Source organism: Heterocephalus glaber, unplaced genomic scaffold (genome assembly GCF_053883595.1).
Source record: "Heterocephalus glaber isolate CG9 unplaced genomic scaffold, H.glaber_assembly_v1.0 deba00001504, whole genome shotgun sequence".
In the NCBI taxonomy this organism is placed as follows: domain Eukaryota; kingdom Metazoa; phylum Chordata; class Mammalia; order Rodentia; family Bathyergidae; genus Heterocephalus; species Heterocephalus glaber.
In genome coordinates this window covers 2,404,171-2,543,116 of record NW_028258324.1, presented here as the reverse complement: position 1 = coordinate 2,543,116, position 138,946 = coordinate 2,404,171, and the positions used below count along the sequence as shown (strand labels likewise).

Below are 138,946 nucleotides of genomic sequence, written 5' to 3'. Positions count from 1 at the left end.
ATCTCTTCCTCGGCTCTTGAATCGAGTTTATATTCTATAAAATGCTAATGTTAAATAATCTTTCAAAACTCAGTGGACCATACATGTGTGGTTCTATTTCTAGATTCTCTGTTTTATTCAAATGATCTATATATCTTTCCTTACACCAACACTGCCTTGATTACTGTAGCTTTAGAAGAAGTCTTAAAATTGGGTGCTAAACATCTTCCAACACTTTTTTTGTTTTTGTTTTTGGCTTTTCTGGGTCCTTTGTACTCCTACATAACTTTTAAATTTCAATATTCAATTCTTAATTTATAACAAGTATACACAGACCTGAATTTTTATATATACCTTGTGTTTTCTAATCCTGCTAAATTCAAGTACAAGCTCTAGGAGCTCCTAGAGATTTCTTAGTATTTTCTCTATAGATGATCATTTCATCTACATATAAAGATTTTGCTTCTGCCATGCCAATCCTATCCTAGTTATGTCATTTTATTGCCAGACTATTTTGGTTTAGACCTATGTTTCAAAGTCTAATGGACAGGTGAAGAGTAGGCATATATGCCCTTGTTCCCCACTTTAGGGAGAAAGCATTGTATCGTCTCCATTCACAGAAGGAGTTTTTGTTGGAAGTATGGAGTACATATCTTTGATCTGTTGAGAAGGTTCTGTTCTACTTCTAGTCTCCTGATAGCTTTTATCATGAACAGCTGTAGAATTTAGTCCAATACTCTTTCTCCAACTAGTGACAGGATCATATGGCTTTCTCCTTTCCTCTGTTAAAATGATGACTTTTGGGGGTGGATCTTCCAATGCGGAACCAACACTGCCATCCCTATAACAAAACCACTTTCTACATCCTGCCAGATCTGACTTCTAATAGTTTGTTTTGTTCAACAAATTTCTATGTTCACACTTTTTTCTTCGATTATCTTTATCCAGTTTTAGGATTAGCACAATGTTGAGTTCCTAAAATGAGGGGAGAAGTGTTCCTTCTTTTTTCTGCTTTAATTGTTTGATATAATTTATCAGTTAAAATGTTTATGAGCCTGCTGTTGTCATATAGGTAGGTTTTCAAGCTAGGAATATACTTTCTTTAATAGGTGCTATTCAAATTTTATATTTCCTCCAGAGTTAGTTTCATTAATTTGTCTTCCAAGTTACTTCTTAGAAGTTGTCAAATTTATTTCAGAAAAGATTTTTGTAATATGCTTTCTATATCCTTTTAAATTCTGTAAAATCTGTGGTAATGTCTCCTAGATCTTAATATTGTAATTTTAAAAAGTGTATAACTGATATTGTGTAACAGGAAAAAAAGGTCTAAAAGAGCAAGGGAATTGGGAGGAGTAGGGGAAGGGAAAAAAGGGACAGGAAAAAATATGAGAAGAGGAAAAAAATGGATACAAGGTCTTTGCAAATAGGGAAGGGTAGAGGGGGTGAAGGGAGGGCAAGGGAAGGGGAAAAAAAATAAGAACCAAGAGACTCATGTAATGGTACAAGATCCCAATGATGAATGTAACTGTATTGTATACCTAAAATGTACCAATAAAGTTAATGGGGGAATAAAATTACTATTCTTCTAAAACACTATTATTCTAATGCTTTTTTTTTTTTTTTTTTGGTACATGGGATCAAACTCAGAACCTTGTGCTTGCCAGGCAGGGACAGTGCCACTGAGCTAAATCCCCAGACCCAACACTATTATTCTAAAACATTATTTTTCAGTTAGCTCTTTTCTGCAAAAGGCAAAGAATTTGGTCTAAAATCCCTTATGGAGTAAAAAAAAATCCCTTTGTTCAGGCTTTTATGGCTCTTTATCAAAAGCTGTCCTTCTGCAAACACCCAAGAGATATGGTACTTAAAAAGGGCCTGAAAAGGAGATTGATATCATCAGACCCCCACCTCAGGGGGATATGGGTCTCCCTATCCCCCTCTTTAATGAAAGCAACTCTTCCTGGGTTTCTAAGGTACTCATCAAAAATGTTACTGGAGTTCTGGGGTGCTAGGGACTTTTAGAGACATTAGGTTCTTGTCCTTTACAGAGAAATGGACAAGATAGGCACTAAAGGATTTCATATTTATTAAAGGTAGGAAAAGAAGCCAGGCATGGTGGTGCACACCTGTAATCCAAGCACTTGGGAGGCTGAGGCAGGAAGATTGCTGTGAGTTTGAGGCCAGCCTGGGCTACATAGTGAGTTCAAGGCCAGCCTGAACTATATAGTGAGACCCTGTCTCAAAAAAAAAAAAAAAAAAAAAAAGCAGGAAAATAAACATGCTCTGCAGAGCCAATGGAGGACAATTGAAAGTAGGAATAGAAGTATACTCTACAGAGTGAGAGCAAACCACTGTGAAAGAGCTATCACAGTGACCATGAGGTTAATGGTGGCCATCTTTTGTATCTCTCACTTTTAGGCTGACATCAGGTCTATGCCATCCTATCAAAAATCTGTTTGATTTCTTGTGAGAAAAACTGAAGAAAGCATTCTCTGATTGGTCCCAGGCGCAGGGCTGTGGAAACTGTTTTTCTGTGAATTTCCTGGACCTCTATTATTGACAGGCCACACCCACTTGCTCAGCTGATTTACCACACTCTAGTCTCCTGCCTCACAACCACACCACCAGGTCTCCTCAAACTTCTTCTTGTAATCCTCAGGCCAGTAAATCAGTGCTATCCTCTTCAGTGATTCATCAACTCCATCAGAGGCCAGCTCTACAAAGAGACCAAATATTCCCCAGGCCCCTCCTCATGCTTCTCAGGCAGCTTTAAGGCTGGCAGGGCCTTCTCAGAGTGAATTTCCTGGTCTCCTGACTCATATCTCATCCTGCCCCTAAGGAAGGTCAAAGGAGGGGGCTACTCAAGTCCATGTTCTTTTTTCAGTGGCAAATATCTAATAATGCAAAGAATAGGCTGCCTTTCAGAAGATCTGAGTAGGTTTGGTGATGGGTTTCAGACTTTGACTCTTTCTTTTGACCTCTCATGACAAGATGCCCAAATTGTTTTTGGTTACTTATTGTACCCCAGATTTTATAATACAAGAATCCTAGGAAAGGCTAGGAGATACACAGGTGAATAGAATGATACAGAAAAAGAAGGGAGTCATCCCAGAGAGGTCACTGTCCCTCTGACAGAACCAAACTGGAATTATAATACTAGAAATGGACTAAACATGAGGTTTAAAATGGTGACTGCTCTTATCATGGCAATAAAAAGATGCATTAACCTGGGTGTGGTGGCATATGCCTGTTGTCTCAGCACTCAAGAGGCTGAGGCAAGAGGATAGCCATGAGTTCAAGACCATGGATGGCCTACATAGTGAGTTCAAGGCCAGCCTGAACTACGTAGCAAGACCCTGCCTCAAAAAAAAAAAAAAAAAAAAAAAAAAAAGAGCCCAGGCATGGTGGTGCACGCCTGTAATCCCAGCACTTGGGAGGGTGAGGCAGGAGGATTGCTGTGAGGTTTTTTGGGGGGTTTTTTTGGTACAGGGGATTGAATTTGGGACCTTGTGCTTACAAGGCAGGAGCTGGAATGACTAAGCTAAATCCCCGGCCCTATTGCTGTGAGTTTGAGGCCAGCCTGGTCTACATAGTGAGTTCAAGCCCAGCCTGAATTGCATAGAGAGACCCTGTCTCAAATTAAAAAAAAAAAAAAAAAGATGATTAAGAACCTGTTAATTATGAAAAGGTGAGAGAGGTTACACAAGGCAAAGAGGAAAATCCAGCTGTCTTTTGTCATCAAGTAGAAGACTTCTGTAAATATACAAACAGCTCCATCTCCCAAAGAAGGACAGGTATTCATGGAACATTTCATTAGTCAATCAGCCTCAGATATTTGGCACAAACTATAAAAATTTCAGATGGGCCCACAGGCCCCTTGCATCCAATTGCTGGACACAGCCTTTACTCTGTTCAATAACTGGAATCTGAAGGAGGATAAAAATGTGAAGAACCAAGAAAAAAGGCAGGCTAAAATTATGGCTGTCCCAATTGGCAAAGCTTTAACCACATTCAAGCCATCCAAGGGAAAACCCAAGGCCAAAGAAGGACTGTTCCTGCATTAAATGCAAGGAAATTGGACATTGGGCATGCAATTGTACTAGGCTACTGCCTGAACCCTGCTCCATGTGTGACTGCCTCACACTACAGGAGAAGTGACTGTCCCTACTCCCAGAGAAGGGCTAAGCCAGCCAAAACCCTCACCTCCTGCCCTGACAAAGGGGACTCAAGGAGCCTGGGACAAACTGCAGTGGCCCTGCCCACAGGCATCTCCATGTCCTGTGAGAAACCCCAGGTAACCCTGGATGTCATGGGTAAGCAAATTCAATTCTTGTTTTTTTTTTGTATCAGGGATCAAACTCAGGACCCTGTGCTTGCCACTCAGTGGCACCACTGAGCTAAATTCCCAGCCCGGCAAATTCAATTCATAGAGAGGCAAAAGTGGCTTCCTCTGTTTTACCTTCCTTATCTAGAAAACTCTTCTAGATCTACAGCCATAGTAGGTTTGAGGAGATCCCTAGTCAGAGCTTCTTCACTCCTGCTTTGACATATCAGTTCAAAGGTAAAAATGTTCACTCATGAGTTTTTAATTGTCCTAAGGTGTCCTACTCCCTTACTAGAAAGAGATTTTCTAGTAAAATTGGGGACAGTTCTCCAATTTCAGCAAAGGCCAGAGCAGATTTTACCAGTTGGGACTGCCCTAATTAGCTAACAGGTGGACCCTGCTGCATGCTATAATGGAATGCCTTGAAGGGCAAATTTGGCAATGCCAGTAGCTATAAAATTAAAAGACCTCAGCCATTTTCCCAACCAAAAGCAATATTCACTCAAAGAAGAGGCTAGCTGCACTAGCACATACCTGCAATCCCATCACTCTGGAGGCTGAAGCAGGAGGATTATCATGAGTTTGAGGCCAGCCTGGGCTATAGTGAGTTCAAGCCAGCCTAAATTACAGAGCAAGACCTGTCAAAAAGCAGACTCCAGCACTGCTCTGGGTGCAGATAAGTAGACTCACTAATGACCCCCAATCTATGACAGTTTAAATCAGCACCTGTACTGGGACTCTTGCTTTTTATTGGATCTATAATATAGATAATCCTGCTATGACTATGACTCTCAGACTCTGGTAGTTTATCTGTATCCTTCTTCACCATGCTTTCCTCTCCACAGGAAGTGTGAGACCAAAGTGACTCCATTTTGCTTATGTGAGACCAGAATGACTCCATTTTGCCCAAAATGGAGTAGTCTCCTTTGTCCTCTCACATTAATGATTAAAATGTGCTTGATCTAGGACAAAAGACACAATCTGTAACACAAGATTCCTAAGTTTATTACTCAGCCATCTGTTCACCCAGGAAATGAACATCCTGGGCCCACTATCTATAGGAACAATCTGTCAATGAGCTGACTGTCAGTACTGGGTGGTCGTGACCATTAGTCACCATGTCTGCTGACCATCAATACGTGACAGTCGCCCACTAACTTTTGTCTTTCTTTTCTTTTGTAAAACCTATACGTAATCACCCCTTACCCCTGATGAGTTCAGCCAATCAGAAATATACACTTCATGCATGTTAAGCGCTGACCAATCATTGTAATTGCTAAGTGGAAAATCTCCAAACCTTGCTGTAACCTCTATAAAAACCCCACTAATTTGGAACTCGGGGCTCTCAATCTCAACCCGCTGTGTCGGTGACAATTGAGAGTCCCTGCTTAAGCTTGAATAAATGACTCTTGTGTGCTTACATCGGAAACAGCCTTCTGGTGGTCTTTGGGACTTCGCAATCTGGGCACAACATTTGGAGGCTCGTCCGGGATCCCAAGACCCTCAGGATCTCCATACCGGAGGGTCAACGCCGGCTGGTGAGTGTGTTTTTCTGTGTTTGTAAAGTCTGGGCCCATTTTCTGGGAAGGTCAGCAGACGGTCTAGGTGGATGCGCTGCAAGGGCCGCTGACCCGGGATCCTGGAAGACGTTCCGGATCCCACAGTGGGGGACGGAGGGCCCCATGAGTACAAGTCTGTGAGACTTCTGGGGGGATGGTGCGGGTCGCTCCCACAGTACGGCGTGAGGCCGTCATCCTATTTTTTTGCCTCCGATTGGGTGGAGGACGGTTTTGTCTTGCCTTGTGTTTTTCTGTTGTGTTTGTTTGTTTATTGTGTTGACTTGGACTGAGACGATGGGACAGACTGCGACTACCTCTCTTTCCCTCATGAAGGACCATTTCAAAGAAATTAGGGAACACGCTCATAACCTAAGTTTAGAAATTAAAAAGACTAAGTTCATCACCCTCTGTAGCTCGGAGTGGCCCACCCTTGGGGTAGGATGGCCCCCCAAGGGAACTTTTGATTTACAGGTTGTACACAGGGTTCTTAAAACCATCCTTCATCCTGACCAGGTTCCCTACATTGTCATTTGGGAGAGTTTAATCTGTAACCCACCCCCATGGGTTAAGCTCTTTTTGCCTCCACAGAAACAGCAGCCAAAGGTAATCCTGACAGCCTGTGAAAAGACTCCCAAAGGGTGCGACAACAAAAGGCAAACTGAAACCAAGCCGACTGCGCTGCTTTACCTGGTCCTCCAAGGAGGGACTGAAGAAGATCTTATTTTCCCTCCCCCTTACTCTCTCTCTCTTCCCCCACAACAGCAGGTTGAAAGAAATGACCTGGCCCCAGCTGGGGCTGGGGAAGGAGGGCCAGCCCCGGGTGCCAGCAACCATGATGGCCCTGCCCAGAATACTCGCCACCGGCATGCCGCCTCGCCGGCAGGCCTGACAGACTCTACTGTTTGTCCGCTGCAAGCGATAGGGCCCCCTGATGAACATGGTAACCAGCCTCACCATTACTGGCCCTTCGCCACCAGTGATCTTTATAACTGGCGCCGTCAACACACCAACTTCTCTGATAACCCTAGAGATTTGATTAACCTGTGAGAAACTGTTTTGTTCACTCATCAGCCCACTTGGGATGACTGTCAACAGCTCCTTCAGGTTCTGTTCACCACTGAGGAATGAGAGAGAATCCAAAATGAGGCCAGAAAATTGGTTCCTGGTGACAATGGTCAACCCACCACCAATGCTGACACTATCAACACTTCTTTACCTCTGTCCCGACCCAACTGGGACTTCAACACAGCAGAAGGTAAGGAGAGACTTTGGGTCTATCGCCAGGCTCTGCTGGGAGGTCTCAAAGCGGCGGCATGGAAGCCCACCAATTTGGCTAAGGTAGGGGATGTACAACAAAAGCTAGATGAAAGCTGTAGGGGACAGGGGAAGGGGACGTTACCAGAACCTCTGCAGTGAGTCCTGGTCTCCTGGGAGCCATGGCAACACACGGCAAATTACAGGAAAGGTAGAAAAATGAGACCGAGAAGAAGCTGAGCTTTGGGTCTGATCAGTGCTGCTCTGGGCAGCAAAGACAAAGCCCCAGCTTACCACACCTTTTATTCAGTACATCGGGAGAAACAAATGTAACAAATGACTTGCAGAGAGTTCAATAGTTCACATTGGGATAAACAAGGTGTAATGGAAGGCTTGCAGACAGTTCAGTACATCTCCGGCAAACAAGATGTTAATTAGTCCAAGAACAATGAGGAACTGAGCAGATGTTTGTTCTCCCAGGATGTTTCTTGTCCTGGAGAATCACAGCATCACTGGATCACTGAAGTCTCAATTGTGACCAGAGGCCAAACTGGAGTTATTCTGTAGCTGGGATGTAGGCAAGAGAACTAGGCTAACCAAATGATTTATCCCTAGAATTATGTAGCATTGCTCCCAACAGAAAGCCCTGCTTCTTTCTTAGAAAGAATTCAGGAAGCCTTCCATAGGTATACTCCTATGGACCCAGAAGCAATTGAGACAAAGGCAGCTGTAATAATACATTTTGTCAACCAGGCGGCGGCAGACATTAAGAGAAAGTTACAGAAAGTAGACAGGTTAGGAGAGAAAAGTATTCAGGATTTAGTGACAGTGGCGGAAAAAGTATATAGCAATAGAGAAACTGCAGAGGAGAAACAGGAAAAAGCTGATGACCACCAGACCCGAAACTTAGCTTGGATCCTTCTGGCTGCCACTTCAGGAGAACAAAAGGAAAGTGAATGTAGACTAAGAAAGATTGCGATGGAAGGAGAAGGCAAGGGGAGATGCAGGGAGCATCCCCAGTTAGGGAAAAATCAATGTGCTCATTGCAAGGAGGAAGGCCACTGGGCCAGGGAGTGCCCCAGAAAGAAACAACAGGAAGGTCACCCCAAGGCCCCCATCCTGGCTGTGGATGAACTAAGTGACTAGGGGGGGATGGGGTTTGGCACCCCTCCCCGAGCCCAGGGTAACCCTAAAAGTGGAGGGGAAACCTGTTGAGTTCCTAGTGGATACGGGAGCCCAACATTCAGTTCTACTTGAACCATATGGCCATGTTTCTGATAAAACCTCCTGGGTTCAAGGAGCTACAGGCATGAAAAAGTATTCATGGACTACCCGAAGAACAGTGGACTTGGGAGTGGGCCAGGTAACTCACTCATTCATGATTATACCAGACTGTCCCTATCCCTTATTGGGAAGAGACTTGCTCACTAAATTAGGAGCCCAAATTCATTTTCAGCCCGGAGGCACAGAGGTCCTTAATCAGGAGGGAAAGCCCATCCAGGTGTTAACCATAAGCTTAGAAGATGAATATCTGCTACATGAGAAAGGGGCCCCTCCTGATCCTGACATGGAACAATGGCTCGCCATGTTCCCACAAGCATGGGCGGAGACTGGGGGCATGGGACTGGCTGCGCACAGAGCACCAGTGTTTGTAGAGATAAAACCGGGAGCAGACCCTGTGCAGGTCCGCCAATACCCTATGCCCCTAGAGGCCCATAAGGGAATAACTCCACACATCAGAAGGTTGCTTGCTCAGGGGATTCTAAGGCCTTGTCAATCAACCTGGAACACCCCCTTGTTGCCGGTGCGGAAACCTCATTCAAATGACTATCAGCCAGTGCAGGACCTCCCTGAGGTAAACAAGAGGGTTATGGATATCCACCCTACAGTGCCTAATCCATACACCCTTCTGAGTTCACTTCCCCCAAGCCATCAATGGTACACGGTCTTGGATCTCAAAGTTGCCTTCTTCAGCCTTCCGCTGGCACCCAAAAGCCAACACATCTTTGCATTTGAATGGAGTGACCCGGAACAAGGCCTCAATGGACAGCTGACGTGGACTCGATTACCTCAAGGGTTCAAGAATTCTCCCACCATTTTCGATGAGGCCCTACATGAAGACCTGGGTGAGTTCCGCCTCCAAAACCCCCAATTGACTCTGTTACAATATGTAGATGATCTCCTCATAGCAGCTGAGATGCAGAAAGACTGGCTAAATGGAACCAAGAAACTCTTGACGGTCATAGGGGAAATGGGGTACCGGGCGTCCGCCAAAAAGGCCCAGATCTGCAAACCCGAGGTAAGCTACTTGGGGTACATGCTTAAAGAGGGGCAAAGATGGCTGTCGGACCTAGAAAAGAGACAGTTCTTAAGATACCCACAACAGATTCCCCTTGGAAAGTTAGAGAGTTCTTGGGATTGGCTGGCTTCTGCCACTTATGGATACCGGGGTTCGCGGAGCTTGCAAGACCCCTTTATGAGGCAACTAAAGACAATCAGGCCTTTCAATGGACAGAAAAACTGCAAGAGTCCTTCAACCAAGTTAAGACAGCCTTGCTGTCGGCACCAGCCTTGGGCTTGCCCGATATTACTAAGCCCTTCCACCTTTACATTGATGAAAACAAAGGAGTCGCCAAGGGTGTCCTAGTCCAGTATCTAGGGCCATGGCGCCGCCTAGTGGTGTACCTGTCAAAAAGGCTCGATCCAGTTGCATCAGGATGGCCCCCATGTTTGAGAATGATTGCGGCAGTGGCCCTGATGGTCAAAGATGCCGACAAGTTAACATTGGGCCAAGAACTGTACGTAACCACCTCTCAAGCTATTGAGGGAGTCCTGAAACAGCCTCCGGATTGACGGCTCAGTAACGCTCGCTTGACCCACTACCAGAGTTTACTCCTAAATCCAGCCCGAGTTGTTTTTCAGACCCCGGCTGCCTTAAACCCGGCCACATTGTTGCCAGACCCGGACTTAGAGGCTCCACTTCATGACTGTGCAGACATCCTGGCTCAGGTAAATGGGACTCGAGCTGATCTGAGAGACCAACCATGGCCAGATGCTGACAATACCTGGTACACTGATGGGAGCATCTTTGTCCAGGATGGCCGCAGGTATGCCAGGGCAGCTGTGGTGACAGAGACTGAGGTCATTTGGGCAGAACCATTGCCCACCTGGACCTCAGCACAACAGGTGGAGCTCATAGCTCTGACCAAAGCATTGACTCTAGGACAGGGCCAAAAGTTAAATGTATATACACAGACAGCCGGTATGCCTTTGCCACCGCGCACGTCCATGGGGCCATCTACAGGGAAAGGGGGCTACTGATGGCTGAAGGAAAGACTATTAAAAACAAAGAAGAGATCCTTGCCCTCTTAACGGCCCTCTGGCTACCTAAAAAATTGACCATTATTCATTGCCCAGGACACCAGAAAGATGACACTCCAATTGCCAGAGGAAATAACCTAGCTGACCAGATGGCCCAAAAAATAGCCCTAAAGATTAATCTGGCACTAGCCACTCAGATGCCTGATCCAGGAAGTGCTGCCTTGCCAGAAAAACCCCAGTACACTGAAAAAGATCTAAAATGGATAAAACAATTGCCTATGCCTCAGTGCCTCAACGGGTGGTGGAAATCTTCTGATTGTAAAGTCATCCTGCCTGAAACATTGGGAGAACAAGTTCTCTCCAAAATGCACTGGGCCACCCATATGGGCACTCGAAAAATGCAAGACCTCCTGAGACATGCTGAAATAAAGATTCGAGATGCTAATTCCAAAACTGAATGTATTGTTGCCACCTGCAAAGCCTGTCAATTGACAAATGCCACCCACAATAAAGCCAACCCAGGCAATAGGCTGAGAGGGAACCAACCTGGCGCATATTGGGAATTGGATTTCACCGAGGTGAAACCTGGAAGGTATGGTTATAAGTACCTACTAGTCTTTATAGACACTTTTTCAGGATGGACAGAAGCTTTTCCTACCAAACATGAAACAGCACGGAGTGTGACCAAGAAACTGCTAGAAGACATCCTGCCAAGGTATGGTTTTCCAGTAATGTTAGGATCAGACAATGGACCCGCCTTCATTTCCAAGGTGAGTCAAACTTTAGCACAGATATTGGGGACAGATTGGAAATTACATTGTGCATATAGACCCCAAAGTTCAGGACAAGTAGAGAGGATGAATAGAACTTTAAAAGAGACCTTAACTAAATTAACCTTAGAGACTGGCAGTGACTGGGTGACTCTCCTTCCCTTTGCCCTCTATAGGGTACACAATTCACCCTATAAGATGGGACTAACTCCCTTTGAGATTATGTTTGGAATTCCCCCTCCCATTGTTCCCAACCTTCAGTCGAATGTGCTTGTTGAATTTGATGACCAAAAATTGTTACTTTCTTTAAAAAGCCTCCAATATGTACATAAGGATGTCTGGCCTAAATTAAAAGCCCTGTACGAGACTGGACCACCTCCTGAGCCCCATTGCTATCGACCAGGAGACTGGGTCTTCGTCTGGAGACATCGACAGAAAGACCTCGAGCCTCATTGGAAAGGACCCTATGTCACAGTCCTGACCATGCCCACCGCTCTCAAGGTCTACGGGATTGCCTTGTGGGTGCACTACACCCACATCCACTCCGCAGATCCACACGCTGTCCTAGAGGACTTCATTCCATCATGGCAGGTGTCCAAGGACCAAGACAATCCTCTCAAACTCAAACTGCATCATCATCGGTCATAATTATGGTAGCTATACTCTTAACACCAGTGTTGGGGAGACAAAGCCCACATACTCCCCTTAATTTAACTTGGATGATTATTAGTACGTCCACGGGCAACATTGTTAACAGTTCATCTAAAGTGGCTCCATCGCTAACCTGGTGGCCTACCCTAAACTTTGATTTGTGCCTACTGGCAGCAGAAACCTGGGATATCAGAAACTGGGAAATTGGACACGGGGGAAAACCTGAATGTAAATCAAACAACCAATGTGATAGGAGCCTGGTTCCCTCCACCCAGGCTGCAACTCTACCCTAAGCCCCTGAGTGTAGTCATCCCACTCAGAGAGGTGTTTTACAAAGCACCGTCTTCTATGTTTTCCCAGGAGAAGGACGTTCGTGAACTCAGACAAGAAATTGCGGGGGAGCTAGTGACTTCTATTGTGCAAAATGGGGATGTGAGTCCACAGGTACCATCTCCTGGGCCCCGCCTATCAAAGATGATTTAATTTCTTTAAAAAGAGTCCCTGGGCCCCCCGGCCTTCAAATGAGCCAAGGAAAAGGTAACTTCATGGTCCTTAGTGGTCCCTGTACAGAGTTCCTCTGTAACCCAGCCAGACTTTTGTTCACAGATTCAGGCAAAAAGTATGCTAGATAGGAAACAGGCCGGACATGGGGACTCCGTCTGTATCAAGATGGTTATGATAATGGGTTATTATTCACTATAAGACTAAAAATAGAACCACATGTCATGGGCCCCTCTCAGCCAGTCGGACCAAATTTGGCCCTAGTCCCCTTAGCCCCTCCTAGACCCACCAAGCCCTCTCCTCAGAAAACCTCGCCCATGCCCCCAAGAGAGACTGCCTCCTTAAGGATGCCAAAACGGGCCTCTACACCCACATTTCAGCTCCCAACTTGGACTGACACCCAGACCAAGAGAGTCAGTCATGACCAAAGCCAAGACCCCCTTTGGGGACTGATGGTCCATACCTTTAAGGCCCTAAATGCCTCCAGACCAGATCTTACTCAGTCTTGCTGGCTATGTTATGATGTCAAACCCCCTTACTATGAAGCAATAGCTTACCTAGACAATTACACTGAATCAGATAGTCCAACCCAATGTAGATGGCAACAAAAGGGAACAGCTAGGCTGACCCTACAATTGGTAACTGGACAGGGAACCTGTGTTGGCAGTGTCCCAACCACTCACCGACACCTTTGCAGTCAAATTTATCAGTCTAGGTCAGAAAAATATCTTGTACCCCCTTCTGATGGATGGTGGGCCTGCTCCACTGGCCTCACTCCTTGTGCACATGGGAAAGTGCTTAACCAAACTGGAGACTTCTGTGTGTTAGTACAATTGGTCCCTAAACTATTGTATCACTCAGAAGAAGATATTCTCCATCGTTTGACTGGGAACTCAGCCAGAGTTAAGCGAGAACCTGTAACAGCCATCACTTTGACAGTTCTCCTAGGTTTAGGATTGGCTGGGGCAGGGACAGGGGTCTCATCATTAGTGTTACAGAATAAACATTACAATGATTTAAGGGCAGCCATAGATATAGATATTAAGAGACTAGAGAGTTCCATCTCCCACCTCCAAGAGTCTCTAACCTCCCTGGCAGAGGTAGTCCTCCAAAACCAAAGGGGGCTAGATTTAATTATTCTTCAACAGGGAGGACTCTGCATCACCTTAGGTGAAGAATGTTGTTTCTATATAGATCATTCAGGGGTGGTCAAAGAATCTATGGCCAAAGTTAGAGAGGGCATCGCCAAACGCAAACGAGAAAGAGAACAAACTCAAAATTGGTTCGAATCCTGGTTTAATTCCTCCCCATGGTTAACTACCCTAATCTCTACCCTGCTAGGCCCCTTGCTTATTCTGTTGCTACTGTTAACCTTTGGACCTTGTATACTCAATAGACTAGTTTCATTCATCAGAGAACGAATTAACACTGTTCAGTTGATGGTACTCAGATCTCAATACCAGCCAGTTCCCACCGACCTAATAGAATTAACCCCCAGAGGCCCATGATTGGCCCTCTATAGCATCATGAGAAGGGGGGGATGTGAGACCAAAGTGACTCCATTTTGCTTATGTGAGACCAGAATGATTCCATTTTGCCCAAAATGGAGTAGTCTCCTTTGTCCTCTCACATTAATGATTAAAATGTGCTTGATCTAGGACAAAAGACACAATCTGTAACACAAGATTCCTAAGTTTATTACTCAGCCATCTGTTCACCCAGGAATTGAACATCCTGGGCCCACTATCTGTAGGAACAATCTGTCAATGAGCTGACTGTCAGTACTGGGTGGTCGTGACCATTAGTCACCATGTCTGCTGACCATCAATACGTGACAGTCGCCCACTAACCTTTGTCCTTCTTTTCTTTTGTAAAACCTATACGTAATCACCCCTTACCCCTGATGAGTTCAGCCAATCAGAAATATACACTTCATGCATGTTAAGCGCTGACCAATCATTGTAATTGCTAAGTGGAAAATCTCCAAACCTTGCTGTAACCTCTATAAAAACCCCACTAATTTGGAACTCGGGGCTCTCAATTTCAACCCGCTGTGTCGGTGACAATTGAGAGTCCCTGCTTAAGCTTGAATAAATGACCCTTGTGTGCTTACATCGGAAACGGCCTCCTGGTGGTCTTTGGGACTTCGCAATCTGGGCACAACAGAAGCATGAAAATAAAACTTCTTAGAAAACTTCTCCCAGCTATTTTTGTCAGTAAACTGTCAGGTAAAAGGGCTGAAGACCAAAACCAGACCAGGCCACAACAAGCCTTTATTAGGGGAACAGATCTGCTGGCCTGTCTCTGAACAAAGGAGAGACACAAAGCAATATGGCTGGGGCAGGGAGAGTCTTTCATAGAGACTGGGGTGGGGTTTGTAGGGGCTGAGGTGGGGTTGAGTGAGGTAGTGACTAGGGAATGGAGGAGCCGGTGATGTCACTAGGTTGTAGGAGGTGAGCGAGTATTAGGTTACTTTCTAGGCAGGAACAGGGTATGCTGGGAAGAAGGGTTTGTTCTTTGGTGGGAGCAACCATCTTGGCATGACGTCATGCAGGGGAGGGGGCAAGGCACCATAGGAAGAGGGCAGCTACTATACATAATAGCTGCTGAGGTAGTGGGAGACCTATCATAAACCACACCTCCTCAGATCTAGGCTGATGTCCTACCTGCTTGCATAGGTCTGTCTCTAATTGCTGTCTGTCTGTCATAGTCCACCTTTTTGGTTTTTAAAAAAATTTTTGGGATATCTCACTATGTAGTCTGGGCTGGCCTTGAACTTACTATGTAGCCCAGGCTAGCCTCCAAATCATGGCAATACTCCTGCCTCAGCTTCCCTAGTACTGGGATTAGAGGTGCGTGTCACCACACCCAGCAGTCTACCTTTTAAAACAGAAGAGGAGGGCCGGGGATTGAGCTCAGTGGTTTTGCCGCCTGCTGCACAAGTGCAAGGACCAGAGTTCGATCCCCGGTATTAGAAAAAAAAACAACAATAACAGAGTAGGAGATATCTTACCTTACTCCTTCTTATATTTGGGCTCTGCCTCCTCAACCCAATAGTTAAGTTTATACATTCCAGGCTTCAGATGACATCCAGACTTCATCCCATGACTCTCCTGACATCTTCATTGAGCTTTCTCCCATTGAACAGGCAGCTTAACAATTCTTGACACATAGGCACTAACTCTTTCTCATTGTCTTTTGGCAGGTTCTTTCCAGCCCAGCTGATAAGCCCCAACATCCTAAGGTAGTCAGAGAGCACATGATTGCCAGCTGACAGGGCCAACAGTCCCTTTCATCATGAAATAGCTATATGAAGACAGAGAGCTTCAATCCCTCATCATCCCATAAAGAATCATAAGGATTATGTCTCAGGAGAAAATGAGGTAGGAGATTAGGGTGGGTGAAACCTGTGGAGCAAGTGGGTGTGACCTGCTAGTCATGGAGAGACCCAGAACACAGAATCCGGGACGACTATTCAGGTCCCAAACCCTATACTGGGAGAGTCAGAGAAGTGCCATTTTCAATTCTTCATTTACATATGGCACGAACCCAAGGAATCCTTTGATAGAATAGTTTAAATCTGATATCAGGCCAAGTCAGTTTCTGATAGGACAACTGTCCCAAAGGCTTTATTTGCATGATGGAGAAGCAGTCTAGGAACTGGAGACACAAAAGGCCCCTGCCATTATCCTCATGGCTGCTGTGAACATTTTTTATCACCCTGCTCTCACTCTACAGAGTGTACTTCTTTTCCACCTTCAATAAATGCACATTCCTGCTACTTTTTCCATATGTCTTGTCCAGTTCTTCTTGAGAATACCAAGAACCTGGAAGGAATCACTTCAGGACTCAAAAAGCTGGTAACATTTTTAAAATTTATTCATTAAGTTTATTGGTACATTTTGGGTGTGTATTATGATCACATTCATTATTGGGAATTTGTACCTGAACATGATATGTCTTGGTTCTTATTTTGGTAACATTTTTAATACATATAGCAATTGGGTCGGGATTGCACTTCCATCCACCCACTTTTATTTGGGCCAATCCTTCCTTTGTTTTTCTTTTCTTTTTTTTTTTTTTTTTTGGCCGGGGATCAAACTCAGGTCCTTATGCTTGCGAGGCAGGCAGCTGAACCACTGAGCTAAATCGCTGGCCTCTTCCATTGTTTTTTTTGTTTTGTTTTGCTTTTTGGTACCAGGGATCAAACTCAGGACCTTTAAGCTTGCGAGGCAGGCACAGTGCCACTGAACTAAATCCCCAGCATCATCCTTCCATTGTTCTAAAAGAAGCAGAAAATAAAATAAAGACCCAGGACATCTGTAAAGCTCCAGGCCTCAACACATGTGTGTTAGACCTCCTGGCCTGACCTTCAGTAACCTTTTCCCTACTCTGTGACAAATGGCAGAGGAATGAGACCACCTGAGCAAGCAAGTGGAAGGCAGAGAAGCACAGGCTTTATTCACATGGGTGGAGGTGGACTGAGGGTGAGAGGCCCATCTGTCCTGAACAGACAAAAGGCAGAGGTTTCTATAGGGCATCTGGAGAGGGGCCTTTCACATCTGTCATGTGTAAGGGTTGGTGCAAACATCTGTCTTTGGGGTCCATGCATTGGTCAAGGCGGGGAAGATGTCGAGCTATACATGATAGTTTTATGGTCTTTTCTTATCTCCTCCCTGTGACACTCCATCCTGTGTTTTATCTGCTTGAAGACAGTATGGCCTTTATCAGAAGAAGCACAGGAGAAGCCAGCACCACCTACATTTGCTGTTATGTTCTCCTGAGAGCTGTGGTTTTAACTGGAGCTTGGAATTAAACAACATATTCATTAACCACATCATGACCAGATCAAGCCTGACACTGACCTTGTTAAAAGCTCATAAATAAGACCTGCATGTCATGCACATACTTTTTTCCCCCCCAGTACTGGGAATTGAACTCAGGACCTTGCGCTTGCAAGGCAGGTAGGGCACCACTGAGCTAAATCCCCAGCATGCGCATACTTGAATTAGAGTGAGCTCTAGAACACACAGGGGTGTTGAAAGCCCTCAGATGACTCAGCATCTTGTCAATCATTACTGTCAATTATAGCCAGAGACTCAATGAGAGGCACCTGGGCTGGGGTGCACAGCTTTTAACACTCAAAAAGCTTTTTGTTTTCCTGTCACCCTGACACAGCTTTTCTGTTTGTGCCACATTTTTGTTTCTGCTGGCACAGACTTGCCCTGAGCACACCTTCCTGTTACCTTCTATAAATGTTGCTGCTTTTTCTTTTACATTGAATGTACTGTCTACTTGCAATGCTCTGTTCACTGTACACAAGAGCCTGGAATCTGTCAGATCCAGCACATGGAATTATTTTCACCTGTAAAATGGGGCTTTCCCTAGGGATGGGCTCAGCATCATCCCCTCTGATGACTATCACTTATGAATGGGCCATCGGCTCCCCTGCAGGATGTGCTGTTACTGTGTATCTATAAACTGAGTCTCCACTTGTCATAGATTCACAAGTCCTACAGATTTCCATACTCAGTCTCCCATAAATCCATAAATATGCCCAAATATCCAGGCGAAGGCCACAAGATGCCTATCTCCCTCTGGAGGGCCTGCATTCTATCTCTTTTCAGTATGTATTCTTTTTAATTTTTTTTTGGTACCAGGGATCTAACTCGGGTCCTTGAGCTTGCGCAGCAGGCCGCAAAACCACTGAGCTAAATCTCCGCCCCCCCCTTTTTTTTTTGAGATGAGGTTTTGCTATGTAGTTAAAGCTGGCCTTAAACTCACTATGTAGCCTAGCTGGCCTCAAACTCATGGAGATCCTTCTGCTTCAGCCTCCCAAGGGCTGGGATCACAGGTGTGTGCTACTATATCTGGCAAGTGTGAACCTTTAAAATTCTTTTTTTTTTTTTTTTTTTTTTTACTTAAATTCTTTTATTGGTACATTTTAGGTATACAACACATTTACATTTCTCATTGGGTACTTGTACGTTTACATGAGGCATCTTGGTTCTTATTTTTTCCCCATTCCTAGCCCTCCCTTCACCCCCTCAACCCTTCCCTGTTTACAAAGACTTTGTTTCCATTTTTTCCATTTCTCATCATTTTTCCTTTCCCTTCTTTCCTTTCCCCTGCCCCTCCCACTACCCCTACCCCTTTGGACCTTTTCTTCCTATTTTGCATTATCAATTATTCATTCTAATCATTGGTACATTTTAGGTATACAATATAATGACATTCATCATTGGAAATTTGCACCTTAACATAATCTCTTTTGGTTCTTTTTGTTTGTTTTTTTAAAGATTCCTCACGCTTTTTTTTTTTTTTTTTTGTACCAGGGATCGAACTCAGGTCCTTGCACTTGTGCAGCAGGTGGCGAAACCACTAAGCTAAATCCCTGGCCTTCTTGGTTCTTATTTTTCCCCCTTGCCCAGCCCTCCCTTCAACCCCTCCATCCCTCCCTATTTACAAAGATTTTGTTTCCATTTTTCCATTTTTGCATATTAATCCCATTCCCTTCTTTCCTTTCCCCTACCCCTTCCACTTCCTTCCCCTTTGCCCTTTTTCTTCCTATTTCACATTATCTATTATACGTTTTAGTCCTTATTTACACTTTCAGTTTCTCACACTAGAGAAACTTTGGTATTTATACATGTGTGTCCTATTTATTTCACTTAAGAGTATGGCCTCAATGTGCATCCATTTAGCTATAAATGGCTCTAATTTCTCATTTTTTATGGCTGAGTAGTACTCCATTTTATAAAGAAACCACATTTTCTTTATCCAGTCTCCAGTTGATGGACATTTGGGCTGTTTCCAAGATTTAGCTATTACAAACTGTGCTGCTATGAACATGGGCGCACATATATCACTGTGGTATGATTCTTATAATTCTTTGGGGAAGATACCCAGCAGGGGAATAGCGGAATCAAATGAGACTTCCAGTCCTAGTTCTTTGAGGTATCTCTATACTGATTTCCACAGTGGTTGCTCCAGTCTACACTCCCACCAGAAGTGGAGCAGGGTTCCTCTTTCCCCATAGCCCCACCAGCATTTGTTATTGGTTGATTTCATGATAGTAGCCATTCTTTCTGGAGTAAGGTGGAATCTCAGTTTTGTTTTCATTTGCATCTCTCGAATGACCAGTGATGTTGAACATTTTTTCATGTATTTATTTGCTATTTCTACTTCTTTGTTTGAGAAATGTCTGTTCACTTCAGATGCCCATTTTCAGATTGGGTCTTTAAATTTGGGAGGTCTGATCTTTTTAAGTTCTTTATAGATTCTAGATAGTAGACCTTTGTCTGAGGAAAAGCAGGGGAAGATTTTTTTCCCACATTGTGGGTTGTCTCTTCACACTGCTGGTGGTTTCTCTTGCTGTGCAGAAGCTTTTTTTTTTTTTTCCAGAAGCTTTTTAATAAGAAGAGATCCCACTTGTTCATTGTGCTAGTTCATGGGCAGCTGAGGTTTTGTTCATAAAATCTTTTCCTACACTAATGTCTTCAAGAGTTCTACCTAACCTCTGTTCCAGCCGGTTCAGCATTTCTATTTTAATATTTAGATCTTTAATCCATTTCAATTTTAGTTTAGTGCATGGCCAGAGATATAGGTCTAGTTTTAATCTTTGGCAAGTTGAAAGCCAATTTTTCCAGCACCACTTATTTTCCTCCAGTGAGGGTATTTGGCTCCTTTATTGAAGATGAGGTGACTGAGTGTGTCTGGCATTGTTTCTGCATCTTCTAATCTGTTCCACTGGTCCTCAGGTCTGTTTCTTTGCCAGTACCTTCCTGTTTTTATCACAGTAGCTTTGTAGTATAGTTGCAAGTTGGGGATTGTGATATCCCCTGCCACATCTCTGTTACCTAGAATTGCTTTTGCTATTCTGGGTCTCTTCTTGTTCCAAATGAATTTTGGATTGTTTTCTCAAGGTCCATGAAGTATGCTGCTGGGATCTCAATTGGAATTGCATTGAATCTATATAGCAGTTTTGGAAGTATGGCCATTTTCACTATATTGATCCTTCCTATGCAGGAGCAGGGGATGTCTGTCCATTTTCTGATATCATCTTCAATCTCTCTTTTCAGAGTGCTATAGTTTTCAGATGAGGTCTTTGATTTCTTTCATTAGGTTGATTCTTAGGTATTTCAGTTTTTGGATGCTGTTGTGAAAGGAATTATTTGCCCTATTTCTCTCTCAGTGAGTCTGTCATTGGTGTAGAGGAAAGCTATTGATTTTTGTGTGTTGACCTTGTAACCAGCTACTTTACTAAATTTGGTTATTAAGTATAGAAGACTTTTGGTGGAGTTCTTGGGGTCTTCTATATAGAGTATCATGTTATCTGCAAATAATGACAATTTGACTTCTTCATTACCTATCTTTATTCCTTTTATTTCTTTCTCTTGTCTAATTGCCATGGCTAATGTTTCCAGAACTATATTGAACAAGATAGTGATAGTGTACATCCTTGTCTTGTTCCTGATTTTAGTATGAAGGATTTCAGTTTTTGACCATTTAGTATGATACTGGCTGTTGGTTTTTCATAGATGGCTGTTATCAGTTTGAGGTAGAGACCATCTATTCCAATTTTTTGTAGGTTTTTTTTTAATCATAAATGCATGTTGGATTTTGTCAAATGCTTTTTCTGCGTCTATGGAGATAATCATATTGTTTTTGTCTATTGATATAGTGTATTACATTGATTGATTTGCGTATGTTGAACCATCCCTGCCTCCCCGGGATGAATCCCACTTGATCAGGGTGTATGATCTTCTTGATGATCTTCTGCATTCTATTTGCCAGTATCTTATTAAGGAGTTTTGCATCTATGTTCACTAGTGAAATTGGCCTATAGTTCTCCTTTTCGGTTGAGTCTTTCTCTGCTTTGGGGATCAAGGTGATGCTTGCTTCCAGGAATGAATTTGGGTGTATTATTTCCCTTTCAATTTCATTGACGAGCTTAAACAGTAGTGGCAGTAGTTCCTCTCTAAATTTCTAGTAGAATTCAGCAGTGAAGCCATTAGGGCCCAGGCTTTTCTTAGTTTATAAGTTTTTAATTAGGTTTTCAATTTCATTGGTTGATATTGGGTTGTTTAGAATTTTTAGGTCTTCTTCGTTCAACTTTGATAATTCACATGTATCTAGGAATCTGGCCATTTCTTCTGTGTTTTCTATCTTATTGGCATATAGGTTCTCAAAGTAGGTATTGATGATCCTCTGGATTTCTGCTGGGTCTGTTGTAATTTCACCCTTTTCATTCCTAATTGCATGGATTTGGGCCTTTTCTTTCCTTTTTCTGACAAGGTTGGCTAAGGGTTTGCCAATTTTGTTGATTCTTTCAAAGAACCAACTCTTGACTTCATTGATTTTTTGTATCATTCTCTTAGTCTCCATTGCATTGATTTCTCCTCTGATATCTATAATTTCCTCCCTTGTATGAGCTTTGGGTTTGTCCTGATCTTCTTTTTCTAGAAGCTTGAGGTTCAGCATCAGGTTGTTTAATTGGGCTCGTTCTGTTTTCCTAATATGAGTATTCACTGCTATGAATTTCCCTCGTAAGACTGCTTTCATTGTGTTCCATAGATCCTGATATGTTGTATTGTCATTGTCATTTAATTGAAGGAACTGTCTGATTTCTTCTTTAATTTCCTGTGTGACCCCTTGGTTATTCAGAAGTGTGTTGTTCAATTTCCACGTGTTTATGAAATTTTTTGAGTTTCTTTTGCTATGGATCTCCAATTTCATCACCCTATGGTCTGATAATATACAGGGGATAACTTCAATTCCTTTGCACTTACTTAAACATATTCCATGTGCGAGTATGTGGTCTATTTTGGAGAATGACCCATGTGCAGCTGAGAAGAATGTGTATTCTGATTTTGTGGGGTGGAAGACTCTGTAAACATCTGTTAAGTTCATTTGTTCAAGAGTTTGATTGAGTTCTAGTATTTCATTGCTTATTTTTTGTCTAGTTGATCTATCTATTTGTGATAGTGGGGTATTGAGGTCCCCCACTACAATTGTATTAGTGCATATATGACTTTTCATGTCCATTAGTATTTGTTTTATATAGTTGGGTGCACTAATGTTTGGTGCATAGATATTTATTTATTTATTTTTTTGATACTGGGGATCGAACTTGGGTCCTTGTGCTTGTGCAGCAGGTGGCGAAACCACTGAGCTAAATCCTCGGCCCCTGCACAGATATTTATGATTGTCATCTCTTCCTCTTGGATTGTTCCCTTTACAAGCATGTAATGTCCTGTCCTTCTTCATCTCTCTTAATCAGTGTTGGTTTGAAATCTACTTGATCTGCCAAGAGGATAGCTACTCCTGCTTTTTTTCAGGTTCCTGTCGCATGGAGTATTGTTTTCCACCCTTTAACTTTCAGTCTATGAGTTTCCTTTTGAATGAAGTGTGTTTCTTGTATGCAGCATATTGTTGGATTTTGCTTCTTGACCCATTCTGCCAGTCTATTTTTTTTTGATTGGTGAATTGAGACCATTAACAGTGATGGTTATAACTGAAACATATTGACTTATCCTTGTCATGACTTTTTTTTTTTTTTGGATTCTCCCCCTTTACATTTAATTTCTTGTCATGCCAGATGGGTTCATTCTGCTTTGTTTCCTGGGGTTGTGATCCTCATTGTCTGTTCCTAGGATATTGTCTAAAATTTTTTTGGAGTGCTGGTTTGGTATTCATGAAGTTCCTAAGGTGCTCTTTGTCATGAAAGTATCTTATTTCTCCATCAATTTTGAAAGATAATTTTGCAGAATACATCAATCTGGGTTGGAGACTGTTTACTTTTAGGGCTTGGAATATGTCACTCTAAGCCCTTCTTGCCTTGATGGTTTGTGTTGGGAAGTCTGCTGGGATTCTGATGGGCTTTCCTTTGTATGTGATTTGTTTCTTTTCTCTAACTGCTTGTAGAACTTTGTTCTTCTGTTAAGTTTCTGGAATCTTAACAATTATATGCCTATGTGTAGATTTTTTTTGATGAAGGCTATTTGGAGTCCTATATGCCTCACTTATCTGTATGTCAAGTTCTTTTCCCCTGCTTAGGAAGTTTTCTGCCATTACTTCTATGAACAGTTTTTTTATGTCATCTGCACTCTCTCCTGTTTCTTCTTTGACTCCAATCAGTCTTATGTTATTCTTCTTTGCATCATCTAGCAGCTGCTGGATTGATTTCTTATGGTCCCTTACAATTTTGAAGCAATTTTTCTTTTCCTCCTCATTAATTGCAATCTTATCTTCAATATCTGAAATTCTGTTCTCACATTGGCTCATTCTGCTGTGTAGACTTTTCAATGGAGTTTTTCATCTCCTGGAAATCTATTTGCTTCTGGTTTATGGATTCCATTTGTTTCCTATGTTGGGATTCCATCATGTTCCTCAGCTCCTCTCTAGATTTATTAATCATGTCTTGCACTATGAGCACAATCTCTGCTTTTATCTGAGAAATTATTTCTGATTTCATTTTTTCCAGATCCTCTTTTGTTGCCAGTTCAGGGAGTCCAGATGGTTGAGTATCATAGTGTTCCATCTCATTTCCCTTTGGGGTTGCTGTAGGTGATCTGGAAGTCTGGTTTTGAGACTTATTTACGTGTCTTCTCATTTCAACCTGGGGGGATGCTGTTGGCACCCATGCAGCTCACCTCCTCTGAGCTGGGAGAGGTTGGACAGTGGCTCAGAAGCCTCTTCCTCTGGGCCAGGAGCGGTGGGACGGATGGTGGCCTGGAAGCTCCTTACTCTGGGCCAAGAGCAGTGGGATGGTGGCTCAGAAACCCCTACCTCTAGTCCAGGAGCAGTGGGTTGGATGGTGGCCCGGAAGCCCCTTCATCTGGGCTGGGAGCAGTGGGACAGATCTAAAATTCTTTCTAATAAAACCCTTTATTGCCTCCTCCTGATGCATGCTGAAAATTCTTTCTGTGATGGAATTTGGTGAACCTGCAATCTGCCTCATGGTTTTGCTGTTATCAGGTAGTTCCTTTTATTTATTTTTTATTTTTTTATTCATTAAGTTTATTGGTATATTTTAGGTATACAATACGATGACATTCATTATTGGGAATTTGTACCTTTACATGATATATCTTACTTCTTATTTTTTTCCCATTCCTCTGCCCTCACTTCATCTCCTCCATGCCTCCCTATTTACAAAGACTTTGTTTCCATTTTTTCATTTTCTTATATTTTTTCCTTTCCCTTCTTTCCTTTCCCCTACTTCTCCTACTTCCCCTTCCTCTTTGGACCATTTTTTTCCTATTTCACATAATTTATTATACATTTTGATCCTCATTTACACTTTCAGTTTCTCATACCAGAGAAACTATTTGGTATTTATATATGTGTGTCCTATTTATTTCACTTAGGGAGTATGGTCTCAAGGTGCATCCATTTAGCTATAAATGTCTCTAGTTTCTCATTCTTTATGGCTGAGTAATACTCCATTTTATAAAAGAACAACATTTTCAGGGCTGAAGTGGTTCTGGCACCTGCCTCACAAGTGCAAGGTCCCAAGTTCGATACCCAGTACCAAAAAATCCCCACATTTTCTTCACCAGTTGGTGGGCATTTGGGCTGTTTCCAAGATTTAGCTATTACAAACTGTGCTGCTATAAACATGGGTGCACATATATCTCTGTGGTGTGATGCTTTTAGTTCTTTTGGGAAAATAGCCAGCAGGGGGATAGCAGGACCTCTTATCCTAGGTTTTTGAGTTATCTCCATACTGATTTTCACAGTGGCTGCACCAGTCTACCAGTGGTTCCTTTTAGAAATGGCTCACCAATTAAATGTATTCCAGGTCCTTCTCACCTTGAAAAAAGAACTAAACAAGACAAGCCACAAATGGTGACAAGGTATTTGAAAAGCGAGAGGTAAGGGAGAAACTGGCTCCAAACAAGAAAGGACAAGAGAAAAGCAAAAGTAAAAGTATGCCCTGGGTCTGAGAGACTCAGGATGGGCTAACCGTGAAGAGTCAGGATAGCTGGTTTCTTGCAGTGTCCCATCTCTTTTATGCTGTCCACATCTCATGGGAACCCGGGAGAAGTTCCATGCATGGGGTCCTGAGAGGTGGATCCCACCACATGTCACTTCTCAGCCAGTCTAAGCCATGCCCGATCTATCTCATTACCAGGTTTTGGGGTGCTGAAGTCTCATGGGGGTGGTTTTTAGGCTCTTTTTATCCTTAACAAAGAATCAGTCAAGATAAGTGTAAATGGTAGCAAAGTTTTATTAAAGGTAGGAAAAGAAACAGGCTCTGCAGAATGAGGTGAGCTACTGTGAAGAGGCATTGTTATCAGGTAGCTTACTTCTAAATGGTGGCTTGCTACCTAAACATTACAGGGTTTGAGATTGCTTGCTTCTCATTCTAGGGTTGGATTCCAGGTTCTTCTCATCTTGCACAAAGAATTGAAGGAAACCAACAACAAACAGTGGCAAAGTTTATTCAAGAAAGTAAAAGTGAAGAATAGGAGAGAAACTGGCCCTACAGTGTGATCTTGGGCTAAGGAAATAGAAAAAGAGGGAAAGAGCAAAAATAAAAGTACATGCTGCAGGGCCGAGGATTTAGCTCAGTGGTTTCACTGCCTGCTGTGCAAGCACAAGGACCCGAGTTCAATCCCCAGTACCAAAAGAAAAAAAAAGTACATGCTGCATCTGGGAAATGTCATAAAGAATCCACTTGTCAAAAAACAGGCTTTTTAAAGTTTATTTCAGTTAACAGGGACTAAAAATCAGGAGATCCTAGCAGCTAGCCAAGAAAAGCCAAGATAATCACATCCCTGTGTGGATGGGTTGACATTGGGAGAGAGGAATAGTGGCAGCTAGCTGGGAGAGATTTCATTTGTGAGTGGATGGGCTAACACCAGGAGAGAGAGATATTAGCAATTAACTGGGAAAGGAATTAGGCTTATATAGGTATTGAAGGGGCTAAGGAATCTGGGTGAAATATTTGACTTGGATGCCCAAGGACAGTCTGCCCAGGTGTGTACACAATTACTGGACTTCTTGGCACCAGGGGGGTTATATACTTCCTTTTGAGTCCATTTGCCCTATTTACTGAGAAGCTGCTGTTGTTTGCTAAAAGCAGCCTGTTTGCTTTGTCCTGTTTGTGAAGGACTCAAGTCAGACCTGACAGGAAACACAGTGTGGGCCATCATGGAAAGTTATGATAGCCAAGTCTTCATGGGGTTGATGTGTCCTTTTATACTGTCTAAATCTCGAGGAAACCGGAGAGAAAATCTACATCTGGGTCCTGAGAGGTGGTGCTGGATCCCACACCTCAGGCTGATGTCAGGCATAGGTCATTCTATTGAAAACTTTGTTGAGTTCTCATGAGAAGCCCACATGTAGGGATTTGGGAACTGTTCTGTGCATGTGCCCTGGGGTTTTGTAATTAACAGGTTATACTTCCCCAGCCAGCTTTGCCATACCCTAATCTGTCTGATTGGGTGGAGTGAGCCAAGGTTCCCCATCTTTGCTTTGAGGACCTCCTTGGATCCTGTCCTATGATACTGTGACTTGTCTGAAAATGCCAAGCAAGGAGGTGAGCAGTGGTAAAGGGCTGAAAAAGAGCTTTAGCCAGCGTGGCCATGCCCAGAGGACAAGTAAAGAGGTTAGAGGTTTCAGATCTGTCTTTCAGGGGCTGGCAGAAACTTTGGAGGTCTATAGGAAATGGGAACAAAGACAATATTTGGGAGTCTGCGTAGTAGTATGTGTGTGTGGGGGGGGTGAGTGGGTGGGGGGGTGGGTGGTTGTATAGCTGTCAAGATAGGTAATCTTGGTCAAGTGGTGGTCTTGAGGTAGATTAGAAGAAATAAAGGTAGGCACATAAAACATAAGGAAATTCCTAATTTTAAACACGAAAACTAAAGCTTTATTTTTTTCTCTTTCTTTCTTTCTTTCTTTCTTTCTTCTTTCTTTCTTCTTTCTTTCTTTCTTTCTTTTTGAGACAGGCTCTCACTACGGATCCCAGGCTGACTTCAAACTCAACTCAAACTCATGGCAATCCTCCTGCCTCAGGCTCCTGAGTGCTAGGATTACAGGCGTGTGCCACCATACCCAGGTGAAAACTGCAGCTTTAGGACACAAACCCATTTAAACATTTTTTTCTTTTCTCTCAGAACACAAGCCTGGGCAAAACATCCTCTTTTACCTGTGAATAGTCCACTTTTTCACCTGTTAAATGGGCTTCCTCTATGAAGGTATTATCAACAGCTAAATTAGGTAGAAATATGATAGGTAGTCAGACAGGGCTAGGTCCTCAAGGGAGTCAGTCCAAAAGATGAGAATGCATGAAAACTGTAGCTAGAGGCATGTCTGAAGAAGATTAAAGCTGTAATGGTCACATTTACATACTTCCTGAAGGGATAAATGGAAGCTTGAGAACATTGTTGTCATGGCTGACCAAAGTGAATCCTTCACAAACAAACAAGACAGGGCCAGGGATTTAGCTCAGTGGTTCTGCTGCCTGCCTTGCAAGCCCAAGGACCCGAGTTTGATCCCCAGTACCAAAACAAAACAAAACAAAACAAAACAACAACAAAAAAACCCAAACAGGACAAAAGCACACAGGCTGCTTTTAGCAAACAACAGGCTATTTCTCAGTAAACAGAAGACAATCTCCTCAGCTCCAAAAAGTCTAGTGATTTTCTAGACACCTGTGCAGACTGTCCTTAGACTGAATTATAAACATTTCACCCCAGATTCCTTAGCCCCTTCAATACCTATATCAGCCTAATTCCTTTCCCAATTAGCTGCTAATACTTCTCTCCTGGTGTTAGCCCAGCCACTCAAGGATGAAATCTGTCCTAGCTAGCTGCTGCCATTTCTCTCTTCCTATGTCAGCCCCCATCCACACATGGATGTAATAAACTTGGCTTTTCCCAGCGACCTGCTAAAATCTATCCCTGATTTTAGTCCCTGATTTTAGTCTCTGTTTATTGGAATAAACTTTTCTTTTTCACAACAAAAAAGCCTATAAAAAAAGTGGGTTCATGTGCCACCATTAACAATAGGCACCACCCTTTTGGGATTTCCCATATGCACAAACCATTGTATCATTAGGGATGCACCATTCTCTCTCACTCACAAAGACTAACCCTACTAAAACTAAGACTAAAGCCAGGGGTTTAGCTCAGTGGCACCATGCCTTTCTCACAAGTGCAAGGTCCTGAGTTCGATCTCTGGTACCGGAAAAAAAAAAGTCTAAGACTAAAGACAAGATGAAGACTATAGATTATCGACCGAGGTTAGTGATGTTATCCATATGCCCTTGCTACTACTGGATCAATAGCAGCTAAGTGGCTATGCTTGTTTTATTTTATTTTTTTACTTTATTGGTACATTTTAGATATACATAATGATAACATCCATCAGAGGGAATTTGGACCTATACATGATATATCTTGCTTCTTTTTTCCCCTCCCATCCCCTCCCTTCAATGCCTCTTTCCCTCCTTATTTACAAAAGTTTTGTTTCCATTTTTCCCCTTCTATTCTCCTTTTCTTTTCTTGCTGCCCTCCCCACTGAGACTACTGGAAATCTCTGCAGTAGGGTCCAGTCTCTTGCCCAGTGTACGACTAAGGGCTGAAGAAAGACTGAAAAACAGAATTAAAGAAAAAAGTGGGGAGCCAGGATGGCCAGTGCTGAGCAACCAGAAAAGGCCCTGGTCAGTCCAAGCCACTGACTTTTATTGCTAATCAGATTGGAGTAGAGGGGAACTACATGTGAGGACGTACACTCATGCAGTTGCTATGGGTTCTAATGCAGGTAAGGCTTGTAAAGGAAAAGACAAAGCATTCTCAAATTAGAAACAGAACAAACAAAATATAGGGTTGTAATGAGAACCTTGTCCTTCTAGCTAAGGTTTTAGTCGTGGGAATGGAATTTGCGTGCAACTTACTGTGACATCAGCTACTATATTGTCTCATATTGAGCCTCACAGCTTCACAGGCCATTACTCTGGTCTCAGCTGTGACTGTTAGCGAGAAGGTCATGCTAACCTGTGCGCTACTGTGATGCTTATGAGGTGCTTCTATGAGTCACGTAAGCTTCAGTCAGACTCACTTCTTAAAATGAGTCTTTACGGCCTGCAAGGCTTACAGCCTGCTTTGGGCATAATCAATAGGGTGTTCACCAACAGAGCCCATACTCTTAGCTAGTTGTTTGTTTTTTGTGTTTTTTGGGGTACTGGGGATCTAACTTGGGACCTTGTGCTTGCGAGGCAGGCAGCAGTACCACTGAGCTAAATCCCCAGCCCTGGAGACCATACTCTTAAGTGAAATAAATCAGACACATATGTTTAAATATCACATTGTTTCTCTGGTGTGAGAAATCAAATGTGTAAATAAGGACCAAAATATATAATAGATATTGGGAAATGGGAAGAAAATGTTCAAATGAGAAGCAGAATAAGTGGCTATGCTTGTAATCTTATTGGTTGATTGTAGTTTTGACCTATGTTATAACCCAACTCGTGATTTTGGTCTGTAAAACTTTCTCAGAGAAGTGGACTTGTTGGCAACCTATTCAGAATCCCTCTGACTGTCAGGAATTAGTCCTATTCTCCAATAAATTTTCCTACTCTCAATCTCTCTTGTTCCTTAGAATTCATTCTTTGCGCTGCCTGCCTTGCAAGCGCAAGGACCCGTGTTCGATCCCCGGTACCAAAAAAAAATAAAATAAAATAAAATAAAAATTCATTCTTTGACTTGGGAATGTGAATTCAGTGTATCTCACATCTAGTAAGTAGGTTGGGAGTTACATTTTTTCCCCTATAAGAAAGGGGCTGTTATTTTTCTGTGAGTGAGCCATACTTCCATTATCTTTCTTTGAGTAGGCTGCTCTTTTCCCCAAGACTTACAGATTCACAAATTCCACAGATTTCCACCACCAAAAACACATAAATATTCCCAGTTCCAAATTGTAATGCACCCTCTCTCTTGAGGGCTTGCTCTTTAAGTATTTAAATTCTTACCTTAAAAAATTTTTCTTTGGCCTAATACATCTCTGTCTCCTACTGATGTGTGCTGAAAATTACTTTTTTGCAATGAGAGTCAGCAAACCTACAACTTAATTCTAGGGCTAGGTTGGGTTTAGGAACCTCCTAGGACGCTCAAAGGTGACAGTCAGTGACACCTGGTTGGTCAGTATCTCAGGACTGGTTCTGCAAGGTTAATTGCCTAAGGAGGCAATTTGGTTCCCAATGAAGGCTCCTGCTGTAGAGGAATTGCTCCTGGGGTAACTGCTCCCACTGTGGTACCCTCCCATGGAATGGTCTGTGAGGCTCTGCTTTTCCTGGAATCTAATGCAGGCAAAGATGCCAATCTTCAGACTGCTTTTAGTTATGCATTGGGAAACTGCAGGCCTAGCCTCTAAGTCCCTGACATATTACTAGGAGTATGCAGGGGCCTTTGTGACCTTGCCCTCACCAGAAGTTCAGGTACCCCCTACTTGTTGCCAAAATTCCCATGGCCTCCATTGTAAAAGTAGTATAGACAGCTAAGTTAGATAGAAATTAATATACAGTCAGAGTGGGACTGGGCTGAAGGAGGTCAGTAAAAATGCAGATATTAGAATTGTGGCTGACAGCGCATCTGAAGAAGGCAAGGCCTCAAGATAAAGTCACAGTGGTCCAACTTACATTACATAATTCCTGAAGGGATAAGTGAAAACTTGAGACTATGCTATGATTGTTACCACCAGGTCTGTTAAGTTCAGACATGCATCAGACACGGGGTGGGTGACCTGAACACCTGGACCCAACCCTTCCCAAAATGTTCCTGTTTTAGAAGTCTTAGATAAGCCAAAGTTAATGAGGTCAGCCATATATATATATATATATATATATATATATATATATATATATGCCCTTGGTTCGTACACTGCTTCCCTATTTGATCAATGTTAGTTAAGTGGATATACATGTAATTTTATTGGTAGATTATAGTTTGACCCACGTTGTACCTATATTGTGACTCTGCTGTATAAATCATTCCTGACAAAAGGCCTTGGTGTCAACCCACTCTGGACCCTTCCTGTTTCTCAGGAGCTGTTCCTATTTCCTAATAAACCTTTCCTTCTCTAAACCTCCTTTGTCCTTTGGAATTCATTCTTCAATTTCAAGGGGACATGAACTCAACACATCTGACATCTAGCAGATTGAGAATTATATTCCTCCTGTATCAACAGAAGCTCCTTTAACACTGGGGTTTTAGCACCACACTGTGGCCTGTAATCCCAGCACTCTGGAAAGCTGAGGTGGGAGAATCATGAGTTTCAGGCCAGCCTGGTTGGTTAACTAGGGAGACTTTGTCCAAAAGAAGTAAGGCAGGAAGGAAGGAAGGGAGGGAGGGAGGGAGGGAGGGAGGGAGGAAGGAAGGAAGGAAGGAAGGAAGGAAGGAAGGAAGGAAGGAAGGAAGGAAGGAAGGGACTCCATTATTACCTGAATGACTTCATTTTCCTCATCTGGCCTGTTCTTTTTGAGTCATTTCTCCTCAACTCATCTCAAGTTTCAGGGACAGGAGCTTTGCAGTTAGGTCACCTCAGGACAGAAAACAAATCATCCCCTTGAGCAATATTTGTGGAGCCAGCAGGGCCCTGCAGGACCAAACCTGAGACAATGATCAACCAGACCACAGTTTGAGCAAGACTCCCTAACTACTCATACTTTTTTTTTGGTGGCGGAAGGGGTTTGGAGGGTGCCTTGCTGTATATTCTCAGCTGGCCTTAAACTCTATGTTGTCCAGGCTGGCCTTGAACTTGTCAATCCTCAGTGTGCCACCCTGCCCAGCACTACACATACTTCTTGCCCCATATTTCTTGCCCTGTCCTCATTCTGTTACAGTTGAATGGGTCAATAATAATCCAGCTTCTTGTGTATGAGGAGGAAAGAATCGCTGAGTATACACCAAGTAGTAAGTAACAAGTAGCTACGTTTATTGAAGATCACAGGAAAGGTGACAGCAGCAACAAGAAAAAGAGAAAAGAGAAAAGAGGGCTGATAACTCAGGTCTTTCAGAATTCAAGGCCAGATACCTCAGTGTCCTTAGGCTTTAGGTGCCTCCCACTGAAACTCTCTTGGTGCCATCAGTGCTCTGCTTTTGTTATTTTATTTTCTACTTCTCTTAGTATAACAGAAGCAGGGATAACTGTAGGGTGCTGTTTACAGTTAAATGGAGGGAAGTGAGTGACTTTCAGCTCCTCTGTTTCTATTTTTTTGTTTTTTTGTTTTTGTACTGGGGATCGAACTCAAGCCCTTTTGCTTGCAAGGCAGATGGCAAAACCACTGAGCTAAATCCCCGGCCCCCTGTTTCTAACTATACTAATTCTTCTTCTATAGACACCTATAGTTCTTTTTTTTTTTGGTACCAAGGATCGAACTCAGGACCTCACACTTGCTAGGCAGGCGCTATGCCACTGAGCTAATCCCTGGCCCTAGACACCTATAGTTCTTGTCAGTCCCCCAGTGACAGGGCTTTCCCCTTCTTCCTTCCTAGTTTGGCTATGTAACCTGGTTGGATCTGAGGGTTTCCAAGGCTGAAGTAAGAAACTTAATCACTTTTTTTTTAAAACAAAATTGAATATTTTATTTTGTTTTGTTTTTTGAGATAGGGTCTCATTATATAGTCAGGGTGGCCTTGAACTCACTATGTAGCCCAGGCTGGCCTTGAACTTGGGGCAATCCTCCTGCCTCAGCCTCCCAAGCACTGGGATCACATGAACTCAGCACATCTTCATATAGGAACTAATATCAGAGATGAAATATAAAATATTATAAGGGCTGGGGATTTAGCTCAGTGGTGCCTCGCCTGCCTCGAAAGTGCAAGGTCCTGAGTTTAATCCCTGGTACTCCCCCCAAAAAAGAAATATGAAATATTATATCTCTCAACCTGTTAGCTGTCTGATATGCCAAGGTTGTGTTTTCTAAAACTCTAAGAATGAATTCTAGGAATAACAAAGGTTAAAAGTAGGAAGGTATTTATTGATAGGAGAGCTCCTGAGAGGCAAAAGGGGACCCGAGTGGGTATCTGGGGACTCCACTCTACAGGGGAATTTTGTAGAGTGAAACCCACATGGGTACAATGTGGGCCACAGCCACGATCATCCGATAAGGTTACAAATATAGTGACTTAGCTAATAGTGGTCCAATCGGGAAACAAGTCACGAAACAAGCGTGGATGGAAAGAACAAAGATTCTCCTAGGAAATGGGTCCAGAGGTCTCTGGTTACCTACCAGGGTGGCTGATGTCTATCTATTTAGACCTCTTAGGCCCAGTGTTTATTCTTTGAGGAAGTATGGAGGTCTGGTCATCTTGTCTTTATCTTGAGGTTCGGTCTCCAACAACGGTGTTTCCGATGGCAGCTGTGGTGTGTTTCACCTTTGTCTGGACTCTCCTGAGGACCTAGCCCTATCTGACTGCCTATAATATTTCTGCCTAATTCATCTGTCTATAATAATCTGACTTCTAGCAGGTTGAGAATTATATTTCTCCTATATCACTACCTCAGCCATACTGAGCCTATTGCTTTGCTGCTTCACTGCTACTTTTCTCTGATTGGACTTTCAAGGAGACTAATAACTGAATCTGGGCTCTTGGGACCCCAACCTTGCCTAGGACTTTGGAGACACCACCAAAGCAGAGTCTCTATTGCCCTAGTGATATAGGGCGTATGATACAGGGATGCTATAAGGCCCTCCAAATAATATAAGGGAAATATTATAACTCTCAACCTGGGAGATGTCCACATCACCTAGTTTGTGTCCTCTATAATCAAAGAATGAATTCTAGGAACAATGGAGATTTATAGAGCAAAGCCACAAGGTGGGGGGGTGGGTACAGGGTGGGACAAAGCTACAGTCAACCAATAGGATTATAAGTATGGTCACTCAGGTAATATTGATCCAATGGAAAATCACAAGGTAGGTATGAGGTGGGACAAAACTATGGTCAACTAATAAGATTACTAGTATAGTCACTTAGGTAATATTGATTAAATGGGGAACCAAATGGGAAGCAAGCCAGGTAGCAAGCGTACATGGAATAAACAAGGATTTTCTGGGAAGGAATGGGTTAGGGAAGTTTTGGTTCCCCACTCAAGGTGACTGATGCCTACTTAGAATATGAATCACTGCTGTTCATCCCTAGGGGAAGTATGCGGGAGTAGTCATTTTTCTTTGTTTTGAAGCCTGGCCTTCAACTAAATGTGTCTCTAGCACAGTTTAATATGTTCTTATCTTCTGCTTTGACTCTCTTGGAGGCCCAGCCCTGTCTGACTGCCTACAGTATTTTAACTAACTCAGCTGTCTATAATAGCAGTGCTGGTCACCCAACAAACTGCAGAACATCCAATTGGCTAGACCTAGGGCAAAAGCCCTTTCCCTGGGCACAGGAAGCTGGGAAAGTGTTTGGTACGTCCTCTGTCCCAGATGAGGAAAAAGAGCCCAGATACTGGTGAGGAATGGCAAAGGCCCACGTGTAGAAAATAGTTTATTTCATTAGCTTATAAAGGGCTGGGGATTTAGCTCAGTGACGCTGTTGCCTGCCTTGCAATCGCAAGGTCCTGAGGTCGATCCCTGGTACCAAAAAAAAAAAAACACCAAAAAACAACTATGAAAGGAATCATTAGCGTATAAATAAGGCAGCTACTTAGGGGAAGGGCCTGAAACAGAGTTGAGTGATCAGCCACACTGATAAGCATTAAAATAAGAATAGACAGGCCCAGTGTGGTGCTGCGCGTCTGTAATCCTAGCATTTGGGAGGCTGAGGCTGAGCGGCAGGATCACTGAGAGCTGGAGGGCAGCCTAGACTACATAGTGAGTTTAAAGCCAGCCTGACTTGCATAGTGAGACCTTGTTTCAAAAAAAAAGAAGAAAAGAAAAGAAAAAAGAAAACACAGTGAGCTAGGTAGGACTTTCGACCAAGGAGGAACTTCCTTAGGCAACATGGGATACAGATCTGTTCCTACTAAAGGGAGGTACACTCCCCACTAAGCTCCAGATTTTTGAGAAATTTAAAATCCAAAATAACCATTTTTTTTCTCTAAGAGCTCAGCTTCAGGGCCCGGGATTTAGCTCAGTGGTTCCGCCACCTGCCTTGAAAGTGCAAGGACCCAAGTTCAACCCCGGTACCAAAAATAAAATATAAATAAATAAATAAATAAATAAATAAATAAATAAAATCCCAGCTTCCTGTAAACCCTACATTTTGAAGAACTGGGTTAGAAGCCTGAGTTCCAATTGGTCATTTTAAAACCACAGAGCCATCTGTGATTGGAGGCCACTATGCAGTCGAGCAATTTCTATGCTCCGCTTTCTATAATTGGCTCTGAATTGAGAGCCATGAGGCCACCCACTCAGGACCCCACTTGGAAATCCAGGAGCTCTTTTCCATCTCCTTATTTCCAATAAAGCTCCCTTAGCCTCCTCCTCCTCTGGTTTGCAACTTCATTCCTGGATGTTTGTGTACACATGGTAACACTTGTCCAGGATACCAGGGGCCAGTCCTGGGGTGCTGGGCCAAATCCACACCCATTCACCCCCACCGTGTGGGACTTTGGGTTTTCTCAGCACCACTGGGTATTGCTTTGCCCTGCCAGTCCCATGCAGGGTTCCCATCTACAAACAGAACTCAAGATCCCAGAAGCAAACAGCTGTTCTTATCAAGCTTGGAGAATTTGAGGAGAATTTACTAAAACTGCTATTTCCAAGACTGTAGGCAGAATTGTAAGCAACCTAGGCCTGGTGCAGCACCCAGTCCTAGCAACAGAGAGAGCCCTGTCAGTTCCTTGGCCTGCAAGGGCAAGGCAGAGTTACTGGAACCTGGTGGGACCCTACCCAGCCCTCAACCTTCTACCACCACCATCCATCCTGCATCTGTGACCTGTGGTTTTTCTTTTCTTGTTTGGTGAGCTATTCCAGCTGGTCTGGGCCCTCACATTATGTGTTCTTGGACAGATCTGGGTCCCTTCTACCTTGTTGAGACCCCTACATTTGGCAAAGTGAGTTTGCTTTCTGCATGGGAGGGGCTGCTTTCCTTAGACAGCTCATGGATATGACTGTTTCAGGCTTTGCAGGTTTGGCCTACATCATAATGCTCACACATGGCACATGATCATGAGATCCAGAGTTGAAATGTCCAAGCCTCTGGGGAGTTACTGGTTATCACCTTGTTCTGCTCATGCACAGCCTTGGCTGGGAACTGGAGCCCCATCATGCTTAAATATGAAGGTCTCTCATGGGCTATGTGTGAGCTGTGGGCAGATAAGGGGTGGGGGAGCCCAATACTAGAAAAGTCAAGGGGGTGAGAACAGGTGTGTGATGGTTGATTGAGTCAACTTGAGTAAGAGAAGCTTAACTAAATTGGCTCAGCAATTCCACACCCTAGGATGGCTTGTCACCTGGACAATGTAAAGGGAAAATGATGAAGAACGGATCTGCTTCTGTTTTTTCAGGGGAGCTCCAGTCTTCACCTTCACCTTGGCTTCCAGCAGTCTTCAGCTTCTGGCACAGATGCTTCAGCCTTTCATCACAGACCTATAGGCCTCCTGATATGGACTTGCATGGGACACTACAGTGAGCTCCAGACCTTCAGCTGAATCCTTCGGTCTCTAGCACGAAGACAGACACTTCACTCTTCCACATCTGACTTTGTAGGTGGCCATTGTAAGCCAATCTTGTTAAGTCTTATATATTTGTATATCTTGTGTTGTATTTGTTTCTCTAGTAAACACTGACTAATACAAGGTGAGAGGCACCTAGAGGATCCGGGGATGGAGCCACGGCCTAGAGTGGTGATAGGAAGTGAGAATGAACCACTCTTAGGAGCTCAGCAGGAAAACCAAGTGATAAGAAACCAGTCTGTGGATGGTAGAGAATGGTACAAGCAGTCCCTGGGAAGGCAGAAGCAAACTCTGGAGAACATTCTGTAGGATGCTAGAGGGATTGTGCTGTATGTGGAGGGGTGCAAGTGGTGGCCGTCTCCAGGGAAAGGAGCACTTGGGCTTTATCTAGTTTTGGAGAGCAGATTCAGAAGGCAGAGGTGGGGTGAGGCTGTCAGGGAGGATGTGGCTCAGGTCCCTCATAAGCATCCTGGCTGGAACCTGGGTGTGGTGGCACATGCTTATAAGCCCAGCACTCTGGGAGGCTGAGGCAGGAGGATCTCAAGTTGGAGTGCAATTTAATGATTGAGCAAGACCCTAGAAAGGACTGAGGATGTAGTTCAGTGCTAAGACCCTGGGTTCAATTCTTAGCATGGGACAGGTGGGGTGGAGGTGTGCATCGTGCCTGGGATAGTGCTATTTCTGCCTCCTGTGTTTTCGTTGAGCACCTGTCTCTTCAATTCTTCTCAGTCAGGTGGTGGTGGATGCTTGTTGGAGATCCAAGCCTTCCACCTATGGGGTAGGGGGTGGAGAGGATTAAACTCAGGGTCTTCACACTGAGCTACATATCTGGCCCTTTTATTTTTGAGATAAGGTCTTAGGAAATTTCTAAATTGGCCAGGCTGTGCTGGACTTGCAATCCTGCCTCAGCCTTCCAGAGTGTTGGGATCTCAGGCAGTCACCTTCTCCCTGGGCACAATGCCCAGCCCCCTTCCCAGGCGGGCGGCCCTGTGCCAGGATGTGGCCTGCACAGACTCCTGGGGCCACTAGCTCCCCAGTCCCTGTGGGGTCCTGAGCAAGCCTGGGCAGGGGCTAGATCGCAGAGGACTCATCGGACCTGGTGGGGCGAGGGCTGGGGCAGCTGTGCTGGGAGCTGGGGTCCTGGGAAGCTTTCCAGAGGAGCTGGGTTCACCCGGGGCCCACCGGGGGCCGAGTTCCGGCCAGGGCCTGCCTCGCCTCCCTCCCAGGGCCGCCGAGTGCAGGGCAAGGACGCAGACGGCTGCTCCCCTCCTCCCGCCGGGCGGGGGTTCCGGGAACGCGGGGCGGGGCCAGGCAGGAGCTCTGGCAGCCTGAGACCCGGCGCCCTCGGTCCTCCCGTCGGTGCGCAGTCTCCCGTCGCCCCTGGCATGGCCGCGCTGGCCCTTGCGCCCCGGACTTTCTGGCTGCTGCTGCTGCTGCTCCTGCCTCCGCCTCCGGGGGGTGAGCTGGGGAGGTCCGGGTGGGGTGGGGTGGGGGGAGACGCTCAGCCCGGCGACAGCGCCCCAGACGGCCGCGACCCTGTCGCTGCGCCTCGCTGACCCTGCCCAGCCTGGGTGGCGCCCCTGTTGTGCGCCCTGGGAGGTCAGCCCGTCTTGCCGTCGGGGGCTGGGCAGGGTCCCCTCGCCCCGCGCCGACCCTCCTGCCGAGGGCGGCCCCGCAGCCCTGCTTCCGGCGGGGTCCCTCTTTGCCCCGGGTTCCTGAGGATGTGGGAACCCACCTGCCCGGTTGGGGACGCACCCACCGCATGAGCGAGTGTAGGCAGGGAAGCGCTCGGGCAGCCGTTGGGGGGCGGCCGAGGGGGCCTCTTAGGGGTTGGGACTGGAATGGTCCTGGCCCATCCCTGAGGGGCCAGGGCCCCTTCGGGGTGAATGGTTTCCTGAGGGGAAGGTCTTTGTTTTCCGAGGACCTGAGATGGGGAAATGAGAAGAGGGAGCCGTGCGTCCAGGATCAGCTGACTCCTGTGAGGGAGAGCAGTCCCTGCTCCCGGTGTGTGTCTGTCTGCTGCTTGGCCTTTGGCTGCGCTGTGAAGGCCCAGGTCAGGGCTTCTCTCCGCTGCCACAGCGGGGCCCATGCGAGGAATGGTTGCTTTCCTGTGGTCAGTGGGCTGAGCTGGGCTTGCACATGCCAAGCTTCGCCAGAACAGACTTTTTTTGAGACAGGATCTTGCTGTGTAGTCCAGGGTGGCCTTGAACTCACTGTGTAGCCCAGGCTGACCTTGAACTTGCACCAATCCTCCTGCCTCAGCCTTCCCAGTGCAGTGATTACAGGCATTCACCACTACACCCTGCTCACTAGAGCAGACTTTTGCCTGGAGCTGCCAAGAACAGAGTGCTGCACCCTGCTGCTCCCTTTATCTTTATCTTTTGTGAAGGAGTGTGTCTCATGTGTCAGTCTTTGGGCCTTGATCCTCTGACAGTCCCAGGGCGCATGTCGTACTGCCCAGATGATGCACACTGCCCTAGGACCTGGCAGCCTGGGGCTCTGGGGTCATAGGAATGGCCTCAGGCCTGTCCTCAGCTTACTCAGTCACATGGGCCTTGCTGGACTGGGTGCCTCTGCTTGGCAGAATCTGGTCCTCTCCTGCTTGTGGGCTCCAGGACTCTGCTAATGCAGCCTAAGGATATATGGGAGCATTTGGCTGTAGCATCTTCTTGGAGATTTGCAGACCTTGTGGTTACCCAGAGCCCTGGGCTGTTCTCACACTTGCCAGCCCCGTACTCTCCGAAGGAAGAGGAGACTTAACGAGGATGTCACTAGATCTCACCTCTGTGGCTGAGAGCCCTATGATGGTCCCACAAAAAGCACAGACATTTCCGGGTCATTTGCTGCAAGGTTCAGCCCAGGACTAAGTTTTGGATACTTGAGTGTTAGGCGTTACTGTGGCCGCCTGGATTGGTCAGGAATCGGCCTGCTGGCAGGGGATGATCTATGAGGGGCAGGCCACTGCAGTTATGAGATCCAGTAGGTGAGGCTGCTGTGGCTGAATGATGGGCACAGGGAGTGAGGATGAAACTTGAAGGTCTGATGCCTGGTCCCCTGCAGGTGATCAGATATGCTATCTTTCAGCCAAATGCCTGTGGAGCTCTTGCAGCTTCTGCAAGAGAAGGCCTGGAGTGAGGCTTGAAGGGTGAATAGACTTGAAGGTGGGGGGTGGGAAGGAGGCTAAAATGGGCAGAATGTGGGTAGGCTGGAAAGTTGGAGTGTTCTTTAAGGCTCTTTGGAGTCAGTGCCCTGCTTGGGGACTTGGCTTGTTCCTGGAACAGTGGAACCTGGGAATGGTACGGGTCTGCAGGTGGGGAGGGCCCAGTCAGGCTCACACTGAGAAAGATCACTGTCCCTTCAAAGGCCAGTGCACTGGCAGGGGAGCAAGGATCCTGGTACAGGCAGCTCTGCTGTGGCCCAGGGGAGTGGTGGGCAGTGAGAGGCTGGCCTAGAGCATGCTTTGCTTGGTGACTGCACCAGGAATGCAGTGTTGGCTGGGCATGGCACTGTGGGCACAGGGAAACAGGTGTGCTTCTTCACTGCAGCCCGTGGTGAGGAGTGCACAACTGCCCTTGGAGGCAACTCGTTCCCCAAGCTCTGTCCTGATTTCTGCTGTGGCTCCTGTTCCAACCAATACTGCTGCTCTGATGTGCTGAAGAGACTTGTGTGGACCGAGGATGAGTGTGCTGTGCCCGAGGCCAGGTGGGTGCACCAGTGGGTTCAGTGGGTTCCCGGGGGTGGCCTGTACCCAGGAGGAGAGTGCCCTTCATCCTCTCAGCACTCTCTAGATGATAGTTGAACACTAGACCAGAGAAAGCTGCTTGGCCCAAGGCTCTTCCTGCTTGTGTATCCTTACCAACACGTCCTTTCGGTGGGCAGCCGCACATGAAGGTACCTCACAGTGTGTGCACGCACCTGGATGTTTGTGCACAGGGCACAGGTGTGTGCTCATAATTAGGTGCGCTCTGTCCTCCTGACTCAGCCCATGCATTTACCCTGCACCTCAGGTATACACAGGTTATGGGCCAGGACAAGAACTGTCTCCCTTTGTCATATTCTGTGTTTTCTCTGTTTAGTCACAGATACAGAGAGTTGAGGTGGTCACACTCCTCAGCTCATGGCTTACTTCATATACTTACTTCAGTCTCCCATAACCATTCCATTCCCTTTCAAGCCCATAGGCAGCCAGTCTGCCCTGCTTAAGGGGTGTTCTTTCTATTTTGAGACAGGGTCTTGATAAGTTGGTGAGCTGCCCAGGCTGGTCTGGAACTTGTGACCTTCCTGTCTCAGCCATGCCCAGCACCACTTCTATATATGGACATCCAGTTGACTCAGGATCATTGCATAGAGTGAGAAAACTTTTTCTTTTTTCTTTTTTTTTGGTACCTGGGATGGAACTCAAGACCTTGTGCGCTTTTGAGGCAGGTGCAGTGCCACTGAGCTAAATTCCCAACCCAAAACTTTTTCTTTTTGTCTTGTTTTTTTGAGACAGGGTCTAGCTATCTTGAACTCCTTATGTAGCCCAGGCTGGCTTCCAGCTTTCGGTGATCCTCAGCCTCCCTAATGTTGGGATTACAAATTACAAGTGTGTGCAAGAAAACTGTTATTCTTCAGTGTGAACTTTGTTATCAGTCGATGGTGCACATATGCAGTGGATGTGCCTCTGGGCTCTGTTCTGTTACATTGGTCTATTTGTCTAGCTCTGGACTTACAGCAGACTCATAAATACTGTAGATTTGTAATAAGACTTACTGTTCTTCAGGAGTGTCTTGGTGATTTTTGGCCTTTTGTATCTTCATACAAATTTTAGAATTAGCTCATCAAGCTAGGCGCAGGAGTGCATGCCTGCAGTTCAGCTATTGGGAGGCTGAGGCAGGAAGGTGGAAAGTTTGAACCCAGCCCGGGCAACTTAGTGAATTAAGGAGACCCTGTCTTGCAATGAAAAGGGCTAGCTAGGGATGTTGCTTAGTGCAGAGGCCTTGGGTTCCTCCCCAGAACCATACAGTGAAAAAAGAAAAAGAATCAGCTCATCAATAAAACCAGCTGTGATTGTATTGACTCAATAGACAGTTTTTGTAGAATTGACATTTGACTATATTGTGTTTTCTGACCCGTCAACATGGCATATCTACCTATGTATTTAGATTTTTTCATTTTCTCTCAATTATGTGTTATAGTTTTCAGGGTCACCTTTGTATAGGTTTCATTGAATTTTGTCCTAGGTATTTGATTTCTTTGATGGTACTATAAATAGGTAAAGTTTAACATTTTTATTTCTGTTTGTTTATAATTAATTTTTACAAATTGATGTTGTATCCAGACACCGTAATAAATGTACTTCTTTCTCCCACTTCCTCTCTCTTTTGTTTTTTCTTTGAGACAAAGTCTTACTATGTAGTCCAGGCTGGCTTTGAACTCATTGTGTAGCTCAGATTAGCTTCAAACTTTTTTTTTTGGTACTAGGGATCGAACTCAGGACCTTGCACTTGTGAGGCAGGCCGTGGAACCACTGAGCTAAATCCCCGATCCAGTTAGCTTCAAACTTGCAGTGATCCTCCTGCCTCAGCCTCTTGAGTGCTGAGACCTTTTTTTTTTTGCAATGCTGAGAATCAAACCCAGGGCTTTAAACCAGGCGTGGTGGCACATGCCTTGTAATCCCAGCACTCGGGAGACTAAGGCAGGAAGATCACTGTGAGTTCAAGGCCAGCCTGAACCTACATATCAAGACCCTGTTTTAAAAAACCAAAACAAATAAACACCCTCCCCCCAAACCCAGGGTCTTGTGCATGCTAGACAAGCACTCTACCATGGAGCTCATCACTAGCCCCTAAATTTCCTCTCCCCAGTCTTTCCCCTTCTTTTCAGTATGGGGGTTGAACCCTGGGAGCACTGAGCTACATTCCCAGCTCTCCTTTTTCTTTTTTTTTTTTTTTGTGTAACATGGATTGAACTCAGGACCTTGCGCTTGCCAGGTAGGCATGGTGTCACTGAGCTACATCCCCAACCCTACGTTCCCGGCTCTTTAAGAAAAAGTGTTATTATTTTTCCTCTCCCCACCTTTCCCATCCTTTCTCCCTTTCTTTTTTTCTTGTGGTACTAGGGACTGAACCCAAGGCCTTCACACAGAACTACATCTTAACCCTTTGTTATTTTTAAATTTTGATTGTTTTTTTGGTACTGGGGATCGAACTTGGTACCTTGCGCTTGGCAAGGCAGGCGGTGGCACCACTGAGCTAAATCCCTGGCTATTTTTTTATTTTGAGATAGGCTCATACTGAATTACTTAGGCTGGGCGCAAACTTGCAATCCTCCTCCCTCAGTTACCCAGAGTGCAGGGATTACAGGTGTGCACCATCACATCCAGCTGTATTATTTTTTTAAGGCAGAGTCCTACTGTGTTGCTCAGTTTGGTCTTGAATTTGCAGTCCTCCTGCCTCACTTCCTGAGTAGCTGGCATTATAAGCATATGCCTGGCTGGGGTTTTTTTCTTTATAACTTTTTTTTTTTCGGTACTGGGGATCGAACTCAGGACCTTGCACTTTCGAGGCAGGCGCGTCACCACTGAGCTAAATCCCCAGTCCCTTCTTTATAAGTTTTTGATGCCTTGTGAAAGGAACATATTTCTTTGGTTATATATCTAGAATTGCTAAGTCATTAAGTATACGTGTTCAGCTTTGACAGATGCTTCTAAATGGCTTTCCAGTATAGTTGTACCTTTTTTTTGGTACTGGGGATTGAACTCGGGTCCTTGAGCTTGCAAGGCAGGTGGCAGAACCACTGAGCTAAATCCCCAGTCCCCCATTTTTTTCCCCCATTTTTTTTTAAGACAGGTTCTTGCTATATAGTTCAGACTGGCCTCAAACTTTGGGTAATCCTCCTGCCTCAGCCTCCCAAGTGCTGGAAGTACAGACGTGTGCCACCATGCCTGGTGGTTGTTCCATTTTTATGCCTATCAGCCATCCTCCTGGGACTGTTACCTCTTCTCCAGAATTTGACATTATAAATATTTTTTCTTTAATTCATTAATCCATTAATGTATTACTTAATTTGATTTAGGACTGTGCAATGTATACATATTTCAAAACAGCTTTTTATATGGGCATTGAGCCTGTCATCATGAGGGCTCTCCCATGACCTCATCTAAACCTATTTAATTCTCAAAGGCCCTACTTCTGAGAATCATCATGGGTTGGGCTTTAACATATGAATTTTGGGGATTACAAACATTCAGCAAATAGCATTTTCAATCTTGTCCCCCACGCATTTGTATTCTTTTGTCTCACGTGCAAAATACATTGGTTTCATCTCAGTAGCCTCAAAAGTCTCATGTATCCTTTATCAATTATCATCTGTAGTGTCATCTAAATCAAGTATGGTGAGACCCAAGGTAGGATTTACCAAAGGCAAAATTCTTCACCAGTTAGGAAACTTGTGGAACGAGATAGGATTTCAATTTTTTTTTTTTGGTACCAGGGATCGAACTCGGGACCTTGTGCTTGCGAGCAAGGCAGTGGCACCACTGAGCTAAATCCCCGGCCCACTTGTGGAATGAGATAAATTACGTGGTTTTCTTGCATCTGGGGGACAAGCACTGCTGCTCGTACCCAGGCAGCCCACTAGGATCGGAATTCAGCCCCAATAATAGATTAGAGGGACAAAGTTTGTTTGTTTGTTTGTTTGTTTTTTGGTACCTGGGATCTAACTCGAGACTTTGTGCTTGCAAGGAAGGCGCCTGGAACCACTGAGCTAAATCCCCAGCCCTAGAGGGACAAAGTTTAATGAAAGGATGACACTTTATTTGTAAAGAGGAAAAGGAGGGAGAAAGGAGACGATAGATAGCTACCTTGGTAAGAAAGAATCAGGGTAGGGGACTCTGGAAAGATGGAGGGCCCTTGGGCCCTTTGTTCCCAGCTGTTTCTTTGCGGATGAGTTGACTTTCCCACCACACTTGCCGTAACTGGATTGGCTTCGGGCACCTCTGCCTAATGTCATTTCTTCTGGGGGAGGGTCTGTGTACAGCTTCTTTCTGTCTACTTGTCCTTGACCTACCTTTTAAGGCCTTATCGTTGGGATGAGCAGCTCATTGGCAAGCAGGTACCTTATTCATGGTTAGCTTAGAGTTAGTAAGGATACTTTATGATGACCCTAGAGTGAATAACAGTGACTCGAGTGAATACACATATATATGTGTACATATTAGTGCATAGGTATGAGTACACACTGCCTTGAAGTTAGTTCTCCACCCTTGCTTTGCCTGTATTTTATTGGAGGTGGGGGTGGCTTATTGTCTGTGCACCAGGCTTTCTCTCTGGGTCCTGCCTGACAGCTCTTTTTCTGATCTCTTTGTGCAAGCCCCAAGGCCATTTGGTACCTTTCTTTGGTTTTTTTTTTTTTTTTCTTCTTCTACCTGTCTTTGACTTGCTTCCCAGAGGAATCTCTCTAGTAAAGTTTGATTTTAACTCCTCGTCTGGATTAGCTAGAAGACTTAAGGAGGCCCCTATTTTATTTTTTGTTTGGAGACACCTGTCTACACTTCCAACAGACCATGGTGGGACAGGTGTAGGATAGCTTCCCCATTCCCAAAGGGAGACATTGATAGGAAATCACTGGTCCCCACCAAAACCCAGACCTACTTAGCAGATTAGACTTTAATGTTGAGAATAATCCTTGTCTGGCTCCTTTGCCTTCCTGAGTGGCGGTGGGGCTGGGGGCTGGGGGCTTCATCCACAGCTCTGCAGGGGGCGTGGTTCCTGTCTGCAGAACCACGGTGGGGACAGCCTCCCAACCTTCATGGACCACAACTGCAGAGAGGGCAGCAGTTTCCATGGCATGAGTTGTGCTTGGGGCCCTTCCTTCCTTTGTCCTGGAGGAGAATAGTACCGGAAGAGGACAGAAAGCTCTTGGGAGCCAGGGTCACGGCTGAATGAATGGCTCACGGTCAGGTCCTGTGTGATCTAAGAAGGCCGACAGTGTTCCTTCATTTCCTTCCTCTGTCCCCATAGGTCCAAGCTTGGCAATTTTTTTTTTTTGCCAGGGTGACCGATTAGGTTTAAATTCATTCTATTCTTTTTTAAAAAAAAAAATTCATTCTATTCTTTTGCTTTCTTTTTTTTTTTTTTTTTGGTACCAGGGATCGAACTCAGGACCTTGCGCTTGTGAGGCAGGTGCTGGAACCACTGAGCTAAATCCCCGGCTTTAAATTCATTCTAATGATTTTTGGACTACATGCTTGTGATTCTCTGCAATATGGATAGGCTGAGCATTTCTAAATCTTTCTTTTATTTTCTTTTTTGTCCCATACTGGTGATCAAATCCAGGGCCTCAACCATCCTAGTCAAGCGCTGTACTACTGAGCTCTCCCTCACCCCAAATCTTTAAGTTCTAATTACTTTTTGTTCAAAAATTCCATCTAATTCATTTCTCTCTTCTTGCATTTTACTATAAGCAGGCAAGAGGAACCAAGCTTCTCCTTCAACATCTGCTTAGAAATCTGTTCAGCCAAAAATCCAGTACAGGGCCGGGGATTTAGCTCAGTGGTTTCGCTGCCTGCTGCGTAAACGAAAGGATCCGAGTTTGATCCCCGGTACCAAAAAAAAAAATCCAGTACATTTCAGCTTCTCAGAATTTCTCAGGTCTTTTTTCTGTTTTGTTTTGTTTTGTTTTTTGAGACAGGGTATCACTATGTAGTCCAGGCGGGCCTTGAACTATGTAGCTCAGGCTGGCCTCAAACTTGAAGTGATCCTTCTGCTTCAGCCTCCCAAGTGCTAAAATTATAGGTGTGCACTGCAACACCTGGCTTAGTGGCTCAGTCTCTTTTTTTGTGATACTGGGGATTGAACTCAGGACCTTTCTTTTGCAAGGCAGGCACGGTGTGCCACTGAGCTAAATCCCCAGCTCACAGTCTTTTCTTTTCTTTAATCTCTTTACGCTCATCTTTAATCTTAATGTTTATTCTTTAAATAGTATGCAAGTTAGTATTTGAATGATCAATTTCTAGTAACTTCAATATGTAAAGTTCCTGTGGATGTTTGTATTGTCAATTATTACTGTTCTTTTCTGTTCATATTTCCTCATCCTTTATTGTTCCTGGAAAGTTTTGATTGTGTGCCTAACATTGTATTTTCCAAATCACTTGTGGCACTCTGAAGCTCAGGACGCTCTCTAGGGAAGGTTTATGTTCCTTTTTTTTTTTTTTCTTCTGGTACTGGGGATTGAACTCAGGACCTTGTGCTTACGAGGCAGGCTCAGTGCCACTGAGCTAAATTCCCAGCCCTTATGTTGCTTCTTCATCTTGGCCTAATTGCACAGACTGGGATGATGAGAAGCTAGGTCTGCTCAGTTTTTCTTTTCTTCCCAAGGTACAGCTTTTCAGGTCCCAGCCCACATGAATAGTGGTCCAATCTAGGCCTCCTGAAGCTTCCAGAGTGCTGCCTTAGCCTCCCTGCTGCCCTTCTGAAATTGGCTGATGCCCCTTGGAGAAGGAGCGTGGTTGCCAGGCTGATCTCTGTGATCTTTGTTCCTAGCCTCTCTGCCTCTGCCCTGGAGCCTCAGCTTCCCCCTTGTGTCAGTGCCCTCTAAAGCCTTCACACTTTTTTTTTTTCCAGGTTCTGGGAATTGAACTCAGGACCTTGCTCTTGCCAGGCAGGCTTGGTGCCACTGAGCTACATCCCTGGCCCTACACTGATATTTATTTATTTATTTATTTATTTATTTATTTATTTATTTTGGTACTGGGGATCGAACTTGGGTCCTTGCGCTTGCGCAGCAGGCGGCAAAACCACTGAGCTAAATCCCGAGCCCAACACTGATTTTTTATTTTTATTTTTTGAGACAGGGTCTTGCTATGTAGTCTAGGCTGTCTTTGAATTTATTATGTAGCCTTCTGCATCCTCCATTATGCCTGGTTTTCACCTTTTTATTATTTTTTATTTTGTAATGCTAGAAATTGAAACCAGAGTGCTCTACCACTGAGCTGTATTCCCAGCCCTTTTAGAAGTTAGTGACAATATCTTGCTAATTTGACCAGGCTGGCCTTGAACTTTTGATCTTCCTGGCTCAGCGTCCCTAGTAGCTAAAATCTTAGGTATATGCTACCACGCCCAAGTCAGCTTCACACTGATTTTTTTTTCCCCAGTACTGAGGATTGAACCCAGGACTTTCTCACTGAGCTACTTCCCCAGCCTTTTGTTACTTTTATTTTGGGGTGGTCTTACTAAATCACTAAATTCTCTAGGCTGGGCTTGAACTTGGTGATCCTCCTGCCTCAGCCTCCAAAACTGCTGGGATTACAGATGTGTGCCACCATGCCTGGCTTCATCATGATTTTCGACCTGTACCATCAGTTTGATGTGTGTGCTAATTTCCTTTGTGATTGTTTACTTAACGCAATATAACTCAATTTAAAAAACTTTATGTCTGTTTGTACTCACTTTCTCAAACTGGGTATGGCGGTGCATGCCTGTAATACTAGCACTTGAGAGGCTGAGACAGGAGTTCGAGGCCTGCTTGGGCTGCATAATGAGTTCAAGGCCAGCCTGCGCTACAAAGCAAGCCGGTCTCAAACACCCTCCCCACCAAAATCGCAAGGGATGAGGTTCTGTTTTTTCCTGCTGCTGCTTTTGCTTTTGTTATTAGTGTTGTAGCAATGTGGTCTTCTGCTATTGTGTTTCTAACCCCATCCTGTTGTGGTCAGAGATACTTTGTGTATCCACTTTGTGAAAGGAAAGAGGCTTATTTTGTGCCCTATCTGCCCCTGGTGTACCCGAGAAGCTCCTGTGGTGTTGCCATCAGAGATCCTTATATGTATGGGGTTCATCCTTTGAGGCCACTGGCTGCACAGTTCGCGGTTGCTGTGATACGTGTTGTGTGTGTGCCCTCAGTAGTGTGTTCACTCCTGTGTGCAGGTGGGCTTTTGACATGTTCCTCACGAGCTTTTCTCTTTGCAGTTTCCCCACCCCCACAGAGCCTTGGGAGCAGCTTGGCTCGGCGCTGAGGTTTCGGTCCAGCTTTGACAGCGACCCCATGTCAGGGTAAATAAAACCTATGGGCTGCGTGTGTCTTCCTCAGGTGGGCTCGGACAAGCCCTGTGGGGGTGGAATGGGGCAGAGACGGGGTGGGGTCCAGAGGAGCTGTTCCCATGTTTTACTTTGAGGACCTTTGGAACCTCCCTCCTGTCAGGAAGCTGAGAATTGAGTATCCTGGAACCCACGTGGGTCCACGTTGACAGAGGGGAAGGAGTGGGCAACAGGTGACCGATTGCAGTGATAGGGGATGGAGGACAGGCGGGTGGACTGCAGTGTGCCGGGATGGTGATGGGACAGTGGAGGCCAATTAAGATGATGGCAAGGTGGCACTTAGATGGTGATGGGGTATGGTGACTGTGGTGGCAGCAAGGTGATAATGGTGGGCACAGGACAGTAGAGCACTGTGGTTATACCTCAGAGTTTGTGGATCATAGTTCTTGTGTGAGGACGCTTATCTCAGGGCACCAGGGAGCAGCCCTGTCCCCTTAACTCCAGTCCCTGTTAGGCTAGGTTTTGTCCTGCCTGTTGGCACCATGACAGGTGTGGTGGCCCATGTTCGTGTGGGCAGAGGGGGGTGTGCAGCCACAATTGCATTGTTTTCCTGGCTGGATCTGTTCCACAGCTGCTGGTGCCTGCCCTGTGTGGCTGGAAGCCACTTTTAGGAGAAGCTCACATGGGCCTGTTTGCCCCTCGGGAGGAAGAAGACATGGGCTCCAGACCAGATGGGGCTTTGGGGTCTCGGCCTGCCCTATCCTGCCCTATTCTACCCTGTGGCCTTCCTGGCTGCAGTGGAATCCGGGAAGAGCTCCTGTGAGTGCAGCTGCCCCCCACCTGCACACCCCAGTACATCGGGCCTGGCTGGCTGGAGCTGAGGCCTCTGCCTTCCCCCTCTACATCCGAGGGCCCAGAAGTCTGGGCTTCCGGGGGACCCAAGGAAGATTCTGAGGCCCAACTGGGACAGGCCCTGAGGTGGACGTAGCCTGGTGCTTTCAAAAGCTGAAAGCCGGGTGATGTAGCTTGGTCACAGAGAGAAGCTGAGAGTCTTGGACCATCCCAGGCTTTGTGAGCCTAGTAAGAAGTTTTCTTTCTTTCTTTCTTTTTTTTTTAAGAAGTTTTAGTTCAATTATTAATTAAAGATTGAAATTTGCTTTGTTGTAAGTTTCACTTTCTAGTTAAACAAACCCGAGATATTTTTCTTCTTTAATTGGCGCCTATAGTATACAGAATAACACAGTTCATTGTATAATGATAAAGGAGACTGCCATGTGGTCCCCAGAGCTAGAGGAGCCTTTGCAGGCAGGCATTTGAGCAGGGGCTGACGTGATCAGACCTGGCAGGATGGTGCTGGTGGAGGCAGCTGCATCTTGAGGAGGCCAGGTGGTGCCTTGGGGAGCTCGCTGGTGGGAAAAGAGGAAGACTGGGGACAGGCTAGACATGACTTCTGTGTCAGCTGGGCCCAGGGCTGCTCACTGACCTAGGCAGATGAAAGTGCTTGTCTGGGAGGGTACCGTAGGGGGGGAGGAGTTGGGGCTGGGACTTGGGGAGCTGGAGGTAAGCCAGTGTGTGGCTCAGGCACACTGAAGAGAGTCCAGGGAGCTGCTGCTCTGGGCAGCAGAGGCGCAGTCAGAGGCCAGGCATGCCAGGAGGCAGCCAGTGCCCTGCTTCCCCTCTTCCTGTCCTGGCTCTCTTCCTGCTGCTGGCTCTGCTGCTCCACCGGGCCTGGGGCCTGGGCCAGGCTGTGTCTTTAAGAGGGTGGGTGCAGGCCTGTGTGTGCCTTTCCTTCCTGTTGCTGACGTCAGGGAGGGGAAGGACTGAGGAGATTCGCTTTCTTTTTCCCTGAAAGGGGAGGAGATTGAGACTGACTGGCTCGATGGAAAGGGGAAGTCCAGGCCTGCGGGAGGCCCCTGGGTGAAGGCAGAGGCTAACATGGGGTGAGCTTGGATGTCATTCTGTAGAGAGGGACACAGGGCTTGCTCCAGAGCTGATGTTGGCCTTGTGAATGTGTGTGTGCACACGCTCCTCTCTTCCGGCAGACACCTATAACTGTCATGGGGACTTGTCCTTGGGCACATGGTAGTGATGGCCCCTTTCTGGGAGCTTGGGTGGGTACTTTTGAGCTTCAAGTATGAAGGCCTGTTCTCAGGTCTGTCCCTTAGCTGAGGGCTGGGCCCTGCTGACCCCCTGAGCAGGGAGCTGGAAGCCCCAGGGTGGGGTGGGGTGGGACCCACACCCTTTCTGGCCTCTGGTGCCCGTGGCTTGCAGCTGATAAAACTCCTTCAGTTACCAAGCATTTGTCTTTTATTAGAATACAGTGGGGCTCCTGGCAACAGGGCAGGATAGGAATGTCTGCCTTTGGAAGTCAGTTGTGATGAACTTCCTGCCTAGAGCCTGCTCTTGGCAAGATCAGGCCCACTGTTCCATGGAGGCTTACACTTCCAGAGAGCATTCTGCCTCTATCAAGCCCACTGTATCCTGCCATCTGCTCTTAACCTTGTGACCTGGGAAGTGGACATACTGGTTGGTGGGCGTGGGGTGGGGGACTGGGTGGGGAAGACAGCACCTCAAGACTCTTCTTGCTCTTCTGGCCTTCCTCTCCAGGGCTTCTATCCCTTTTCGTTCTCATGCTTCCTCAGTCTATCTTCCAGATCCACCCCTGACACTGGGCTGGGCTCCTGGACTGGGCTGGGCTCTCACTGCCGTGTTTTCAATCAGATTCCACAGTGCCTGGCTTGTGACATATGCCTGACACCCATGTGCTTCGAGGCTGGTGGGGTGGGCCAGGTATCTGGGGGTGTGGCTTAACCCCCTCCATGCATAGGAGCTTTATGCAGACTCCCAAATGACCTATTTGACAGGTGAGGAAACTGAGGTCAAAACAGGTTATAATCAAGTTATAATCAGGATGTGTCTTTGTTGCCCAGAATCCCTTTGGGCAAATGGGCTGCCCCCTAGGACTCGGTACGGTGTGGACTTGGGGAGGGCCAGGTCATGACCAGCTCTTTGGCAGGTTTGGAGCAACTGTAGCCATCGGCCTGACCATCTTTGTGCTGTCTGTCGTCACCATCATCATCTGCTTCACCTGCTCCTGCTGCTGTTTGTACAAGATGTGCCGCCGGCCGCGTCGTAAGCAAGCCCCCCTCCCCCCCGCCCCGCGCCCCCGTGACTCCCTTTGTGTGCAGGTACAGATCCCTGGGTGGGCAAGAGGAGCTGACCAGGCCCTTGCTTGGGCTACACCAGAGGGATAGAAGGCAGACCTGGGCTCACACCTGGGAAGCTGGCGCACCTTGACTGGGATTCTCTTTGCAGCCATCGTGACCACCACCACGGCCACCACTGTGGTGCACGCCCCTTACCCTCAGCCTCCAAGTGCACCCCCTAGCTACCCTGGACCGACGTACCAAGGCTACCACCCCATGCCTCCCCAGCCGGGAATGCCAGCAGCACCCTACCTGACGCAGTACCCACCACCCTACCCGGCCCAGCCCATGGGGCCTCCAGCCTACCATGAGACCTTGACTGGTGAGTACCAGGTGCACTCTGTGACCCTTCCTGGCCCCGACTCCCTCCTCTGCCCCACAGGTATCTATGCCAGGTACATCTGTATTGGAGCCCCCCATGCCCACAGACAACCGATGTTCTCTCCTTTCAGGAGGTGCAGCTGCCAGTCAGCCTCCGTACAACCCGGCCTACATGGACCCCCCGAAAGCAGCCCCCTGAGTGTACCCCACCTCTGTGGGTGCCACTTGATTGTGTGTGTGTGTGTTAGGTATGTGGGCACAGTTTTTACTACTCTATGTACATTGTATGTGACATGTGGCTTCCTCTGATGTCAACCGGGTGGGCTGGGACCAAATTTTGTTTTCTTTGCTTGAAATTATGCTTCCTGAAATCTCAAGCAAATTTGAAGAACGGAGTGGGCAGTCTTCCCCAGCTCACCCCAGGGTGTCTAGGTACCACCTGTCACACTAAGTTAGCATAGCTTTTTGGGGCATCATTCACATGTCCTGGTTGTGGGAATGGCCAGCCAGTGCTGGAGGCCATGGCTTGTCCCCAGGAGCTGGGGTGCCCTTCGCTAGGCAGGCAAGTGGCAAAGCAGCAGGCTCTCCCAAGGCCCAGTCCCCTGGGCAGATGTCTGTTGGTCCCTGTGCCATGCTTGGTAGAGGGTTGGTCAGCTCCTGGGGTGGGAACACTCAGGCCGGCCTCACCCACCCGACAGCTCCCTGTCCCTGCAGCCTGCCTGGGACTGCCTGGGTGGCCAGTGCACTCCAGTTCTAGCAGCTCATGGCGAAGCTTTCCTGCCCTTGCTGAACTGGCCCTGCTGCAGGTGGGCAGTGGGGTCTCTGTCCACCAACACACTCAGGTCTCCTCCCTGCAGTGTTTCTGTGTTACTTTTGGCCAAACATTTGGCCTGTTTTGTTTTAAAATGTGATAGCTGATGTTAGGCTTTGAAATGTGTGGAGAATAGATCTACAGAACAGAGGGACAACCTGACCTCGGGTAGTCCCTGCTTGCCCCAACAGCAGCCTGGTAGAATATCCAACTCCAGTACCCAGGTCACAGGTTGTCCCGGCAGCAGGGACACCAGGGCCAAGGGGCTGTCCGGACCAAGGCGGGTGGTGGGCAAGGGGGTGGGGGGCCTGGGTGGCATTTCTGGCCCCAACTTGAATACCTCGGCGTTCCCTATCACTGTTAATGTCTTACCAGCTGTCTTAGCTTTGTATCTGTTGTGTTTCTGAGATTCTGGGCTCTGCACCCTTGTTTATAATAAACCAAAACATTTGGAGTTGCTGCCCCCCTTCTTCACAGCCTTGGCTGCTGGAATTGGGCCTTGGGCAGTGTTGTTTCCACTTGCCTTTTTTGTTTATTTGAGACAGTGTCTTGGTTTGTAGTTCAGGCTGGCCTTGAACTCAAGATGATCCCCCTGCCTCAGCCTCTTGAGTGCTGGGATTGCAGGTGTGCACCACCATGCCTGGTTCCACCCACCATTTGGATTTCTGTGTTTTGACTACTTTTACTGGGGCTTGGAGTCCTTGCTAGGATAGCAAAGGAAAAGGACTATGCCTGCCCCTACCCCCTGGTCCCAGGCTGCAAAGTAGCGAAGAGAGTGTGAGGTGGTTGCCACTCAGTGCTAAGGGGATATTTATTTGTCAGATTTTCCCTCTCAGTCTACCTCCCAGGTGTGGCCAGGGATAGTCCATACAGCGTGGCTATCGCCAAGGTCAGGAAGGCCAGCAGCCCCAGAGGGGCCAGGAGCCCTTCCTGGGATGAGGTCCCAGGGACCCTTGGAGGAAGAGCCTTGGCTCTTCTATTCCTTTTGAGGCTGGGACTGCTGTTCCTGGCTGTGGCCAGAGTTGCCATGGCTGGGATAGCAGATGGCCTTGGGTTGGTCCCAGGAGGGGCTGTGACCCCATACATGGGTTTGACGGTGCTGAAGGGTCTGGCATGAGCATCTACCCACTGCAGCAGTGCCTGTGGTCTCCACTGGCAGATGCTGAGCAGGGAAAGGACGTCCCCCTCGGCTGTGTGCGAGTCCACTGGGGCCTGCCCGTACAGGCGGGTGTAGATACTGCCCAGGCTGTAGCTCCTCCTCGAGGCATGCTCAGAGGTACTGCTGTCTTGCTCCAGGGTCTTCAGGGCCGAGATGCTGTCCACACAGAAGGCACCATCCAGAGTACCTCTAAGTCCCAGCATAGTCAGCTCTGCCTGGAGCAAGGGGAAGTCATAACGATCACCGTTGTGTGCTATGAGGCACCAGGGCTGTGGCTGGCGCTGGAGGAAGGCTAGGAGCAGGTTGGCCAGGTTGTTGTCAAAATGCAGCCGCCCATGTGCTGTGAGTTCAGCTGTGCTCAGACCTGTGATCTTGCTGGCTGCAGGGTTACAGGCCTTCCCTGGAGCCACGCACAAGGAGAGCTTGTCTACCACACGGGGTGGCAGGGGTGCTGTGGGTGGTCGCTCTTCGGGGGTGGAGCTGTTCTCCAAGGCACATCTGTGAACGGCCAGTAGGCACAGCTCCGTGATCTTGGGCTGGGAGAAGGGCAGACCGGTGGCTTCCAGGTCCAAGAAGATGAGGGTCTGCATGGGACCGGGAGGCAGGGCCTGTGAGCCCATACTGGGGTAGGAAAGTGCTGCTGAACCTGGAGAGGAGCACGGGTTAGGGGTGGTTCACGTGGGAAGAACTACAGTGGGCAGAAACAGCAGGGGGGAGGGTAGCACCAGGGGAGTGGGCAGAAGCACCTCTCAGGCCTCTGCACAGTCAGGAGCTCCAGGGCCCACTTTCAAGGCAGGAAGCTGGAACGGGTGGGGTGGTTTCCTTAGTGGGCCAAACTTTGCTGTCCATGTGGGGCGGGTGCTCTTCTTCACATGGGTCTGGCCTTTCTAGTGCCCACCAGTGGGGGAAAGCCACGGTCTTCCTCCCCCTGCCCCACCCTCACTGGTGTGTACTTACACGGCAGACAGGCGGGCCGGTGGGCAGGCACGCAGGAAGGCAGGCAGGCAGGCAAGCAAGTGCTTGCGTGCACTATGCTCCCGGCTGCTGCTGGCAGCTGTGCCGGAAGTGAAACTTGGCCTGGGCCCGCCCACTGGCTGGCCTCGTGAGCAAGGCCTGCCCAGCTTGCTCATCTGTGGGCTTGGTTTATTGCTCTTGGTCAACACCTCTCCCTCCCAGGGAACCCTTAGGCATTGGTGAGAGCCACAGAGAACTAGTGCCTGGGTTGTCCTGGAGGAGCTCCAGGTCTCAAGTATTTCTGGGGGTCCAGCTATACTTCTGTGGCTAGTCTTTGGTCAACTTTCCTGGTTTAAGTGTGGGCTGAGGGCTGCCTCTCCCTGCCACACAGTGGTTTCTTCCAGGGCCCCAGCCCAAAGCCATGAGTCAAGACAATTCCAAAGGCAGGGCTGGGCTTCCCTGAAGGCAGATTAATTACCATGGGGACCAGCCAGGGAGGAGGTGGGGTGGGGGAGGGTACAGCCTCCCTGGATCCCCCTACAGGTCCATCCCTCCCAAGCCAAGCAGATGAGACCTGGAAACAAAGCTGGCATTTCCAAGCAGGCACTGCTAGTCATTGCTTTTATTTTATTTGTTTGTTTATTAATTCATTTAGTTTTTTTGAGACAAGGTCTTGCTTTGTAGTTCCGGCTGGCCTTGAGCTAGCTCATGGTAATCCTCCTGCCTCAGTCTCCTAAGTGCTGGGATTACAGGCATGTCCCACAAGGCTTGGTCCCTATTTTTAATCAGTGGGTGAGGTGAGGAAAGCAAAGGTGCTGGTGCCACCATGTGGCTGGGTGTGAAGGGCCTCAGCCACAGTCCATCTCAGCATCATCCGCGTCAGTCTCCATGCCACAGAGGTCATCCAGGGCTGCCTCTGGCCAGAAGGAAGAGGGTTTTGTTTGACAGCTGGAAAGCACAGGGTCTGGGCAGGTCCCACCTCTCCCCCCAGCCCTGGCAGTAATCAACCAGTCCCCTCCATGTCCTGGCCTTGCTCCCTCAGCTACTACCAGCAAAGTGACACAAAGGCCATTCAGATCTGGGTATTTTTGGAAAAACCATGGCTCAGCCAGGCCAACTCAACAGATACATGGCAGCTCAGTCTACTCAGAACAGCCAGAGAAGAAACAGCTCCCAGTAGCGGAAAAGGCTGTGGTGGCAGGAGGTGTAGGAGGCCTGCTATAAGGACAAGAGGAGGTAGGCCTGCTCTGCAGTTTTGGGGACAACCACCTAGGGGCTGGGGCAGGAGTGGCCTCCAGGGGGCTCACCTTCACAGTCCATGACATCAGGGAGCCCTCGAATCAGTGTGCTGACCCCAGGCATCACCTGGTCATACTGATGCAGGACTTCCACACAGTGCACAGTGAAGAGCTTGTCTTTCTGGGACAGGCTGTGCAGCAGCAGCACCGTGTCACGCAGACAGCGCATGGTCCGCTTCTGCCACTCAGTCCTTGGGGGCCCCCCTGCCCTCCGCACAGTCAGCCACTGTCGGTGCAACATCACCGTGAGAGCTCTGACCACCTGGGGAGAGGGCACAGACTGAGGGCTCCCTGTTTCCTGCGCCCTCACAGCGTCTAGAGGAGTAGGGTTTTGGGTGGGACGCAGGCTCCTTGCACAGGGCCCTTCCCCACTCACCTCCACGTTGCACTGGCAGTCAGAGCCAGTGACTGGGGAGGAAGAGCTCTGCACACCCAGCTTGGCTAGCAGCCACACTGCCTGGAAGGACAGATTCTGTTCATCACAAGGGCTTTCTCAGGGCTTTTCTACAGGAGCTCCACTGCTTCAGCAACAGCCCGAGTCAGGAGATAACAGTTATCAGGCAACTCTGCCAAGTTCTGTGACAATCTGGGGCTCACCTGTATTGAATCTGTGTGGGAGCCTCCAAAGTTTACTTGTAGCTGCTTCGAAAACTTTTTTCAGTATCAGGAATTGAACCCAAGGCCTTCACACTGAGCTATATCTCCTTTCCATTTTTTAGAGAGGGTCTCATTAGTTTGGTAAATTGCCCAAGCTGAGCCAAACTTGTAATCCTTCTGCTTCAACCTCACAAAATTGTTATAAAAAATGAATTGCAGGGCCAGGGATTTAGCTCAGTGGTTCCGCCGCCTGCCTCGAAAGCACAAGGTCCCCAGTTTGATCCCCAGTACCAAAAAAAAAAAAAAAAAAAGCAACTGGGTATGGTGGTGCACACCTATAATCCCAGCACTTAGGAGGCTGAGGCAGAAGGATTGCTGCGAGTTCGAGGCCAGCCTGGGCTACATGTCGAGATCTTGTCTCAAAAGATTTAAAAGAAAAAAAAAGCCCTACTTGTCAAAGAAAGGAGTAAAGTGAGCATGAGCTCTCAGGATGGGATGGGATAGTAAGTCTCCAGACTGGTCTCTCAGTTACCTCCTGTTCCAGCTGAAGCCACTGTGTCTCTGAGGTCCCCTTGTCAGGCCTTGAAGTGATGTACATGTACAGCAGCAGGAGGAGACAGCCTTCTGAAATGAACAACCCTCACTGAACTCAGGGTCCCCTTCCTGCCCAGAGCCTGGGCTCAGAGCTCCAGAACCCCTCAGGAATTTAACCCAGCTGCCCTGCCCACCACTCCCTCCTTCCCTCCCTTGGGAGACACAGGCAGATGCCCACCATGCCCTCATTTACCAGAGTGGGAACAGAACTGCGATGCCAGGATCTCGTGGTCCACCAGGAGAGAGAGCAGCTCAATAGTCAGCAGCACACAAGGCAGGGGTGTCTCTGGGCTGAGGCACCGTGGCAGCACTGGCAACACACACTGGAACCTGGAAGATGTGCCAGAGACATGACAGTCCCCAGAAGGAGACTCGCTTGGAAAGACCTGAGTAGCTGCTGGCCTGACCACTGCCTCCTTGCTATGAAGCTCCTTGTGAACGAGTGGGTACCAACCTTCACAGGACTGCTGTGCTTAGAGACGCCAGGTCTTTGCTTGGTGCTGTAGTGCCCAGTAAATGGGGCACTCCCTGTGCCTGGGAAGCCTGGCCTCCACACTCCAGGCTCTTCCCTGTGTTTGCTCCCATGGAGGGGGCAGATTATAATTCTGGTGTGACAGAAATATCCTTTGCTTACCACTGGGACTGGTCAGGGCTCTAGAAGTGACACAGGGACTTGGCTGTGGCTGAATCTCATGAGAACACTCAGAGCAAGATGATTTTCTGCTTTTCAGAAAACACTGGACTCTGTTGCCAGTGGGAGGAGGGGCCCACTGAGAGGTGTGCGTGGGTGAAGGGCTCTGAAATGCTCTCCCCCAGGTCCTGGGCAAGGGGATGGCTATGACCAAGAAGCCAAGTGCACTGAGTTCACGCAGTCCACATAACCTGCAGGACCATGAGGTTGAAAAGGGCTATCTATACCAGCCAGCTGCATGTGCCCATTTACACCTGGTGTCTCATAGTGCATAGGGTCGAGAAGAACCCTCAGTATATGACTAGAAGGCAGGAAACAGGCCTCACTATTGGTGGTAGATTCACTCTACAGCACATCCTGCAGGGACAGAACTGGGAAACTGGAATTTAACCTGCCCCACCCCCCCAGGTTCTAGGGATTGAACCCAGGGCTTTTGTGCTCAGCTATATCCCCAGCCATGGTCCTTTAAAAAAATGGTTTTTTTTCTTTTAAAGACAGGGTCTCACTAAGTTGGCCAGGCTAGGCTTGAACTTATGATCTTGCTTCAGCCTCTCAGAGTGCTGGGGTTATGGGGTCATAGGCGTGCATCAATGTACCCAGGTACCTGGTCTCCTTATTGGGGTGAAAGTGGCCTATATCTATTTTCATTATGGCCCCTATCTATTTTCATTAAGGCCGGTGAAAGTATGCAAGAAAAACCCAACTTTGTGCACAATACAGTGGATTCCCAAATTATTTTTTTTTATAGCATCAGAACCTTTTTATTTATTTATTTATTTTTGGTACCAGGGATTGGACTTGGGACCTTGTGCCTGCAACACAGGCAGCGGGACCACTGAGCTAAATCCCTGGACCAGAACCTTTTTTTTTTAAAAAAAGTAGGAAGATATTTATTGATAGGAAACCTCCTGAGGGGCTGGTGGGGTCCCCAGTGGGTAGCCAAAGACCCCACTTCCTTCTTTTTAAATGAATTGTATGCATAGGACCAGTATACAAAGTAGATAAACAATATTGACCTGGTTAAATTTAAGGATGAGATCTACTTGCTCAAAAACCCAGCCAATCCCAGAAGCCAAGGCCTATGATAAATACAGCAGAAAGACAAGAGTGAGCTGGCATGGTGGTGCATGCCTGTGATTCCAGATACTTAGGAGGTGGAGGCAAGGTTGTAAATTAGAAGCAAGATCCTGGCTCAAATAAAAAATTAAATGGGCATAGAGATGTGGCTTCGTGGCAGGGTGCTTTCAAATATAAGGCCCTAGACTCAATCCCTAGTACTAGAAAAAAATAAGAAAAACAAGGATGACTTGCTTTCAAGCCTGGATGGGCAAGGATGTGGAGCAGAAGAGACTGCAGGCTTTTTGACTACTAGTATTTTGAGCTCTGATGTCACCTCAGTACAATACAAGGTTTACTCAGTCAATACTGACCGAGTGCCCAGAGGGAGCTAGTGGGCTCTAGCATCACCATGAGTGTCACACAAGCTGGTGAATGGAAGGCACCCGGGTCTGGCCTGCAGCAGACACCCATTTAAATAGCTGTGTTCTCAATATGCCAGTGGAAAACTCAAGAAGAAAGGAGTAAGATTGTCTTTCGGAACTGGCAAGAACATAGTTCTGGGATTATTCATTTAACAAATATAAAGCTAGCAAGTAGCCTCACCATGCTTCCTTACCAGACTACAGTGCTATGTCCACATCTAAGCATAGCCTTTAGGATGAACCAGACCAGCCAGGAATTGTTCAGAGGAAAGAATCCAGAAATGAATTTAGGAAACAGGCATGCTGAGCTCAGACACGAGAAGACTTAGATATGCCCAGCAAGTGGCATCATTCCAACCTAGGAACTGAGCCTCAAAGGAGGCTGAGAGTGCCTGGAAGACTGCACGAGGAGTGGACCTGGTAGTGTTTATAATCCTTCCCCATCGGGTAGCTCTGGATTCCCAACTCAGGAATTTATAGCAATGTTTGTGAGCTAGGTTCACTGTACTACTCTAGCTGGAAGAGGAACAAGTGACCTCTGATACATGCTAGAGGTGGGCACAATGCCCACATGCAGAATCTAACAGTCAGGCTGTGGCTGCAGACAGCCTTACACCCCTGTGCCTTAGGGAATGCCTTATCCACGTCTTAGCTTCAAAGGCCTCTTGGTGCAGCCCTTGTCCTGGGACAGGACACTCTTCACAGTGGCTAGCAGCCTTTACATGTGTCTTTTTTTTTTTTTTTGGTACTGGGGATCGAACTCGGGTTCTTGCGCTTGCCGGGCAGGGAGTGGTACCACTGAGCTAAATCCCCGGCCCTACATGTGTGTCTTTTGATTACTGGCCATTCAAAGGCAGAATTAAACCAAATAAATCACTTCCTGGGTTCTCCCAACACCTGGGCCCACTTCCCATCACTTTAGAACTTGCTGGATCAAGCCTTTGAGGTAAATAGTGGAGCTACATAAGTCAAGACGTGAGCAAGGCTAGGCATGCTAGTGCATGCCTGTAGTCCTAGCACTCTGAGGAGACTGAGGCAGGAGGATTACCTTGAGTTCAAGGCCAGCCTGAGCTGTATGTTGAGACCTTGTCTCAAAAAAAACGAACAAAAAAAAAGATGTGAGAAAAGTGTAAGGGCTTTAAGAGGTAAAGGAAGACCCACAGAGAGCATGGATTCCATGCTGCTTTATACCTGGGCAAGAAATCAGAGGAAGCATTTTCAGCTAATTTCACCAAAACCTTGAGACACTGGCTCAGGACACTGGCTTGAAGGTGACCTCCTGCTGCGGAAGAGAAAGCCAACAGGTGAAGAAGCATCTTCAATAGTGGATGCTGTCCTTGGTCTTCCGCAGCCCCCATAGGGGCTGAGATTATTTCTCCACAAGTCTGTCTGTGAACCAGGCTCCCGTTTCCTTCCCCAGAAGAAGCATCTGCCTCCACTTCCGACAGTAATAGGCAGACCACTGCTCCGCTGTGGCATACCAGGTGCTGTAGAATGCTAAGTGAAGCCACAGAGAAGCCTTCCAGGTTGGAAATCAAGTCCTCAGGGTTGGCCTCCACCCCGGAGCCCACGCAGGAGGTATGTGTTGATGAGTCCCCAGATGCTCCACTCCTCTTAGCCACTGCTAACTCCTGCAAAGCCTGGCAGTGTAGGCCAATGAAGAACTGTATGAGGGGAAGGAGGTGCACGGCTCCAGGAAGCTGGCAGAGTGGGAAGGCCCTTCTGGGTCCCTCTGCTGGGTCTCCATCACATGAGCCTTCATTCCTGGCAATCAGATTCAGTCCAGTGAATGCCAGGTTCTGTGCTTCTCTCAGGGCTGAGGGGGAAAATGCCCCACTGTGAGAACCTGTGGTTCTGAGGCCTGAAATCACAGCCAAGATACTGGCAACAAACAAAATAAAAACAATAAGGTCAAAGGCCCCAAACTGCTTAATTTTCCAGTCTCCCTGCACATCCCACAGACCTCCCAGGCTGGGCAGGGACAGAAGGGGACTTGTTTCCTGGAAACTTCTTTCCAAATAAGGTTTCCAAGAGTCTCATGCTTACCTGCCAAGCCCCAGAGGCTGCAAGAGGTTGCCAGTAGGAGCCTCAGAACAACTGCTCAGGAGGTGGCAAAGACCTACGGCTGACCCTGAGATCAAAGGCTGCTTCAGCAGTAGGCTTATCAAAATGGAACCTATGGAAGACAAAGCAACTATAGAAGGTTCTGACATGAGAGAGCTTTTCTATAGCTTCAGGAGGAAAAGCTGAAGAGTCTTTAAATGCTAAGCTGCCACTAAGCCCTATTAAGATGCCTGTGGGTTCAGAAAACTCCGGGACATATCTGCTCTTGGCCCTTTTCATTTTTTCCCACTGGGCCTTGGTATATTACCTAGGCTGTCCTTGAACTCCAGGACTCAAGCAATCCTCTTATTTTAGCTCCCAAGTAGCTGAGACAACAGCTGCATGCCATTGAGCTTAGCTTGGCCCTTGCATTTTATAAAGTCTTATGCTTAAGCTTTTCAGCTGGGTGTGGTAACACATGCCTTTAATACTAGCACTTGGGAGACTGAGGCAGGAGGACTGTGAATTTGAGGCCAGTCTGGGCTACTTAGAGACTAGCAAGATCTTGTCTCAAAATAAAAAAAATTAAAAAGGGCCAGGGATGCAGCTCAGTATGAAGGCCCTAGGTTCAATCCCCAGTACCCGCTCTCACCCTGCCTCCCCATCTTCTGCTTGAGTCACAGACTCCTACTTGCCTGGACCCTCTCTGAAGGACTGCCTGGGGTGGGGGCTCTCAGAGTTCCAGGCAGTTTCCCAGGCAATCCTGCTGAGCACTGCAGAGGATAATGGGAGCCATGCAGGCTGAGGCAGGAAAAGCAGGGATTCTGGTACCTTCAGTGTTTGATTTCTGCATCCAGCTGTCAGTAAGACTTTTCTGTACCTCTTCTTGCTTTATAGGACTACTTCTCAGACTGTGGGTCTTATTATCTGAAATTAGATAAAATGTGAATCAAAAGCATAGACATATCATAAACTCTTACATGTAATGAGTTTAAAACAGAATCAAGCTGTTCTACTTCTTCAACCTTGGATCAACCAAAGCAGCTTTGCATATTTTGCTTTCTTCAAAATGAATTCACACAAAGAAAGAAAAAAGATTAGGCTGTTTGCCTCACTTCAAAATGAAGCAACAAGATGAATACAGTAACCACTAACATTTATACAGAGCTCAGTTTATATCAGATACTACTCCAAGATTTTACACACAGAAGCTGTTTGTTCCTCAGAGCAACCCTATGAGGAGGTGTTATCATTAGCTCTGTTTTACATTTAGGGAAACTGAGGGTCAGGGGTTAAGGACTTGCCCAGATCAGATAAGACAGTAAGTAGGTTTGGACTAATATCTAGGCCGTTGGGCTCTCATGTCTGTTTGTAACACTACCCTGCACTGTACCATCAACTGCTAGACACCAAAAATGTAAGTAGACCGTAGTTTCTGGAAAGTGGCAAGATCTGAAAAGGCTGATGGTGGGAAAAAAATTAACTATATCTGATTTACAAGATGAATTGGTGTAGCACAGTCTCAAAGAGAAAACTAGCAATGCTCCATAGTTTCCCTGTAGAAAGAACCAGCAATCCCAGTCTGTGCAGGCTCATGGCTAGACTACAACAGGAACATATGTTCCTGCCCACTTAGGGATGCTTCTGGTCTATGAATGCTGACAGATGGTTTCCAAATATGCCTGCAAGGACTGAGGGTGTAGCTTAGCAATAAAGCACATGCTCAGCATGTCCAAGGCCCTAGGTTCAATCCCCAGTACCATCAAATAAATAAATAACAAAAAACCAAACTATGCCCATACATTTTTCAACACATTTCCCTTCAAAATGTATTGTCTTGTTGCTGTTGAACAAGACCCAGATTCAATGAATTGTTTCTGATAAAGAAAATGTAACAGAAGTGATGGCATCAGTCTTCTTATTGTGGTACTGGGGATTGAACCCAGCAGTGCTTTACCACTGAGCTATGCCAGCCACGCCACCTCCCCTTTTGTTTAAATTTTGAGACAAAGTCTGACTGAGTTGTACAGGCTGACCTCAAATTTCCAATTATCCTGCCTCAGTCTTCCCAGTAGCTGGGATTATGTGTGTGCCACTGCACCAAGCTGGTACATGTCTTCTGAGGTTAGGCCATAAAAATAGCTCCTGGGTGCCTCTGAGTTTGCTGGCAATAAGAGAAGCCATCTACCATGTTGTAAGGACACCTAGTATCCCTATTGAGAAGCCCATCTGGAAATGAATGTTTTCAGCCATGTGAATGAACCAGATCTTCCAGCCTCAACAAAGTTTAAGCGACTCTAGTCCCCGAAGAGGTAATCTGTTTTCACTGTGTCCCCTTGGAACTGCAGACTCCCCCAGAATTGGGAGAAAAATAGTCATTTTTGTCTTAACCCAGTTTGGGTGGTCCGTTACAAGGGAATAGATGTTTTGTTTGTTTGTTTTTGTTTTGGTACCGCGGATCGAACTTGGGTCCTTGCACTTGCACAGCAGGCAGCGAAACCACTGAGCTAAATCCCCTGCCCGGTAATAGATGGTTAACAGACTGACTTACCCTCTCTGCCCAGCAGAGACTTGTATCCTGGCTCTGTCTGGCAGGGGTGGGGAAAGGACATGTTAGCACTAAAAGACTCCTTTGTAGGAAAAGATGTTTTTCCAAACTGTGAGGAACATGCTTCTGGTCTTATAACCACAGAAAGGTTTTTCCTAGGACTGAAAAAAGTTAACTATGAAAGCAAAGCCATGATTCTGCTAAAATCACTTAAAGTACTTGGTTATAAAACTTCAACAAATTTCAACTTTTTGTGTCTAGGTGTTTTGACTGGTGGTTTCATCTATTCTGCATGTGTCATACTCTGTACAAAATTCAAGGCATTTCAATATGAATTACCAAATTTCCATATTCTCCTCTAGTCACCCTAAAACATTGGCCATAATTCCTTTACTATTTCCAATTCCACCAAAAAACTTGTTCAGTGTGAACAGCCTAATTTTTAATAGTCAGGGACTGAATCCAAAGACTTGTAATCAGAAAAAGGCTCTATTAGAAAGTGTGTTAAAGGGCTGGGGATTTAGCTCAGTGGCACCGAGCCTGCCTCGCAAGTGCAAGGTCCTGAGTTTGATCCCCAGTACCAAAAACAGAAAAAAGAAAAATAAAGTGTGTTAAAGCTGGGTGTGGTGGTGCATCCCTGTAATCCCAGCACTTGGGAGGCTGAGGCAGGATTGCTGTGAGTTCGAGGCCACCCTGGGCTACATAGTGAGCTCAAGGCCAGCCTGAACTGCATAGGGAGACCTTGTCTCAAAGAACCAAAAAAAAGTGTTAAAAACAGCAAGTTCCTCTCCATGTTTGAGAAGCAGTTTTAGCCCTCTGATCTGTTCCTTTACTGATGTATGAAGAGGTGAGGATGGATTCCCTTAGCTCTTGTCTCCCTGGAGTATGCAAAGCAAGGTGAGTTTAATTCTACAGCCTGCTAATTATGGGCAAAGGCAGAATGTTCGATATTAGAAAAATGCCCTGACACCATTCAGATTTCAAGGCTGATATTTATAGTACCAGACTGCTCTGACAGGCAGAAGATAGAAAACATACTATTTACAAGCTAAGCATATCTGGTAGAAAAAGGTCCCAGGGCAGCAATGGAGGAGAAATATTCCAAATATCTAGCTAGGACTATACTCATACTTGGAAATATACTCATATTTGGGGCAAAATCTGTTATGGTAAACAGATTTTTTTGGGGGGAGGGATGGAACCCAGGCCCTTGTGCATGCTACATAAGCAGTCTCCCACTGTGCTACATGCCAACCCTGTTATGTTAAACAAATCACTAGAAATGAAGACTGGCCCATCCCCCAAATTTGAAGAGCATCTTTTCAGGTTTTTTTGGTATGTATTTATTTATTTATTTATTGCAGTACTGGAGATTAAACTTAGGGCCTTTACACTGAGCTACATCTGCAGTCCTTTCTTTTTAAAATTTTTTTCAGTCCTTTCATATATATATATATATATATATATATACATATGTTTTTTTATTTTTGTTTTCCTTTTTGAGACAGAGTCTCACTAGGTAGTTCCAGCTGGCTGTGAACTTACTATGTAGCCCAGAACTTGAACTCATGGTGGTCCTCCTGGCTCAGCTTCCAGAGCGCTGGGATTACAGGCATGTGTCATCATGGCTGGCTCTAATTTTTTTGAGATAAGGTCTCACTAAGGCACTAAGTTGCTCAGGCTGGGCTCAAATTTGTGATCCTCTCGCCTCAGCCTCCCAGAGTACTGGGATTACAGACATGTACCACCACCCTGGGCTTGCTTTTTCTACTTTTGAGAAATTGTGTTTATAAAGTCTCATTCAAAGGAAGCACCTACAGAGTGAGGGCCTTTATGCTGTGACATCTCAAGCCATTCAGCCTCATCTAAACCACTGTTGAATCCTTCAGCAAAGAGGACCCCTGCCCAGGTGGCAGGGTGTAAATGGCCTCCATTCAGGACTAACCTGACAGGGTTACACACATTTCACTAAATGACATAAAACTAAAGTATCCCTCCAGCACCGTCCTTACCTTACATGGGAAATGGAGGGAGCAGCCAGTTTATTCACCCGTTCACTGCTCTGAAACTTTGTCCTTAATTCATTCATTTCTGCATCTTTAAACTGGAGCTCAGACTGCAATGATTGTACCTGGAAGGCAAAAGAAATGTATTTGCAGCGACATCATAATGTGCATAAAAATATCTCTGGACTTCAAAATCCCAAGCTAGTAAAGGGAAAACAATGAAAAACACATATAAAAGTCTGCTGTCATGTAAATGACCTAAAATATAAAATGTTAGCCTTCCTGAAAGACAATAGGGTACTCTAGAAAGACATTTGACTTTTAACTATTGTGAATGCAGTTGTGGGCCCACCATTTACTGAGCCTTTCTGAATTTGTAACACAGGTACTTGTCTTCATCACACGTCGGGTGTTTACGGAGGATGATGAGTATAAATTGTGCAGTACAGAGTTCTGCAAAGTGCCAAATCTCAATAGTAACTTTTTTTTCTGAGACAGGGTCTTGCTATGTAGTTCAGGCTGACCTTGAACTCACTATGTAGCCCAGGCTGGCCTCAAACTCATGGTGATCCTCCTGCCTCAGCCTCCTGAGCGATGGGATTACAGGTGTACACCACCATGCCTGACCATTTTTTCTTTTTTTGAGGGTCTCAGCATATTGCCCAGGCTGATCTTGAACTTGTGATCCTCCTGTCTTAGCCTCCTGAGTAGCTGGGATTATAGGCATGTACTAAGATGCCTGGCTGTTGATCTTTTAATAAATGTAATAATACACATTTCTAGGTCTTTTTGAAAGTTTAGGCAGAGTACTTCACAGTTTTTACCAAAGCCCTGTGCATATATATATTTATAGGAAGACCTGCTGCTTGGCCCCCTAGGCTCTGCAGCCATCATTTTCTACACACAGCCTGTACCAGGCACAACACCAGTAGCAGTAAATGCAGGAAGGTTTGGGCCTCCTATCCACCTTTCTGGTTATTTGCTGGGATAGTCAGAAGTAAGTCATGAAGCTTCAGTCATTATCCTGACGTTACCACTGAAGTCTGGATTCAAACTCTGGTTTGCATAACTGCAAATCCCTTGTTCATCATTCTTTCATTTATTCATTTGTTTTTTGAGACAGGGTCTGACTATGTAGTGCAGGGTGGCTTTGAACTCGTGGAGATCCTCCTGCCTCAGCCTTCCCTTTTGAGGAAGGCTAAGGATTACAAGTGTGCCATGTCTGCTTTTATGTTGTCTTTTGAAACAGGGTGCTGCAATATAGTTCAGGTTGCCTCAAACTCACTAAATAGACCAGGCTGGCCTTGAACTTGTGATCCTCTTGCCTCAGGCCCCCCAGTCCTGAGATTATAGGTGTGGCCCACCATGCCCAGCTCTTCATCATTTATATGAAGTTAGTGCTGGGCACAGGTAAGTACATTGAGTATTTAAAGTTTGTTAAGTTTGGCTGGGGACTTAGTGCAGTGGAAGAGTGCTTGCCTAGCATGTGTGAGGCCCTGGCTTCAACCTCAAATCACACACACACACCCTTTCAGGAGGTAGTGAAGGAAAGTGATGGTAAATACTAGATACTTGCTCTTTTTCTTCTCAGAACAGCATTTTCTTTCCCTGAGAAACAATCATTTCCCTCTGAACATGTGATTCAAATGGGGGCTTTCATTGGACAGCAGCTGATCCAGGGACAGACTCAAGGTAGAACAATCAGTGCCTTCTGCAGATTTTTAAACTCGAAGTAGGGAGCCAAGTCCTACCTGTGCTTTGGAGTTATGAATATGAGGACGAGTCCAGGAGCTTCTGGAGAATACACCCTTTCCCATAGTGATAGAACTTGTCTATAGCATAAGGAATTAAAACGTGTCACAGTAAGGTCTAAGTCACTCAAGGCCCTAACATACTGCTGTCTTCCCAGACTTGGTTTTATACAAGTCATTGTACTTCCTTTTGGCCTAAGCTAGGTTGAGTTCTTCGTTTATCAGAAGAGCCTGAATTTAAGCCTGTTTCTAGAAATTATAAACTAGTGATTTATTCTTGCCAAGACTACCACAGTGATAGTGTTTCATCTCAGTCCTTTTCCAATCCATATGCAGACTCTGGAAGAAAAGTGTGGCAATTTACTAAGAGCAAAAGTATTTAACACAAACAGCTATGGAAAACTCCCTAGAAGATTTATAGGCAACACTTCGTCCTAGCTTCTAAAGGAAATCAGTAGCCAGGTGTGATGGTACATGCCTGTAATCCTAGCACCTGAGAGGCTGAAGCAGGAGGATCTCAAGTTTGAGCCAAGCACGGGCAACTTAGCAAGACCCTGTCTCAAAATGAAAAATGGCTTGGGGATGTAGCTTGGTGAGAAGGCTCTGAGCTCAATCCCCAGTACTGCAAAATAAATGAAAGAAGGAATTCAGTCAGTGAGCAGACAAAGTTGCTGTCATCATAGGCAAAACAATTACTCTGAGTCACCTTTCTGGAGAACTCTTTTTCTTTGTCACTGAGTGCTTGGGTTTTCTCTTGCTCAAGAAGGAAATGTGATCGTTTTTGTTCTTCCAGAATGGATTCTGACTGATGCAATGAGTCCCGCAAGATTTTAATTTCTCCATTCTTAATGAGGATTTCTTCTTCCATCACCTTCAGCTGTAAATCCCAAATTAAGTGATAGTCAGCAAGAACAGGTTAAGGATACACTTGTCACTCACACTTAGTGCATAGTAGTTACATAGACTAGGTTTCATTTCATACATGTGTATGATAAACTCTGATCGCTTCCCCTTTACCCCACTCCACAATCCCCTTCCTCTTCTCTAATAGTTTTCCTTCTACTTTCACATCACATATAGATTCTTTAGGGTCTAAAAGGCATCAACAATCCAGGTCACACTTCAGCGAACTGGAATTTCACATTTTGTTCCTGGTTTTCTTAGGGACCTGCATATGGTCATATTAAAGCTGCTAATAAATAGCAACTGTTATATTGTTCTTCATATAAAGATATATGCTGTAAATTCATGTCAGTGCTTTAAGAGTTTGTATTTCCTTTGGATCCGGTACAGTGTTTCTTTTCTTGCCTTACTGTTAGGAATCTTACATTGTTTCTTTGTCTAAATATTTTGGCTTTCTTTCCCCAACCTTCTCTCATTTCATAGGAACAAAATTGAGATGTTTGTTTTTAAAATTTATATATTTTATTTTATAATGCTTCCAAACACGTAAGTGAATGAAATAGTTATAAAAAAACACAAGTTGGTGTGGAAGTGTAGCTCAGTGGTAGAGCACGTGCTTAGCATACACAAGGCCCTGGGTTTGATCCTCAGCATCAAAAACAGCAGGGCCGGGGATTTAGCTCAGTGGTTCTGCCTCCTGCCTCGAAAGTGCAAGGTCCCGAGTTTGCTCTCTGGTACCAAACAAACAAAAAACCAAACAGCAGCAGGCCAGGGATTTAGCTTAGTGGTGCTGCAGCCTGCCTTGCAAGCACAAGGTCTCGAGTTCCATCCCTAGTACCAAACAAACAGCAAAAGAAACCCCAGAAGTGAAGTTACTTACCTTTTCCTTAAGTTCTTTGTATTGTGTCTGAAGTACCTCTAGTTCAAAGTTATCTTTAACTGGAGCATTTTCTGTGTTCTTCCCTGCAGGACTTTTTGACATCCCATCTAATCTTCGGACCTTATGAACAGCTGTATAAAACAATTCCCAGGGGGTGGGGATTTAGCTCTGCTGCCACCTGCCTAGCAAGTGTAAGGTCCTGAGTTCGATCCCCAGTACCAAAAACAAACAAACACAAACAAACAAACAAAAAAAGAGCTAGCAGATGACTTTCTGGGATGAATAAAGCTAGGATACAATTAAATAAATTTCTAAAAAAACAAAAACAAAAATAAAAAATTCCCATATACATTTTAGGACCCAACATTTCCCCACTGTTGCCAGAAAATACAGAAATGAATCATGTGTGTGTGTGTGTGTGTGTGTGTGTGTGTGTGTGTGTTACCGTGGATCAAACCCAGGGCCCATTTATCACTGAGTTATATCCTCCAGCCCTTTTTATTTTTTAATTTGAGATAAGGTCTCACTAAGTTGCCCAGTCTGGCCTCGAACTTGTGATCCTCCTGCTTCATCTTCCTGAGTAGCTGAGATTACAGGTGTGTGGCACCAATTCCAGCAGAAAGCACTCTTGAAAGCAGAGAACAATCTAGTAAGCAGTATGTACTGGTATTTTCCAACCTAGGAACATGATGTAAACTCATAAATGATCCTTATGAAATCACAGATGCTACTACTCTCTCCTCACTCAATTTTAAGAGTCTCAAGGCTGAAAGAGCCAGGTGTGGTGGTACTCACCTGTAATCCCAGCACTCAGGAGGCTGAGGCAGGAGGATCTTAAGTTTGAGGCCAGACTGGGCTATATATTAAGTTCAAGGCCAGCCTAGACTACATAGTATGACCCTAGCTAAAAACAAAACACAAAATCACTAAAACTAAAATATAAAGGCTGAAAGGTACAGTGGATATCTCACTAGCCAGAACTATATCTATCATTCAACAATATTTACTGCACACCTACGATATACTAGCATGGTGTTAGTCTCTAAAGATATAAGTGTGAACAAAATGGAGACAGTCCTAAAACTCAGGAAGCTTACAGGACATTCAACAAATAATCACATGAATAAATATAAATACAACTGTGAGCAAGGCATGGTGGCACACACCTATAATCCCAGTACTCTGGGAGACTGAAGCAGGATTCCAAGTTTGAACCTAGCCTGGGGAATGTAGTGAGACTCTGTCTCAAATAAAAAGTTAAAAGGAGCTCTGGCACCTGCCTTGCAAGCACAAGGTCCCAAGTTCAATCCCCAGTACCCACCCCCCCCCAAAAAAGTAAAAAGGGCTGGTGATATAGCTCAGTGCAAAGGCCCTGGGGTCACTTTCCAGGATATGTGGGGGTAGATCACAACTACGATAAAAGCTGCCGAGGACAAATACAAGAATGCCTATAAAGGGCTGGGGATTTAGCTCAGTGGCACCTCACCTTCACAAGCACAAGGTCCTGAGTTTGATCCCCGGTACCAAAAAAAAAAAAAATGCCTATAAAAATGTGACCCACCCCAAGTGCAGTGATTGGAACGTTTCCCTAAGACCACTGACTGAGCTGGGAGCTGAAGGATACCCAGGGATGAACCAGATGAGTGGAGATAGGGTGGCAAGAACATTCAACATACAATAAAGAGCAATGTGTAGAGTTCCTGTATTATAAGGATGCAAGGGAAATTCAAGAAATGAAAGATTAGTATGGCTAGAACCCAGAGACAGAAAAAGGGTCAAGGGTCAGACCATGTTGCTAGGCCTTCAAGGCTATATTAAAGATTTGGTGTCTGAGCCAGGTGTGGTGGTACACACCTGTAATCCCAGTACTTGGGAGGCTGAGGCAGGAGGATCTCTGAGTTTGAAGCCAGCCTGGACTACATATATAGTGAGTTCAAGTCCAACCTGTATTACATAGTGAGACCCAGTTGCAAAACAACCAAAAAAAAAAAAAGAAAGAAAGAATTTGGTCTCTACACTAGAAGTAGTGATTAGTTATTTTACAGTGTTTTCAATATGAATGTTCATGTACGCTGTGTGAGATATGGTTGGATTTAAGTTCTGAAAAGATCACTCTGGCTGTAGTATGAAGTCCGAGTTGTAGGAAGACAAGACTAGAAAAGGTGAGCCAATTTAGCAGGCCCTTGTCCTGGGGTAGCACAGATCAGGATGTTGGTAGTAGAAGTGATATGAAAATGATGGATTCCAGAGATGGATCACGAAGGTAAAACTGATGATAAGATTTTAAAAAGAATTAGATATAGGGTCAAGGAAAGGGAAGGAGTCCCCTCGTGCTACTGGGTGGAGAGTGATGTAAATCAGTCATGGAGATCATCTGGTCATCAATGAGGATTTTCTAAATAGTATCTGCTTTGCCAGGCTCCATGCTCGAGATGCTATAGGACTGAGATTCCAGGTAATGATTTTGTTGCATTTAAGATGCCTTAACTGCCAAGTAGATTCAAGGTGACCTTTTTTTCTAGCAGCCCCATCAGATTTCACTCATTCTCTAACTAGAATGTTCAGTTCCATGAAAGAAACGTTTTTATATTTTGCTCATTGCTCTCTAGATCTGCTGCAGTTCCTAACCTTTGGGCACCTTGCTAGGTTATTAGTTGTATATATATTTTAAAAATCTCTCATCTTTTACCCCGTCAGCCCCTTCTTATTCTCACACTGCTCAAGGGGTACCAAGGACTGCATAAGATCTAAAGCCTTTCCCGTGCATGGTGATGGTAGCTGTGGTACAAGGATCTCTGCTTAGAACCAAGAGCCAAGCAGCCTAAACTTTTAAAACGTAAAGTAAAAAGTTAATTTGACTGTACATATTTCAAATCGGCTGTCTGATATTCCGGATAAATTTTTCCCCCCAATCAAAGGAGTTTTTGGTACACAACTGCCTCAGGGACACCGGGACACCGGGACATAGCTCGCTAGGTTCCGGAAACACTGCTCTCAGAGGGCCAGGGAGGTCTGCACCTCCTGCCTGGAGAGGGCCTGCAGCACTCACTGGACAGGTCCCGCGCCGCGGCCGGGCACTGGCTCAGGGCCTGGGACGCCAGGATGTCGAGCTCCTCCAGGTCGTCGGCAGTGAGTTCCCCGTGCGCATCGAACGGGTCCTCGGGATCCAGGGGGGCAGCCACGGGGAAGCCCCGGGCCCGCTTGCTCGGGGGGTGGCCGGGGCCAGGCGGCGGGCCAGGGTGGAGTGCCTGAGGCCGCCTCCTACTGCTCTGCGCGGTGGTCCCGGCCATGCCGCCCTTGGGCCCCAAAAGAGTCTGCACGAGGACCGAACAGGACCAACCACCCGCGCGCCGCTGCTCTCCTCAGCCACCGGGGCCCCGGGGCTGCGGGCCAATCAGTCTCCAGAGATAGGGCGCGGGGGAATGACGTACTCCGGAGCACGTCGCAGCTCTCGGCCCGCCCCTCCCCAAGCTTTCCAGTGTATGCAGTAGATCTGCGGCTGGCGCGAGTGGGTGGTGTATCTGCTTTTCTGAGCCTCTTCCCTGGCACCCTGGACTACGAAGCTGCGCAAGAGTAGTTCGCCCTGGCATTATCACTTGCGCGCTTGAACCGAGCAGGCAGCCTTCAGGAGTCGTGTTACTGTCTTCCCACCAAACCCACCTGTCACATACCTGGAGATTTCGTTTAGGCGGAAGGCCGGGAGAGCGGGACCGCGGGAGGTGTATGAAGCTGTTGTGAGCAGGCATCTTCCAGAATAATAAATGTTTCAAATGTATGCATATGTCTGAGGAGAGAGTGATCTGAGAACGTGTGTCTGTGTGGGAAGGGGTTAACATTCATTCACTCATCCCTCTGAGTGTGGGAGTTTTTTTGTCCCAAGCGCTGGAGGCTGGAGGCCAACGAGGCCTAGGAGGTCAAAGGAGGCCTCCTGGAAGTGGCCCCTGGATTGTCCAAAAGGTTGGAAATTAGCAAGAAAAAAAAAGGCTAGGAGGCTGGCACATGGGACTACTTTGACAAGAATTCAACACGTAGGGCCAGTCAGGAGTTATCTATGGCAAAGACAGAAGGTAGTTTCACAGAGGAACAGGAATTTGAGCTGGGCTGCAGTGCCTGCAGGATTTTACTGAGCAGCAGTGAGGTAGCAGCAGGAGAGGATTAACATTGCTGAGCAACAGGAGCAAGACTTTTCAACCTTGAATGCTCAGTATACAGCCTGTGACTGTCCCGTGAGTGTTAGAGCATTATACGAAAGGGAGATTAAATGAAAAAGAGATTGTTGTCAGGCCTAGAATTCCTAAGGAGTTTAGTGTTTCTTGGTTTTTTCGTTTTCTTTTTTTGAGACAAAGTCTTGCTATGTAGTTCAGGCTGGCTTTGAACTCACTGTATAGTACAGGGTGTCCTCACACTTGCAGCACTCCTGCCTCAGCCTCTCAAGTGCTAGGATTACAAGCATGTGCCACTATGCCTAGCTAGTTTAGTTTTTTTTTTTTGTACTGGGGATCAAACTCATGACCTTGTGCTTTCCAGGCAGGCATGCTGCCACTGAGCTAAATCCCAGGCCCTAGCTAGTTTAGTTTTTTAAAGCAACTGGTAGGTTCCCTAAGATAGCTGCTTGGACACTGAAAAATTTTTTCCTGGTACTGGGATTGAACCACCTAAGGTGTTTGTACTGAGTTACATCCCCTGCCCTAATTTTGAGACAGGTCTTGCTAAGTTGCCCAGGTTGGGCAGGCTCAAAAAAAATTTTTTTTTTTTTGACAGCGTCTCACTAGCCCAAACTGTCCTCAAATTCTGAGTGATCCTCCTGCCTCAGCCTCCCACTTATTGGGAGTACAAGCACATACCCCTGTACCTGGCCTGAATGTTTAAATTGTCTTAATTGCTGCAGGTCTCTGGGTCTGGAGACAGGCTTGTTCATTTGTCAACAGAAATTAGGGTCCACCAATCAGAAAAGAAGTAACTTCCTTCTAGGTTCAGTGTACTGTTATTAATACTCAGAAGGGTTGTTTTCATCAGTGCTGGTCTGGGTGCCCCGTAGGGAATGCTTAAACCCCAAAGAAGATGCTGCTGGCTGTACAACTTTCTGGAGAGGACCACAGCAAGCTGGTATAGGTTTTTGTTTTCTATTAATACCTGCTACACTGTAGTCATAAAACAGGTTTCAATCTATCAAAACCCTTTCTAGGTCGGGTGCAATGGCATGCCTATAAATACCAGCTACTCAAGTCTGAAGCAGGAGGATCATGAGTTTGAGATCAGCCTGGACAAACAAAAAAGCCCCAAACCAATTTCAGTCTTGATATAGCAGTCTCAAAATGATTCTAGATTTTTTTTTTTTTGACAGGGTCTAGCTGTGTAATTTAGGCTGGCTTTGAACTTGTGGTGATCCTCCTGCCTCAGCCTCCAGAGTGCTGGGATTACATGTGTTTGCCACCATGCCTGGCACTAGAGTCCTTTTTTTTTTTTTTGGTACCTGAGATCAAACTCGGGAGCTTGCGTTTGCAAGGCAGGCTCCGGAATCACTGAGCTAAATCCCCTGCCCTAGAGTCCTTTTTAAAAACACATTCTCGGCCCAGGGATTTAGCTCAGTGGTTCTGGCGCCTGCCTCGCAAGCGCAAGGTCCCGAGTTCGATCCCCAGCACAAAAAAAAAAACAACCCACATTCTCAGAGGAAATTTACCATTATTCCCATATTTGTACCAGGGCCAGGAGGGGAAATCAAAAGGCTTGTGCTTCTCATGTCAGTGTTTCAGTAAACACATATGGATGGGTTCTGTCCTCAAGTTTACACTGTGGTCAGAGGTGTCAGATGATAATCAAGTGTCAGGAGAAAAAACAAACCAAGGTGAGGTGATGGAATTAGTGATTAGAGGTCACTATTGTGATGGTTGAGTTCAGTTCTCTAAAGGGAGTGTCCAGTATCTAGGACTCTGACAGGCAGAAGAGTTGGTAAAAATACAGTGAAGCAGAAGCTTGCCTGAAACACTGGCTACTCTGGCTGGAGATAGACCAGTGAGCTGGATAGCAGAGATCAGAGGGAAAGGAGTGGTGTCTAAAGCCTATATGGCCTCATCGGTAATTTTAAGAACTTTGGCTTTTGTTCTAAGAAGTGACTGAAGAGTAAGTCAAGCAGAAAGTGACTTACGGCCTAGTAAATTAACTCTGGGTTTCAAGTGAAGATTAGATTGCAGCAAAGCAATGGTAAGGGAAAGAAAATAAATTTGGGGGTGATGACAATCATCTGGATAGATTATAGAATGGAGAGATAGTATTGGAAGGAATATGGTAAGGCCAGATTTTCTTTTGGTGGACTAAATGTGGGCTGTAAGATATAGGAAGCCTGGCTTCATGGCCCACACCTGTAATCCTAGCCCTTGGGAAGCTGAGGCAGGAGGGTCACTGTGAGTTTGAGGCTACCTTAGACTATGTAGCGTTCAAGGCCTGGACTACATAGCAAGACTCAAAAAGCCAGCAAGGACCTTTTCTGCAGCCCTAGTTGACATGCAGCCTTGAAGAGCATCTAGTTCTTAGATTCTGGCCTCTTCTCTCCCATTTCCCCCCTCCATAGTATGTATCATGTGTACCTATCACAACAGACAGGGTCCTTGACAAAAGGAGCTGTGTTCACGGGTACACACCTGTGTCTGCCCAAAGTGGACTCCTTATGTGAACAGGTGGTAACTCAATTGAACCATATTGCAAATTGAGTATTAGAACAGAAAGGATTTTTTTCTTCCTAAAGTACAAATTCTTCCACTAACCTCAGGTAAGGTATTCTGTTGAATATATAACCATACCAGAATAACTGTTTTTCAAATAAACTGGTTTAATGCCAGATGATAGGGAATTCAGGGTATAGAACAAAGATCAATGAGCAGACTATGTCAGAATTATAGGCTGGGTTTACTTTAAATTCACAGGTGAGGTAGGAAAGGCTGAATGAAAACTAGAGAGACAATAAGCCACTGTATGATTTTTTATTTATTTTTTTTACAAAACTTTATTGTTAAATGTACAGCAGACTCCAAGAAGACACTTCATTCTAGTCCTAGGTGTCAAAAGATGTTATGGCAGGGAATCCAGGTATTTGAATAGGAATGGAATCAAGGGTCACCATCATCTTAGGCACAAGGAACAATTTATTTTTTGCCAGATTTCTTAATTCCACCTGTAGCTGCAAAAGGGGAAAAAAAAATCACTTACTGAATAATACAGTTCTTATGGTAAAAACCCATGGGTTTGATGTGGGACTAGTAAGGCTTGGTTCTTGTACTGTGCATTCACTTTGACATAGGCATGAAAAGCAGTTTCCTAGTATCTATTTTGGGCAAAGGCAGAATGAGATTGAGGAAGGGGAACAAGCAATGGCTGTAATGTTGTTCCATATCTACACTGTTGTGTATGTCATTCATTGTGTCACAGCAACCCACTTCACAGATAACAAGTCTTAATATTTGGTGTTGTTCAGGGTTAGAAGCTGGTATGTGATGAACCAGAACTCCAATCTGGATAGCCTGACTACTAGGTCAATACTGCCACATTACATTATGCTATATCTCATATTATGTTTTTGTGGTCTTGTTAACTCACTGCATTTATAATTTTTCTGGGGGGTGCACTATGGACTGAACCCAGGGCCTTTGGCCTGAGCTATATACTCAGCCCTTTTAAATTATTATTATTATTATTATTATTATTTGTACCGGGGATCGAACTCTGGACCTTGCGCTTTTGAGGCAGGTGGTAGAACCACTGAGCTAAATCTCCGGCCCCTAAATTATTATTATTGAGACAGGGTTTTGCTAAGTTGTACAGGCTAGGCTTGAATTTGTAATTCTTCTGCCTTGATTTGTCAAGAGTTAAAATTACAGGCATGTGCCTATATGTTGCTGGGTGTGGTGTCACACACATGTAACCCTAGCACTCGGGAGGCTGAGGTAGGATCACAGCAAGTTCAAGGCCAGCCTGAACTACATAACCCTCTGTGTCAAAAAAATAAAACAAAGGCCTGTATATTACTCAATTTACAAATGACATTTGACACCCAGTAGGTAATTAATAAGCAGTATGCCTAATACAGGAATGAAGATACAAAAGGGCTGTAAAAAAAAAAAATCTTAAAAACAAAACACAAGTTGGTTGATTATCTCCTATCTAAAATGCTTAGAACCCAAAGTGTTTTGGATTTTGGAACATTTGCATATGCAAAATAAGATATATTGGGGTACTGGATCTAAGTTTAAACACAAAATTCATTTATGTTTCACATACCCCCATTCACATTGCCTGAAGGTGACTTTATATAGTAGTTTTAGTCCATGTGAAATAAAACAGGTACCCTCATAGAACAAGAGATGTGGAATCTTAGACCTTAATCCAAGAACCCTTATCCACTAAAGATGGAGACCACCTCTTTCTCCCCTCCCTTACTAACAATGTATGAAATACTCCAGCATTCCCTACTTTTATCATCACAGGACCACATGTGTTAAAACTGCAGTGAGAAGCCAGGATGTCTCAAGGGTAAGAACAACCACTGACCCATGTCTTTTTCCTCCTTCTGGTACTAGGGATTGAACCTAGGCCCTTCACACTGAACTACATCCTCAGCCCCTTTTATTTTTTTGAGACAGGGTCTTGCCAAGTTCCTAAACTGTCTAGGGCTCAAATTTGCAATGGTCCTGCCTTGGCCTCCCAGAGTACTGGGATAACTTCATGACCCACTGGCAAGTTACCAGCCCCTACCCCACCCGAGCAAAACCTTAAAAGGTAATCCTATCCCCATAAGGGGTGGGCAACTTGGGATTCTCATGTCCTCCTTGGGGGAACTCCTCTGACGCCATTCACTAACATGTCAATTTTATGATTTTCATCCAAATTGAGTAAAAGAACCCTTGGCTGATTTGTTACAGATTTTTCTTTTTGGTACCAGGGATTGAACTAACACATCTGCATTCAAAAACATTTTGGATATAGGAGCACTTTGGGTTTTCAGATTAAGGATGCTTAATTTGCACAGGGTTTCATGAAGGACTGGCTTTCTCCCTATACATGATTACAGATTAAGGGAAGGTGAAAGATAATAGATATCAATCTCAACAGGAAGAATCCTAGCACTGTGTGGGCAAATAATAATGGACTAGCCGGGGATTTAGCTCAGTGGTTTCACTGCCTGCTGGGCAAGCGCAAGGACCCAAGTTCAATCCCCGGTACCAAAAAAAAAAAAACCACAACACTATCATAAAATAATAATGGACCGAATCCACTGGGATAGGAGTTTTGGGAAGCCCTGGCTGATATTTCCATTATCTTTCCCTCCATCACACCCTGTGTGGCTCAGAATGCTCAAACATGGGATAAATAACTGTAAAGGGGGCCAGGGATTTAGCTCAGTGGCACCATGTCTGTCTGGCAACTGCAAGGTACTGAGTTCGATTTCCCGTGTGGGGGTAATAAAAAACTGTAAATGAAATAATCACTAGTCTGAAAAATGCAAATGTTCAAAAATGTACAAATGTAAATGTTTATAAAGAACATTAGGGCTGGGGATTTAGCTCAGTGGTTCCAGCGCCTGCCTCGAAAGCGCAAGGTCCCAAGTTCGATCACTGGTAACAAAACAAAACAAAACAAAGCACATTAAGGGCCGTGGATCTAGCTCAGTGGCACTGTGCCTACCTGGAAAGTGCAAGGTCACGAGTTCAATCCCTGGTGCTGGTGGGGAGTGAGCACATTAAGCCAAGTGTGGTGGCACATACTTGTAACCCCAGCACTCAGGAGGGTAAGAGGGGAGGATCACTGAGAGTTCAAGGACAGCTTGGACCACACTGAGACTTTGTCTCAAAAAAAAAAAAAAAGTACTTTATACATTACCCCTGCTGGGCTTGAAGAATCTTTTGAGACCTATGTAATCCATTACTCTCATATAAAGGAAAAAGCAAAATGGTAGGTTTGGTTACAAAATCAAGTGGAACAATAGCAAGCCAACTAGATGCACCCAGAAGTGACTCTGGATGCTTTATCATTTATTACAGATAATACAAGCAGTAAACAAAAGTTCTAAGTAAGGTTGTAAGCAAAAAAGACAGTGACTTAAAAACTTGGGGCAAGAAATTGTGGAGAATACTCAGAAACTTACCTGTCAGAATCTGTGGGGCACATTTCTGCACCTTCCGTACAGAATGAAAGCCCAAGGCTGACTGGGCGGAGAGGCCGCCAGGTACCCAGACCCCAGTTCCCCGAAGAGGCAGCAAGGATGAGCGGGGCCTCGGTCCTGCTCAGCGCGCACTTACCCAGGGGACCCCTTCCCGCAGCCTTCGTTTTTAGCTCCTCGAGTTTCTTCTGCTCCTCTTTTTGCTTCTGTTTGAACGCTCTATCTTCCTGTGGGGAGAGAGGGCGACGGGTTCACAACAGGCGGGTCTCCCACCCCTCGGCTTCCCTCCGCGTCTGGGAGCCCGCGCTCACCTCGTCCATCTCCTTGGTCTGTTTCTTGGGCTGTTTCAAGGGCTTTTTCTTGCCACCTGTAGGCGACACGTGCGCACTCAGCTCGGCCCCGCCGCCCGCCCTCTTTCTTTCGTCCCTTGCCTCACACCCCACACCCCACACCCCACACCCCACACGCTCACCTTCGCGGCCGGACATGGCGCCCGCACACTCTCCGGAAACGGGTTCAAAAGCCAGCAACTCGGCCACCGGCGCGCCCCCTACGCGTATATGGCGACACGCACCCGTGGATTGGCTGCCGAGCCGGAAGCCGCTCTTCAACTACAGGATGAGGCTCCCCGGGGGTGGGCGCTAATGGGTCAGAGGTTAACTGAGTGGCAGCCGGTCCACCGGGTTAGGCTCCTGCTCGGTAGGCTGGGTGGGCGGCCAGTTTGGAAGGAGGGCGGTTCCTCCCGGGGCGATCTGGAACTACGAAGGGGAACCAAGATAGGTCGCGCACGGGACAGAAGAACACAGTGAATAGAGGGGTGGACTTGCGCAAAGGTGAGTTCCTGGGACCCGGTGGCACCTGGGCTGGATAGAGACAGCCGTGGGCGGGGCCTGGATCATGGTCTCTTAGAATTCTGGAAGCCCGGTTGGAAGTGTGCGGTTCAGAAAATAAGCAGACTGACTGAGAATTCTGTGTATTTATCCAGTACATTTTTGTTGAGCATATATTCTGTGTAGATCGTGTTCTAGGCACTGGAGATAAAGCTGGGAACAAAACTTCAGTCCTGGCAGAGTTAATATTGTAGGAAGTGAGACAGACTATAGCAAATGAAGCAGGGAAGGTAAGGGGTGCTGTGGCGATTTTGTCTTTGTTCTTTTACTTCCCAAACTGGGGATTGAATCCAGGGCCTTTGCACTGTGCTACATCCCAGCTCTCTCTCTCTCTCTTTTTTTTTTTGGACAAGGTCTCACTACATAGTTCAGGCTGGCCTTGAACTCACTATAGAGCTCAGGGTGGCCTCGAACACGAAGCGATCCTACTGCTTCAATCTCCCGAGCGCTGGCCTGGATTTTTTTTTTTTTCTTTTTTTTAATTTGAGACAGGATCTTGGTAAGAGTCTTAAATTGCCTAGGCTAGGCTCAAATTTGTGATCCTCTGTCTCAGCCTTTCAGAGTGTTGGGATTACAGGTATGTGTGTCACAATGCTGGGCCGGGATGGCAATTTCTTTTTTTTCTTTCTTTTTTTTTTTGGTACCAGGGATCTAACTCAGGACCTTGTGCTTTCGAGGTAGGTGGAGGAACCACTGAGCAAAATCCCCGGCCCAGCAATTTCTGATAGTATGTTTAGGAAAGATCGCAGGAGCTGGCATTTGAACAGAATTTAAAAAGAAGGCTGAGCTGGGGGGTGAGGAGCCAGGGAGCAAGCAGTGCAGTGAATAGCTGATGCCAAGGCTCTGATGTGAAAATAGCCTACAGCACTGGTGGTGAATCTGTGGCGCAAGTGCCTCAGCTGGCTGATTGTTATCATTGAAAGCTCTAAAAGTTTCACCATTACTGGCCTAAAATGTTATATAGCCAAAATTGTCCACATGACTGGTCTCAAGTGAGGAAAGGGAGATAGTGGGACAGGAGGTCAGAGAGGAATGAAAGCTAGAGGTGGGTCCCCTTTAGGTCATGGAAAAGACTGGCTTTTCCTTGAAAGAAGTGGGGAATGGTTGCAGGATTTGAGTAGAGAGAGATGTGATATTACCTGTGTTTTTTAAAGGACCACTAGCTGCTCTGTTGATGGGGAGACCTGTTAGACTTGGGATGCAGGCAAGGGATGTTGGTCATTGGGATTACTTGGAAGCAGACAGAGATAGGAAGAGGAATCCTGCCTAGGTTTAGGAAGCCAGTAGGCAATTGCTGATAGATTGGATGTGAAGTAGAAGAACAGTGAGAAGTTAGGGATGATGTGAGGTTTTTGGCCTGAGAATTTGGTCTTGGGGTTGCCATCAACTAAGATGGAGAAAGCTGGAGGAGAAGCAGATTTGTGAGGGAAAGGTGAGATTCCAATAGATTTTCAAGCAGAGATATAGGTTGGGCAGTTCAATAACTGAGCCTAGAATCCTGAAAAGCCTGGGCCAGAAAAGTCAAAAGTATAGTTTTTGTTTGGTGTGCTGAAGATCAAAGCCAGGGCCTTGTGGATGCTGAGCAAATACTCTGCCATTGAGCTATACCTACAGACCCATACCATTTTTATATTTATTAATTAATTAATTTTCAGATGGGATCTGGCTATGTTCAAGGATAGCCTTGGAACTCACTATGTAGCTTAAACAGGCCTCGAACTTGTGGTAGTTCTTCTGGCTCAGTCTCCCAAACGCTGGGATTATAGATGTGAGCCACCATGCCTGGCTCCTGTAGCATTTTTAAAACCAGAAAACTGTATGAGCAATGAGTCTGAGCACTGAACATTGGGGTGTGACAGTTTATGGAGGTTAGGAAAATGAGGGAGAACTGGAAGGCAAGTGAGAACAATGTTTGAAGGAGCGGGACCTATGATAAGGCACAGGCTGCTGACAGGACAAGTGAGATTAGGCCTGAGAACTGGCCATTGGATTTAGCAGTGTGGCGGTGACCTGGACAAGAGCTGTTCCAGTGGCATGGTAGACATGAAGGCCAGAGCAGAAAGGGCTTATGAGAGAGTTGGAGGAGGGTAGCTGGAGATCAACGGTGATCAATCTCTCAAAGTATCTGATGGTTAAGAGGAGCAGAGATGCTGGGCATGGTGGAGCATGCTTGTAATCTTAGCACTGGGGAGGCTGAGGCAAGAGGATCACCGAGAAGCCAAGGCCAGCCTAGACTACATAGTGAGTTCAAAGCCAGCTTGAGCTACATAGCAAGACTTTGTCTCAACCAAAAAAAAAAGAAAAAGAAATATGCGGTTGTGGAGAGGTCTTACTTCATTCAATAACTGAATGGTGGGAGAGAATATGGTATAGGCCATGGGGTGGGCGTGGGGGAGGTTGAGGGGAGGGACTAGAATGGAGAGGTAATGTAGGAGTTACTGACATGTTTTCTCATAGGGCCCCAACTGTCACTGAGCTTTTCTACTAGGAAATATGTAGAAAAATGAAGCAGGAAAGATGGCCAGAAATGGAGTGGTCAAGGAAGGCCTTACTGAGATGTAACGTATGAGCAAAGACATAGATGTCAAGGTGATCTGTGTAGACCTGCCCCAGAAGAGTGGTCTAAGTGGGCAGGAAGCAGGGCCCAAATCCTGTGGCAGGATCATGCTTAGCATGTCAGGGTGGCTGGAGCAGAGTACGGTGATGGAGAAAGAGAAAAGGTGAGGGCTAAGAGGTACTGGTCTTGTTGGTGACTGCCAGGCCTGGAGTTAGTGCCAGGTGAGCTGGGAGCTATGAGGGGCTTTAACCAGAAGGGTGTGGTCTGACTCAAGTTATCAGATCCTTGGGCTGGAGAAGGCTGGGGAGGGCAGGGGAAGCCAAGATTGTGCAGGAGGTTACAGCTGTCATCTCTGCCAGGGATGGCTAGCCCTCCTGGGCTCCAAGAGTGGGACACTAGTAGAAGAGAGGCCAGGAAAGGAGGCTGTGAAGGTTGGAAGAAGCTGAGAGGGGCAGTGATTTCAGGAAGAGTGTATTGAAAGCTACGGAAAGATTGGAGAAGAAATCTAGAAGCAGAAATCTAAACCTAACAAAGTGGAAATTTTGAGACGCCTCCAGGAGAGCAGCTGTGATCATGGAATAGGAACGAAAGAGAAGGGAGTTGAGGAAATGGTGACAGCAAAGTGCTAAACCCTTTCTACTGGGTGTTGCTGGGCAGGAGACTGGGTTCTGTTCCTGGTGGGCGCAGGGCTGCAGGTCTTTGATGAAGGGAACACCTTCAGGCTGTTTTGGGGGTGCAGCCTGTGTGCCCTGGGGACTTCCCCTGAGGCGTGGGAAGCTCACTCCTCCACTGGAGATGCTTGCTGTGCTTCCTGGGTGTGGTCCCAGCCTTAGGAACAGGGACAGGTGACTGGGGAGCAGCACCAGTTTGGGATCACTGTCACAGGGATGCACTGTTCATCTTGGGCCCACTTTGACCAGAAGGCATGTCCCTTCCCGCCCAGGTTTTGTTTTCAAGAGGGCCTGAGCCTCTCCACAGAGGATGAGGAGGAGGCTGGGGTGCTGTGGGCAGGTCTGTGTTCCAGTTCACCCTACAGCTCGAAGCCCTTTGTTCTGTACCTCGCTTCTCCCTCTCTCCCCTCCTCAGGTCCCTCTGTTTTTCGCTGGCCTGTTGGGCACTAGGTGTCGCTCTAACTGCTGGCATCAGCCCCTGGCGGGGCAGGGTTGGATAGAGGGAGGTGCTGTTTTTTCTTGGGAATGTGAATAGGCTTCTCTTTGGGGTACTCTGGGTCATACAAGGAAGCTGTTATTAGGGTCCAAACATCAACGAAAGCCTGATAGAGAAGCCTGACCTTGGAGCAGTGCCTGAGCTGGGGAGGAAGGGAAAAGCTTGCAGAAGATGGGGACTGTGGGACTGGGACTTGGGATCCAGCAGGGTTGGGGTTGGAGGGAAGGAGAATGGTTGGTGAGAAGCTAAGAAAAGCTGTCCTCTGTGGAAAAAGCAGATTCTGTCCTTCCCCTGGAATTGTCTTCTGAAAGGAGAGCTGAGTTTTCTGCCTTAGATAATGAATGACCTGTCCGTAGGTCCTCACGAGTAAGGGCAACCCTGCCTCCCCAGAGCCAAGGCAGCCTCAGGGAGTCAGGGATGTTATAGAAATGACACTGAATCTTAATCTTCCCCAAATTGCCCTTGGTTCTGTCATTTCCCAGGGGTCTTTATGAACGTTTGTGGGACTTTGTGAGTATGGACACGACTGGTTTGAGAAATTTCTTTGACATTACTAGAAAACAGTACCAGGATTTTCATCCAGGTCACATCAGTGAGTCCTGGGGAATGCAGGGAGGTGAAGGGTCTGGTTTGTGTGGTGTCATGGAGGGAAGGGGAAGGCATGATGTTCCATATGAACTCTTCACTGTTTGTGTTTCATTGTCCAGGAGTTGGGGGGAATCTGATCATCTCTTGTCACAGGTCTCTGGAACCAACAGAGTGGGGCTTGCTTTAGATGATTTTAGTGGAAATTAATTTGTTCAGAACCTTATCTAGGCCTTGAATCCTGACTTGTGTCCATCTTTTCTCAGCTGTGAGCTGATCTGTGTGGCATCCCCTCACAGGTCTCCCGATGATGGGTTGCAGTCCTGCATTTGCTATGCAGCACATTGTGAGTGTGCCCCATGTACTGATACGGAGAGGCCTCCTTGGAAGGGACTTTGTTATAGCCAGGACTCTCTGCAGCCCAGGCCCCACCCAGCCCGGAGAGAAGCGCCCTGAGGAGGCAGTCCTGTATCATCGTCTCCCAGCTCTGGGGAGAGCCCTGGGGCGAAGCATTCAGCAACGAGCTGCCTCCATAGCCAAGACTTGGTGGGACAGATATGAAGAATTTGTGGGGCTCAATGAAGTGCGAGAGGCCCAGGGAAATGTGACTGAGGTGAGGAAAGAACCTGGGAGATTGGACCTGCCACTGACCTGGGAAATGGGGCTTACTGACCCTTGCCAACAAGTCACCAGCCACACGGTGCTGGTGTCATCCGGATGTGCCTTTTCTTAAACAAATATCAGAGCCGGGGATTTAGCTCAGTGGTTCCGGCGCCTGCCTCACAAGCGCAAGGTCCCGAGTTCGATCTCCAGTGCCAAAAAACCCCACAAAAAAACAACAACAAACATCAGTAGTAGAGGAATCTGACTTTACCTCACGTGGAAACCTGGGTCTGATACTACTGGTGTGAAGGTTTCTATGTAACTGTATCTCTAATGCTCCTTCAAAATTGTCACTGTGTATCAGCAAGTCCCTATCCACTAACACTATTATGCCAGCAAACACTCCTTTACAGACTGAGGTGGGGTGGACGACGGGCTGGTGGTGAGAGTTGCTGCCTTACTGTGTGAAGGTGAAAGTCACTGGGAAAAATCAGATTGGGAGGTAGAAAGAGCTGCTTGTGGTTAAGTCCTTTTGGCAGCAGAAATGCATTCTGTTCACCTCTGTTATTACTCCTGCTCAGGCACAGAGGAGTACAGTGAGGGAAGAAGCTGGGGTTCTGCTGAGGGTTTGAAGCACATTGTTGTCTTTCTCCTTGGACATTGTAAGTTTGGCTGACCTGAGGTTTCCAGGTCTATAAACCATAGCAAGGCCCTTGATGGTGTTATGAAACATAAAGAAGGTAGCACACGGGAAATAGTAGAAGCACATGCCTTTTTTCTTGTGGTTTGTATCAGATAAGAGTTGGCTGGGTTTAGTGGACACAGATTTTATGCATTGTTGGCTGTTTTCAAGTTTCTCAGGGGCATGTTATTTCTGCTTGAATGGACAAATCCTGTGCTTCAGTGGGCGTGGCCCACGGCTGCACTTTGAGCAGTACTGAGTAAGCCAGGATTAGTGTCTTCGGGACTGTTTCTACTCTTTGCAGCTGACACCCCACTGACCTTTTCTTAGCCACTGCCTTTTTGGCAACAGAACTGGCCTGTGTGGGAATGGACAGAAGGGTCTGACAGCCTCCACTATCCTCTCTGCAGGCAGAGAAAGTGTTCATGGTAGCTCGTGGGCTTGTCCGAGAGTCTCGGGAGGACTTGGAAGTTCAGCAGACCAAGCTGAAGGAGGTGAGGGACCGCTTGGACCGTGTCTCCAGGGAGGACAATCAGTACCTGGAATTGGCTACTCTGGAGCACAGGATGCTGCAGGTAGGGCTATTGGGAGGCAGCCCTTCTTCCCCTGCACAGAGCCCCTAGCCTGGCCCATTATGGAGGGCCAGGTTGGAATCCTGAACGGCCTGGTAGTGAGAGGTCTGGTGAGGAGGTAAACTAGAAAGTTCCTGTGGAAGGATAGGGCCTCTGGCTTCTGTGGCCTTTCTACCCTGTAGATTGACAGTCTGGGACCTGTACTGAGAAGGGAGTACCAATGGAGGAGCTGGCCTAAGCAGCGCCGAACATAGCTTCCTGTAGACACATTTTCAGGGTGTAGTGCATGCCCAGCCTACCCAAGACTGCCCAGTGGGAAGATGAAGCTGCTCACTCCACACTCCCGTTCTCTGCTCCTGCACCTGACCAAGTGTATGCTGCCTTTATCTGTGCAGCAGGTGTTGGTGGAGCCAAGGTTAGGGGAATGGCTTACATGCTTGTGGCTGCAGCCACAGGGCCCTTTGCTGCTGTGTGACATTGCTTTGCTTCTGCAGGAGGAGAAGAGGCTCCGCATAGCCTATGTGGGTGCAGAAGACTCTGAGCGTGAGAAGTTCTCTCTCTTCTCTGCAGCTGTGCGCGAGAGCCATGAGAAGGAGCGTGCAAGGGCTGAAAGGACTAAGAACTGGTCCCTCATCGGGTCAGTTCTGGGAGCCCTGATTGGTGTGGCTGGCTCCACCTATGTGAACCGTGTACGGCTACAGGAGCTGAAGGCCTTACTCCTGGAGGCACAGAAGGGACCCCTGAGTCTCCAGGAGGCCATCCGTGACCAGGCAGCTAGCTACTCCCTCCAGCAGAGGGACCTCCGTGACCTCGTGGTGGACCTGAAGGGGCTGGTGCATACCGGGCAGGGCCAGGGCTCTGGGTCACCAGCAGGTGTTTCCACTACCAGAGAGAGACACACAGATTCCCTTTCATCTGCCTTACAAGAGCAGCTTAGTCATTCCCAGCAGGTCTATTCTTGTCTAGAAGGTTTACGAGAGCAGCTCAATGGTCTGGATAAGACTTGCAGCCAAATGGTTGGGGTGATTCGGCTTGCAGAGGCCACAGCACACCCAGGCCTGGAGAAGCCAGGAGACGGGGCTCTTCCCAGCTCCTTGCTGGCACACGGGAGCATGATCTTGGCCCTATCCAACATGGAACAGAGGCTGGAAGCCCAAGTGAACAGAAACACTATCTACAGCACATTGGTCACTTGTATGACATTTCTGGCCTCACTGCCCGTGCTCTACATGCTGTTCAAGGCCAGCTAACCCTTTGGATCTGCCTCCTCATGGCCTATGGGGTGAAAGTGGCTTTCATTGATGAATCCGAGCAATGAAGTGACTCTTGAGTTGTACTAGCCTCAGCACCGTTCATGTGGCTCACAGAAGGCATACTTTGCTTTGTAGGTAATTCTTATTCACCCTAATTATCAAAACAATGTGCTCATGTTTATTAAAATGTCTTACAGTTTATATTATTTAAAATAAGCTACATGAGACTGAGTTCTGTTCATTGAAAACTGAGATCTGGGATTGTAGGGTTGGGCCTGGAGTAAGGGAAATCACCCCCTTCAGTTCCTCTCTCACCCTCTCTCAGTCCTGTTGGGGGCTGGTTTGGATGTGGTTACTCTTGAGGCCTGAATTTTTGTTTTGAATTTCGTGGCCTGCCCTCTGCTTTCAGACCTGTCAGATGGCCTGGGGAATCTAGTGAGTGGAACCTAGCTTGCTGTTTGGCCTTCTGTGCCATGGTGTGTGTGTGTGTGTGTGTGTGTGTGTGTGTATGTGTTGGGGGAGAACTTCCTGTTTCTGACACTGGAGAAGTGGTCAGAGGAGAGCAGGAAAGATTAGGGGAATGGTCAATAAATGTTGCTGGGGACATCACAGAGATTGCTAGCCAGTTTGGGTCCCTGGTGTAGTGTGCTTTGGGCAGCACAGTCCTATTCCCACACAGCCTGGGAGGGACCTGCAATAGGCCTGGGCAAAGCTTAGGCCACCAGCAGTGTGAATGAAGAAGCAGTTAAGTCTGGGGGCCTCCCCAAGGTGGGTGCAATGAGGCATGGAGAGGAACCACCTTGAGAACGCTGACCTCTCCCTTTTCATAGTGGAATGGTAACCCTTGACCTCTCTGTTTCAATGGTGTGGGTGTCCTTAAGTAAACAGGAGCTGTGGAGTGGTACTTTGTCCTTACTTTGGAGGTCTGGCACACAGCAGAGCCCACTAATACCCTTTGGGGGCATACTACAGCTGCATTAAAGTATGTGGGTGGGGGCCTGTTGGTTTGTGCCTGTGCAAAGCCAACTCTTCCACAGAAGCTTGTGCGGCCAGAGTATTTTCTGAGCGTGCTTCCCTATTGCAACTTGAGGTCAGTCCTGAGCAGCAAGTGTGGCCCACATGGCCCCCTGGGTTCTCTGACCCTCTGAGCATCCAGACCCTTGGTCACTCCATCTTTGGCACGTGGTGGTTCCCAACAATGGCATGGGATGGAACAACTGCACTTAAGTGTTCATACCCATGGGGTAAAGGGGAGGGCTACAGAGTGAGTCCAAGTTCCCCTCTGGAGAGAGGTAAAGTTCCAAAGGGTGTGCACATGGGCGGACTTGGGGAAGGGAGGATTCTAGGCACACAAAAGGGGCTCCCACAAGCTGCGGAGGCTGGAAAGCCAAAGGGCTGAGGAAATTCGGGCTGACTACCCTGGCCGAGGTGCAGCTGGGTGTGTGTAGGCGTGTAGAGTATGAGGTTAGAGAATATGTTAGAAGAGCTGCAGTGCCAGTTTGGCAGTCTCTGAGGTTGGAGGCTGGGGGTGAGGGAATGGGGGAGGGGTTGCCATGCTGATGCCAACAAGATGCTGGGTATCTGGACTCAGGTGCTAGAGGTGTGCCTGGGGAAGGAGGGATTTGAAAACCAGACAAATGGAGACCCATGAGAGGGTTAGGAAGAGGGGTCTGTGGTGTTAGGACAGTGGCCAGTGTGGAAGACTGGCCCCTCTAGCCTGGGGAGACCCTTGATGTTCTAGGTGGTGGTGGTGGTGTGTGTGACTGCTTTTGTCTCCCTGGAATCTGTGCCAATGGCCTTGTGCCAAAATCCTCCAAAAGTCCTCAGGATGGGCCAAGTCTGGAGTCAAGGTCAGATGGGTTCCACGAGAGAACCCTTGCGTCCAGTTTCCTCCCCAAGAAGGTTCAGGAGTTTGCCGGTGAGGGAGTCTACACTTGCCCACAGCTTCTCAGCTCCGGGTGGGTCCCGGGACTAGAGGCAGGAAATGAGCCCTTGCTAGTGCATCTCAGGCAGCCTGGCGAAGGGTGGTATCACCCCACCTGCCAGTGAGCAAACAGGCCAGGGAGGGGAGTGTCGGGTTACACGGCTTCGGAATGGCGCACACCCAGATCCCAAGCCTAGCTCTCCTCAAACAAGCAGGGGTGGGGGCCGGAAGGAGAGGCTGGCTGTTGGGGAGTCCTAAGAAAAGGCGCGGTGGGCAGGGCCAGGTGCGGAGAATAGAGGACGGGCGCCGAGGAGTTCAGGTACAGTAAGTGGGAGAGCGACTCTGAGAGCCGGGCACTGAGGGAGGGAGGGAGCGGCCGGGGCGGGAGTGGGGCGGTGGTGGCTCGGACAGGTGCCGGGCGCGGTGCTCCTAGCACCTGGGGTGCCGAGCGCCGGGAGCGCTTAGTTCCGGCCTGGGGCCGGCGCAGGTGAGGAGCCCCACAACCCGCCCTGCCTCTGTCGCTGGCCCCCAGGAGGCCTTGCCTTCGCCTCGCCCCTCCCGGTCTGGCCCTGCGCGCAGCCAGGCTGCAGGTCCCGGGGGCCCGAGGCTGCGCGCCCGCTCCGCGCGCTTCCGGCCAGTCCCGTGGCGGGGAGGGCGGCCGGCGGGGGGCAGGCGCGGAGCCCGGCCGGCGACGCGCTTTGTCTCCTTTGTTCCCAGCGGTGGCAGCGCCGCGGCAGGAGGGCGGGCGCGGGCGCGGTTTTCCGCCCTCGGTCTCCGGGTAACAGCTGCGGTCCGCCAGAGTCGCCGGGAGGCCGCCGCGCGCGGAGCCCAAGGAGCTGCGGAGGTGAGCAGGCCGGCTGGGCTGGCGGGCGGGCTGGGGCGGCCTCGGCCTGCAGTTGAGACCGCACTTGTGCACGCGAGGCGAACTCTGGCGGCTCCACCCGGAACGCGATTGGGAGACGGAGGAGGTGGAGCCGCTCTTCGCACCCCCTCCTCGCGGCCGCAGCAGCCGCCGCCGGGACGGCCGGCCCCTTCCCCGCCCTCCGCTCTCCGCCCTCCGCCCTCCGCGGACCCCGGTGGAGTCCTTGTCCCGGCCGGGGGAGGCCGGGCGCCTGGGAAGGGCCGCGTGGGAAGGTAGAGGCTGCCCCTCCAGAGCCACAGCTCTTGCAGGCTGCACTCGGCGGGACCGACAGAGGCAGAACAGTCCACACCACGAGCCTCCTGGCACACGGAGGGGTCCCCTCTCCACACACAGACCATTTGGCTGGCGACTGCTGAGCGCCTCGGGTCGTCGCGGATGCCTGCGAAACAGGGGCTCCCTTCACCCGGCTCAGCCCGAAGACAGCGGGTTGGGCAGTGTGCACCCGGCACTGTCAATGAGTAACCCGCCCCAGCGGCTAGCCTTGGGAGTGGGGCAGGAGGGTGGAAAGGAGGCCAGTTTCCCACTGGCTCCCAGACGAGGTGCAGGTGTGGAAAGGCGAGTTTGTGAGCCTCTTCGGTTGGCAAGGACAGTTTCAGGAGGGTCTGTTGGTGCTTGCTTTCTGTAGACGGAAGTCAAGCAGTCTTGGGCACTGCTGAGGAGGCCCAGAGACAGATTAGTCCAGGAGAAGCCCACCCGGCAGGCCTGGGCATGGGCAAAGTTAGAGCTGGGCTTTGGCTGTGAGCCTGGGCAGGGCCTGAGATGTGGGGAGGTGGTGGGAGGTCCTGGTTGTGCAAGTTGGGAATGAGAGGCTTGTCTCCAAATCAGCCCTTTCAGTCTGCTCTAGCCTGGCCGTTAATAAAAGTGGGGCTAATGCCTTTTCCTTTGAGAGGCCAAGTGGCCAGGTGGTGTAAGCCTCACAATCTCCTCTACCAGCCAGGTTTCCTTGAAAGTGAAATGGGGGCTCAGTGACCATGTGGGGAGTACCTAGTCTGTGCTGATGTCTGTGGCAGCTGGTGGGCCTCTGAATGAAGAGCCATACTCTCTGCTTTTAAAGAGCTTTGAGTCCATACTAGGAGGATGGAAATGGCAGAGAAATGGTCTTGGGTAGTGCCTCTAATGCTGGCACACACTCTACTGGCAGGGCAGTATGTGCTAGTCTGGCTAGGTGTGTCCAGTCCATCCACCACGCAGGTGACCTCCTCCAGAGCAAGAGAGGGGTGGGAAGGCTCCCAGGGAGATGATGGCTGGGTGTGGGGGTGAATAGGACAGAGAGGGAGTGGGCATTCCAGTAATGGGAACAGCCCTTGCTTGTGATGGCAGGGAGGAGTGGAACAGCCTTCCTTCAGGCAGGAACGAAAAGCATGCATGTGGGAGGATGTGGACCAAAGGGCTTGACCTTTATTCCTCAGGCCTGGCAGACCCCAAAGCCTCAGGAAGACGGATGCACTTCATTTCTGTTCAAAGAAAATATGGAGAGGTTGCATGTTTGTGTGTGTGTGTGTGTGTGTGTGTGTGTATGTGTGTGTGTGTGTGTGTGTGTGTGTGTTGGACAGCTAGGGGCTGCTCTGTGAGATGGCAGAGGTTAAGTGAAGCACATGTGTCCGGTACAGAAGAGAAAGCGTCACTGTCCTATGGTATGTAGGGAAAAAGGAAAGAGAGCTAGGTCCTGCTTCATAGGAAGACTGCAATTGAAGAAGCCTGGCATAATTCCCTGGAGTGGATCAGCCTCTGACTTCCCGTGTGTCCTGGCCAGGAGCTCTGCTGGTTCCAAACATTTCTTCCCGTGGGTTCCTTGACCCAGCTGTGATTTCACATTCAGGGAGTGGTTTTGTTGCTGTCCCTTGAGGACTGGAGAACCTTGGCATGCAGTAGGCTCTGAGCAAATATTTGCAAGCAAATTAAACACTGAATGTTGGTCTAACTATGGGACCCTATGCCCAAGGCACATCCCTGGAATGAGGGGGCAGGAAAAGTGGTCAGTAGCCAAGTGAAGGAGGTGGCCTCTGCCTATCCTCAGTTGGACCCTGTATTCCCAGAGGAAGAAATTCTCTCTAGCCCTTGGAAACAAGGTGGGGGGCTCCTGGGCAGCCTGGCTTTGCCACAGTCCTGGGCTTCTGGCTGGGTTCGAGACTTTCCCTGACACCTCCTTCTTCCCACCCCCTTGGGTGGCAAACAGAGGCAGCCTTGTTCCCGCTCCCATAGAGCTGCCCTGTTCTCTGCACACTAAAAATGGAAACCCCCAAGCTATTTTGGGAGCAGTGCCCAGCCAGGCTGTGGCCACGGCCCCCTTCTCCACAGTGTCCCTGCTCCACCAGGCTGCTGGACCTTCTCTGAGCCTTGTGCTCATCCCTGCTCACTTGGACAGCCTCAGGAGCACTCTGCTGGGATGAGCACACCTAGGAGGAGGGAAACAAGCAGGATATTCTGCAGAGAGCCTGGCAGCTGGGTGGTGGGAGGGACTGGGCAACATGGCCTGGGCACGTGCAAGTAGGGAAAGTGTCTCTCAGTCTGGGATGCATGGTTTGTCCTAGCACCTCACCAACTTTGCTGCTCCTGGTGAGGGACCATTGGGCTCTGGGGAAGGTGGTTTGCCATGGTTTCTTAGTTCTGGAACTCGAGAGCCTCAGCTGGGCAGCACCCAAAGTCTGGGGAGGTCCTTGGAATGGACTTGAGGTTGGGGGAGAGCCATGCATAATGATTTCCTCAGGACACCCTCCACTTACCCTACATCTGGTCCCTGTCTCTACTCTGATCTTCAGGAGAAGAAACATCAAAAAGATGGCCTGCCTTCCACAGCTCTCTAGCACTAAGTGTTTGAGCTAGGAAGTGTGGATGAGTCTGTCTGGTGTCTAAATATTCAAATGTGGATGGTTGTGTGGGTATGTCTCTGGTGGGTAAGTATGACATTTGCCTGTATATTATGTATGTGTAATGTGGTGTTTGTGCATAAGGGATTGTTTCCGTATAGATACGTCTTTATGTGGAATATAGGTGCCTATGTGGTATGTTTGTGTTTCTGTGTGTGTCTGCTGTGTGTACAGATTATACCTGTATGTATCTGTGTGTGTATGCAAAGTCTTGTGGGTGTATGCATGCATACTGGTTATATGCATGCATTTTGGTGTGTGTGTATATATGTGTGCGTGTATCTGTATCTGCTAGCGTGCTGGTGCCCATTTGAGCTAGGATGGGCAGCCTGGTCTCTGTGGGGGGAATATATGTGGGTGCCTTGATAGGGTAGGGTTTGAGCAGAAGATAGGACAATATAGGTACTGAGAAGAAGAGTTTTTAGAGGGGTAGGGCTGTGCCGAGGGCCTGACTGGCCCCTGCTGGCCATAAGGCTCCTTCCTAGCTGACCTTTCCCAGGCTCCATGGGTGCCTGGCTCTGTCTGCTGTCCTCCCCCTCCCCGTGTGGGCTCCGAGGAGGCGTCCTCTGTGGAATGTGTTTGGTGGCCGAGGGCCAGGCCAGGCCTGGCTGTACAGACAGGCTGGGCAATGGGGACGGGTACTTTTGTGCTGGTTCCATGGTGGAGAGCCATGCCTCTTACCCAGCCCCCAGTTTTACACTCTGCTTTCCCCTTGGGTAGGTGACTCCTGCTCTGGTCATGCTGTTGTCCCCTGATCTAGCTGGCCATCCCAGGTGAGTCTAACCTTACCCCTGGGCAAATGGGAGCACTGTGACTCCCTCCTCTGCCTAGGGTTCCCCAAGATGGGGTGCAACCTTTCAGCCCCCACCCTTCCCAGCCTAGACCGCCCGCTTTTCTGTGGCCTAGTGTTTCTGTGGTTGTCATCCTTCTGGATTCCTGGCCTAAAAGGGCCTGTGCCCAGTTCTTGCCTCAGTCTGACATCTTCTGACATCTGAGTCCTCATCTTTCCTTCTTCTTCTGGCCAGGAAACTGTCATCCATGCAGAGGGGCCTGTCCCTTCTTGGGGTTCTGGGCCTTTCCTGTCCCTTCCAGGCCCTGCTCCTGATCTGTGTGGTGGAGCTAGGTAGTATGTGGGAGGGTGGAATGGGGCTGTAGGTCTCGGGAGAGCATAGTGCCTGCAGAAAGGGGTGGTGCTGAAGTTTTCAGGGACAGTGTCTGCCCTTTCTTCCCTGGTGGAGTGTAAGCCTGAGGGCATCCTGGATTGTAGTGCTCATCTGGGCCTGGATCTCCTGCTGACCCCAAGGTTAGGAGGAGCATCTTGACAGTGGCACATACTGGTCCTTTACCAGTGACCTCAGGATGCTCTGGGGACCACATGAGCTCCACTTTACTTTTCTCCTTGCCAGGTGACCATGCCTGCCCTTGGCTCAGCTCTTCTCCAGGCGCTCTGGGCTGGGTTGGTCCTTGCCCTCCAGCCCCCTCCACCAGCTGCTTTCACTCCCAATGGCACACATCTACAGCACCTGGCAAGGGACCCCACCTCAGGCACCCTCTATCTGGGGGCCACCAACTTCCTGTTCCAGCTGAGCCCTGAACTGCATCTGGAAGCCATGGTGTCCACAGGCCCTGTGCTAGACAGCAGAGATTGCTTACCACCCGTGATGCCTGATGAGTGCCCCCAGGCCCAGCTTACCAACAATCCCAACCAGCTGCTCCTTGTGAGCCCAGGGGCCTTGGTGGTGTGCGGGAGTGTGCACCAGGGTGTCTGTGAACAGCGGCGCCTGGGACAGCTTGGGCAACTGCTGCTGCAGCCAGAGCGGCCTGGGGATACTCAGTATGTGGCTGCCAATGACCCTGCAGTCAGTACCGTGGGGCTGGTGGCCCAGGGCTTGGCAGGGGAGCCCCTCCTGTTTGTAGGGCGGGGATACACCAGCAGGGGTGTGGGGGGTGGCATTCCGCCCATCACAACCCGGGCCCTGAGGCCGCCAGACCCCCAAGCTGCCTTCTCCTATGAGGAGACTGCTAAGCTGGCAGTGGGCCACCTCTCCGAGTACAGTCACCACTTCGTGAGTGCCTTTGTGCGTGGGGCTAGTGCCTACTTCCTGTTCCTGCGGCGGGACCTGAAGGCTCCATCTAGAGCCTTCCGGGCCTATGTGTCTCGTGTGTGCCTTTGGGATCAACACTACTACTCCTATGTGGAATTGCCTCTGGCCTGCCAGGGGGGCCGCTACGGACTGATCCAGGCTGCAGCTGTGGCCACATCTGGGGAGGTGGCTGGTGGGGAGGTGCTCTTTGCAGCCTTCTCTTCAGCAGCACCTCCTACTGTGGGCCAGCCACCTTCTGCGGCTACTGGGGCATCGAGAGCCTCTGCACTCTGTGCCTTCCCCCTGGACGAGGTGGACCGGCTTGCTAATCACACACGAGATGCCTGTTACACCCGGAAGGGCCTCGCTGAGGACAAGACTGAGGTGGCCTACATTGCATATCATGTTAGTTCGTCCTGTGACCAGCTGCCAATGGTGAGTTCTGGTGTGGCCCCAGTGTTCACCTTGTCTGAGGCTATTGGCCAGGTAGTGGGGGCCAAGCAGCTGCCCAAGGAGTGAAGGGAAGCTGGTGGTAGGGTGAAGGACTGTCAGGTCAGCAGGTATTAGGTCTTCTTTGGGCCTGGGTCATAGAGGGCAATCCCACAAAGGGCATTCAGGGTGGCAGAGAGCAGTGCAGGGATGGGCTTGGACCAGGGTGCTGAAGAGGTGGTTTTGCAGAGCTGGGCTAGGAACTAGGGCAGGGGTAGATGTTGGAATGACACTATTTAGATTCTGGAGCGGGAGAGGAAGGTGAGGTTTGGGCTTGTGTGGTTGTAACTTCAGGACCAATACGGGGGAAGACACTGCTCACAGGGGAAGTGGGTCAGTGAGAAGTGCAGAGGGCCCAGGCTAGTGTGCTGGGAGGAGAGCAGACAAACTCTTGAGAGGCTTGGGAAGTGGCCCAGGAGAAAGCAGAGAACAGCACCGGGAGATGGGGGGCGTGCTCCCAGGCTAGGGCTAAGAAAAGGTGGGACCACACACTGGGGTGGGGATCAAGAGGGGAAGGAGCCTCTGGAAGCTACCCAAGGCAGCTGGAGACAAGTGCACCAAGGGAAGGCGAGGACATAGCTGTGTGAGGTATTGACCAGGGCGAGGTTGTCAGGGAGGGCTGGCAGAGAAACAGGGGTGGGAGAGGTTGTCCAGGGAGCTCGGAGGGAGCAGGGAGGTTCTCCACACAGGGCCTTCCTGATGCTACTTGCTTCCTGCAGGATACCCCAGATGCTTTTCCCTGTGGCTCGGACCACACGCCCAGCCCCATGGCCAGCCGTGTCCCGTTGGAAGCCACACCAGTTTTGGAGTGGCCAGGGGTTCAACTAACAGCTGTAGCAGTCACCATGGAGGATGGGCACACCATTGCTTTCCTGGGAGATAGTCAAGGACAGCTGCACAGGGTGAGTTCACAGGAAGTACCAGGCCTTGTCCCAGGATTTGGAGGGGATGGGGTGCTGGGGACCCAGCCCAGGAAGTTCATCTCCTGTGGTCCCTGGGCCTGGGATTTGTGATATATGACATGGCCCTCAGCCCTGGGCTGGGAGAGATGACCTGTGCCTCTCTTCCCAGGGCTGGGTAGTGTTTACCTGTGTACTCCCCTACCCTAGGCTGGCTGCAATGACCTGTGACTTCCCAGAAGAAAGTTCTTGTCTTTAAATTGCTTCTGTTATCAGTGGAGGAGGCCTTGGGTCTGTGATGGACTTGGTGCCAGACCTTGTGGTCTCTGATCTCAGGTGTACCTGGGCTCGGGGAGCGATGGCCGCTCATATTCCACACAGAGCATCCAGTGGGGGTCTGCAGTGAGCAGAGACCTCACTTTTGATGGGACCTTCGAGCACCTGTATGTCATGACTCAGACCACAGTGAGTGCCTGACCTGAGCCAGGACATGAGTGGTGGGCGGGGCCTCTGGGTGGCCAGGGACCCTGATGTGGGTGAGTGCCTGGTGTTTGGATTGCTGGCCCCAGGTCCTCTCTGCTTCATAGCTTGTGAAGGTTCCTGTGGCCTCCTGTGCCCAGCACCTGGACTGTGCATCTTGCCTTGCCCACCGGGACCCGTACTGTGGGTGGTGTGTTCTCCTTGGCAGGTTGGTGCTCTGCTGACTCCTGCCCCCACCTACCCAGCTTCATGCCCATGGTGCTCCTGTGTAATTGTGTCATTCAGGATTCCTGACTTTTGGACCTTGACCCACAACCCCTGCCCTCTGAATGGCCCCAGCCCCCTGCCATCTTCTGTCCCTGGCATCATTGCCCTGACAGGACAGATGTAGGAGCCTAGTATCAACCCCTATTTGGGGGCCATGTTCAGGGCCTTAGGATTATAGCCATCCCTGCCCTATGAATTCCTGGTGACCCTGTGAGGGTCACAGATAGATTCTGGTCATTCTCAATTAGATGCAGTCGCCGTTCTGAGTGTTCCAGGGGCCAGCACCCAGAGAAGTGGCTGTGGAGCTTCCAGCCTGAGCCAGGCTGTCTGCAGGTGGCAGCCATGAGCCCTGCCAACATCAGCCGAGAGGAGAAGCAGGAGGTGAATGACCAGAGTAGGCAGGCCCCAGTGAGGGGGGTTCTGGGGATGAGTTGAAAACCTGGATTTTTGTGTCTTGTATTCAAAGTTCTACATGGCCTTGCATAGTCACTCTTCTTTGGGCCTCAGTTTCTCTATCTGTTACTAATGCAGGCCAAGGGTATTTGTGAAGGCTTGAGGGCTGGGGGCCACTGGTGCTGTCCACACTGGGTGCCTCATAAACTTGAGCACTGGTCTGTGACCTGATGGCCAGTATGTCCTGGGCTCTCTTGATAGGTTTTCCTGTTGGTGCCAGACCTGCCACCCCTGTGGCCAGGGGAGTCATATTCTTGCCACTTTGGAGAACATCAGAGTCCTGCCTTGCTGACCAGTTCTGGTGTGATGTGCCCTTCTCCAGACCCTAGTGAGGTCCCAGTGCTGCAGAGAGGAGCCGGTGGGTGAAAGAAGGGGCCAGCCCTGTACCTGAGAGCCGCAGCCTGCTCCCATCTGGCTCCAAGGGCTGTGGTTGGGGTGAGGTGTTAGACAAAGGTCCCTGAGTTGATGGCGTTTTTTTGTTGTTTTGTTTTGTTTTGTTTTGTTTTTGAGACAGGGTCTCACTATGTAGCCTCACTGTGTAGCAGGGTGGCCTCAGACTTGCAGTGATCCTCTTGCCTCAGCCTCCCGAGTGTTGGGATTACAGGGATGCTGGCCCCTGGAACACTCTTTGAGTCCCATCACTGTCCCCAACACTGCAACTTGTCCATTTTGTGCCCCATGGGTGGTGTTTCCCAACCATGGGTTTTCCCGCTGTTCAGGGTGCCAGCCCCACTCTGCACGGTCTCTGTGGCATCTCTGGTGCCTGGCCACTCCTCAGTCTTGGTCTTCTCTTACACTTTGCAGACCATATGTCTGTGAGTGTGGAGCTCAGGTTTGGCACCGTGGTGATCGTCAGAGCTTCCCTCTCCATCTATGACTGTGTGGCAGTCACTGAGCTCCACCCATCTGCACCGTGAGTTCATCCCCAGCCCCCTGCTCTGGGGTTCCCTGTGGCGACACCCACCCCATGACTGTGCTCTGTCCAGGTGCCAGGCCTGCGTGAGCAGCCGCTGGGGCTGTAACTGGTGTGTCTGGCAACACCTGTGCACGCACAAGGCTGCGTGCGATGCTGGGCCAATGGTGGTGAGCCAGCAGGTGAGTGGGCAGTGGAATGGGCACATGGGGGCTTGGGTCCCCAGTGTGAGGATGTCTGATGGCCCGGGGGTCTGTGTGCCTGCCTGCCTGCATGAGGCTCTGTTTGAGTGCCTGAGCCATGTGTAGGGTGGACTCACTGGAGAGCAGGTGCAGATCTGTCCTGCCTGTTTTGGGAGAGGACGTTTATAGCTGACAGGCAGGAGGTGTGGCCTTTGCCTCACCTCAGCACAGACACCCCTGGAGCCAGTCCTCTGTGTTTCTCCTTTGGAGAATTAATGGGTTGTTTTTGTTTCTCTTTTCCTTGGTCTCCTTCCTTCTTAACATACCCTTTGCCTGCTCCTGCGTTTGCCTGCTGAGTGGCCCTTCCTGTCTTCCTCTGTCTGCCCCTTCAGAGCCCGCTTTTCTCCCTAGCCCCTCCTGCAAGAGACATGCCTAGTCCCCTCCCACCCACAACCCCCCAAACCATGGTCACCCCTACTTCTTACACTGTTCCTTTGGAGCCTGGGGCTCCCTCTATAACCCCAGCCTCAGATGTGTCACCTGGGGTCAGGCCTTCCCTGCTCAGTCCCTGGAGGCCATGGGCAGGACCCGGCCCCATACCTTCCCCCACCTCCACAGAGTCACCTCTCCACGAGAAGCCCCTCCTGCCCAGCTTCCCCACCAGACCTGGAAACTCTGTCCCTGCCCCCACTGACTTGGGACCTTCAGCCGTACCTGAGGACCTCTCGACCTCCCACCTGGCACCCTCAGAAGCAGCAGCAATGCCCCCTGCAGAGCCTGACCCTGAAGCCCTTTCCTCTGCGGTGGCCCTGGACCAGCCCCCTGGCACTGCTCCTGCCACCACTTTCCCAGGGGCCGCTGGCTCCACGAAGCCCGCTCTGGACTGGCTCATGAGAGAAGGCGGCGAGCTGCCCGAGGCAGACGAGTGGACAGGGGGTGACGCGCCCGCCTTCTCCACTTCCACCCTCCTCTCAGGTGATGGAGACTCAGCAGAGCACGAGGGCCCTCTCGCCCCCCTCATCCTCCTGTCCAGCCTGGACTACCAGTACGACACCCCCGGGCTCTGGGAGCTGGTGAGGTCCAGCCCAGGAAAGAGGCCTTGGGAGGGGATGAGGGAAGACACAGGCCCTTCTCATCTCGGGATTCTCCATGGGGAGGGGCATGGAGCAGGGCCTTGTCCTTGGACCCCAGCAAGGCAGAAGCTGAGGACGGCAGGGTGGGCTGCACAGACTGCCCTGTTCTTGGTGCCCGCAGGGAGAGGCGAGTTGGAGGGCCGGCTCTTGTCCCTGTGTGGAGAGCGTCCAGAGCTCTACACTGATCCCTGTCTCCGTGGAACGAGAGGTCCACTTGCGTGGCCAGAATCTGCGCCTCCTGCAGGTGTGTGTATCCTGTGAACAACTGTTCTTGCAGCCCCCTTGGAGGATGACACTCTATAACCCCTGGGGAGCAGGCAGAGGGCATGGCCCCACATCTCACCCTTAGCCTACGGGCTGTGCTGGGGAACTGGGAAGCTCCTGGGGCCCAGCTCCAGAAGTTACCCCAATGGTGGTGTCTTCTGTCCCCAGGACAGCCCAGGAGACAGTGAGTGTGTGATGCAGCTGGAGGGCCATGAGGTGGTAGTGAAGGCCCAGGTTGAGTGTGAGTCGCCTCCGAATACCTGGTGCCATGTCAAGTGCCAGCAGCACCAGGTACAGACCATAGGAGCCTGGGTAGACAAGGGCACTCAGGCCATAGGCTGGCTGTTAACTGTAGCTGGCTGCACCACATTGTCCCCATCCCTGCTTTGACCCTGGAGAGGAGACTATGACTGTGCAAGCCAGTCTGATATCTAACTTGGAATCCCAGTGAATCCCTCCATTCTAGATCTGTCTCTAACCTTCCACCTTTTCACCCCATGGAATCCCTGCACCCCAACTCTGACCTCCAATGCTGTGCTCATAACTAGTCATTTTGGTCCTTTCTTGAGCTACCTCTCTCAGACCTGCTGCCTCCCCTAGCCCGACTGACCCTACTTCCACTTCTCCAGCTCAGCTATGAGGCCCTGCAGCCTGAGCTCCGGGTGGAGCTGTTTCTGCGTTGGGCCGGCCGCCTGCGTGTGGACAGTGCGGATGGGCTGCATGGTAAGCTTCCCAGAGGGGTCACATGGTGTGAAGCTGTGCAAGCTGCAGGCTGGTGGTAGCCAGGCTTTTCCAGGCCTGCCTCTCACATGTGTCCCTGCTATCTGCAGTGGTACTGTACGACTGTTCTGTGGGACACGGGGACTGCAGCCACTGCCAGACTGCGATGCCCCAGTATGGCTGTGTGTGGTGCGAGAGAGAACATCCGCGTTGTGTGGCCAAGGAGGCCTGTGGCAAGTCTGAGGCTGTAGCCACCCAGTGCCCTGCACCCCTCATCTCCTCGGTGTGTGGAAACACTGGCTTGTTCCTTCCTCACTGCTGTCCTCGGAGGGAGGGTGGCTGTGCCATGGGTGCTGGGGACCAAAAGTGGGGAGACTGGGGCTGCCTTTCTGTGCTGCAGGAAGTCAGCAGTGGGTAGAGGTGAGTAGTCCTTCTCCTGGAACAGGTGGAACCACTGACTGGGCCTGTAGATGGAGGCACTCGCGTTACCATTAGGGGCTCCAACCTGGGCCAGCATGTTCATGATGTACTAGACATGGTCAGGGTGGCTGGAGTGCCCTGTGCTGTGGATGCCCAGGATTATGAAGTGTCCAGCAGGTGAGCTGGCTGAATCCAAGGTGGGTGGGCTCTGTGGATGGCTTTCCCTTTGGGGCCTCCTATTCCCTGTCCATCTGCCTTCCCTCTCCTGTTTCCTTGATTCTGGTCCTAGTGCCTCAGTGTGGGGGGTGCCATTGAGGCCCTGGAACACCCACCTTGGGTCCTGCACCCAACTGTAGGTCTCTGGCTTGGGCTGCTTGGGGATTATTTCAGAGCTTGCCTGGGGCAAGGTTGCTGCCCAGGGCTATCTCCTGGCTCTGCTTAGGTGTTCTTGTCTGGCTTTCTGAGTGACTGTGGATATTGTTGTGGTAGCAGTGTCCTCAGTGGCTGACCTTCTCACCAGCTGACCCTCTTCCCAAATGTATCCTGGTGGGGCTGTCAGGCCGTGTGTTGTGGCACACCTGCAGAGCCAGGCCCCCTCTGTCCTGAGGAGCCCAGTCTCTGGGAAGTTCTGCTCCTGTGCCAGGGCTCATAGTTTACTGAGGTATTCTGGGTCATGGTAGCCTGGTCAGTAGTCGTAGGGTCCCAAAGGTGCATACACAGGACTCAAGAAGGTGGCTCCAAGCAGCAGGGCCCAAACCTGGTTTAATGCCAGGTAATCGGATCTGTAACTTCATCCTCCAGAAGATGTCAATTCAGGAGGCTGTACATTCTGTATTTTATTTTATTCTATTTTTTTGGTACTGGGGTTCAAACTCAGGACCTTGGGATTGTGAGGCAGACGGCAGAACCGCTGAGCTAAATCCCCAGCTCTGTATTTTATTTTATTAAAAATTTTTTTTCTGGTCCTGGGGATTGAATCCAGGGGCACTCTGCCACTGAGCTACATCTCTAGCCCTTTGTTTTTCTTTATTTTGAGACAGGGTCTCACTAAATTGCCCAGGCAGGACTTGAACTTGTGATCTTCCCTAAGTGCTGTGATTATTAGGCATGTACCACTGTGCCTGGCATCACAACCCGTATTTTAAACAAGTAAACACTTTGCAAGAACACGGAGCTTTCCCAAGAGCATGTTATGATTGAGAACCTAAGGAGACTGTGACTGTTAATGATTCCAAAACCACAAGACTTACAAAACAGTTTATAAAGTAATTAAAAAATATATCCTGGCTGGAGTCTTCCCTGGGTAGTTCACATATCACTTGTTCTGTGTTTCCAGTGTTTGCAGCGACTATGATAGTGCCACAGACTCCAGCCAGTACAGGCTGAACATTGTAGAATTAATTTGCCCAGGCTCCTATTTTCTAGCTAAGAACCAGCATTTTCTTAGATTGCTCACATCTATCTCCAGATCCAACTGGAGACTTTTAGGCACTTTTTTCCAAGTGGGTGTCCTGCCTGTAGTGGTGGAGGACTTGGTGCCAGGCCCACTCATTAGCTTGGTCACCCCCACAGTCAGCTTTTACAGGGCTCCTTTGTGAATATATGTCACAACGGAGGGATAATTCCTCCTTGCTGGAGGCCTCTGGGGAACCACAAATATTTTCAGGTGCCAAGTCCTGCCATGCGCCATAGGAGATCCTTCCAAAGCGAGAGAGGATCCTGACCTGACTGGAGGATGGAGAGGAGGGATCATCTGATGGTGGGGCAGGGAGAGGGGCTCCTGGGTCACTTGGAGGGCCTCTCCATGCCATCTTGCAGCCCCTTGCCTGCCTTGTGCCCACAGTCTCGTGTGTATCACTGGGGCCAGTGGGGAGGAAGTGACTGGTGCTGTGGTAGTGGAAGTGCTGGGAAGAGGACGCGGCATCTCGGAGCTCAACTTTGCCTACCAGGTGCCTGAATCCCACACTCCAAACCGCCCTCAGCTGCCAGTGGGTCACCTTCACGGGGCTCCCTGACCCAGGGCTGTCTTGTCAGTCTTAGACTCCCCCAGCCTTTCTGCTCTGGCCTGACTTATCAGTCCTTGTCTCCCTTCCCACAGGACCCCAAGGTGCATTCCATTTTCCCAGTTCAAGGCCCCAGAGCTGGGGGTACCTGCCTTACCCTGCATGGTTCCAAGCTCCTGACGGGGCGCCTGGAGGACATTCGAGTGGTGGTGGGAGACCAGCCTTGTCGCTTGTGAGGGGTGCTTCCTCATTTTATAAAAGTCCGTGGGCCTCAGGGAGAGGGTAGAGGGGGCAGGGTGCTGGGAAGAGCAGGGGCGGGAGGAGAGCCATGTCTGCCCCATAAGGAAGTGGCCAGACCCTTCTGAACCCAGGCTGTGGTGGAGACTGAAGGCAGCAAGGGAAGTGAATAAGGCCTGAGCAAGTCCTTTGTCCCCCATCTTGTGCCTCTACCTCTTCCACTGCCCCCTCCCCTCTATAGGCTTCTGGAGCCACAGTTGGAGCAGCTGCGCTGTGAGACCAGCCCGTACCACATGCCTACCACCCTTCCTGTGATGGTGTGGTTTGGAGCCACTGAGCGGAGGCTTCAGCATGGCCAGTTCAAGTATACGGCAGACCCTAATGTCACCTCTGCTGGCCCCACCAAGAGCTTCCTCAGGTGTGGGGCCAAAGGCATGGCTGCATGGCATGTGACAGGGAGATCTTTCAACTCTACTACTGGGGGGAGTTCAGGGCTTTGTGTGGGAGGCTGCGAATCCTGTGCTGCTGGTTGGGGGAAAGGTTCATGTGGTTTGGGCTGGGGCTGAGCTAGCTGGGACTGGGCTGTGCTGTTGATCCTGGTTCTGGCAAACTTGTGTGTGGCTTATCTGCTGTGTTTCAGTGGAGGACGTGAGATCTGGGTCCGTGGCCAGAATCTAGATGTGGTGCAGATGCCAAGAATCCGAGTGACTGTGGCTTCAGGACCTCTGCAGCCTGGTCAAGGTCTGGGGCGGAGGCGCCGTGTGGTCCCAGAGGCAGCGTGTTCCCCTGGAGCTTCCTGTGGTGGACAGCATGTAAGCCACCTTGGGCCTCCCTGCCTGCATGGGGCTGGCCCTCCCTCTCCCCTCTCCCACCTCCCCCACCCCCAGCAGCCACAGTGGCTGGTCACATCTTTGCTCAGGCCCCCTTCCCATGCAGGCCCTCACTTGACCCTTCTGTCTTCCTCCACCAGTTTGAGGAGCCTTGCAATGTGAACTCCTCCCAGCTCATCCTGTGTCGCACACCTGCCCTCCCTGGCCTGCCTGAGGACCTCTTGGTTCAGGTGGAATTTATCCTCGATAATTTGGTCTTTGACTTTGCAACACTGAGTCCCACTCCCTTCTCCTACGAGGCTGATCCCACCTTGAAGCCCCTCAACCCTGAGGACCCTACTGCACCATTCCGACACAAGCCCGGGAGTGTGTTCTCTGTGGAGGTACTTCTCCTCCTCAGCATAGCTGGGCCTCAAGGCTCTCCTTTTGCAAGACAGCACTGCACATGCAGTGGAGAGGCCAGAATGATAGAGCAGGGGCCGGGGGCTGTTAGTGGTGGGGCTCCTGGGAGGGCTTTTTGTAGTGGCCTGGGTCCTAACACTCCACAACAGGTGTCTGCACAACAGTGAGTAAGTGGTCTGGGACACACAGTCGTAGGCGTTGTGGTACACAGCAGGTAATGGGCTAATCCTTATGTGGTGGCCTGACATGAGGCATATGTTCTGGCATATGTGGTACATAGAGGTAGGCACTGGGACAGGCTGGGGCCAGACAGTTTTCTAGCCACCTGAGGGCCGTCTTAGTCAGCAAGGGTTTTGGTTTTGTTAGGTAACCAAGATTTGGTTCTCTAGTCCCCTGCCCACTCTTGGTACTGGAGACTGAATCTAGGGAACACTGAGCTATATCCCCAGGCTTTTTTAAAAGTTTGAGACAGGGTTTCACTAAGTTGCCCAGGCTGGCCTTGAGCTTGTGGCAGGTTCTATAGATTTTTAGCTCTTCAGAAGAAAGGGAAGGCCAGAGTAGAATCATGTGGAGCAGCCTAGTGGACATCTCTGGGACCGCTGGTCCCAGCTCAGGGGAAGCAGTACCAAGGGACTGCCAGCCCTGCCAGCCCTGCTCCTGAGGGTGGGTCTCAGGATCAACCTTCCCATGCTTGGGGTTAGGATTTCAGTGGCCACCAGCTCCTTGGGAAAAGTTTTGAATAACAGATTTGTGACTCTGTATTCCAGGGAGACAATCTGGACCTTGCAATATCCAAAGAGGAGGTAGTGGCCATGATAGGAGATGGCCCCTGTGTGGTGAAGACACTGACCCGGTACCACCTGTATTGTGAGCCCCCCATGGAGCAGCCTTTGCCATGGCATCATACCCTCCGGGAGGCACCTGACACTTTGCCTGAGTTCACGGTCAGGGGGCCGGTCCTGGGGAGGGCTGGGTGTTGGGGACATGCTGAATCCTCTCACAGGTGCTCCCTACACAGGTGCAGATGGGGAACCTGCACTTCTCCCTGGGTCATGTGAAGTATGATGGCGAGAGCCCTGTGGCCTTTCCTGTGGCAGCCCAGGTGGGCTTGGGGGTGGGCACCTCTCTTCTGGCTCTGGGTGTCATCATCATTGTCCTCATGTACAGGTGGGTGCAACAGATGTGGCTGGGTTGGGCAGAATGGGACTGGCTGGGGAAGGAGCAAATTCAGTCCTAGCTGAGCAAACATTTTCTCTAAAGGCGAGAGAGTAGGGCTTTGCAGAGCTTTGGAGGCAGAGTGGTCTCTCTCAAAACCCCTCAGCTTTGCCATTACATATAAGAATAGCCATGGGTAGTATGTAAACACACGAGCATGGCTGTGCTCTAACAAATCTTTGCTTATAGAAATAGGTCACAGGCCAGGTTTGGCATTGTTATAGTTTGTGGGTTCCTGGATGCATTTGTGCTGCGTAGATGGGGATAGGTGGATGTGGCATTTTGGGATGGGGCAGGGTGAATTGTTCTGGGTGCAGGCCTTGTCTTGGCTGGGCTTTACCAGATTAGGGTGTGCCGGAAGGGGTTTTTTTTTTTTTTTTTGGTACCGGAGATCAAACTAGGGACCTTGCACTTGTGAGGCAGGCAGCGGAACCACTGAGCTAAATCCCCAGTGAGGGTGTGCTGAACAAGGTCAGGCTATACCTAGGTCAGAGTTAGGAAGGTCTAGGCCACATGGGACCCAGCAAAGGCTTTGGCCTCCTTTGGCCTTCCCTTCCTGCCCTTGGTGCTGAGCAGGAGGAAGAGCAAGCAGGCCCTGAGGGACTATAAGAAGGTTCAGATCCAGTTGGAGAATCTGGAGAGCAGTGTGAGGGACCGCTGCAAGAAGGAATTCACAGGTGAGGCTCCCAGTTTTCAGAATTTAGTCCAAAGCTGCTCCCATCATATGGAATGGGCATTGAGGCTGGCCTTTTCTGCCCAACAGACCTCATGACTGAGATGACCGATCTCACCAGTGACCTTCTGGGCAGTGGCATCCCCTTCCTTGACTACAAGGTGTATGCAGAGAGGGTCTTCTTTCCCGGCCACCGGGAGTCACCCTTGCACCGGGACCTTGGTGTGCCTGAGAGCAGGCGACCCACTGTGGAGCAAGGCCTGGGACAGCTGTCCAATCTGCTCAATAGCAAGCTCTTCCTCACCAAGGTGCTGCCCCACCCCTCAGCAGGACCACCCACTCTCTTGGCCCAGTCCTTCTCTGTCCTGCTGTTTCTGAGTCCAACCTCTCATGGTCTCTTCTGACCCAGTTCATACACACGCTGGAGAGTCAGCGCACCTTCTCAGCTCGGGACCGTGCCTATGTGGCATCTCTGCTCACTGTCGCCCTGCATGGGAAGCTTGAGTACTTCACCGACATCCTCCGCACCCTGCTCAGTGACCTGGTAGCCCAGTATGTGGCCAAGAACCCCAAGCTGATGCTGCGCAGGTCTGTATAGCTGTTGGGGCTGTGTGGAGAGTGGACAGCTAGAGCCAGGAGCTAAGGTGGGGCCTTGGGTCTGAGGTCTGCCCCATAGAGAGTTCCACAGCCCCAGTGCTGACACTGGCTGCCCCTCTCCTGTTGTCCTAGAACAGAGACTGTGGTAGAGAAGCTGCTCACCAACTGGATGTCCATCTGCCTCTATACCTTCCTGAGGGTAGGTAAGGGAGGCAGAGGCCGACAGAGCTCCTGTCCTGGGCGGGTTGGGCCCCTAGCAGCTTGCACATTCAGTCCAGAGTACAGGCCCTGCCTGCCGTGTCCTTGGCCATCTTCGGCCTGCATCTTATACCCTTCCCCAGCATGCATCACATCCCATACACCTCTGGCATTTGCGGGGACCCTAACTGCCTGCACCCCTCCCCCCAGGACTCAGTAGGGGAGCCTCTGTACATGCTCTTCCGAGGAATTAAGCATCAAGTGGACAAGGGGCCAGTAGACAGTGTGACTGGCAAAGCCAAATACACCCTCAACGATAACCGGTTGCTCAGAGAGGATGTGGAATACCGACCTCTGGTGAGGGTGTGCCTGTGTGTGGTCTGTAGGATCAGTCTCCTGTTGGGGTCCCAGCTTCCAGGGTCTATGCCTAGATAGAGCCAGCTTGGCCTCTGGTTGCCCACTGGAGAGAGGCTTTGATTTGTTTATTTTTGGCGGTGCTGAGGATGGAGCCCAAGGCCCCATGCATGCAAGGTTTCACCTGAGTAAAGAAAGGCTTGCACTTACTCACGTGCTCCACCATTCACTCTGCACTGTGCTGGGTGTTGGGGTCACTGTGGAGCAAGCTGCTGTCCTGTGGGGAGGCAGGCAGGTGGAAAGACAGAATTAGGATTGCTGGGTACTTGGGGGTCAGATGGTTTCTCCTGGGTTGTTCCTGCCCTTGGCCTTATGTCTTGGTCATCCTGAATGTGATTTGGTCCCTGACCACATTCCTGTGTCCTGTGTAGACCTTGAATGTGCTGTTGGCGATGGGGCCTGGGACAGGAGAGTCCCAGGGTATGCCTGTGAAGGTCCTGGACTGTGACACCATCTCCCAGGCCAAGGAGAAAATGCTGGACCAGCTTTATAAAGGAGTGCCTCTTGCCCAGCGGCCAGACCCTCACACCCTGGACGTTGGTGAGGACCTGGAGGCAGGGGCCTGGGGACCTGAGATGGTGTTGAGCCTGGGTTGGCTTGTCCCTCGGGGTGGGTGGGATATTGAGAGTTGGGACAGAGGCTGGGTCTGGAACACTTTTCTCAGACAGCTGCTCCCCTAGACTGTGGAGGGATTGGGTATGGCTACCCCTGAAGGAGGGGCTGTGTCCCTGGGCCAAGCCCCTTTATCTTTACAGAGTGGCGGTCTGGGGTGGCTGGTCACCTCATCCTCTCTGATGAGGATGTCACTTCCGAGGTCCAGGGTCTGTGGAGGCGCCTGAACACTCTGCAACATTACAAGGTGGGGAAGGTAGGGGTGGGAGGAGGGATGATGGGCTGGAGCTGGTGGAGGGATCACCAACTGTGGTCAGCAGGTCCCAGATGGAGCAACTGTGGCCCTTGTCCCCTGCCTCACCAAGCATGTTCTCAGGGAAAACCAGGATTACGTCCCTGGAGAACGTGAGTACCTCCCCCAACCCCCATTGTGGTGCTCTACTCTTGTTTGCCCAGTCCTAGGTAATGTGAGGAGGTCCTTTGGAGCCTGGAGTGTGGGGTTGTGCCTATTTCCTTTCTACCCAGAGATGCCTCAACCAGGTGCCCCTGTTCCTGGGAGAGTTGGCGGGACCCAAGAGGTCCAGAGAACATAGCGTCTGATGTGGGGTCTTGGCACAGGGACTCCAATGCTGGAAGATGTAGATGAGGGAGGCATCCGGCCCTGGCACCTGGTGAAGCCAAGTGAGGAGCCAGAGCCACCCCGGCCTCGGAGGGGCAGCCTTCGGGGTGGGGAGCGGGAGCGAGCCAAGGCCATCCCCGAGATCTACCTGACTCGCCTGCTGTCCATGAAGGTGGGATGGGGGAACTGGCTGGGGCTGGTGGGAGCAAGATGGGAGTGGGGGCTGGGTGTGGGGCAGTGGCCACTTGTGGGACTTGGGAGTGGTGTAGGGCTTGCTGAGGCCAGACTGGTGCTGGGGTGCCCTTGCTAACCATGGGTCTCTGCTTCCCCTCTTCCTGCAGGGCACCCTGCAGAAGTTTGTGGATGACCTGTTCCAAGTGATTCTCAGCACCAGCCGCCCTGTGCCTCTGGCTGTGAAGTACTTTTTTGACCTGCTGGATGAGCAGGCCCAGCAGCACGGCATCTCAGACCAAGACACCATCCACATCTGGAAGACCAACAGGTGGTCTGAGACTAGGGGCGGGGCTCGGAGCATGCATGTGTTGGGGTCTTCCCCTCCTGCCTCTCCAGCATGCTCATCAGCCATGTCCTCCCCCCGCCCCCCAGCCTACCTCTGAGGTTCTGGATCAATATCATAAAAAACCCGCAGTTTGTGTTCGACGTGCAGACGTCTGATAACATGGATGCGGTGCTCCTTGTCATCGCACAGACTTTCATGGATGCCTGCACCCTGGCTGATCACAAGCTGGGCCGGGTGAGCGGCTGGGGTGGACACAGCCAGGAGGGTGGTGGGGGAGGATGGCCTGGGCTGGGGATGGAATGTGCTCTGAGTGCAGTCTCCAAGCTCTTCTGAGTTTCAAGGAGCAAGGTTTGGAAGGACAGAGGGTTATGGGAGGTCTCTGACCTAAGGTGTCTCCAGGTCAGGCCTTGTTTAGGGTCTCTAGAAGTTGGCAGTGGGTCATTCTTAAGGGATGAGCTAGAGCAGCGGGTGCCTTGTGCTGTGGGCAGCATGTGCAGCCTGGTATGGCTGAGTAGATAGAGCGCTGGCAGCCCATGGCAGCAAGCCAGGGCCACTTGGCGAGGGCTCACCCTGAGAGTAGAGTGGATGGAGCTGTGCTAGCCTGTGAACAAGCAGGGGCCAAGTGCAAGCCCACAAGAGGGCACAGGGCAGGCAGAAGCTGTAGACTGGATGCAGAGCAAGGAGGAATTCATATGATCCTGGGGTCTTTGGCTGTGGTGAGCTCAGATACAGAGAGGGTGAGTCTGTGGTATTTGTGGGGCTACCAGGTGGTTTCCAGTGGAGACATGGATTCTCCAAGCTCAAAGCAGCCTCAGGCTACTTGGTGGATTTGGTTCCTTAGGGTAGGGGGTGTCTTTCTCCCAGTGGAGTGGAAGTGAGGCGCGTATAGGGGAGAGCCAAGTTTGAGGGAAGCACAGAGATGTGTTCTGAGTGGTCTGGCAGCACTGAGATTGGGAGTGTACGGTTAGGATAGTAAAGGCCCAGAGTCCATGGCATCTGGGGTCCCCAGTGTATCTGCTCAGCCACCCAGCAAGCAGGGCCCTTGTGGCTCCACAGATCTATCAATGGGGCTCTGCTTAGATCAGACCCCTGGGCCACATACCTCCAGACCTCTATGAAGAAGAAAAATGGAAAGTTTCACCTTACAGCATTCTTTCTGGAGCCATTTTTATTTAATCATTCTGCCTGTGATGAGCTGACAATCACACCAGGACCCATGGGGCTGCCTCCAGGAATGGATGCTATGTGGTGGCTGGTTTTTTGCCAGGGCTTTGTACTGTTTCCCTTTCCTGGCAGAACAGCAAATCATTCCTGGATAGCTCAGAAATAGTCCAAACCAGAAATGTCAAGGGTACCCTGTGGAGATTGGGGAGAAAGTACGCACCTCTCAACTCAGGCTGGGAGGTGACCTGGACATATGTCCCTGTTCTTGCTGGGGTAGTACCACCTCAACCTTTCTGCCTTCCCCACAGCTTTAGCATGAGGCAAAGGTCCCAAGAGTAAGAGCATGCTGCCTAAAACTTGAAGCTGCTGGGACTTGAACCCAGTGTGTTTGTAGGGGCAGTGTCTGGTTATATTAAAATTGTGGGCTCTGATTTAAGAGACCTTCTTGAAATCCTAGGTCAGCCATTGGCGAGTGAGGTGGTCTAGGGCAACTTAAATGATTTTCTGGGCCACAGCTTACTGAGTTTTAAAATGATTACATGGAGAGTGAACACTAGACATCTACCCTGTGAGTCATGCCCTCCTTGCCAGCTCCAGATGGAGGTGGATCTGAGCACATAACAAGGGAGGAGCCTGAGTTGAGGACCAGAGACTGGACATTTGTCGGGGAGGGAGTGGAGAAAGTTCCTGCAAAAGGAAGTGGATTGGGCTGACCAGCCATACCTATTTGCTGGGTCTGAAGGATTCCTGGGATGTGGAACCTTCAGTTTTAAAACTGAAGCACTCTACCATAAAGAAGGATAAATGAGTCATTTGTAGGAAAATGGATACATCTTGACACCATAATGTTAAGAGAAGTAACTCAGGCACCCAAAGTATAAATAGCAAAATCAAAGAAGTAGGAAGTAGGAAGTAGGGAGATAGATCTTTCTCAAAGGGGGAGGAGATCAAGAGATGTAGGGGGTAGGGGGAGGGAGGGGCGGAAAGGGGATGAAAAAGAAGTTAAGATGTGCTATGTACAGACACCAACTCCTCACAAGGAGTGTAAACATTGTGTACTGCAAACGTGTACTAATAAACATAAAATGAAATAAAATAAAACTGGAACAGGTCTTGGAGACCTGGAGAGCTGATCTCTCTAACAGGGGATCTCATCTGTTTTCTCTTGCACTGCCCTCCTGTGTGTGTCCAGGACTCCCCCATCAACAAGCTTCTGTATGCTCGAGACATTCCCCATTACAAAGGGATGGTGGAAAGGTACCAGGGAAGGCAGCGGAACTTGAGGGGCTGTTGGGTGGTGGTTGAAGTGTACAGGCAGCTGAGGCCTGGTGGGCCCTGGTGAGGGCTAGGGAGTGTTGGGTTTGTTTACCCAGCAGCTGCTGTCCTGGATTTTCTGGCAGGTACTACGCAGACATTAGACAGACCGTTCCAGCCAGTGATCAAGAGATGAACTCTGCCCTGGCGGAGCTTTCCCGGGTAAGGCTTTGGGGTGGAGCACAAGCTGCCTGCCATAATGGTCCTGCCTCCTTCACACTCCTGCCCCAGCCAGCTCATGGGGCTCTTTGTAGGGGAGCCTTTGGGTCCTTAGCAGCCCCATGAGCTGGTTGGGGCAGGACACACACCATCATTAACACAGTCTTCTTTCCACCTACTGCTGTCAAAGGCTAGGGGTCCCAACGTCTCATCATAGAGCAAACAGGGGCCTTGTCTTGACAGCTACCATCAAATGTGACTCAGCGAGGGCCTTAGTGCCTGCATCCCTCATTGGGTCTGTGGAGTGGCTATGATTGAGCTCCAGGCCTGCTGGCTTCTGCTTACCCATGCTTTCCCATGCTTGGTTACCTCACTGGGTACATATGTTCCCACCTACTCCTAAGACAGCCCCGAGTGTTAAATTCAGGAATTCATGAAGGGCATTTCTGAAATGATGATGATAACCACAACCACACTGCTAACAGAAGCTGTGCTTTTTGGTCCTACTGTGTGTCAGGTCCTTTACAGGGTACTGTTCTTCATTTGGTCCTCCTATGAGCTGCACAAGTCAGGTGGTATTGACTCCATTGTCCAGAGGAGGAGCTGAGGTTCAGAGATGTCTGCATGGAAAGGAATAGTTGAATGAGATCATAGCAGAATTACCCTGGGCCCACACCCTGCAAGTGGCATCTGTCCCACTTGACTGGTCACCTGGGATGGCAGAGGGGCCACGCTAGAGTCTGATGGGGAGAGGGTGGTAGGATCCCAGTGGAAACTCAGGCCCTGGTGAAACTATAGACCCGGGGTCTCATCCCACTAAGGAAGCCCCTCTCTTTTCTGGCTTTTCTTGGTGTCCTGGGCCTCCCCCTGTGGCTGGTTGCACCCCTCATCTCTTTCATCTCTTATCTGCCCTCCTCCCTAGAACTATTCTGGTGACCTTGGGGCACGAGTGGCGCTGCATGAACTCTACAAGTATATCAACAAATACTACGATCAGGTGGGCAGACCCTGGGTCCTGATTAGGAGGCTCACCTCAAGGGACCTCCTAGAAGGCTCGGGACAAATTATGAGGGGATCTGGGTTGGTAACTCAGGTTGGGGGGCCTTTGCCTCTCCCCTAGGCACTGAGGAGGAAAGAGGCTAGGCCCCTTAGCAGTTTGGGAAGTGTCTTTGGCATGCTTTCTGGTGTTGGCTCCATTCTTCCCTGTCCCCACCATCCAGTCCCTCAGCAAGACTCCCAGCATGGTGGTAGTGGTTGTTGGGGGAGGGCTACCAGGACCTGGAGATGGTTGTTGGGATGTGCTAGAGGACCATACAACTGCCACCTCTTCCCTGACCATGCCCCTACTCAGTCCCTACCAGGTTCTAAGGTTGGAGGTGTGTTGGGCATGGCCCTCTCTGTGGGGATAGTCCTGGCTGGGCCATGTGAATCATGGGAGGAATGGGTCCAGGCCCATAATGGTGGGTGAGGGGTCTTTCTCAGGGACCCCTGGGCTGTGAGTACCTAATGGAATTGTCCATTCGAGTTTGTGTGGTACCAGTGATGTGGCTGTTTCCTACTGGATGGCAGTTTAACACTTAGTGGATCTGTGAGTGTGAAGTCTGGGCTGTGCAGCCTTGCTTGGCATGGCCTGGCCACATCACAGGGCAGGCAGGGCTATGACTCAGTCACACTGTCTTGCAGAGAGGGATAGGAGCTGCTGCCCTTCCAGTCTCCACTCATTGCCTCAGAGACAGCTCTTATTTGTGGTTTTGTAGTTGTTTGTGTGGCTTAGTAGCTGTCTCATACCACATCTGTCTGGTCATGTTGGGTCCCTGCTCCCTGCAGTACTGGTCACACAGGGGCTGAGGAAGTGCTGCTGGTTGGCAGGCAGTGGGCTGGGAGGCCTGTAGCAGGGCTCTGCAGCGCTAGCATTGAGGCTAGGGTGTGTGCAGGCTGGCCTCCACTCGGAGTGGCTTTCCTAGTGAGTGGATATTCAGTTGTTGCCACCAGTGCCAGGTACTGTATGTCACTCCATACCTCACTAATCCTTCAAATCTCATCATTCTTTCTTTTACCACCTCCCACCAGTGAGACCCTGAGGTCACACTGGAAATCAGTGAGGCTCCTACCCCAATTTGTGTTCCAGCATCTCGGGAGCCAGGTGAAGTCTGCAGTGACCACGTAGGCCAACGCAGTCTCCCCTGATGGTGTTGGTGTCTGCATTTCAGATCATCACTGCCCTGGAGGAGGATGGCACAGCCCAGAAGATGCAACTGGGCTATCGGCTCCAGCAGATCGCGGCTGCTGTGGAAAACAAGGTCACGGATCTGTAGAGACCTGGGAGCCCTGGTCTGCTGTTGCCTTCACCCTGTCGGGGCAGCCTTGGAACCTTGAAGGAGAGACCACCGTCTTAGATGCCTATAGTGACTGACAAGCAGAGTTAGAGAAAGGTGGCTCCCAGTCTCCTTGTAGCTCTGGCCTGAGCGCTGTTGGACCATCTTATAGGCCTGGGGCCTTGAGGCCCATAGGGCAGTGCCTGGCCAGGTCTGAGCCCAGTGACCCTGTGAGCTACTTCCTGTGTGACACCAGCCTACAGGGAGTTGGGGATTAAGTGCTTCCAGAGAGTGGCTGGAAGGGCTTCCAGGCCCCTGAGGAGACTGTACTGTTTGTGAGCACTGGCCTTTGTCCTGCCAGGATACAGAGAGGAAGGAAAACCTTCCTATTTCTTGTCTTCCTCTTTCATCCTCCTTGAACTTGGTTCAGCTTCCTCTGTCGCTGCTGCCACCTGCAAGAGATAAATGCCATTTCTAGGTCACTGCACACTGACCTCTCAGGTGGGCTGGCTACCTCAGGCTACCCAGCCTCCCAGGCAGCACTAGGTACCCTGTGTGAGGGGCATGAGCTGCAGGGGGCCCTTGAGGAGAGGGTGGCCTGCTCACCCAGCTTGTCATTAAAGGATAACACACTGCATCGAGTCTGATGTATGGGCCACCCAGCCCTCCCCTAGTATGTGGGAGGCAGCTGTGCTTAGCAGGCACCTGGGGGAGGCTGACTGTGTATGTGGAGGGGTCTGGCCCTCATGAAGGTCCCCCACTGCAGGGCTGGCTGGCTGTCCTTGGCTCCAGGGCATGTCCAGGGAAGGAAGTGAGAGCCCCATCCAGGACAGGGCTGGGGGAGGCCTGTGACTCAAGGTGGAAGGGTCCAATGTCTCTTCAGGGGCCCTACCTGTCTGCAATTTGAGGGTTTTACTATCTTCACTCATATTCCATTTGTTTTGAAAGGAGTTGGGGCAGGATGGCACCATGGCAGGCACCTCCAAACAGTGTGGGTTTTTTCTATGGTCCTGTGTCTGGACCCCTGGTTTCACTACTTTCTTCCAAGTCAAGACATCTTAGGGCAGGGGTTCAACCCAACGGCCTGCCTGCATGAAGGCACCTTGTGTGTTTTTCCCCATTTGTAGATGGAGGTGAGTTTTGAGACTGTTTTAGTGGGGTCTCACATTGCTGTTGGATCAGTAAGGGTGGGGGCTGATGCTCTTTGAGACTACCCTTGGCATCAGCAGGCCAGACCCTCACCGAACAGAAGCGAGATGAGGGCCCTTCAGGTGAGGATCCCGAGGAGGCTCAGCCCTTTTGCTCTTTGCTTACTCCCCATTACCCAGTGACCTCCACCCCCGCCTCCCTTGCCCTCTGTCTAGAACCCTTAGCCTCCCCTTGAGTGTTTGAAGAGACAGATGGTGATACATTTCCAGGGAGAGTTCTTTCTTCCTCTTCTTGGCTCTAAAGCAATCTGCAAAGTCTTTGTCCCTAAGATAACAGGAGTCACACAGTTGGTCTTGTTCATCCATGTTAGGGGGAGTCACAGCTGCTCTTTTGTGCTGGCTCTAATGACCCTACTCCATTTCTGCCAGATGTGGGGACTACAGTCAGGTGATGTCATTTAGGAGCATGTGAACTTTAGTTCTTTGAGTGCTCCAGGTAGGACTTTTTCTTTTCTGTTTTTTTTTTTTTGGTACCGGGGATTGAACTCAGGACCTTGCAATTGTGAGGCAGGCAGCAGCACCTCTGAGCTAAATCCCCTTTCTTTTTGGTACTGAGGATTGAACCCAGGGCTCACACATGCTAGGCAAATGCTTCACCATGGAGCTACATCACCAGCCTTTTAAATTTTTTTTTTTTTCAAGACAAGGTCTTGAAAGTTGCCCAGACTGGCCTCAAACTTGTGATCCTCCTGGTTCGGCCTCCAAGTAGCTAGAATTACATGTGTGTACCACCACACCAGGCCCAGCTAGGTTTTTATAGTCACTCGAAATGGTAATGAATTTCCACTGGTGGCTCTGGCAAACTATGGAGTTGACAGTCTCAGGGAGCAGGGCCAATGGGGAATTAGCCCAGGGTGGACTTGAGCAGGTACAGAGGGAGACAGCCTTGGTCGACACCATAGGGGCTGTGCCAGCTGTGCTGCTGTGCCAGGCTCTGGTGTTGAGGGCTCCCTGCAGAGGAGGGCCAAGTCCTGCATGCCCGAGCCTGTGCACATGGGAGCATAAGTGCTGAACATAATCTAAATCACACTCATCTCTCCCCTCACAGAACATTGTGGTGATAAAAGATGTAAAGGAGCTGGGCATGGTGTTGCACACCTGTAATCCCAGCACTTGGGAGGCTGAGGCAGAAGGATCCTTGCACGTTTGAGGCCAGCCCGGTGTACATAGCGAGATCATGTCTCAAAAAACCAAAAATAAAACAAAACATGTAAAGGAGGGAAAAAAACCCACCACAAAAAGATAGGAAACTTCACTTAGTTGAGTGGAGATGCCAGCACTGACAGGAGTTTGTGGTTGTTCACTTGGGTTTACGCCACAATTTCACTGTAGAAATTTGTGATTCAGTTTGACCAATCTTTTCTCACCAACATTGCAAAGGTGCAAACCTGTTAGCATATAGAGCTGATGTTTCCCATCATCTGAGGCTCCTTGAGGACTTTATGGAATGACTTGGTTTCTTAAAGTAGCTTTCACTAATTTAAATATTGGAGTAATTGTCCAAATGGTTAGAAGATCAAGGAGTATTTTCATTAACTTGTTGATGTTGAAAAAATCATGTGCTGGTCAGTATAACAGCTGAATTTGTGATAATAAATGTTGGAATCATCGTGGAAGGCACTGGAAGCTTGGGATGGGCAGAAGGACCAATGCCAACAGGTGGCCTCCTCACCTGTGCTGGGGGTCATGGAGTGGGCCTGCTGCCCAGGCTTCTCTGTTGGGCACCGATGCCTATTGCTGTTTATGCTTTACCCACCAGGGTCCTGGAGGGTAACTCAGTGAGGAACAAACACCCCAAAACTGCCCCCAAACTGCCTGGGACAGCTGATTGGCGATGATTCATGGATCTCTCCTTAAAAGTGTCCTAACAAACAATGATGGTTAATCCAATTCCAAATTTACCAAAAACTGGAGACAAGGATGTTGCAATGATGTTTGAAAAGGAACTTCTTGCTTGATTGTAAAGTTGAGGTCCTTTTTACAAGTGTTTGGATTATCTGGCTGATAACACGTATCAAAAACTGATCTGGGGCTGTCTGTGCCCTGTAAAGAACCTACATGGTTAGGAATATGAAGCTCAGATCACTGAATCCACTGCTGGTGTCCAGGCCTCAGGTAAGTTGGAAGAGTGGATGCGATGGTTACTGCCATCTTCTGGCCATTTTGTGGAATTACCTATAGAGCATGCCTATAATCTCAGCACTTGGAGACAGAGGCAGGAGGGTAGCAAGTTTGAATCCATCTCGGGCAACTTGATAACTTAGTGAGACCATATCTCAAACTTAAAAATAAGAAAAGGGCTGGGGGTGTAGTTCAGCGTGAAGGCCCTGGGTTCAATCCCTAGTGCCACACACAAGCTATGGAAGTGCTTGTGTCTGGAACTCTAGAAAATCACCATGGGATGCTGAAGTGCTCAGGCTGGGCTCTAACATGAATTCTGGTCATTGAGTGGGCTACATGAAAAGACAATTGTAACAGTGAGTGGCCAGTCAGGAAAACAAAGTGCTCTTGGTGTCCTAACAGGGAGGGAGCTTAACCTGGTTACACAAGTGTTGGAAGGGCAGAAAGTAAAGTTACCCAGATTAGTGGCTCCGGGAGACTTTGACACCTCTAGAACTGGCAAGCGGGGGGGGGGGGGAACAGTGTCACCCCACTTTCTACTGCTCTGTGGCCAGCGCCTGGGAGAAGCCAGGAGCTGAGTAGATGGTGGTTGGGGACCTCATGCCCTGGCCCACCCCCTGGGCCATGCATTGAGGATCAGTGTCACTGGACCCTCTGTTGCCACAATGAATGCATGCTACCAGGAAGTGGATTCAAGCCCGTCTTAGGATCCCACCTCCAGCCCAGACTTGACTTTTCCCCAGATATCTGGCCCCAGGACCAGGGAGGGGACTGACAGGAGCCCTGCTCTGGGAGACAGGAGACTTGGGTTCTAGTTTCTCCTCCCTTGCCTGGTTGAACCTCTGGGGAGAAGAGCAAAGAATTCTGGCATGTAGTGGGACCCACTCTATACCCTTGGCATGTATTCCAAGCTACTGCCTGGTAGGATTTAATGAAGAAATATTTAAGTGATACATCTGTCCAGCTTCTGGAAAGAAGCTGATGACATGTGCCAGAAATGATGTAGGTGGAAGACAATTCAACTACTTACAGAGCTGTGGGCAAGTACTGCCCTTACCCAGTCTGGGCATGAAGGGGTGAAGGGGCAGCCCTTGGAAGAGGAAGGCAGTTGCTCCTGGCCTGCAGCAGGATGATGAGAGGATAACAACCTCGTCTCCTGCTCCTCTCAATGTCACCTTATCTAGGTGACCAAGGTCCTGAGAGCCAGAGGATGGGGATCAACTTCTGAAGTGTAGAGCAAGGTGGAAAGCGGGCAGATGGCACAGCCAACTTGAACACCTGCTACCTTGGGAGGCATCTAGTAGGCACTTTGTCATGCAAAGTCACAGTTCTTGCCAAGGGAGCAGTTGGTTGGTTCCCTGCCTCACAGCTAGTAGGACTTCCCCCACACCCAGTGTCCCTGTGCACCTTGGGAGGTGCTGCACATACTACTGAAGGAACTCAGAAGGCTTGAGGGGGCCTCTGCCTCCTCTCCAAGCTGGTGGGATGCTGGGTGTGCAGTAGGCACCAAAGGAAGACCCCAAACTTCAGGCCATGGGAGACAAGTTCTCTGTCTACATTCTTATCTTAGGGTAGAATTTGACCAGGGCAAGGTATGGGCCACCACAGAGATACGGAGGCCAGGGTGCCTGTTTTCCTTACATCACCAAGGTGTGTGCAGGTGTTCCTCACCTGTGCCCAGCTCAGGCTGCTCACTGTACTTGTCTGTGTGTGTGCTTGTATTTGTGCATGTGTTTGTGTATGATGTGTATGGGTGTGTGGGATTTGGAAGAAAGGCACACTGATCGAAAGTCCTGGTAGTACATCGGGAGAACCCCAGTTTGGCCTGGCTCTGATCACCTTGAGACAATTGACTCTTCTGAGCCTCAGTTCCCTCTTCTATATGATGCAGTCCTTAACCACTAATTCAGAGGAGGCCTCCCAGGAAAGCTGTCACTGGAGGGGAAGGGCCCTGGTGACTCATGGCATCTAGAGCCTGGGTGTAAGAGCTGGCCATCCACTAGTGAAGGGTGAACTGGGCAGTACCTGGGGCTTTGTTGGAAGAGAAGAAAGGGAGGGGGCAGCTGACCTCTCCTGGGCCTCAGTACCTTGCTGTGTACTGCTTAGGGAGGCCTCTGTCAAAGGGCCTCTTCATCTGAACTAAGTCTGTGAATTGGAGGCCAAGGATGAAGAACAGATCTCTGTTTCCCTTAGCATGCCCGACTCCATATTTACCTTTACCTGGTGCTTTTCTTTCACCATCAGGTAAAGTATGTTTCCTTTCATTACTGTGAGTTTGGGGATCTGCAGCAGCAGGGCCTTTGGGCAGCTCCTTCTCCATCCTGTCCATTGTGCAATATGCCAGGAACTACACTTTGAGAAATGAATCAACCGTAAGAACAGCCTCAAGAAATGATGGTCTTTGAAAATTAATCATTTTTTCTTGAGATTTGCAGAACTGAAAACATCCTGTGATTAGGTGATTAAGATCAGATGTGGATCCTCTGGCCATAAGCCTTCACCTTTGAGAAAGTGCCACCTGTCTGAGCTCCATCTTCCATATAAACTGCCCCTAAATCAGCTTCTCAGCCAGCTGGTCCTTTTGTCCACCATCTTGCTGTCCGCTAATAAATTATGACTTCAAGTTATTTGTCTACTACTCCCTACCTTCTCAACTGGCTTCTGTGGTGCAGTGAGCAGATTGAGCCACTATAACTGACGCTATCTAGGGCACAGCAATTGCCTGGCCCAGAGATACTGGGTTCCTGCCCTGCTGCCCACTTTATTCCTGCCATCCAATCAGAGGTTTCTTGCTTCTTCCCATGCCCAGGGTCACTCTCTGGCTTTGCCTAGCTGCAGAGTGAGACCCAGGCTCCAAGTGGTACAGGAAGGCCCTGAATCTGGTTCCATCTGGCTAGAGCCAAAAATGTGAGAGATGCCATTCTGCTCTGGCATCTAGGCTGGGGGAAGATGTCTCTAGAGGCCCAAAGAGAGGGAGTGACTTGCTCAGGAACACAGCAAGTACAGTAAGAACCTAGGTCTCTGGACTTCCAGATGAAACCCAGACTCCTCCTGCTCCATGCTGCCCAGGTTCAACTGCCCATCCCTTCTGTGTGGAGGGTACAGGCTGGCCTTCAGCATCTCCAGGACTTCTGTGCCTGCAGCTCCACATTGGACCAGATCCTTCAGCTCCTTGGGGGCCCAGCCAAATGCAGGTCTTTTCTTGCTCCCCGGCCTACTTTCCTTGAAGTCTTTGGCTTCCCACATGTTCCCTGCCTCGTGGCTTTGTCCATTTCTCCTTTTAATCCTGCTAGTGTTTGGTTCTTGTACTTGAAGTGAGACTATTCTATACATAAATATTTAGGAATTTTATATCTTCATATTTTGATCCTTTTATCATTATGAAAATTTTCTTTTTATTTCTACTAATACTTCTTGCCTTAAAGTCCATATTTCCATGCTGATTGTGGTGGTGTACACCTGTAATCCCAGCAATTGAGAGGCTGAAGCAGGAGGATTGATGCAAGTTTGAGGCCAGCCGAGGCTTCAAGTGAGTTCAAGGCTAGCCTGGAGACCCTGTCTCAAAAAAAAGTCTACATTTCTTATTTTCTATTTAATATCCAGTCTAATTAAAAATATTACTTATTGTATATTAAGCCACAATTCTGATATCTATTTTTTGTGCTGACTTCCATAAGGGCCCAATCCTTCTCTGACTGCATATTAATTTCTGTCTAACTTAGCTGTCTGTAATATTCCCCCTTCTGAACAAGTATTCCTACTGCAGTTAGGGGACAATGGGGGAAGTTTCAATCTAAATGCTTTGAGCTGGTCTAGGATAGGTAGCAGTCAAGAATTTTCTCCAGGGCTGGAGATTTAGCTCAGTGGTTTGACCGCCTGCCTCGCAAGCGCAAGGACCCAAGTTCGATCCCCGGTACCAGAAAAAAAAAAAAAAAAAAAGAAAAAAAAAAAAAAGAATTTTCTCTACAGGTCTAACCTAAGTGTTCTTGGATGGAAATAGTGTTAGGGTCTAGCAGTTATGGGTTCAATTCAGGTTGAGCTAGTAGACCCCAGTGAAAGGAGTCCAGCACATTTATCATTTGCTCTATCTGCATGATCATTTAGAGTATGAAGGCCTCTAGGTGAGAATAAATAAATTTTACCAAGAGATTAAGCATGTATGGCCAAACATAAATACCATAATTAAAAGACAGTTTGAGGGCCAGGGATTTAGCTCAGTGGTTTCTCCGCCTGCTGTGCAAGTGTAAGGACCTGAGTTCGATCCCTGGTACCAAAAAAAAAAAAGACAGTTTGGAAGGAGCCAAGTCCAGACACTGTTCTGAAAGGACTGGAATAGGGATTGTAACCACCTGGGCCCTAGACCTTCCTGCTCATGAAGGTTATTTATAGTTTGATATTTTCTAAAAGCTCTTCTTCCACCTGATACGAGTTTTTTAAATTAGTGCACAGGTCCTTCTACTTTCAGCTGTAGATAGAGAACTCTGTTTTTGTAAAAACTGGTACATTTTAGATATACATAATGATAGCATTAATCATAGAGAATTTGTACCTGTACACGATATGTCTTGCTTCTTTGTTTTTTCCCATTCCCCTCCCTGTCCTTCAGCCCTCTCCCCTCTTTATGGACAAAAGTATTCTTTCCATATTTTCTTTCCATTCTTTTTTTTCTTGTTCCTTCATTCCTTCCTTGTTCTCCTTCTCATTTGAACATTATCTTCCCATTTCCCAATATCTGTTATACATTTTGGTCCTTATTTACACTTTCAGTTTCTCATACCACAGAAACCATGTGATGTTTACACATGTGTCCAATTTATTTCCCTTAAGCGTATGATCTCAAGGTGCGTCCAGTTAACTAGAAATGTCTCAAGCTTATCCTTTATGGCAGAGTAGTACTCCATTGTACAAAGGAACCACATCTTTATCCATTCATCAGTTGATGAGCATTTAGGCTGTTTCCAAGATTTAGCTATTACAAACTGTGCCACTATAAACACGGGTGTGCATGTATTGCTGTGGTATGATGCTTTTAATTCTTTTGGGAAGATACCCAGAAGGGGAATAGCTGGGTCAAAAGGAACCTCTAGTTTTAGTTTTTTGAGGAATCTACACTGATTTCTACAGTGATTGCACTAGTCTACACTCTCACTAGTAGTGGAGAAGGGTTCCTTTTTCTCCACATCCTAGCCAGCATTTGTTATTGGTTGATTTCTTGCTGATAGCCATTCTTTCTGGAGAGAGATGGAACCTTAGCATTGTTTTTAATTTGTACCCCTTAAGTGACCAGCGGTGTTGAACATTTTTTCATGTATTTATTTGCCATTTCTACTTCATCTGAGAAATGTCTATTCATTTCAATGTCCATTTTTGGACTGGGTCTTTAAATTTGGGTGGGCGGGGGTCTGATTTTTTTGAGTTCTTTATATATTCTGGATAGTAGTCCTTTGTCTGAGGAACAGCTAGGAAAAATTTTTTCCCATTTGTGGGTTGTCTCTTCAGTGTCTTGGTTGTTGCTTTTGCTGTGCAAAAGCTTTTTAATAAGATGAGATCCCAGTTGTTGATTCTTTGTGATATTTTCTGTGCAACTGGGATTTTGTTCATAAAATCTTTTTCCTACACCAATGTCTTCAAGAGTTGTACTTACTCTATCTTCCAGTAGATTTGGTGTTTCTATTTTAATATTTAGATCTTTTTCTTTTTCTTTCTTTCTTTTTTTTTTTTTTTGGTACCGGGGATCGAACTTGGGAACTTGCGCTTGCGAGGCAGACGGTGGAACCACTGAGCTAAATCCCCAGCCCGCTTTGATCTATTTTGATTTGAGTGTAGTGCATGGTGAAAGTTATGGGTCTAGTTTTAATCTTCAGCATGTGGAAAGTCAGTTTTTTCAGCACTATTTATTAAAGAGGCTTTGTTCCAGTGAAGGTGTTTGGCTCGTTTGTCAAAGATAAGGTTGCTGAGTATGTTTGGAGTTGTTTCTGCATTTTCTAATCAATCTGTTCCATTAATCCTCAGGCCTTTTTTTTTTTTGCCAGTACCATGCTATTTTTTTTTATCACAGTAGCTTTGTATTATAATTTCAAGTCAGGGATTGTGATGACCCCAGCCTTGCCTTTGTTGCTCCGAATTGTTTTTGTTATTCTCGATCTCTTCTGGTTCTAAATAAATTTTAGAATTGTTTTCTTTAATTCTGTGAGATATGAAATTGGTATTTGGATTGGGATTGCATTAAATCTGTATAACAATTTTGGAAGTATGGCCATTTTCACTATGTTGGTTCTTCCTACCTAAGAACAATGGATATATTTCTATTTTCTGATATCTTCCTCAAACCCTTTTTTCAGAGGACTATAGTTTTCAATGTAAAGGTCTTTTACTTCCTCTATTAGATTGATTCCTAGGTATTTCATTTTTGGGGGATGCTATTTTAAAAGGTTTTGGGCCAGGGATTTAGTTCAATGGTTTTGCTGCCTGCTGCGCAAGCGCAAGGACCCAAATTCGATCCCCTGTACCAAAAAAACCCCCAAAACAATAAGAGGTATTGTTTCCCTAATTTCTCTCTTAGTGAGTTTTTTCCTGTTCTGGAAGGACATTGATTTTTGAATGTTGACTTTGGATCCAGCTACCCCACTGAATTTGGTTATCAAATCTAGAAATCTTTTGGTGGAATTTTTGGGGTCTTCTATTAAAGTATCATGTTGTCCACAAATAATGATAATTTAACTTCTTCCTTTCCTATCTTTATTCCTTTTATTTTTTCTCTTGTCTAATTGCTCTGGCTAATGTTTCCAGAACTATATTGAACAGGAGTGGTGACAGTGGACATCCTTGTCTTATTCCTAATTTTAGATTGAGAGCTTTCAGTTTTTGTCTATTTAGTATGATGTTGGCTGTTGGTTTGTCATAGTTGGCTTTTATCAGATTGAGATAAAGATCATCTATTCCAATTTTCTGTACAGTATTTATCGTGATGGGGTGATGGACTTTTATTGTGGTGTGTTGGACTTTGTCAAATGCTTTTTCTGCGCCTCTTGATATGATCATATAGTTGTTGTCCCCTTGGCTCTGTTAATATAATGTATTACATTTACTGATTTGTGTATGTTGAGCCATCTCTGCATCCCTGGGATGAATCCAGGCTGGTCATGGTATATAACCTTCTTGATGATTTTCTGCATTTTGTCTGTCAGTATCTTATTGAGGGTTTTTTTAGTTCATTTAGGGAGATTGGCCTATAGTTCTTTTTTTTTGGTTGTGTCCTTCTCTGTTTTTGGTATCAGGGCAATGCTTGCTCCCAGAAATGAATTTGGGAGTATTGCTTCCCTTTCAATTTCGTTAAAGAATTTGAGAAGTAACAGCATTAGGTCTTCTCTAAATGTCTTGTAGAATTCAGCAGTGAATCTGTCAGGCCTGGGCTTTTCTTTGTTGGTAGGTTTTTATTTTTATTTAAAAATATTTATTTATTTATTCATTTATTTATTTTTTCCAGTACTGGGGATTGAACTCAGGACCTTGTGCTTGCAAGGCAGATGTGGCGCCACTGAGCTAAATCCCTGGCCCAACTTTATTTATTTTTATTCATTGTTTATTGGTATATTTTAGGTATACAATATGATGACATTCATCATTGGGTATTTTTACATTTACATGCTATATCTTGGTTCTTATTTTTCCCCATTCACTTCCCTTCTCTTCAACCCCTCCATCCCTCCCTATTTACAAAGACTTTGTTTCCATTTTTTTCTTTTCTCATATTTATTCCTTTCCTTTCTTTCCTTTCCCCTACCCTTCCCACTTCCCCTTCCCCTTTGGACATTTTCTTCTTATTTCACATTATCTATTATACATTTTGATCCTTACTTACACTTTCAGTTTCTCACATCAGAAAAACTATTCAGTATTTATACATGTGTGTCCTATTTATTTCACTTAAGAGTATGGCCTCAATGTGCATCCATTTAGCTATAAATGTCTCTAGTTTCTCATTCTTTATGGCTGAGTAATACTCCATTTTATAAAAAGTCCACAACTTCTTTAGTCGCCAGTTGATGGACATTTGGGCTGTTTCCAAGTTTTAGCTATTACAAACTGTGCCACCATAAACATGGGTGCACATATGTCGCTGCGGTATGATTCTTTTCATTCTTGTGGGAAGATACCCAGCAGGGGAATAGCTGAATGAAATGGGACCTTTAATCCTAGTTTTTTGAGGTATCTCCATACTGATTTCCCCAGTGGTTGCACCAGTCTACACTCCCACGTTGGCAGGTTTTTAATTACATCTTCAATTTCATTGACTGATATGGTTTATTTAGAATTTTTATATCTTCTCAATTCAGCTTTGGTAATTCACATGAATCTAGAAATCTGTTCATTTCTTCTGGGTTTTCCATCTTATTGGAATATAGTCTCTCAAAGTAGATATTGATGATCTTCTGGATTTCTGCAGCATTTGTTGTGATTTCACCCTTTTCATTCCCAGTTGTATTGATTTTAGTCTTTTCTTTCCTTTCTTTGCTAAGGTTGGCTAAGGATTGGTCAATTTTATTTAATCTTTTTTTTTTCTTTTTGGTACCGGGGATCAAACTTGGGACCTTGTGCTTGCTAGGCAGGCGCCGGAACCACTGAGCTAAATCTCCGGACCCAATTTTATTTAATCTTTTAAAGAACAAACCCTGCTTCTTTGATTCTTTGTATTGTTCTCTTAGACTCCATTGCATTAATTTCTGCTCTGATCTTTATAATTTCCTCCCTTGTATGAGCTTTGGGCTTGACTTGCTCTTCTTTTTCTAGAAGCTTGAGGTTCAACATTAGGTTGTTTATTTGAGCCCACTCTGTTTTCCTGATATGGATATTCACCTCCGTAAATTTCCTTCAGAGGAGAGCTTTTATTGTGTTCCATGAGTTCTGATATGTTGTATTGGCATTATCATTTAATTGTAGAAAGTGTCTAATTTCTTCTTTAATTTCATCTGTTGTTTCATTGGTTGTTCAGGAGGGTGTTGTTTAATTTCCATCTGTTTATGAAGTTCTTGTGGTTTCTTTTGTCATTAATTTCCAATTTCATTACACTATGGTCTGATAATATGCATGGAATAATTTCAATTCCTTTGCATTTACTTAAGCTTCTTCTATGAGGTAATATGTGGTCTGTTTTGGAGGATGTCCCATGGGCAGCTGAGAAGAAAGTGTATTCTAAAGTTATGGGGTGGAACACTGTAGACATCTGCTATGTCCATTTGTTCAAAAGTTTGGTTCAGTTCTGATATTTGTTGTTGTTGTTGTTGTCAGTTGATCTATTTGTGACAGTGGTGTATTGAGGTCTCCCATTATACTTGTATTAGTGTTAATTTGAATTTTCATGTCTGTTTATATTTGTTTTATATATTTGGGTGTGCTGATATTTGGTGCATATATATTTATGACTGTTATCTCTTCCTTTTGGATTGTTCCCTTTACAAGGATGTAGTGACCTTCTTTGTCTCCCTTAATCAGTCTTGGCTTGAAATCAGTCCACTTTGTCTGCAAATAAAATAGCTACCCCTGTTTTTTTCCTGATTCTTGTTGCATGGAATATTGTTTTCTATCCTTTGACGTTCAGTCTATGAATTTCTTTTTGAATTAAATGTGCTTCTTGTATGCAGCATATTGTTGGATCTTGCTTCTTGATCCATTTTGCCAGTCTGTTTCTTTTGATTGGTAAATTGAGACTATTACCATTGATCATTATAACTGATATATATGGACTTACCCTGTCATGTTATTTTCCTGTTTTTGGTTGGCTCCCCCCCCACCTCATTTAATTGCTTTCCTTGTCTGGTGGATTCATTCTGTTGGGGTTCATTGAGTTGTAATCCTTGTTATCTCTTTCTAGAATGTCCTTCTGAACATTTTGTAGTGCTGGTTTGGTGGTCATGAATTTCTTCAGGTGTTCTTTTTCATGGAAGTATCTTATTTCTCCATCAATTTTGAGAGATAGTTTTGCAGGATACATCAATCTCAGTTGGTGGATATTTTCTTTTAGGGCTTGAAATAGTTCACTCAAAGCTCTACTTGACTTGAGAGTTTGTGTTGAGAAGTCTGCTGTGAGTCTGATGGGATTTCATTTATAGATGATTTGTTTCTTTTCTTTAATAGCTTTTAATAAGGTATTCTTGTGTTGAATTTCTAGAATCTTGACTATCAAATGCCTTGGTGTAGATTTTTTTTTGGTCATGGCTAATTGGAGTCTTATATGACTCACATATCTGTATGTCAAATTCTTTTTCCATGCTAGGGAAGTTTTCTACCATTACTTCTGTGAACAGGTTTTTTATGTCATTTGAATTATCTCCTGCTTTTTCATTGATTCTGATTGTGTTATTCTTCTTTGCAGCAGCTACTAGCAGCTGTTGGATTGAGTTTTCATGATCCATTGCTATTTTTTTTAGAGATCTTTCTTTTTATGATTGCTGAGCACAATCCTGTATTTTATATTTGATATTCTGTTCTCACATTGACTGATTCTACTGTGGATACTTTCAATGGAAGTTTTAATTTCCTGCATATCTGTTTGAATCTGTTTCATGGATTCTGTTTCTTTCCTATGTTGCACATTCATGGTTTCCATCATTTTTGTAAGTGCCTCTATTTTTAAAAAATCTAGGGGGGCTGGGGATTTAGCTCAGTGGTTCTGCTGCCTGCCTTGCAAGCACAGGGTCCTGAGTTCGATCCCAAGTACCAAAAAAAAATAAAAAATAAAAAAATCACATGCCATAAAATAATGCCTTACCTATATTACCAAAAATTATTCCATTGGGGCTGGGGATTTAGCTCAGTGGTTTTGCCACCTACTGCACAAGTGCAAGGACCTGAGTTCAATCCTTGGTACCAAAAAAAAAAAAAAAAATCTAGGGGCCAGGGATTTAGCTCAGTGGTGCTGCCACTTGTCTTGCAAGTGCAAGATCCTGAGTTCAATTCCCATTACCAAAAAAAAAAAAATCTATATCTGCTCTAGTGTCACCAACCATGTCTTGCATTATGGTTACCTTCTCTAGTTATCTGAGAAATTATTTCTGCTTTAATTTTTTTTTTCTAGAGCCTCATTCATCTGCTTTGTTACTTCGGCTGGTATCACTTCAGAAAGTCTAGGTGGGTGGATTTCAAATTGTTCCACTTCATTGCCCCCTGGGTTTGCCTTTGGTGAGCTAGAAGTCTGGGGTTGTATCTTGCTTAAGTGTTATCTCATTTTCTATTTTTAAAAGTTTAATTCATGGATTGATGCTTATAAATTGCTTATGGCTAGTATTTAGAACCCTTAGAAAATGACTACTTCTCACAGATGTCTTCCAGGTGTAGTTGGCTTTTGGGTTTTGAGGCTGTTGTAAGTTCCTAACTCTTCAATTTATAGTGGATGAGAAGTTGCTCCTTATTTGGCCTACCCCATTGTTCTTTGACACTGGCCTATAGTATTGTTTATAACCCTTAGGTAATCTCAGTCTGGGTATGCCAGGAAGAACTGATTGGAACAACTGTCACCTAGACTAAAGTAGTACTATCAGCAATAACAATAGCATCAAACAGCCTAGAAAATGACAAACTGTGATAACTATTAATTTGTGACATTTAACTGTATGAACTATATTTGTGGTTGTATAACAAAAATCTAAAACAAACCAAAAAATTGTATATAGTAAATATGCCTTCAAGATGGCAATTTTACTCTTAGGAGAGAAAATTTAAAAGCAGTTGGGGGAAAAATAGAGAAATAGAAAGAGGAGGAGATTAGAAGCAAGACTGGAGGACAAAGGAAGATTACATGAACTTTGGGAAAGTAGTGAGAAGACAGGAGGTAAAGAGAGAAGGAAGAAATAAAAACAAACGGAACATAAAACAAGAAAACTAGAAACAATATTCACATTCATAAAAACAAGAACAATCACTAATAAAACAAAACAAAAAATAAAAAAAAAACTGTGGGACTGTGTGATTCAAAAGTTAATTACTCCCCTAGGTTCTGTTGTAAATTTGATGGTTGGAGTGTGTTTGCCTCGGGACAATGGACAATCAGTAATAGGGCGAGATTACTCAGCCATCTGTTTGCCCTAAAACCAAATGTCCCAGGGCCCAGTATCTATAGGACAATCTGTAAATGTGCTGACTATCCACACACGGTGGTCCTGACTATTAGTCAGGATGTCTGCTGACCATCAGCATGTGACAGTGAGCCACTAACCTTTGTTCTTTTCTTTCTGTAAATCTACATGTTACCCCCCCCCCCCAACCCCCTATAAAACAGCCTCGGACTCTGAGCCAGTTGCCTCTCTGAGCTATTTTGCTTCGGGAGTGCCGTCTGGCCAGATTAATAAAGGTCTGTTTTCCCAACATGGCCGGTGTGTTCCTTCCCGGGTGGTCCTCGCTGTAGTCAGCTCCTTGGAGCATTTGGTAAGGCCTTGGTCTTACATTCTGGAGGCACCCCTGGGATCTCCGGGTGTGCTTCACTATAGTCAGCTCCTCGGAGCATTTGGTAAGGCCCTCGGTCTTACAAAACAAGAAAAGAAAAAAACGAAAAGAAAACAAATGTCCAGTTTATGGCATGTCTCTGCTGTCACTGGTTCATGAAGTGGGAAGAGTCCAGATTCATGTTGATTAATGCTAGCAAGCCAGCTGTAGATTTACAGTGTGAGACCAAAGTGACTCCATTTTGCTAGAATGCACTAGTCCCTCTTGTCCTCTCAAATTAATGGTTAAAATGTGTTTGCTTTGGTGTGGGGGGCCTTGCCCCCCCGCTAGAACTCTTGAGTGCCTTTTACGGACATATCCGGGCCTGCTGCAAATCTACCCGGCAACAAGGAAGTAGCCCCAGTACCCTCCTCTTGCTCCTCCCCTCTAGCCCTATGGTATATATGTTGTAGCAGCTTCTGCAATAAACGAGACTTGATCAGAAACCTGTCTTGTCTCCATCTCTCGTGTCCCCTGTCCTTTGTCATTCTCACCCCGCCTCTAGGGTCTCCGTTGACTTACCCGCGGGCCGGGACAAGTGGCGCCCAACGTGAGGCCAGAGAACAGGGGGATCCAGTGAAGAACGCTGCTCGGGGGCCCAATAAAATAAAATAGAAAAAAGAGGATTGCGTCTGACGTGAACCTGCCGTCTTTCCTGCACCTCGGTGAGTTGAGCAGCGATTATGGGACAGGGCATTAGCCAGCATGAGTTATTTGTACAAGGTCTTAAAGAAACTTTACAGGCACGAGGGGTAAAGGTTACAGTCAAACAGTTGTTAAAATTTTTTGATTATATTAAAGATCTCTGCCCTTGGTTTCCCGCCAAGGGTACCATTGACGAGAGGTGATGGAAAAGAGTAGGGGAGGCCCTTAAGGATTATTATGCTACTTGCGGACCAGAAAAGGTCCCGATCACTGCATTTTCTTATTGGAATCTTATTAATGACATTATCTCTCAAAAAACCAAAGATCTGATGGTGGCTCAAGCCATCCAGGTCGGGGAGATAGCTCTCCGATCGGAGGAAGGGTCGATCATTCTCCCTCGGAGTGAGGAGTTTGTAAATACCCCGCGGGACGCCAAGATGGCGCCGAGGCCCGAGCCCCTGCGGGACGGGACTCCCTCAAAGGATGAAGGAGAAGACTTGATGTCTTTTGATAGCGACGATGACTTAGACAAGAAAAAACAAAATGTTCTTGATGAGGGCTTACAGGCGGGCTCTGCCTCTTCCAAGCCTTTTAAAGAAAAGCTTCGGCGCTCCTCAGCTTCCGCCTCCGCTCTTTCAGCCCCTGCCTCTGACCCCGCCCCGCCTGTTAAGGAGGTACCAGCCTTGTATCCTTCCCTCCGACATTTCAGAAAACCCCCCTTTTCACAGAACGGTCCGGGGGAGGCTGGCTGGGCCAACCTCGAGGAGGAGGCAACCAGATATCGCAATCCTGATTGGCCACCCGTAGTTCAATGTCCGCCTCCTTATCTTCCAGAACCCAACACTCCCATTGCGCCCGCTCTAGCATGCCCTGTTGTTGATCCCCAAAAGGAACTCCGGGACAAAATAGAATTTCTAAAAGAACAGATAAGGTTAGAAAAGGAACATCAAGAACTTATTACCCAGCTTAAAGGCTTAAGAACAGGCAAAGCCCATGAAAATGTCCGTAGAGAAGACACCCTTAAGCCACGACCCCCCATTAGAGGGGCGACCCCCAGGGTGCCATCTGGATCAAGGGTACCCCTAGAACTTGAAACTGTGGAAGTCTTTCCTGTAACTGAGACTGCTGACGCACAGGGACAGGCGTGGAGACACCATAGTGGTTTTGATTTCAAGGTTATTAAAGAACTTAAAACGGCCGCAGCTCAATACGGGGCCACTGCACCTTACACCATGGCTATTTTAGAATCGGTGGCAGAAAATTGGCTCACCCCAATTGATTGGCAGACTCTGGCCCGTGCCACCCTTACAGGAGGTGATTATTTATTATGGAAATCTAAATATGTTGAAAATTGCCAAGATACTGCTAGACGCAATGCTCAGGCGGGTAATGGTTGGATACTTGATATGCTTCTAGGGGATGGGGCCTATGCTACCAGCGATCAGCAGATGCAATTTGATGCGGGGTTATATGCCCAGATTCAGACCACAGCCACTAGAGCCTGGAGAAAGCTCCCTTCTAAAGGGGATGTGAGTGCTTCTCTCACCAATATCCGACAGGGGCCTGATGAGCCCTTCGCGGATTTTGTTCACCGCCTGCTCACAACAGCGGGTCGGATTTTTGGGAGCGCAAAAACCGGGACAGATTTTGTTAAACAGCTTGCTTTTGAAAATGCTAATGCTGCTTGCCAGGCCGCCATCCGCCCTTATAAAAAGAAAACTGATCTCTCAGGTTACATTCGCCTTTGCTCAGAAATTGGGACCGCCTACCAACAGGGACTTGCTATGGCTGCTGCCATGCAGGGTTACACGGTCAAACAGTTTTTGTCGCGCCGCCCAGGCAACAAGTGTTTCCGGTGCGGGACAACGGGTCATTTTGCCAAGGAATGTCAGGCCCCTAGGGCGTTGGCCCCTGGGGCCTCACTTCTGGGGCCTTGCCCTCGATGCAATAGAGGAAGACATTGGGCGAGAGAATGTAGGTCCAAGACGGACGCTCAGGGCCGGCCCCTCCCGCTTGTCCATAACCCGGATCAGGGAAACGGGAGAGGGGGCCAGCCCCAGGCCCCCGCACCCAAACAAATTTACGGGGCGCTCAATTTTGCTCCAGCAAACAACAATCCATTTCAGACCTCTTCAGAGCAACAACGGGAAGTGCTGGACTGGACCTCAGTTCCACCGCCCACACAGTATTGACTCCAGAAATGGGGGTACAGGCCCTTTTGACAGGGGTCTTTGGGCCCCTGCCTAAGGAGACCTTTGGGCTTGTAATAGGCAGAAACAGCAGCACTATGGATGGGCTGCTGATCTACCCGGGGGTGATTGATAGTGATTATTCCGGAGAGATTAGAGTTATGGTTTCTTCCCCCAAAGTCATTAACACCATTCAATCAGGCCGAAGATTTGCTCAATTGTTACTCCTTCCCCTTCTCTCTACCTCTAATAAGGCTCTTAACAACGCCCGAGGCAGCCAGGGATTCGGCTCATCCGATGTCTACTGGTCGGAGATGCTTTCAGCCCAGAAGCCTCTCATGACCTTGTGGTTGGATGGGAGACAGTTTTCTGGATTGGTAGACACTGGTGCTGATGTAACTATCATCAAGGGAAAAAATTGGCCTCAGGCATGGCCATTAAAAGACACCCTCACCCATCTCAGGGGTATAGGTCAGAGTCAAAATCCTAAATAAAGTGCCAAAAATCTGACCTGGAGAGACCAAGATGGTAATCAGGGCACCATTCAACCTTATATCATCTCAGAGTTACCCATTAATCTATGGGGGAGAGACCTATTATCACAAATGGGGATGATTATTTCTAGCCCTAATGAAATTGTCACTATGCAGATGTTTAAAAATGGGTACATTCCAGGCAAAGGGCTAGGTAAACACTCTACAGGTATTGTGCAGCCCATTGAGCCAGTCCTTTGTAGCTTCAGCTATTCAGGCCGTATGTAAATCTTTGGCCCAAATGTATGTTATACACTATATGGATGTCACACATTACCCTAAATTTGGAAATCTTAAATATATACATGTCAACATTAATACATATAGTGGATTTGTATTTGCCACCCTACAATCCGGGGAGGCTACTAAACATGTAATTGCCCACCTTCTAGTTGCCTTCTCAGTACTTGGATGTCCACAGCAAATTAAGACAGACAATGGTCCAGGCTATACCCGTTCTGGCTTCTCAAAGTTTTACAAACAATTAGAAATAACACACATAACGGGAATCCCATATAATCCACAGGGACAAGGCATTATAAAAAGAGCCAACCTCACACTCAAAATTACATTAGATAAAATAAAAAGAGGGGAATGGTACCCTATCAAGGGGTCACCTAGAAACCTGATATCACATGCACTATTTATTCTTAACTTCTTAAATTTGGATGCCAAAGGTTTATCTGCAGCCAACCGTTTCTGGCAACCAGAGACGCAAAAACAATTTGCCTCTGTGATGTGGAGAGACCCCCTGGACCACTCATGGCATGGGCCTGATCCCGTACTCGTCTGGGGCCAAGGGTCAGTGTGTGTTTACTCCAAGGAAATGAAGTCAGCCAGGTGGCTTCCAGAACGCTTAGTAAAACAAGTTGATAAGCGTGTTGATGATGCCGATGATCCAACATTGTCCAATTTCAACCAGTTAACAATGGCGTCTACAATTACAATCCAATAATCATAAAGAGAATAGTATAATTCAATTTGGCTAGTTATATTTGGGTGCACCCTAATTTATACACTGTATCATATGTTTGTCTATTGTCTGTTGTTTGTGTTTGTACAGTTGAGCTCAATGTTTCCCTTCCTCTTCAAAGGATATTCGCCTATTGTTAAATTGACTTATAGATAATATTATTAAACTAAAGACATGCTTTTCTTCCCAGGTTGTTAATTGATCAAAGTACCACTGAAATTTATTTTATGAAAGTGACGTGCATTGTCACCCACATGCAACAATCAAATTGCAATTAACAGTTACAAAATAAAAAGATATATATTCTTAATTGTTTGTCAAAACGATTATAGATGGGAACTCCCTTTGATGAATATAGAAGTGGCCACCCAGAAAATGATTATTCTGGTCTTAATTCATTAAAGGGACCCCCTAGTAAATTTTATATTATATAATCTTATGGGAGACATATCACAATGAATATTATCTAAATATGTTATAAATTGATTGTATTGGTTGTCCTTGATATTTAAGCACTGAATATGTTGTTACAAAATGTTTACATTGGTTAAGTTCTGAATATGTTATTGTAATATGTCCACATTGGTTATCTTCAAAAGCTTAATCAGGTTAGCCTAATTCTCTTATCTGCAGCCCAGCCTTGTTTACATCGCAGGACGAAATTTTGCTTACAGGTTAAGAAGGTGACATCCCTGATTCCGTTGCATGGTCTGTTGCTGTTCCTGGCATTGACAACAAAAAGTGGATTTCAACCAGTTAACAAACAACAATTGCTCATTGCCCTGTATGGTAACCCCTGTGACTGTGCTGGGGGTTCTGGCAGGGCTGCACCCACAAGTTACACTCGTAGTACTGATTGCGGTGACAAGATTGCCTACTTAGTTTATGAGGCCGCATTAGTGGGAGGATATAACCAAAAATGGAAATGTGTCACTAAGCCTAAAATCATACCAACTGTCAATGGCAAACCAGGGCCATGCCCTGCCAGTTGTGTCATGGCCTCAGAGATGCATTCTACCTGTTACACTGAAGCCCAACAATGTACATATTCCGATGGAAAAATATATTTAACTGCTGTTCTACAAAGAACTTACAGGGGCTCCGTCGGAGGTGACTGGGATTTTCCCAGCCCCACTGGATATTCTAAATTTGGCCAAGCCTCTTGCAATGGCGGTCTTGGTAAAGATGTCTGCTGGCTGCCACAGGCCCCAATCCATATATCTGATGGTGGTGGGCCTTCAGATCAGCTCAGGGAAGAGCAAGTGCAAAAACAACTTGAGACTATCATCCAAGAGATGTATCCCTCCCTAAATTATCATCCACTGGTCCTTCCCAAACCTTGAGGCCCAGACCCTGATGCCCAAACCCTGAGTGTCCTAGAGGCCACTTATCATTTGATCAATACATCCAACCCAGCCTTTGCTGCGGATTGTTGGCTATGCTTGACTCTTGGCACACCCCTGCCCCTCGCCTTGCCAGTTGTCGACCAAACTAACTATGCCAACAGTTCTAGTTATAATTGCAGTTTTTCTCTGCCCTTCAGGGTCCAGCCAGTACAGTTCAATGCCTCAGTTTGCTATCTAAATACGGGCCACAACAATAGTTTCGATATACATGTTGGAGTCCAAAATTTCTCTCTCTGCTCGGTAGTGCTTAATGGCCCTGCCGCCATTTGCCCTGCCCCGGGTCATGTGCTCGTCTGTGGAGGGAGCTTGGCATTCACCTCCCTCCCTACTAATTGGACTGGGCTGTGCGTGGTGGCGACTGTCCTCCCAGACATCTCCCTTATTCCTGGAGATGAGCCAGTGCCCTTGCCCAGCTTTGACTATATCGCTGGGCGACATAAAAGGGCCGTCTCACTGGTCCCCTTGCTCGTGGGGCTAGGGGTGTCCGGCGCCCTTGCCACTGGCTGTACTGGCATCAGAGTGGCGTTACATTCCTATGCCAAATTATCCAACCAATTGATTAATGATGTCCAAGCTCTCTCCAACACTCTTACAGATATACAAGATCAGATTGATTCTCTGGCTGAGGTGGTCCTTCAAAATAGAAGGGGTCTGGACCTCCTCACGGTGGAACAAGGAGGGATTTGCATAGCCCTAAATGAATATTGTTGTTTCTATGCCAATAAATCTGGGATCGTCAGGGGAAAAATTTGCGAACTTCAGGAAGATTTAAACAGACGACGACAAGAATTCACTCAAAATCCCCTCTGGACTGGCCTCAATGGTTTCCTCCCTTATCTCCTCCCTTTGCTGGGACCCTTATTGGGTCTACTCTTGCTCATTTCTTTAGGGCCCATACTTTATAACAAAATCATGGCCTTTCTTAGAGCCCAGATAGAGGCAATAAAAACAGCGCCCATACAGGTCTACTATAATAGATTGGCAATGGCTGACCAGGACGAATGTCGGACCATCGATTAGGTCCTTGCCGTGGTGAAGTGTTCTTGCCCCACCTGGTGAGTGGGCTGGCAAGCCAATGACGGGCAACTGAGCAAGCGTGCCATGCAATGAGAGAGCCCTCGTGTGCCGCCTAAGACAGGTGCCAGAGCCTTGATTCTCTGGTTAACCGATGACGGGTAAGGTGCACGGTGCAGACACGTATGTTGCTCTGACCCAAGACAGGCTCAGCCCCCGCAGGCTTGGCTCTCCTGACGCCTTTCTTATAATTATAATTTTAAAGGGAGGACCTGTGGGGGGCCTTGCCCCCCCGCTAGAACTCTTGAGTGCCTTTTACGGACATATCTGGGCCTGCTGCAAATCTACCCGGCAACAAGGAAGTAGCCCCAGTACCCTCCTCTTGCTCCTCC

At 47.9% G+C, this 138,946-nt stretch overlaps 6 protein-coding genes and 1 long non-coding RNA gene across 15 annotated transcripts; 3 read left to right on the top strand and 4 right to left on the bottom strand.

Moving 5' to 3' along the window:
• Positions 1–37,523: 37,523 nt before the first annotated feature.
• LOC110348856 (uncharacterized) lies at positions 37,524–38,199 on the bottom strand. The gene is made up of 2 exons (XR_015440796.1): positions 38,080–38,199; positions 37,524–37,754 (listed from the first exon to the last, which is right to left on the bottom strand). It is a non-coding gene; the product is annotated as an uncharacterized LOC110348856 (long non-coding RNA).
• Positions 37,968–53,789, top strand: Shisa5 (shisa family member 5). 3 transcript variants are annotated; one of them, XM_004833936.4, is made up of 6 exons: positions 37,968–38,441; positions 40,529–40,685; positions 48,929–49,012; positions 52,014–52,129; positions 52,313–52,525; positions 52,656–53,789. In XM_004833936.4, exons 1-6 carry the CDS (start codon positions 38,369–38,371, stop codon positions 52,721–52,723), a joined length of 711 nt encoding a protein of 236 aa, XP_004833993.1. In that variant the 5' UTR covers positions 37,968–38,368; the 3' UTR covers positions 52,724–53,789. The 3 variants fall into 3 exon arrangements, with proteins under 3 accessions (XP_004833993.1, XP_087042151.1, XP_021112801.1); XM_087186025.1 differs by lacking the exon at positions 37,968–38,441 and adding an exon at positions 38,910–38,987; XM_021257142.2 differs by lacking the exons at positions 37,968–38,441; positions 40,529–40,685; positions 48,929–49,012 and adding an exon at positions 50,796–50,937.
• A 235-nt stretch (positions 53,790–54,024) lies between these two features.
• Trex1 (three prime repair exonuclease 1) lies at positions 54,025–55,549 on the bottom strand. The gene is made up of 2 exons (XM_004833941.4): positions 55,452–55,549; positions 54,025–55,140 (listed from the first exon to the last, which is right to left on the bottom strand). The coding sequence occupies exon 2, from the start codon at positions 55,112–55,114 to the stop codon at positions 54,173–54,175; it is 942 nt and encodes a 313-aa protein (XP_004833998.1). The 5' UTR covers positions 55,115–55,140; positions 55,452–55,549; the 3' UTR covers positions 54,025–54,172.
• A 486-nt stretch (positions 55,550–56,035) lies between these two features.
• On the bottom strand, positions 56,036–73,642 carry Atrip (ATR interacting protein). Of its 2 annotated transcripts, none has more exons than XM_004833942.3 (13): positions 73,290–73,642; positions 70,241–70,371; positions 69,164–69,334; positions 66,713–66,831; positions 64,704–64,861; positions 62,984–63,079; positions 62,156–62,285; positions 61,301–61,990; positions 58,131–58,267; positions 57,876–57,967; positions 57,123–57,203; positions 56,756–57,008; positions 56,036–56,364 (listed from the first exon to the last, which is right to left on the bottom strand). In XM_004833942.3, the coding sequence occupies exons 1-13, from the start codon at positions 73,528–73,530 to the stop codon at positions 56,297–56,299; spliced, it is 2,367 nt and encodes a 788-aa protein (XP_004833999.1). In that variant the 5' UTR covers positions 73,531–73,642; the 3' UTR covers positions 56,036–56,296. The 2 variants fall into 2 exon arrangements, with proteins under 2 accessions (XP_004833999.1, XP_087042150.1); XM_087186024.1 differs by having other exon boundaries at positions 73,259–73,377.
• A 3,561-nt stretch (positions 73,643–77,203) lies between these two features.
• On the bottom strand, positions 77,204–81,028 carry Tma7 (translation machinery associated 7 homolog). Its single transcript, XM_087186026.1, has 4 exons — positions 80,863–81,028; positions 80,702–80,757; positions 80,530–80,617; positions 77,204–77,414 (listed from the first exon to the last, which is right to left on the bottom strand). Exons 1-4 carry the CDS (start codon positions 80,876–80,878, stop codon positions 77,380–77,382), a joined length of 195 nt encoding a protein of 64 aa, XP_087042152.1. The 5' UTR covers positions 80,879–81,028; the 3' UTR covers positions 77,204–77,379.
• Positions 81,029–81,034: 6 nt separating this feature from the next.
• Positions 81,035–88,915, top strand: Ccdc51 (coiled-coil domain containing 51). 3 transcript variants are annotated; one of them, XM_004833932.4, is made up of 4 exons: positions 81,035–81,223; positions 85,856–86,202; positions 87,285–87,449; positions 87,941–88,915. In XM_004833932.4, exons 2-4 carry the CDS (start codon positions 85,897–85,899, stop codon positions 88,694–88,696), a joined length of 1,227 nt encoding a protein of 408 aa, XP_004833989.1. In that variant the 5' UTR covers positions 81,035–81,223; positions 85,856–85,896; the 3' UTR covers positions 88,697–88,915. The 3 variants fall into 3 exon arrangements, with proteins under 3 accessions (XP_004833989.1, XP_004833990.1, XP_021112408.1); XM_004833933.4 differs by having other exon boundaries at positions 81,042–81,223; positions 85,889–86,202; XM_021256749.2 differs by lacking the exon at positions 85,856–86,202 and having other exon boundaries at positions 81,051–81,223.
• A 1,898-nt stretch (positions 88,916–90,813) lies between these two features.
• On the top strand, positions 90,814–118,806 carry Plxnb1 (plexin B1). 4 transcript variants are annotated; one of them, XM_004833931.4, is made up of 39 exons: positions 90,814–90,942; positions 91,341–91,467; positions 95,133–95,185; positions 95,819–96,931; positions 97,705–97,887; positions 98,221–98,349; positions 98,472–98,572; positions 98,880–99,012; positions 99,286–99,442; positions 99,889–99,997; positions 100,071–100,179; positions 100,572–101,252; positions 101,434–101,556; positions 101,745–101,867; positions 102,206–102,299; positions 102,407–102,579; positions 102,742–102,893; positions 104,560–104,665; positions 104,815–104,951; positions 105,198–105,374; positions 105,597–105,768; positions 105,927–106,169; positions 106,956–107,132; positions 107,207–107,355; positions 107,980–108,080; positions 108,167–108,384; positions 108,486–108,664; positions 108,806–108,872; positions 109,082–109,228; positions 109,657–109,825; positions 110,041–110,144; positions 110,218–110,302; positions 110,516–110,688; positions 110,858–111,018; positions 111,123–111,270; positions 113,393–113,457; positions 113,601–113,676; positions 114,596–114,670; positions 115,884–118,806. In XM_004833931.4, the coding sequence occupies exons 4-39, from the start codon at positions 95,825–95,827 to the stop codon at positions 115,986–115,988; spliced, it is 6,408 nt and encodes a 2,135-aa protein (XP_004833988.2). In that variant the 5' UTR covers positions 90,814–90,942; positions 91,341–91,467; positions 95,133–95,185; positions 95,819–95,824; the 3' UTR covers positions 115,989–118,806. The 4 variants fall into 4 exon arrangements, with proteins under 4 accessions (XP_004833988.2, XP_087042149.1, XP_087042148.1 ...); XM_087186022.1 differs by lacking the exons at positions 90,814–90,942; positions 91,341–91,467 and adding an exon at positions 91,738–91,757; XM_087186021.1 differs by lacking the exons at positions 90,814–90,942; positions 91,341–91,467 and adding an exon at positions 94,306–94,439.
• The last annotated feature ends 20,140 nt before the right edge of the window (positions 118,807–138,946 follow it).

What these genes read in the sequence shown, in the direction of transcription:
- Atrip (XM_004833942.3), bottom strand. Translation starts at nt 73,530, where the DNA reads ATGGCCGGGACCACCGCGCAGAGCAGTAGGAGGCGGCCTCAGGCACTC. An exon ending in AAAAAGAGTTCTCCAGAAAG is followed by an intron (nt 66,832 to 69,163) that starts GTGACTCAGAGT and finishes TTTGCCTTCCAG; the next exon opens with GTACAATCATTGCAGTCTGA. An exon ending in GCAGTTCTGTTCCCACTCTG is followed by an intron (nt 57,968 to 58,130) that starts GTAAATGAGGGC and finishes TGTTCATTTCAG; the next exon opens with AAGGCTGTCTCCTCCTGCTG.
- Plxnb1 (XM_004833931.4), top strand. Translation starts at nt 95,825, where the DNA reads ATGCCTGCCCTTGGCTCAGCTCTTCTCCAGGCGCTCTGGGCTGGGTTG. An exon ending in CCCACCAAGAGCTTCCTCAG is followed by an intron (nt 105,375 to 105,596) that starts GTGTGGGGCCAA and finishes GCTGTGTTTCAG; the next exon opens with TGGAGGACGTGAGATCTGGG. An exon ending in CCCTGGCGGAGCTTTCCCGG is followed by an intron (nt 113,677 to 114,595) that starts GTAAGGCTTTGG and finishes CCTCCTCCCTAG; the next exon opens with AACTATTCTGGTGACCTTGG.
- Ccdc51 (XM_004833932.4), top strand. Translation starts at nt 85,897, where the DNA reads ATGATGGGTTGCAGTCCTGCATTTGCTATGCAGCACATTGTGAGTGTG. An exon ending in CCCAGGGAAATGTGACTGAG is followed by an intron (nt 86,203 to 87,284) that starts GTGAGGAAAGAA and finishes TCCTCTCTGCAG; the next exon opens with GCAGAGAAAGTGTTCATGGT. An exon ending in TGGAGCACAGGATGCTGCAG is followed by an intron (nt 87,450 to 87,940) that starts GTAGGGCTATTG and finishes TTGCTTCTGCAG; the next exon opens with GAGGAGAAGAGGCTCCGCAT.
- Shisa5 (XM_004833936.4), top strand. Translation starts at nt 38,369, where the DNA reads ATGGCCGCGCTGGCCCTTGCGCCCCGGACTTTCTGGCTGCTGCTGCTG. An exon ending in GATGTGCCGCCGGCCGCGTC is followed by an intron (nt 52,130 to 52,312) that starts GTAAGCAAGCCC and finishes TTCTCTTTGCAG; the next exon opens with CCATCGTGACCACCACCACG. An exon ending in CTACCATGAGACCTTGACTG is followed by an intron (nt 52,526 to 52,655) that starts GTGAGTACCAGG and finishes CTCTCCTTTCAG; the next exon opens with GAGGTGCAGCTGCCAGTCAG.
- Tma7 (XM_087186026.1), bottom strand. An exon ending in AGACCAAGGAGATGGACGAG is followed by an intron (nt 80,618 to 80,701) that starts GTGAGCGCGGGC and finishes CTCTCCCCACAG; the next exon opens with GAAGATAGAGCGTTCAAACA. An exon ending in TGCGGGAAGGGGTCCCCTGG is followed by an intron (nt 77,415 to 80,529) that starts GTAAGTGCGCGC and finishes CCCCTTTTGCAG; the next exon opens with CTACAGGTGGAATTAAGAAA.
- Trex1 (XM_004833941.4), bottom strand. Translation starts at nt 55,114, where the DNA reads ATGGGCTCACAGGCCCTGCCTCCCGGTCCCATGCAGACCCTCATCTTC.